Genomic DNA, 144,179 nt, shown 5'->3' with positions numbered 1-144,179 from the left:
GTTCTTTTAGCTCCATGGGCCACCAACAGCTTAAGTGTTAACAGCTCAGTGGGCCCTCTTCCTTTTCACAGGAGGCAGCTGCCTTTCACCAGCGAGGGCAAAGGGTCACTGTGATAGCCTTTTGTATCTGTACTTGTGGCTCCCGAGCTGTTGTCCAGCAGTCAGGAGAAATGAGGTTGCACAAAAGAATTGAAGGATGATAAATGCAGGAGATTGCATTGCCCATGAAAGTGGCTCTCAGCAGGAAGGGGAGCTATAAAGGGGACAGAGTGGGAAGGTAATCTTCCCCTGCAGTACGTCTGTCTCCAGCTGGATTCTTCTCCAAAGTTATGCCCTCAAGCCGCTTCTCCGACATCCAACCATAGTCTCTGACATCCAGCTGCTTCTCCCCTTTTGGCCAGCTGAGTCTGGGGTTTTTATGGGCACAGGATGGGGGGATGGGGCGATGGGGCAGGCCACGTGTGGTTTTGGAAAAGGCAACATTCCAGAAGGAAAAGAGAAATATAAGTTCTCACTTTGGGCTGTGGTCTCAGGCTTTTTGGCTGGAGGATGGGGCTTTGCCAGGGACCCACTCTTTTCTGCCTAGAATATCTCTGCCTCCTGTCACTATCTCCAGCACTTTGGGAGGCCAAGGCAGGCAGATCACTTGAGGTCAGGAGTTCAAGACCAGCCTGGTCAACAATGGTGACACCCTGTCTCTACTAAATATACAAAAATTAGCCAGGCATGGTGGTACACACCTGTAATCCCAGCTATTTGGGAGGTTGAGGCAGACAAATTGCTTGAATCTGGAAGGCAGAGTTTGCAGTGAGCCAAAATTGCGCCACTGCACTCCAGCCTGGGTGATGGAGTGAGTGAGACTGTCTCAAAAAAAAAAAAAAAAAAAACTTAACCTTATTTTAGTGACAGTAATGTGAATAAGTTTACTACATTATTTTTAAAAATATTTTTAACATTTAAATTACATAGAAATTCTTGATTCAGTTTATTTCAACCATTGGTCTTAATGTATGTCGCAGCTTAAAAACATACTTGGTAAGAATATGTAGATAGATGTAAGAGAAGTGCATCAGTATTTTTACCTTCTAATGAATTATAACCATTTTTCAATATTATCCACAATTTGCACAAAGGTTATTTGTTTAAATTTATCTAGTAAATTTCCACACTCTCTGATGTCACTCATTTTTTTTTTTTACAAACTAATTGGAAATTGTAGCATTTTTATATTATAACAAATGAGTTCAATGCTCATTAAAATTCTTCACTTGGCAGGTTTTAAAATGTATTTCCAGTTTTTAATAATAATTGTCATCTTAACAAACAGTAATTACAAACTTCCTACAAGTCAAGCAGTCTCCTAAGTTTTCTACTGTAACTCCATTTAGTCTTCATAGCAATGCTATAAAATAGGTGTTATTTCTTATCTCTAGTTACACATGGACGAACATGTAACAGATTTTATAGGTGAAAGAGCATTTTTCCCAACACTTTCTAATAACTCTTCATGTGATCAGTTTTTTTGAAAAGTTGTCACTCTCTCAGCCATGTATCTTAACTGGAAGACACAGTGAAGTGTAAGAGAGTGGGTGTGGGTTTGTGCACGCTTGTGTGAGTGTTTGTGTGTTTAAAAATATCTGCTATATATCATAGTATGGAAAGCCATTTATCATCCTAGAAAATTGCAGCAAATAGGGAACACTTTTTCTGGATAAAAATTATTAACTTAGAGAACACTTTTACATATTTGGTAACAAAATAATAAACAGTGTCTACATGAAATAAAGATTTCCATGATCACTCTCAATATCTTCACACAGTAACATAAAGATTTGATCAAAAACATAATCCTGTCTGGGCACAATGGCTCAAGCTTTTAATCCCAACATTTTGCAGGGGCAGGAGGGGTGGATCGCTTGAGCCCAGGAGTTTGAGACCAGCTTGGGCAACATGGTGAAACCTCATCTCTACAAAAAAAAAACAAAAATTAGCCAGGGTGGTGGTGCACATCTGTATTCCCTGCCACTTGGGAGGCTGAGGCAGGAGGATCACCTGAGCCTGGGAGGTCACAGCTGCAGTGAGCCGTGATCGCGCCACTGCACTTCAGCCTGGGCGACAGAGAGCCTGTCTAAAAACAACAACAACAACGACAACAACAACTCATGTAATCCCAAATCCACTACACCTGGCATGTGAAAACTGCCATTGGCTGCAATAAGGTGACAGCAAACCCCAAATGAAAGGAACCATCATCAAGATTTCTTCCTATTCCTGTACCCCAGCTCTAAGTACAGATTTCTGACATGCTGTCCAGGGTCAAGCCATACAGAAATGCAAAATTTCTTTCTTATTTTAGATGAAAATAAATATTGCTATTTTAATGGTTCCTCCTGCAGTTCCCTAGCATTTTGAGCACCTGTGTTGGAGTTTAATTCTGCCTTCACCTGTCCTGCCATGGGTGGTAAAAATGTTGCTAATATCTGTTGTTGATGATGTGAATACATCTAGACTAGAACTGGATGATCTTTTCTGGAGACCTTAGGGGTTTTATAGTTCCAGAATCAATGTTCATGCCCTCAACTGATATGTAAAGGAAAGTATATGTACAGATACTGCAAACCAGCTCTCTACTTGTAGAGATAAAATGATCAGAAAATAGCTTGGGAGGACTCAGCCCCGCATTCCACAAGGCAGAATCCTCCACCTTGTGTCAGGATTCAGGCCAACTGGAAAGATGAATATAAAACATTATTTTTTGCTATGGCACCCTTTTCTCTGCAATTAAAAATATACTGAAAAGGATTTTGGTGAAAAGAACTCTAGATTAGAAGTCAAAGGATATTTAATATTATTTTGTAAACCTCAATTTACTCAACTGTAAAATGAGGGTGCTAGCTGTAGATCAGTGGTTTCCAAATTTTATTTTTTCAGCAAAGCCTTTCTTCCATGACAACCTAGGTGGCATGATAAAAGTGAATGGGGATGAGGGCCCAAGATGCTCCTTCCCTGCACTAAAGTAGCTTGCAAGGTCACTCCAGGGAACCTGGAAGTGCCACAGAACACAATTTGAAAAACACTAAACCAGGTCTCAAGGGCCCTCTCTAGCTCTAAGACACTATGATCGATGAGTCAGGATACCTAATTCAGTTTTATACCTTTTGCTTGCCTCAACAGAGGATGACTTAATATTATAAAATGGGAAATTTATGTAACTCTGTCACTTAAAGGCAGAAAAATTGTAGTCTAGCCAATTCTACTGAAATGTTTTCATCTAAACAGAGTTTATCCTCAATAAGTTCACTAAGGTTATTAACTAGACCCTTTGTACTCAACCATTCCTAAATAAGTTGTCACTATTCATTAACCTTTTTCTTTCTTATTAAATAGCAGCATTAGAAATCATCAATAGATGAGTGCTCCAACTGTACTTCTCTTGATGTGTATTCTTATTTTTGCCTTGCTTTTTGAGGTCAGCAAACAAGCCAAAAGCCCAGGAAGGCACAGAGGCAATGGGGACATGGCTATATAAAGAAGGCTTTCATTAACCTTGCTGACCCACCATAATTTCAAATGTCAGCAGCTAATCAGAGACTCACTGACATCATCAGTGGATGGAGGGAAGAGATATCCTGTGGGATCCATCTTTTCTCTAAGTCTGAAATATATATTTATAACGCCGCAGGGTTACTTTTGCTATGAAATGATGGTGAGAAAATTCCCTTCTACTATTGAAATACATGCTTCTAATGCTGAAGTTAATGATTAATTTTGACAGAACAGCAAAAACATTTATTTAAATGTCAGAAACTGACTACATTATTGGCTTCTCTTCTACTAAATTCTCCCATGGCATTTTGACAACATGGGCAGCTGTAATGCTTGGCTCACTAATCCAGAAAAGAAAAGGTAAGCTAAATTATATTTCTTTTCTTACAGAGGATTTTTCTCCATGAATCATATTCATCTCAATGGGGGAAAAAACACAGAATAAAGTATTCATTATTGCTTCAATTGCTACAATTTGTAATATAATAAAATGGCAAATAATTTGTCCATTCCCAATAAGCAGCCATCTAAGATATATAATAGAATGTTTTAATGAACTCTACCAAATCCAAAAGAAATGGGAAGTGAATGTTTACCTAAGAAAGAGGAGAGTTTGTAATTTAAATTTTATTTATTTCATAGCTTATATAAAACTTACATTTAAAATGGGTTTCTTTTGTCAAAACATTGCTTGGACCATTTGTGACCCAATAGTCCTGGCAAAATACACAAACAAATATGCAATGATACTTCATGTTTTTAACATGTTTAACATACAACTTCTGATGTCTACAAATTATTTTAGATTTCCAAACTCTTCAGATACTGTTTCTGATTTGAGACTCTTGTTCCTTTCATTTAACTCAGCAATCTTGTCCGCAGTCACCATGGAGGGAAGGAAGAGAAAAATGAGACTATGAGAGGCTGCCACCTGATAGGAAAGAGACACCTTCACATTTAATCCAATCCAACCCCTCTTATTTAAAATATATTCCCTAAAGACTTGACCTTATACTTTACAGCAGTTAGGTGATAAAACTAAAAAAATTGAAAGCTGAAATGAATCACGTGCTCTCTGGAATAAAATATCAATATATGAGAGTAAGGAAAACTAAGAAGCATAAAAAGAAAAGAAATTGAGACCACAAGAAAGAAAAATTCTAAAAATTAAAATTTAAACGAGGATATCAGCACTGTATTAGTCTGTTCTCACACTGCTATAAAGAACTACCTGAGACTGGGTAATTTATAAAGAGGAGAGGTTTAATTGACTCACAGTCCCACAGTCTGTACAGGTAGCGTGGCTGGGGAGGCCTCAGGAAACTTATAATCATGGTGGAAGGCAAAGGTGAAGCAGGCACATCTTCACATGGTGGAAGGACAGAGAAAAAGAGCAAAGGGTGATGTGCTACACACTTTAAAACAACCAGATCTCATGAGAACTCTGTCACTAGGGGGATGACATCTAAGACATCACTAGGGGGATGGTGCTAAAACTTTAGAAACCATCCCCTTGATTCAATCACCTCCTACCAGTTCCACCACCCGACAAGTGGGGATCACAATTTGATATAAGATTTGGGTGGGGACACAGATCCAAACCATATCAAGCACTTAATTTCTAAGGTTAAAAAAACTAAAAATGCAGCATGAAAACATTTAAACCCAAGGCTGTATCTTCTGTTGTGAGAGAATTCTGGTTTAGTAACAATCCACTAACACATTAATACTAATAGAATAACGCATATCTTAGTTTTTGGCAATTTCTTTATAGTATTCCAGGAAAAGAGTAGGCTGCTAAAGTATCACAGAATTGCTAAAAAGATACATAGATGGGATATCTTTTTAAAATTAGGTACCACATTTTGCAACATCTATAACTAGGCAGTGATTTCTTCATTCAATGTAGTTGCAGAATAGTTAAAAAAAATTATTCTATACTCGGCCAGGCACGGTAGCTCAAGCCTGTAATCCCAGCACTTTGGGAGGCTGAGGCAGGTGGATCACGAGGTCAGGAGATTAATACCATCCTGGCTAACACAGTGAAACCCCATCTCTACTAAAAATACAAAAAATTATCCAGGCGTGATGGTGGGTGCCTGTAGTCCCAGCTACTCAGGAGGCTGAGGCAGGAGAATGGCATGAACCCTGGAGGTGGAGCTTGCAGTGAGCCGAGATCGTGCCACTGCACTCCAGCCTGGGTGACAGAGTGAGACTCCATCACACACACAAAAAAAAATTATTCTATACTCACTTTCACTTCAACTCATTTGAAAATCCAAATTATTGATTTTATTATGGATGTATATCATAAAATAATAGATGTAACAGTGTTCTTTGAGTTTGAGTTCAGACTTTGCCACTTTTTGTAGCCTCATGGGAATCACCTAATAACCTTGATATTTTTATGAATATCAAAATAATTTCATAGTCTCATGTGAATCACTTAATCTCTCTGGAATTGTTTTGAAGATTAAATAAAATAAAAGAAATTGTAACAATTTCCACTGAACTGACCTATCTCTGATGAAGCTCTAGAACACTTGTACACTTTTGCTTGCACACTTGAATTATATGTTTACCTTTGGTTGTGGTCATCCACAAATCAACTTCTGCCAGATGTGCCTATTTTTCCATGGATAATGTAACAAGTTGGTACAAAGCAAACAGATAAAATATGGTGCAAAAATATCAAATTCCATGCAAGAGACAAGTATAAAAGTTTGGCAAATATCAAGAGAGTTTTTCTGCTCATATTACAGTACAAGTATATTTCCATTTGTGCCTCCTTTGAGCTTGAAACTATAGAACATTTAATACAGCATTTGTTTATGCAAGAAAGTCCATTTCAAATTCCAATCAGCAGGCTTATACTTTAAGGAAAGACTTAGACCTTATATCAAAAGAATGCTGAATATGTTCATAATTGGAACTAAAATTAAATATTTAAGGTATTAGGTATCATTTTTTGTGCCTCCTGATAGTTTAGCTAACCAATCATTTTCAGATTCTAATATCTTTGGGTAAGAAGTATTCAAAATAAATAAATGAGAGAGATAAGTAGATAAGTAGATAAACAGCAATGATATAGATTTTTTTCTCTCTCCACACACACACGCACACACACAAACACACACAACTGTAAAGTGTTAAGCATGATTTTTTAAGCCTTCACGATAAAATATATTTATTTGCCAAGCTAATTTAGAGGAACAGTATACCGTATATTTGTTTCAATATATTATTTTTTCCCAAAATAGCTCTGAATATTTAAATATGTGAAATAAAATCATGTAATGCTGGAGACTTAGTGCATAAGATTTTAGATTGTCTAAGCCAAACTATTCATTTTGAAAAGAAGAAATTGAGCAACCCCACATCCAAGATGAATTGCTTTATATAAAACATAGAAATAAATATAAATGTACATAATAATATTCTCTTATAATGGGTCAATGAGATGCTCTGGCCTCTGATTCACTCTATGACATGATTTATTCTTACAATTTTTTTCAGTTTTGGCTTAATTTCTTAATATATGAGAGACTATAAAATACTCGATGTGCTTTTAATTTATAGATGCAAATGTTCAGTTTAAGAGAAACTAAAATGATTGAAATTTTTAACACAATTAATAGTGTATTATTGGTATACTTGGAAATGATAGCTTTTATTTCTTCTAGACAAGTCTTTTAGACTTACTAATTTGGAAAAACATTTTGGGAGAGAACTTGGATGCTCTCAACATTAAAAGCATATCCTAGGAACCAGCTCATGAACAATGTCACTTTCAAATTCCAATTTGATTTTACCTTCACTTCAATGAGTGATGTGAATTTTATCTAATGTTGTCCAATAGTCTGGACTTACCTGCAAAACATTAGAGATGGGAAGCATAGTCCCGAATACCAGAAGCCCTTTACTTTGCCATGAATATATCAAATTGTCTTTTATTTCTGCATTTTTGAATCTATATCTATAAAGAAAAGGCTGCAACAAATATAAGTTTCATAGTGAAAGCCACATTATCTGACTAGGTCCCTCTTTTATGCTAGAATATACTATTATGTCTGGCATACAGTAGGTACTTATCTTTTTAAATGAATGAATGAATAATTTCACTTTCTTATACAAATAAGACGTATAGAAACAAAACCTTTCATCTTTTATGTCCTATTTCTCAAAGATGACTTCTTACAGCATTTATGTATTAACCATTCTCTTTCCTGTTTGTTAGTGTCTTTGCTATCTTAAAATTCGATGCAGATTTTTAGTTTTATATATTCTAAACTGGCAATTTTTTTCTCTTGCTAATGTTGGCATGAATTTCTGTGTATAATGCACTCATTCTTTAAAAGCTCCATTGAGAAAGACTCTTACATCCCTTCATTACCCACGACTTATTTTTACATTAAAATTCTTAAATTATTCTTTAGTGTTATTGTACTAGTGACCCTTATAAGTTTGTAAACAAATACATTTGTTTTCTATATATTTATTCTTTGCCTCCTAAACAGAGTGAAAATGAATCTAGAATCTTTATCGTATTCTCAACAGGCTTTGATGATACAATTAAAATACAAAGTAACCAGAAGTTAAATTATCAATAACAGTCATTTATTTTGCATTTTTATTTTAAAGAATACTTAAGAGAATTGTGATGAATTAGCAATGACAAACTACTTCTTGCAGGCTGATTTTGTGTGGAGAGTTTAATTAAACATTGCAGCTGTTTATCTCTATGGTGATTAAATTTTCATGTGTAAATTACATGTATTAAGATCAAGATACTTATGTAAATGTCACTTGCCTTAATGTTTTGTGTTACCGTTATTAACATCTAACCACCAGTTTATAATCTTCTTGTGTTGCAAACTATTGGCATGTGATACATTGTTAAGACAAGTAGATTTAGATCCTAAGAACAAACAAATTTATTTTGTATTTTTATCTGCAACCTAAAGTTTATCGTGCAATCTAAGTATATTAAAGAAAAGTAAAATCTAAAGCATCTGGAAAGAACAGTTGTTTTCTTCCAAATTCCATTCTGTAGATGCATTCTACATTCCATATAAATGTATGTAAATAGATTATTTTAAAAAAATACCAACAAACGAAAACAATAATTGTGTTTTCCAGAAATGTAGAATGTGTAGACAAGATCAACAGATATAGCACAACATGTACTTTCTGAGTTGCGATGTAGGTATTATCAATATAGCACCTTAGAAAACAGAAATCACTTCATGTCACCTCCACGTAAACAAAGACTAAGCTTTTGCTTTTCAGATTAGCTCTTTATTCCCCGGACAAAGAAAAGGGAGTATTTAAAGCAAAGTTGTTGAGGAAACCCTCAAATAGCAATGACAATTCTTACGTTGCTCAACATAGCTCTCACATTTAAGTCAACACACTTTTTAAACCAGAAGAAATTTGGTCTCTAAGAGTAATCTCTAAGGGGATAACGTACTAACTAGAAGTCACTCAAAATGTTATTGCCAATTACATATCTTTCTTTGCAGACTTCAGAGACAGTCATGAGTTGGAAAAAGTGTCACCTTTATGACAATATTTGTGCTAAGTCTTGATTTAACATCTACATTTAGAGGTTCCCTATTATAGCATATTAGGCTCAATTATCATTATCTGAGCTATAAACAATACTCCACTCTGCATGACTCCAAAAGATTTTTTTTTTTTTTTTTTTTGAGGAGAGAAGGTCTTGCTTTGTTGCCCAGGCTAGAGTGCAGTGAGACGATCGTAGATCACTGCACCATGGACCTCCTTGCCTCAAGCCATCCTTCCACCTCAGCCTCCCAAGTAACTAGGGCTACAGACATGCACTACCCTCCCAGTTAAAACTCTTCTTAATAAATCGAACTAAAAATGAAAATGAAAGGGTAATCTCCCTCTTTTCTTGTTGAGTGCAGTTACTGGCAAACTTCAGTCTAAATATTTATCTTCCTTACAAATATACTGCTTGTATTTGTGCATGCGCCCAAATATATTTTCATAAATTATATAATATTCTGTTAAAAGATAGGCACATTAAAAATTTAAAAAGTTTATTCAAGCATTAAGAATTCATGAATCAGACAGTTTCAGACTGCAAGAGGTTCAGGGCTCCACTGATGGGGTTTAAGAGGCAAACTTTTATAAGGTATACTAAGAAGTAAAGCAAAGAAAATTTTGGGCCTGGCACGGTGGCTCATGCCTGTAATCCCAACAATTTGGGAGGCCGAGGTGGGTGGATCATGAGGTCATGAGTTTGAGACCATCCTGGCTAACACGGTGAAACCCCGTCTCTACTAAAAATACAAAAAATTAGCCAGGTGTGGTGGCGGGTGCCTGTAGTCCCAGCTACTCAGGAGGCTGAGGCAGGAGAATGGCATGAACCCGGGAAGCAGAGGTTGCAGTGAGCTGAGACTGTGCCACTGCACTCCAGCCTGGGCAACAGAGCAAGACTCCATCTTAAAAAAAAAAAAAAAAAGGAAAGAAAATTTTTGATTGGTTAAAGTGGAGCAGTAGCTTCAATGTCCCCATTTAAAGGTTAGGTGGCAATTTCCGATTGGTTAAGCTTAAGTTTTGTTTTCCTAGGATATGACCCTTTACAATGAATTAGGTTTCAAATTGCTTCTGTGGGAACTTCAGTTTGCTTAAGGCACTAGAGCTACCTCAGTCTAATAACCTCCAAGTTAATTATTTTAATAATCCCCTCTTTGGGTCAGCCTCTCATTTATGAGGGATTGACCAAAACTCTGGCATAACTATTGCTCTGTGTCACCATCATGCCTGGTTTGCCTTTGCGTCATTGTGGAACTTGTAAGTCAGGATGTCAGGTTCTTGTTTTGTCATTCTAATAGCAGTGAGACCATCTGGCATACTGTTGATGGATGCAAGCATGCATTTAAGACTCTTGAGGGAACATAGCACACCAGGAAGATTACAATGATGACTATCAGGAGGATAATACAAAGAGACTAGAACATACTCCTTAGCCAAGGTCTCTAAAAACCAAACCAGCTAAAGTCAAGTAAATCAAATGATGAATGAGATGGGAATGTCTATGAACAAAGAAAGAAAAGAAAAAAAAAAGCAAGGGTTAATGGCTAGAACAAAATATTAATTTAGTCTTTGAGTTGATAGGGCAGTTAGTCAAGAAGATTTCTAGATTTGAGCTTGGAGCACATTTAGATGGTGGAATGAGTATGGCAGTTGCAATCTGACAATATTTCTGGTTTGCAATGTTAATGTCTCAATTATCTCAGTGAACTCCCTGAGTGGCCTACACAGCAGCAGGCATAAAAGTTGGCCTCTGAACTTTGTATGAAATTATCCAGTTTCAGCTTGTGGGGCTTCAGAAGAAAGGCAACTTTTGTTATTAGTGAATCTAAGTAAAAAGGGGGGCAGAAACCTGCAAACATTAGCTTGCAGAGTTTTAGCCAGATATTGGAGGAAATGAAAAAAAAAAATCAGGATCCAGTCCAATCCACATCTGATTGCTGTTTGTAAATAACAAAACTCCAAAGACAATGAACAGGGCTAGAATCTAATAATGGATGCATTATAGTTTTCTACTGAAAAAGAGCTTTTCTCTATATAGTCACCCCCATTTCTACTAAAGATAATTACAGTAAGATTCTAGTCTCATTGATCTTGGCCTGATTACTTGCAAAAGTGCAGCAAGAACAGTGATTGATTACATGAGCTCTTTTTAAGTCTGCTTTACTGGAACTTTTAACAACAACAACAACAAAAAATCCCAGATTAGACATTTACAATTCTCTTGAGGCTAGGAAACCAAGCCAAGGACTTGCCATCAGACTTCAATTGCAATAACTACAGATTTGGGTGAATTTCTCTCAAGTTCCCCAAATATTCATAAGTTTCCTGGACCTTCCAGGAAAAAAACCTCTCAACCTGTAAGTCTAGGACCCCCTGCCACTCCCCACTGCGAGGGCTTTATTGGCCCCATAAAGTCAACCTTAGTTCCCTAAAACTGTTTGGTCATATCTAATTCTATGTACATTCTCAAATATGATATCAATCAAAGTCATTGCAATATAACCAAAGTTTCCAATTGTATCCTGTTTCAAGAACAGATTCTTATAAAACTTGTACAAATAACCATATTTGGTTAAGAACACGAATACTCACTGATAGTTTCCAAATTCTGGAGTAATCAGGTAGGGAGAAAAAGAAATTGTTTTAATTTTGGTTTACAAAGGTACACTTTATATTTCATCTTGGTATTGTTTCACAGTGATCTATGAGCATTGTTAATTGAGTCTATAAACCATTTGATATTTTTGATAAACTTCCAAAAATCAATTTCAAAATTAAGTCTTTTTTGACCTTGAACTTATTTTGGAATTTTCCAGATGGGTCCCTGAAATATCTCAAGTGATATTAGTAACATATAACTTCAAGAAGTCAAATATTATTTCTTTAACAAGACTTTCCATGCAAATTTAACATATCAAATAAGTCTACTTAGTTTAATAGCTCTGTTTTTAGAAGAAGAGAAAACAAATTTTTACATTAAATTGTATTGGTTTAATTTTGAGGGAATTACAAAGGTACCAAATTGCTGAAATTTACAGGTATCTTTAGAGAAAAGAGAAAATATTTCCTTAAGTATGAAAAACAAAACTTTAAAGATTTAGCAATGTCTCCAAAAAAATTGCAATAATCAGTTTATTCAGTCCTATGTGATTAATTCTTATTCTGCTTCATCTTAGGTTACCAGTTTTATGAATCAAGTTTTTCCATTACAGTTGTAGAAATTATTATCCTGTTTGATGGTATGTTAATAAAGTTATCAGAACCTGTACTTATCAGTCTTTTCCATGAATCCCCTTGAAGACAAAACATTTAAGGATTATAGCCATTTGCAAAGAGCTGCCTGTGGGTGACAAGACTTAAAGTGGCCGTGGTTAAAGATCTGATGAATGTTTATTATAATAAAATTGGCAAGAAATTTTTATTCCTGTAACATATCACATTTCTAACATAGTAACTAGAATTGTGATTAAAAACATATTAGGACACATAAGAGTTCTAGGAATTTTAGACAAATTCTGTAACATTTATATTAGTAACATATATCCATATAAATATAACTTCAAGAAGGTCAAACATCATTTCTTTAACAAGGCTTCCCATGCAAATTTAACATATCAAATAAGTCTACTTAGTTTAATAGCTCCCTTTTTGCAAGAAGAGAAAACAAATTCACTTGAGATATTTCAGGGACCCATCTGGAAAATTCCAAAGTAAGTTTAAGGTCAAAAAATACTTAATTTTGAATTTTATTTTTGGAAGTTTATCGAAAAAATCAAATGGTTTAGAGACTCGATTAACTGTGATCAGAGGTCGCTGTGAAACAATACCAAAATGAAAATGAAAAGATTTTAAATTACATAATTGAAAAAAAATAAGCTCTTTTAATAATGAGAAATCTCAGTTTTCTGATTACCAGAAAAGGATAACATGAAGCACAGGAAATTGTTTTAAGGCACACAATCTTCATTTTCTAAGAAAATTACTCAAAAGGTAAAGAAAAATATTTCACACTTTCTTACCAAGAGCAGACGTATATATTAAGAACACTTTGTCATTTTAACAGAGAAGACTAAATTCTAGTTTTGGATTAACGTACTTTTGCTATTAAAGCTCAATTATAAAGAACACATAAAAATAAACCCATTCTAATCTTAGCCATCTGAACCACACATAAAATTCCTTTTCCAAGATTCCCTTGCCACAAAACTTCTACAACTTACTTATATTTATTTAGATTTTGTCTTACATTTCTTTCTCTTTCTCATTGTAGAACAGTCATTCTACTTTAGGCCAAAAATTACTCTATTTGTCCCTTAAGAAAACAGATGAACAAACAAAAATAAATCTCATACTTTATAGCTTTTCTTACCAAAAAAGTCTTACTTTCTTTGTATACAAAGTTGCTTCACTTATTACTTGTTTTAACTAACCTATATTTATTAGAACTTTTAAACTTTAGTACCTTTAATTTTTAGCAAAAACTATAAAATAGCTGTCTATCATATTAGTATTCTGTAAATTGGCAAATCTATGACTGCATAATTTCATAATGTCGGAAGCATATGATTCCTCATAGTACAATTTTTCACCATGGCACAGGACAAGTTTTCTAACAGACTCAAATACCTTTAGTTCTTCTGTAATAAAAAGGCAAAAGTAGATCAGTTTAAACCTATGTTCAGTAATTAATATTTGGATATTTTATCTTATTTAAAAATCTATATATTCAATGAATATCCATAATTTAACTTAAATTAGCAAAATTCCAATGGTGGAGGCTAACAAGGAGATTGGAGAAGCTATTTTTAAATAGATATATATAAAACATAATTATGTTTGAAAGGTTTATGTATAAAATTTTGTTTCTTACATCTGTTTAATTCACTTGTTCTTAACAATTATATTTGAATCCATGAAAATTTTATGAGATTTAGACAAAGAAAGTCACCGTCTCAAGTTATTTTCCTATTAACTATTTTTACAGTGTGTGCATGATACAGCATCATCAAGAAAGCAATCTTAACAAATTTAAATAGTTCTTTTTGTTTTGTTTTGCTGCTTTGCTTAATACACATGAAATAATGTATTCCACATTTTCACATTTCTTCTTAGGTTGAATTCATAGCTTTATCATCTTAACCACCTTGTTGAGATAACATAAATTTGTTTGACTCGTAAACCCAGGTAGAAATAAAGTTGTGTGTCTGCATCATATTTAATATTGGCAACTCTGAAGACGTATCTGTTTTAATTAAACCAACAAACTTAAACTGGTTTTTATTTGCCAAAGATTATCCCAGATCATGTGCACTTGAAAACCATTTGGGTTAGTTTCTATATTTCTGAGAGTTATGGAAATAATTTATATAAGCACTTATTTTTCTTTGTCAAGTAAAATAAGCCAAGTAAATAGGGCTCTTTTGCAAATTTAATTTTGGCAAACTCATTTAGAAGTAGAAAAAGCATCACACATGCATAACATACATATAGACATACATAAATATACAGACAGAAACAGATCTTATAGCTTTCATTCTAAAGTTTTAGCAATGTGCCAAGTACAGTAATACAAAATGCACTAGTTTATAAAAAAATATTTCTGGATCTGAATTGTGGTCTTGGCTGATGAAACAAGTTAAGATTATTCACCCACATGGCTAAAGATTTTTACTAATATTTGTGAAAAAGACTTTTAAGGTTATTCATTTGCCCAATGGTCAAATATCTTTTTTTCTGATGAGGCATGTCCCTGAAATTTGCATATTAAAGAGATAAGCCTAGGATTCTAGAGGAGAAATTATAGAAAATTTACATCTCAAAGACACAGAGTTTAGACACCAGGCCTAAATGCCAAAAAAGGATATCGACCCAAATAAAAAAAGGTGTGGGTAAAAGTCGAGTTAAGACTAGATGGCCAAGAAAATTACCTTAAGGCAAGGTTTGCGGTGTAGTTTTGAGTCAATGCCTTCTTCATTCTCTAGTGTTTTACTCTTCCTTCTCTTGCTTTTACAGAGTGAAGTCACCCTTACACATGGAGATCTCCTTTATATGTAAATTTTTCTTACAAAGGGTCTCAAAATAACCAGCTCAGAATAATGTTAGGGAAGCATATTTGGGGGGCTAATTCTGACAGATTGGTAACTTCCCAAACCAGCCATTGTTTTTCAACTCGATTACTGAGTTCAGGGAGGAGCTGATTGATGAATCGGGCTTACATTTTTTATGTCTGACAGTCACTATTTTTCTAGCCGTTTTTGGTCCATCCCCGGAAAATTGAGTGGTTAGATCTTTGATATCTTTCCCATGAACCTCCCATTTGGTTTCAGCCATCTATTTATGGACTTCTCCAGGTCCCAATATTATATGAATAAACTGATAAGGATCAGAGCATCTTGGATTATATGCTGCAATGAAAATTCTAAATTCCTCAATAAATTTATGGGTTTTGTCTTTGGGATAGGAAGGACAGGGAAGTCTTTAACTAGTTCTCTGAGCTCAGGTGTTTTGTTTTGTTAGAGACGGGGCTTTCCTCTGTTGCCCAGGCTAGAGTGTAGTGGCATGAACGGCTCACTGCAAACTAGAACTCTTGGCCTCAAGTTATCTTCCCACTATAGCCTCCTGAGTAGCTGGGACTAAAGTTGTGCATGACCACGCCCAGAAAATTTTTTTTTTTAATTTTTTTTTTTTTGTAGAAATGAAGTCTCACTGTGTTGCCCAGGCTGGCCTTGAATGCCTGGCCTCAGGTAATCCTCCTCACTCAGCCTCCCAAAGTGCTGAGATTACAGACATGAGCCACAGTGCCTGGCCAAGCTCAGGTTTTGACGAAGGTATAAAAATGTTTAAAGAAAGCCTGGTTGATATGAAGGCCTAAATTTATAAGGGATTTGTGTAGTGTTTTGTTGTTGTTGTTGATTTTTTTTTTTTTTTTTTTTTACTTTTGCAGAGAAAAAACTAAGCATAAAGGTTGCATTCAGAGTAATTTGGGTAGAGAACTGAGCAGCTGAAGTTAAGTCGGTCAACGTACATTTTCTTTTTCTTTCATGATCAATTAAAGTTTTTATTTGCCTTTTATAAGGACACTTTTGGAGAGGCTATTTCTAAATCTTTTAGTCTCTTGGAAGACTGCATGCCTATAAAAGACACGCTCCCTTATTTTTGAGGCACTTGGGATTCTGATTTTGAGGTTTCTTTTTCTAAAGTGCCCCATAAATGAAGAATTTTTTATTTTTATTATATATATTTTTTGAGATGGAGTCTTGCTCTGTCGCTGGGCTGGAGTGCAGTGGCGTGATCTCGACTCACTGCAACCTCCACCTCCCAGGTTCAAATAATTCCCCTGCCTCAGCCTCCCACATAGTTGGGACTACAGGTGCACACCTGGCTAATTTTTTGTATTTTAGTAGAGACAGGGTTTCACCATATTGGCCAGGATGGTCTCGATCTCCTGACCTCGTGATCCGCCCACTTCAGCCTCCCAAAGTGCTGGGATTACAGGCATGAGCCACAGCGCCCGGGCATGAAGAATTTTATGTAAGGTAAGCTTTCACAGTGCATCCACTATTATTCTAAATTTTCTTTGGTAAAGTTCACTCAAGTCTATTTTATCTGTTATGAACATAGCTACTCTAGGTTCTTTGTGATTAACACTCCCAGGTATAACTCTAACAATTCTGTGATTTTTAGATTTTCTCCTGGCAGTAGCAATTCCATTTTTTGAGCTAGAGGATGATTTTGGGGAAACTAGGGATGGCTGGGGCAGGGTGAAAAGAGAAACAGGATAGGACAGGGAAAACAATATGCTTAAAAGAGCTAAAAAGGAAGCAGATGCGGTAAGAGGGCAGACCCTTAGTCAGAATACCAGGGTTCAAATCTTATCTTGACCACTTAGTAACAGGTGGCCTTGGGAAATTTATTTATCCTCTTTATGTCTCATTTTTCTCAGCAGTCAAATGGGTAATAGTAGTATTAGGGTAATATATTACTCTAATATTAGAATCATAATATTAGAGTAATATAGTAGTGGTTGTAATCAACGTCTGTTGGTTTTCATGAGAATTAAAGTAGTTTATTTGTAAAGCAGCCTGAACTGTGCCAGGGACATAATAAGGGCTATGTGTTTGTTAAATAAATAAAAATAGGGAATAGAAACCATAAGGAAGGAATAAGATAACTTTAGCTAAGTTTTATTTCACCCATTTGAGATATCTCTTTCACAAATAAATTTAATCAGGTACACTTTTTGTGATTATTTATATATGTGGAATTCTTTCTATAAATTTTTTGTTTCCTATTGGTCACATTTTTTTCTGTAATGCTTTTCCCCCCCCTTCTTTCTTTTCTTCTATTAGATTGAATACATATTCTCAATTTCTTTATGCCCCCTTTTTAACCTACTGATTTAGAAGTTATTCACTTCAATTTGAATATTTTAGAGGATATTTTAGGACAAAACTCCTTATGATTTACTTGCATTTCTATATGTCTTGCAAGCAAAGGCATTGCTTGCCTTTTCCCTATCTTTTTAAGGATGTTTGCACAGCAAACGGGCACTGAAGACAGAATGACCACCTCTGGAACAAGGGGCAGGTTTGTTTCATGTCCACTATAATAAAAGTCATGTCTCTTTCAGACAAATGTTCTGTCCACTCTGAAAGATCAGATTCCTTAAGTTCAAAGTTCCTCAGGCATGACAAAAATCCTCTGGATATACAGCACGTCCCTGCACCCCTCCACACTGCCATCATGAAATACAGGATGAAGATGAACTCTCATAAACATAAAGCTCATGCTTCTTGCTGTGCCATATTTTTTAAAAGACTGGGCATAGCAGCTCACTGTAATCCCAGCACTTAGGAAGGCCAAGGCAGTAGGATCAGTTGAGCCTAGGAATTCAAGGTTACAGTGACCTAGGATCATGCCACTGCACTCCAGCATGGAGCAACAGAGCAAGAGACTGAGAGAGAGAGAGAGAGAGAGAGAGAGAGAGAGTAAAGAAGTGAGGGGAGGGGAGGGAAGGGGAGGGGAGGGGAAGGGGAGGGGAGGGGAGGGGAAGGGGAGGGAAGGGGAGGGGAGGGGAGGGAAGGGGAGGGAAGGGGAGGGGAGGGGAAGGGGAGGGGAGGGAAGGGAAGAAGGAAAATGCTTTTCTTCACAACCAGGAGTCTCACTGTTACAGTCTCACCAATGTACCCCAATGTAGCAGTCTCCCATTTTTTGAGATATCACCGGGAGTTCTTTGTCTAACAAAAATTAAGGAGCATGGACACCAAGGGTGAGGTTGGAGTGAAAGTTTAATAAGCGAAAGAAGAAAGCTCTACATGGTGGAGAGGGGACCCAAAAGAAGGTTGCCATTTTTTACAGTTGAATCCAAAAGCATTTATAGGAAACAAGTGAGGGCTGGGCATCTCATTTGCATAATGCATGAATTTCTGGTAGCTCCACCCCATCCTCCTAATGCACATGTGGACCCTTAGCTTGAGTTACTTCATATTGCTTTGCTCCCCTTACTGCGCATGTATCAGGGGATGAAATTTTCCATTGTGGGCATGTCTGGGCAAGTCACCTGTTTAGCCTTTATTTTCTGTGTGGCTGTGAGCATGTCTTAGGCAAGCCCCCCTGTACAAGGTCCCTTATCTATGCCTGTAGCTTGATTTTTCAGGCTGTTCTTATGTTTGAAAGAATTCAACTGAGAATCCACCTTAACTGCCTGCCTGACTGATTTCTTTCTTTCTCCTCTCTCATCATCTCTGATAGTATCCACGAAACAGAATCAGACAGGTCAGGATTAGAGCAGAGCAAATGAGATGAATCATGCAAGTGTAGCTTCAGATGGCATCTTTGAAATATTGATATTTTGTTCATCATGGAGATTTTGCATGAATTTTTTATTTTTAAAATATTGCTTTAAAACATTACTTATTCAATTTTTTGGCATGCTTTAAAAATTTTGTGTCCCAAGTGAGTGCCACATTCCTTCATTCTAGTTCTAGCCCTGCTTCTCAGTCTAGAAACACCCAGAGCAATTAGAAAAAAGGTGGCGGGGGGCGGGGGGGCAGGCGGGGGCTGTCAGCAATAAGGATAAAGGGGCTTCGGTGAATAGAAAACATCAGAAAATAGTACAATTCTAGCTGTGAGCAGCTGGCCACTCAATATCAAAGGCAAATGTGACTTATATGCTAGTGTGGAGCTGATTTCTACCTCCATACCCTCTGATACCTTGCAGCACTTCCACTCTTGACCTTGGCCGTTTTAAGGGGACAAATCATCAGTAGTATTACTAAGGTCTTCTGCCTCCAAAGAAGACCAAAGGTCATACACACATATAAGAGTATATTGGGAAGCTATAAGGAAGAAAAGGGACTCAAATCTTTATAGCTCAGTTGGATATAAGTTCCCATCTTATATTTGGTCAATATCTTATCTAGTCTGTAGGGTAGCAGATACCAAGAATCAGCTAATGGGGCTTGGGAAGAGTTCACAGTAAGGAAGAGAAGCTAATGTAAACTTGTGGATGAGATCTTTGTGTCTTCAACTACTAAATATATAAATGCTATTGATATTTTACATGTCTGAACTGTATATGCTCATTAAGTGGCAGAAGGGACTATCCAGATTGCAAGGGCCACGTGTAGGTTAGAGCTAGTACCTTTGGAACACCTCAACCATAATAAACTCTTTGAACCACAAATCTCTACCACTGATAATTTTGTCAGTTAAAACACCTGGAGAAGAGGGAGAGTCTAGATCCAGAGGCAACAATTTGGTTTTGAATTCATTATCCCTCTGATATAACTCAGCTATTAGTTTGCTACTAGGCTCTTGTAGAAACTGAATGTTTCATCCATGGAGGTTTTGTGATTCTCTAGCCTGATTTCCTTTTTTCGGGATATTCAACTTTAACTCAACAACTAACAAGATAGGAAGGGCTCAAATAGTCTAGCTTGTCAAATGGAAATAATATATTTAAGAACAGAACCTGCCAGGCACGGTGGCTCAAGCCTGTAATCCCAGTACTTTGGGAGGCCAAGGCGGGTGGATCACAAGGTCAGGAGATCAAGACCATCCTGGCCAATATGGTGAAACCCTGTCTCTACTAAAATACAAAAAATTAGCCAGGTGTGCACCTGTAGTCCCAGCAATGTGGGAGGCTGAGGCAGGGGAATTGCTTGAACCTGGGAGGTGGAGGTTGCAGTGAGTTGAGATCGCACCACTGCACTCCAGTCTGGGGGACAGAGTGAGACTCCATCTCAAGAAAAAAAAAAAGAACAGAATCAGCCTGCGTGCCAACATCATCTTGGCTTTACATGAAAAAGTGGCAACTATCCTTTGGAAGAAGTTTTATGCTCTACTCTCTATTCTACATGAAACAAAGTTGCTGATTCAATAGTACCCTTCATTTGATGAGGTTCTCCTAAATGCTAATTACTAATTTGCATTGGTGAGTTACTTAAGTTGAAACCCTATGATGTCAACTGAGCAACTGCAGCTATTCGACCTCTTCATCACCAGCTATACAGAATAGAAAGCAGGTGTGATTGCTCTCAGTGGTCAGAACTCAAGACTGCTCTCATATCACTGTTCGCTTGATGAAAAAGTCACATTTTTACTGACTCTTGGGATGTTGCCAATGCCTTAGCTTTTTGGTCAGCCACTTGGGAAATAATAAACTGGGGGATTAAAGAAACTCCTTGAGGAAGCAGAGCAAAATGGTGAATAGAAAGCTCCTCCAATGCCTCCTGAAGGACACCAACTTACCATCTACATAGAGAAAACACCTTCATAAGAACCAAAATTCAGGTGAGCACTCGTGGTACCTGGTTTTAACTTCATATTGCTGAAAGAGGCACTGAAGAGATAGAAAAAACAGTCCTGAATTGCTGATGCCACCCTTCCCCCACCCCTGGCAGCAGCTGTGTGGTACGGGCACAGAAAGCATCTCTGGGCACTGGAGGCGGGAGAACACAGAACACAGCAATTGTCAGGCATTGAACTCAGTGCTGTTCTGTTACAGCAGAAAGGAAAAGCAAACCAAACTCAGCTGACACCCACCCAAAGAGTGGGCCTTTAAACCAGCCCTAGCCAAAGGGGACTCATTCATCCCACAGAGCTAAACTTCAGTGCTTTTGTAAACCTCACCACCGAGAGCTACAGTGCTCTCGGATCTCTAAGTAAACTTGAAAGGCAGTCTAAGCAATAATGACTGCAACTCACAGGCATGTCCTAGGGCTAAACTAGACCCAGAGAGAGTGGACCAGGGGACACATGACCTACTGAGACACTGGCTGAGGAAGACAAGAAAGTGCTGGCATCACCCCTTCCCTAACCCCAGGCTGCATAGCTCATAGTTCCAAAAGAGACCCCTTCCTTCTACTTGAGAAGAGGAGAAGGATGAGTGTGGAGGTCTTTGTCTTGCATCTTGGATGCCAGCTCAGCTACAGCAGTGCAGGGCACAAGTCAGAGGCATGAAGCCCCCATTCCAGGCCCTAGCTCCCAGAAGGGAACCAGATGCCTTGAAGGAAAGGGTCTAGTCCTGCCAGCATTCATCACTTGCTAACTGAAGAGCCCTTGGGCCCTGAATAACCAGCAATGATACCCAGTACTATGTCAAGGACCTTGATGAGCCACTGAGACTTGCTGGCTTCAGGAGAGACTTGGCACATTACCAGCTGGGGTGGCTACAGGGCAAAACTCCTTCTGTTTGACAAAGCAAAGGGAAAAGTAAAGGGGACTTTGTCTTGCACCTTAGGTACCAACACTGCCACAGGGGAGTAGAGCACCAAGCGGGCTCTTGGGATCCCCTATTTCAGGTTAATTCTTGGGTAGCAGTTCTGAACTTGCCCTGAGCCAGAGGGGAGCCCACTGCCCTGAATGGTGAGTCCCAGGCTAGGCAACATTCACCACAAGCTAACTTAAGAAACCTTGGGCCTTAAGAGAACATTGGTGGTAGTCTGACTATTCCTCATGGTCAGGGGTGGCAGTGGCTACAGGGTGAGGTACCTCTGCCTTCAGAAAGGGGAAGGAAAAGTGGGAAGAACTGCATCTTGTGGTCTGACTGCCAGCTCAGCGACAATACAATAAAATACCAGGTAGACCTCTATGGTTTTTGACTCTAGTCTTTGACTCCTGGATGGTACTTGTGGACCCACCTGAGGCCTGGGGACCTCGCTGTCTTGAAGGGAAGGACACAGGCCTGGCTAGCTTTGCCAACTGATGATTGTAGAGCCCCATAGCCTTGAACAAACACAGGCAGTAGCCAAGGAGTGTACTGCAGGTCTTGGGCAAGACCCAGTGCTAAGCTGGCTTCATGTCAAACCCAGAGCAGTCATAGTAGTGGTGGCCCCTGGGTGCTTGTGTCACTCCACCCCTAGATTCAGGTGGCTCAAAACAGAGCAAGAACTCTGTGTGCTTGGGAGAAAGTAAGGAAAAAGAACAGGAGTCTCTGCCTGGTAATCCAGAGAATTCTCTAAGATCTTGTCCAAGACCATCAAGCTGGTAGGTACCTCTATGAGTCTGCAAGTATCCACAGACTTACTGGACTTGGGGTGCCCCCTACAGGAGAAACAGCTAAGATCACAATACCCAAGTCCTTTCAAATACTTGGGAAGTCTTCCTAAGAACAGCTACAAATAAGCCCAGACAGTAAAGACTACAATAAATACCTAACTCTTCAATGTTCAGACACTGAAAAACATCTACTAGCATCAACACCATCCAGGAAGACATGACCTCAACAAATGAACTAAATAAGTCACCAGAGACCAATTCTAGAGAAAGAGAGATATATGACCTTTCAGACAGAGAATTCAAAATAGCTGTGTTGAGAGAACTCAAAGAAATTCAAGATAGCACAGAGAAGGAATTCAGAATTCCATTAGATAAATTTAACAAAGAGATTGAAATAATTAAGAAGAATCAAGAAGAAATTCTGGAGCTGAAAATTAAAATTGGCATACTGGAGAATGCATCAGAGTCCTTTAGTAGCAGAATTCATCAAGCAGAAAAAACAATAGTGAGTTTGAAGACAGGCTATTTGCAAATATAGTCAGGGAGACAAAAGAAAAAAAGAATAAAAAACAAAGAGCATGACTACAGGATCTAGAAAATAGCCTCAGAAGGGCAAATCTAAGCCAAAGAGAAAGGGGTAGAAAGTTTATTCAAAGGGATAAAAACAGAGAATTTCTCAAACCTAGAGAAAGATATCTCTATCCAAGTACAAGAAAGTTATAGAACACCAAGCAGATTTAACCCAAAGAAGACTACCTCAAAGCATTTAATAATCAAATTCCCAAATGTCAAGGACAAAGAAAGGATCCTAAAAGCAGCAAGAGAAAAGAAGCAAATAGCATACAATAGAGCTCCAATACACCTGGCAGCAGGCTACTCAGTGGAAATATTACAGGCTAGGAGAGAGTGGCATGACATATTTAAAGTGCTGAAGGAACAAAACTTTTACCCTAGAATAGTATATCTGGTGAAAATAGCCTTCAAAGATGAAAGAGAAATAAAGACTTTCCCAGACAAACAAAAGCTGTGGGATTTCATCAATATCAGATCTGTCCTACAAGAAATGCTAAAAAGAGTACTTCAATCAGAAAGAAATGGACATTAATAAGCAATAAATAATCACCTGAAAATATAAAACTTACTGGTAATAGTAGGTACACAGAAAAAAACAAAATATTATAACACTGTAACTATGGTGTGTAAACTACTCTTATCCTAAGTAGAAAGACTAAACAAAAAATCAATCGAAAAGAACTACAACAACTTTTCATGACATAGGACAATAAGATATAAATAGAAACAACAAAAAGTTTAAAAGTGGTATTAATCTTCTTTTTGCTTGTTTATGCAAATAATGTTGTTATTAGGTTAAAGTAATGTGTTATAAGATAGGATTTACAAGCCTCATGGTAACCTCAAATCAAAAAACATACAATGGATACACAAAAAAATACAAAGCAAGAAACAAAATCATATCATCAGAGAAAATCATCTTTACTAGAGGAAGACAGGAATTAAAGAAAGAAAAAAGAGAAGACTAAAAACAACCAGAAAACAAATAATGAAATGGCAGGGGTAAGTTCTTACTTATCAATAATAACATTAAATGTAAATGAACTAAACTCTTTAATCAAAAGACATAGACTGGCTGAATGTCTGTTGACTACAAGAAATACACCCATTTATCTGTTGCCTACAAGAAACACACTTCGTCTATAAAGATATACACAGACTGTAATAAAGGTATGGAAAAAGATATCCCATGCCAATGGAAACCAAAAAAAAAAAAAAAAAAGAGAGAGAAAAAAAAAAGCAAGAATCACTATACTTATATCAGACAAAATAGATTTCAAGACAAGAATGGCAACAAGAGACAAAAGTCACTATGTAATGATTAAGGGGTCAATTCAGAAAGAGGATATAATAATTTTAAATAAATATGCACCCAACATAAGAGCACCCAGATATTTAAAGCAAATATAATTAGAATGAGAAAGAGAGATCGGCCCCAATCAAATAATAGATGGAGTCTTCAACACCCCACTTTCAGCACTGAAGAGATCTTCCAGACAGAACATCAGCAAAGAAACATCAGACTTAATCTGCACAATAGACCAAATAGATCTGACAGATATTTACAGAACATTTTATGCAAGAGCTGCAGAATACATATTCTTTTCCTCAGCACATGTATCATTCTCAAGGATAGATCATATGTTATGTCACGAAACAAATATTAAAACATTCAAAACAATTGAAATAATATCAAACATCTTCTCTGACTACAATGGAATAAAACTAGAAATTAAGAAGAATTTTGAAAACTATACAAAAAAATGGAAATTAAACAATGTGCTCCTTAATGACCAGTGGGGCAATGAAAGAAATTAAGAAAAAAATTAAGAAATTTCTTGAAATAAATGATAATGGAAACACAACATACCAAAACCTCTGGGATACAGCAAAAGCAGTACTAAAAGGGAAGTGTATAGCTATAAGCACCAACATCAAAAGTTAGCAACTTCAAATAATCTAACAATGTACCTTAAAGAACTAGAAAAGCAAGAGCAAACCAAACCCAAAATTAGTAGAACAAAATAAATAATAAAAGATTAGAAAAGAAGTAAATGAAATGTAAATGAAAAAAATATAAAAGATCAATGAAACACAAAGCTGGTTTTTTGAAAGGTTAAAAAAAATTGACAAACCTTTAACCATACTGAGAAAAAAAAGATCCAAATAAAAATCAGAAATGAAAAAGGAGACATTACAACTGATACAGCAGAAGTGGCTACTATGAGCGACTATATGCCAATAAATTGGAAAATCTAGAAGAAATGGACAAATTCCTAGACACATACACCTTCCAAGATTGAACCAGGAAGAAATCCAAAACTGAACAGACCAATCACAAGTGCTGAGATGAAAGCCATAATAAAAAGTCTTCCAGTTGGCTGGGCACAATGGCTCATGCCTGTAATCTAATCCCAACACCTCGGGAGGCCGAGACAGGAGGATCACTTGAGGCCAAGAGTTCAAGATGAGCATGGCCAACATGGTGAAACCCTGTCTCTACTAAAAATACAAAAATTAGCTGGGTGTGGTGGTGAATGCCTGTAATCCCAGTTACTCAGGAGGCTGAGGCAGGAGAATTGCTTGAACCCAAGAGACGGAGGTTGCAGTAAGCTGAGATTGTGCCACTGCACTCCAGCCTGGGTGACACAGCAAGACTTTGTCTCAAAAAAATAAAAAATAAAAATAAAAATAAACTCTTCCAGTAAAGAAAAGCCCGGACCTGATGACTTCACTACTGAATTCTATCAAACTTAAAAAAAAAAAAAAAAGTACTAATCCTACTCAAACTATTATGAAAAATAAAGGAGGAAGGAATACTTTCAAATGTATTCTATGAAGCCAGAATTACCCTGATACAAAAACCAGACAAAGACACATCAAAATAAGAAAACTACAGGCCAATATCTCTGACAAATACTGATGCAAAAATCTTCAACAAAACACTAGCAAACTGAATTCAACAGTATATTAAAAAGATCATTCATCATTACCAAGCAGGATTTATCCCTGGGATGCAAGGATGGTTCAACATATGCAAACCAAAGAACATGATACATCATATCAACAGAATGAAGGATAAAAACCATATGATTATTTCAATTAATGCTGAAAAAGCATTTGATAAAATTCAACATTCCTCATAATAAAAAGCCTTAAAAAACTGCATATAGAAGGAGCATACCTCAACATAATAAATGCCACATATGACAGACGCACAGCTGGTATCATACTGAATAGGAAAAACTGAAAGTCTTTCCAGTGAGATCTGGAACATGAAAAGGATGCCCACTGTCACCACTATTATTCAACATGGTACTGGAAGTCCTTGCCAGAGCAATTAGACAAGAGAAAGATATAAAGGGCATCCAAACTGGAAAGGAAGAAGTCAAATTATCCTTGTTTGCTGATGATATAATCTTATATTTAGAAAAACTCTAAACACCATACAAGAAAACTATTAGAAATGATAAAAAAAATTTAGTAAAGTTGCAGGATAAAAATCAACATACAAAAATCAGTAGCATTTCTATAGGCCAACAGTGAACAATGTGAAAAAGAAATAAAAAGTAATCGCATTTGTAATAGCCACACATAAAATTAGATACATAGAAATTAATCAAAGAAGTGATAGATTTCTATAATGAAGACTTTAAAAACATTGATGAAAGAATTTGAAGAGGACATCACAAAATGGAAAAATATTCCATGTTCATGGATTGGAAGAATCAATATTATTAAAATGTCCATATTACCCAAAGTAATTTACAAATTCAATGCAGTCCCTATCAATATACCAATGATACTCTTCACAGAAATAGAAAATAAAAGTCATAAAATTTATATGGAACCACAAACTACCCAGGACCACAAAAGACCCAGACCCTAAGCAAAAAGAACAAAACTGTAGGATTCACGTTACTTGACTTCAAACAATATATATAGCTGTAGTAACCAAAATAGCATGGTACTGGCATAAAAACAGACACATAGAGCAACGGAACAGAATAGAGAACCCAGAAACAAATCTACACACCTAGAGTGAACTGGTTTTTGATAAAAGTTCCAAGAACATGCACTGTCTCTTCAACAAATGGTACTGGGAAAACTGGATATCTACATGCAAAAGAATGAAACTAGACCCCTGTACTCTCACCATATACAAAAATGAAATCAAAAGGGATTAAAGACTTAACTCTAAGACCTCAAACTAAAAAACTACTACAAGAAAACATTGGAGAAAATCTTTAGGACATCATTCTGGGCAAAGATTTCTTGAGCAATACCCAACAAGCACAGGCAACTAAGGCAAATGGGATCACATCAAGTTAAAAATCTTCTGCATAGCAAAGGATACAATCAACAAAGTGAAGAGACAACCCACAGAATGGGAGAAAGTATTTGCAAACTACCCCTCTGACAAGAGATTAAAAACCATAATGTATAAAGACCTCAAACAACTCTATAGGAAAAAATCCAATAATCCAATTAAAAAAAGGACAAGAGATTTGAATAGATATTTCTCAAAAGAAGACATAGAGATGACAAACATATAAAAAAGTTCTCAACATCATAGATCATCAGAGAAATGCAAATCAAAACTACAATGAGATATCATTTTATCACACTTAAAATAGCTTATATCCAAAAGACAGGCCATAAAAAAATGCTAGTGAGGATGTAGAGAAAAGGGAACCCTTGTACACTGTGGATGGGAATGTAAATTAGCACAGTCACCATGGAGAACAGTTTAGAGGTTCCTCAGAAAACTAAAACAAGAGCTATCATATGATCCAGCAATCCTACAGCTGGGTATATACCCAAAAGAAAGGAAATCAGTATATTTAAAAGATATCTGAATTCCTATGTGTGTTGCAGCACTGCTTACAATACCTAGGATTTGGAAGCAACCTAAGTCTCCATCAACAGATAAATGGATAAAGAAAATGTGGTACATGTATACAGTGGAGACTATTCAGCCATAAAAAAATGAGATCCAGTCACTTGCAACAAGAATGGAACTGGATATCATTATGTTAGGTGAAATAAGCCAGGCGTAGAAAGACAAACTTCACGTGTTCTCACTTATTTGTGGGATATAAAAATCAAATCAATTGAACTCATGGACATAGAGGGTAGAAGGATGGTTGGGAAGGGTAGTTCCCAACAGAGATTAGGAAGGGTCGTTGAGGCTTGGGGGAAAGTGGTGATGGTTAATGAGTTAAAAAAAATAGAATAAATAGACCTACTACTTGATAGCACAATAGGGTTACTATAGTAACCTATTACTAAGTATACAACTTAATTGTATACTTTAAAATAAAGAATGTAATTGGATTGTTTGTAACTCAAGGGATAAATGCTTGAGGGATGGATACCCCATTCTCCACAATGTATTTATTTCATACTGCATGCCTGTATCAAAACATATCATGTACCCCATAAATATATACAACATGTACCCACAAAAATTTTAAAAAATTAAAAAATTTAGAAAAAAAAAGAAAAAAGAAAGAAACTGAGGCCACCAACTGTGTAAACAAATTACATTTGCTGATCAGCCTCTCTGGGTTGATCAGATGTTGATCAGATGGTTGAGCATCTTGTATAGATGCTCATTCTCTAAAAAGACAAACCAGAATCAAACTGTTGATTGATTCTGCTTCACCTAGATTGCTACCTTGCTGCCAGAATCCATTATGGTATCAGACATGGCAGCACACTAACTATCATAGGGTACACATTAAAAAGGATTAGAGACGCTATCATTGCATGCGAAATTTGTCACTCCTACTAAAAGTTGAGATTTTGTGTTATAATGAGGGAAGTCATATTGCATGTTTACCCTTCATGAAGTTTTGCCCCTGCCTACTTCTGATAGACTAACTACATCAGATTTTTAACACTTTCTCAGGGTTACTGTTGTTTTACCATTGTTGACATTTTGTTAGGTTATGATGTTGCTGTTCCAGTCCCATCAGTTGATTCCGGCTAAATTTGAAACTAAATTTGGTCACACATTCTGCTGCTTTCTAGATCATTTCTAAACAAATATACAAGTTAGATTATCACTCAGTACCCCTACCTGTCCCCCTCCCCACCATGAAAAAAGCGTTAGTCATAGTCACTGAAAATAAACTGTGAACCCATAAGTTCTACTAACTGGCTGGGAAGCCATATTGGAGTCAATATCATAGCGTGCCCCCTTACAGAGCGAAAACATGTAGCTTATACACTGTGGGGTTTCAAACATTATAACACCATGTGCAAACCTAGGACTGTATTACTTCTAGGCGAGCCAGGCTTCAAGTTGATTATATCCAAAAAGAAAAAAAAAAAGTCATTTGCATTGTAGAAGAGGTCATAAGAGATTTTCAAGTGTTTAAGAAAACATGCCTAGTATATCTTGTGATCTTCAAATGACTGAGATGTTTCCAGAATGAGGCTACCCTTCCAGAAAAGATTTCCATAGGAATAACTAACTCATTATTGGTGTACACTCTGAGGACAACTATTCTTATAATGGAAGTCATCCAACTTAAAAAGGTGGTGCAGAATTTGTCACTGACATTAAGGAACCAAGTGCACAACCTTGGCTTTGGAAGTATTTCAGGTGAGACTCAATATATTGGCCAAGGTTGTTATGCACTAGAATAGCACTGGAACTCTTCTTTATGGGCTAAGTTCTAGTCTATGCAATCAGTAATATATCTGCTGGACGAATGCCTTCAGTTAAGTGAAAAAGTCAATACAGAAACTGAAGAAGAAAGCCATCTAGCTTTCTAGTGTAGACCTGGATAGTTTAAGAGCTTTGTCCAGCTTTCTGTGGGCATAGTCAAGGTCAGTGTTGCAAATAGGACTCATCCTATAGCTTGATAGTAAGTAGAATAAATAGTACATGATAGTAAGTAGAATTAAATGCTACATGAGTCAAAATGAGTGAATTTTGTTCCAGACTCTGTAGGATTAATCAGAGCAGCCAATGTTGTTACGTATTCAAGATAAAATATTTCCATGCGTAGGCACAAGGAGTTTATATTGTTGAAGGACAATTCTCTTGCAGTAAGTACCTGGCATTTCTGCACATATTTTAAGCAGAGGTGCTATCTGTCTTTATTCTAGACTATCTTTGCAAGGATGTTAATAGAGCAAGTAAGCTCTGAAGACAGAGATAGTGTCTTCCTCTGGAACAGAGGACCAATTTCCTTAAAAAATTGAGATAGAGATACTGTGTTTTCCTTCTGAGCAATGGGCAGACATATTCACAGTCGAGGCTCCAAAGCAAAGGTCAGGTAAGTTTACAGCATATTATAAAATAATCAGGTCCCCTGAGCTTAGGATGTTTCTTCTATAATGTAATTTACTATGTTTGCAGGTGTCACCTGGCATTCTTCATGCTTTCCTGTGAAAATCGAGTCTCAGGAAACCAGGAAAGTTATTGCTGGTACAATGGCTACTATTACTGCTCTCAGTAAATAATAGGCCCCTATCTCTGACTTGGAGTCTCATGTCTTCTGCCAGAATCTATGAAATTACAGCAAGCTAATTTGTTAGCTTGCAAATGGGGTAACATTTTAGACCTTTTTTAGTCTTAAGGCGGCAGAAAAATGAAGAAGAAAAAAATAGAGAAACAAAACAGAGGAAATAAATAGAAACAAATAATAAATGCTAGACCTAATACCAGCAATATTTAAAGTTGTATTAAACGCTAATGTACAAAATACTCCACTTAAAAGGCAGCAATACCAGGATCAATAAAAAATAGACCAAGTGACACCCTGTTTACAAGAATATTTCTTATTTTTTATGCCTCATTCCCTTTCATATCAATTTTAAGATTTTGCCAAATTCTGTAAACACAAACTTTATTAGGATTTAATCATCTCATTGCTTTATAGATGATGCTATTTTCATGCTAGTGAATCTTCCCAACCATAACTGCTAATCTCTCCATTTATTTTTTATCATTTTCATATATTTAAATACAACACTACAATTTACAAATATCTTACACTTTTTGTCAGGGATATTATTTGGTGTTATATAATTTTGGCTAACTATATAAATCATTATTTTTGTAAAAAGATTTATCCTAATCATTTTTCTGATATCTAGAAATGCTGCTTTCTCATATATAATGAATGTTTTTCAGCAGTTTTGCACATTTTCTATTTAGGCAGTTTCTTCCTTTTCAAGTCTCATACATTCTGTTATTTTTTTCTTCTCTTACTCAGATAGCTATTAACTCTCCAATATATTAACTACATAACTATGATTTTAAGCATTTTTATTCTTCATTGTATCATAATTGCTTCATTTTAGTCAAAGAAAATATATTATAGATTTTTGGTATACAGCTTTATTCCTGTATACCAAAATTTTCTGCTTATTCCTGAAATATTAAGATTTTTTTGAAAAAATGAATAAATATTGAATTGCATCGTTTTTTTATTTCTAGAATAATATATATTTTCTCCATTAATTTTTAATTGTTGTGTGTAATTTTCAGAGATATTTCTTATGTTAAAACATCTTTAATTTTCTGAGAAAAAAGTAAACTTTGTCATAGTATATTTTTACATCATTGTTGGATTTGGTTTTCTAGTATTTTATTAATTATTTTTGTCTTCATATTCAGAAATCATTATAGCCTATAACTTTATTTACTATAATAATATTAAGACTATAGCCTCATAATTTTGAGTAATTTCCTTTTTTTCTCTTGTCATGAAAGTTGACATAGAAAAAAAACTATTTCCTGCAGTCTTAATGATATTTAACTTTTAAATTATCTAGACCTGGTGTTTTAATGTGTGCCTGAGAGTGGTGGATTGTAGATTACAATCTAATAATTTTTATTCTTTAACTGATAAATATATATTCACACTTTCAGTTTCTTCAGAGTAATGTTTTACTAAATTATACTTTTTCTTGAAAATTTTTCTTTGGTTGAAATTTTCAAGTTTAAAAAAATTAAAAAAAATTTGGCCTAAATATTTAGATATTTCAAATACTATAATATTATGTGTGATATTTTATTCTGATTACAAAAAATGCTATAATTATATTTATGTCTTCCATTTAATTCCTTCTATATTTATTTTTGCTTTCTCTTTTCAAGATCCATTTTGGGAGATGTATTTCTGTTTTATTGGCTTTTTCAAACAAATTTCAGTATGCCATATCTTTCATTGTTATATGATAAAAATTATATATTTATGTTTTTAATTTTTATTATTTCCTGATAGACTTATTTGGGTTTACAATATCTTTGTGTTTGTTTAATAAACCTTTACAAAGATTTCAGAATTAAGTTTTAAAATGTTTGAAAAGTTTTAAATATAGTACAGAAAATATAACACTCTATTCCTCTATTGTTAATATATTACATTACAGTGGTACATTTGTCACAACTAAAGAACTAATTTTGCTGCATTATAATAAGCTAAAATTCATACTTTATCTAGATGTCCTTAGTTTTTACCTAATGTTCTTTTGTTGTTGTTGTCTGCAACATTCAGGATATCCCATTCAGGATATCAGGTTGCATTTAGTCATCATGTCTTAGGCTCCTCTGTTCTGTGACCACTACTCAGTTTTTGTCTGTCTTAGTTTGATTTAGCTGCTATAAGAAAATGCCATAAACCAGGCAGCTTAAACAATAGACATTTATTTTCCACAGTTCTGAAGGCTGGGAAGTCCAAGATCAAGCCAAGCCAATTTGGTTTCCGGTGAGATCCTTTTTCCTAGCTTGCAGATAATCATCTTCTTGCTGTGTTCATCATATGACAGAGAAAGAAAGAAGTTCTCTGGTCTTTATATATAAATAATTAATCTAATCCCATCATAAAGGCCCTTTCCTCTTGACCTTATCTAAACCTAATTACCTCCCAAAGGCTTCTTCTCCAAATACCATCACATTGGGATTAGGGCTCCAATGTATGAATTTTGGGGAACAACAGTCTGTCTGTAGCTCCTTGACTTTATGGTGCTGGCATTTTTTGAGTACTTATGAGGTATTCACCAAATATGAACATATTTGAGGTATCAAATAAAGGAAGAATGTTACTATACTTGAGCTTATCCCACATTTTTTTCATGGTTAGGCTAGGGTGTCACTCTCATTATGTCATATTAGGGGTATATAATATCAATATGACTTATTACTGATGACATTAATCTCGATGACCTGACTGAGGTAGTGTTTGTCAGGTTTCTCCACTGAAAAGTTCTCCTTTATTCTTCCTGTTCGTGTTGTATTGAATGGACGAAAGTCACTGTGTGCATCCCATATTCAAGGGTTGGAAAATCATGCTCCACTTTCCTAAAGGAGAAGTATCAACAAAGCTATATGGACTCTTTCAATATGGGAAACTAATTCATTATTCCCCCATTAATTTATTTACTCAATCATTTATTTATATCTGTAAGCACACATGGATCTTTGTTTTATATTTTAGGCTGTAATTTAATAATACTTTATCTATTTTGTGCTTAAATTGTTACAACTTTGACTATGGAGAGCTTCTTCAGTTGGGTCATGTGTCTCTTTAACACGTACTTACTATTTTGGTTTTCTTTCTTTATCTTTTTTTTTTACTTTTAATTTCTGTGGGTATATAGTATGTGTATAAATTTATGGAGTACAAGAGATATTTTGGTTTTAAGCACGTTCTTATTTCCTGTCATTACAAGATGCTACAGGCTCATATTGTACATTCCCTGTCCCAGCCCCCAATTCAGCCATTTTCTGAGGTATTCTGGCTTCTTTTACTGGAGAACAGTATTAGAAACAAAAGTGTAGTGCTTTTTTTTTTTTTCATGGATAGGATTCTAAGATTTTCAATCATTTTTAATGAAACGTATTTGAATCATACTGTAACAACTAAGATACTGCTTTATGAAAACTAAAATTTTGATTTTTTAACCATTCAGTTCTAAATATTTGATATTAATTTTAAAATATTCTTTGATAAATTATTGAAAAGTATGATTTAACATTTTTCAACACGCAAGTCTTTTTATTTTTGGTGTGTTTTATTCATAAATTTTTTGAATTGTGGTTGGAAAAATGACATCTACACAATAAATAAAATTGGATATTTATTTATATTTGTTTTGTGTCCTACATGTTAAACTTCTTGTTTTGTTTCACATGTCAATATTCACTTTATGTATTTAGAAGCTGTTATTATGTATATGTAATCAATGAATCATTATTATACCCTGAACGCTTTTTAATGTGTTGTATAATCCTAATAATGATTTTTACCTTAAAATAGACTTTAATTTAGCTACCAGAGTAGCATTTTCCTGTGATACCTTATTTCATCCAATATTTGACTATTTATGTTTTCGCATGTTAGACATTTTAAATTTTATTTTTTTAAACATATGCTTAAATTTTAATTATTCAACTAGAAATTCTGTGAATCTAAAACAAAGGATTTTAATACATCTATATTTATTGTGATTACTTGTATTATAGATTTATTTACAACTCAGTTTTTCATATTTTCTGCATTCTAAGCTTTTCCTTGTTCATTTTTCTGTTTTCAAAAGAAGACATACAAACAGCCAACGAGCATATGAAAAAAAGCTCAACATCACTAATCATTAGATAAACGTAAATCAAAACTGCAACGAGATACCATCTTACACCACTCAGAATGGCTATTATTAGAAAGTCAAAAAATAACAGATACTGGTGAGGTTGTGGAAAAAAGGGAACACTTATACACTGTTGGTTGGAGTGTAAATTAGTACAACATTATGGAAATTAGTGTGGTGTTTCCTCAAAGACCTAAAAACAAAACTACCATTCAACCTAGCAATCTCATTACTGAGCATATCCCCAAAGGAATATAAATCATTCATCATTCTATCATAAGGACACATGAACACATATGTTCATTGCAGCACCATTACAATAGCAAAGACATTGAATCAATTTAAATGCCCATCAATAAAGAAAATGTGGTACACATACATCAAGGAATAATACGCAGCCTTAAAAAATAAAAAGATCACATCCTTTGCAGAAACATGGATGGAGCTGGAGGCCATTATCTTTAGCAAACTAAAACAGAAATAGAAAATCAAATACCACATGTTCTCCTTTTAGTGGGAGCTAAATGATGCGAACATAGGGACACACAAACTGTGGGGTGGACAGTGAGAGGAGGGAGAGGATCAGTAAATATAACTAATGGGTACTAGGCTTAATACCTGGGTGACAAAATAATCTGTACAACGAACACCCATGGCACAAGTTTACCTATATAATAAAACTGCATGTGTGCCCCTGAAGTTAAAAGTTTTTGTTTTTTTTTTTAAATCTTTCTTATATGGGTTGTTTATCTCTTGAAATGCTACAGGTATTTGCAGTGTTATTTCTCATATTCGTTTTGTGTTTAATTATGTCAAATGACCCAAAGATATCACCAGCATGAGATCATTTTTTATATTATTACCTTATCTTGGAAAATTCATGCACCCAATACATACAATAAATATCTGGTAAATAGAACCTACATATTGGGCAGGCTATTGGTTACATATTTACATATGTTCAGGATAGATTTTAATTTTTTTCTACCTAGAAACCAGAATATTTACAATTTGATACTTTCCTTTGAACACCTCAGATTTATAAAGCAGTTTGTTTTCAATCTCCCTATTTTTCAAAGGCCACGATTTTGTTTTCTCTCCTCCTTTAAGCATGATAAAACATATCTTAGTAGTTATGAACCTTGAGGATGGAAGAAAAACACAGCTAACCAACATTACCATGATCTATTAGTCACTCCCTGTCCCAAATTCTTTCCATAGTATGTCCTTTTTAATCATGATAACAATCTTATCAGGTAAAATTTATTAAGATCAATTTTCAGATTTGGAAACAGTCTCCAAGATGTTAATGAAGTTGATTAATAAATAACAGACTTGAAATTTGAACCAATTTTTAGCTATAGAGTTGGTCAATTTGAACTACTTCTCTGCATTACAGAATAATGTAGGGCAGTAGCTCTTCAAAATATATTATTTATTTTGTTTAGCAAATTGATAAGTTATCCATTATCTATAAATAACATAATATATAAATACTTAGTGTGTTTCTAACTTAAATTAACAATTTATAACCACTCATTTTTCTAGGGTCAGACACATATTTGGTTTTTTGGTTGAATCATACAGGTAATACCTTGCTGGTTTTTTCATTATTTTTCTTTTCTTCATTATTTATATTTCATATGATTACATGTGGCAAAGAGAGCATAGATTTTGTCTGCAGAAAATATCTATTTTTAAAACCTGTCATTACAACTATTATTATAAACTAATTGTTTTGTGACATAAACAATTGGTAACTGAGTAGCACCATATTGTGCTGTGAGACTGAGTGAAGTTGAAATTAATCTGAGGTATTTATGTAGCTCAGTTCAGTGTATTTGTCTTCACAATTTATGTCCATTGTGAAAGTGATATAAAGTAAGCACCAGAAAGAGTAGACCTGTTATCAGGAAAATTACTATTCTTGTGTGTGTATCAGTGTGTAATAATTAAGAATATGTCTGAAAAAAAACACACATACCTATGTCTGCATAGATGTGTGTGTATGTAATATTCTAAAGGATTTTCATGTTTTTTGTAGAGCTTTACTGATATTTTGGGTTCTTTCCAAATATTTGTAAAAATACAGATTTGATTTGTTGATGAATTTTATATTCTCCACTGAGAATAAAAACTTAGTTGACCTACACTAAATTTTACTCATCATAGGCTTATTTTACTCATTTCTCTGCTGGTTGAGAACTATAACAATGAAAAATAGATAGTTGCAGATTCTCAGCAATTACCAAAAGTTAATTGGAATTATTAAGATAACAAACATGTACACATAATGCTTTTGTTGATAAATTTTAACTACATTTAATGAGAAAATCCAAGACTAAGCCAATCTCCTAAATTGTTCTATGCTATGTTAATGCTTTCTCTGGCTGGTCAAATTAAATATTGATAAGACTGTCCTCTTAGAAAGGGTTAGACAAAGACATTGTATTTATTTCAAAGGCTAAAAGCTAAAATGGAGCCAACCTAGAAACAGTGTGTTGACTCAGTTAGATAGCAATAATGAACATAATTATTTGTTTTCAGCTCTATTCTCAACTGATGAAAACAGAAATTATAATATGGGATTGAGACCATGACTGGGTAGTCAGCTCATTTCTCATGTTATATGTTTTAAGCACCAATAAACATTTAAATGAGATGTTTTACTTTCTTTCCAATCAAATACATTTTAAATGAGATTGTAATGGCAATTTAAAAAACTAACAACAAATTATTGTTTTCCTGAGCACATATTTCAATTTCAATGTTGTGCTAAGTATCATGTAGATTTCCAAAGATGTAAATGACAAGGTCTCTTTTTTTAGGGAGGTTATAGTCTCTGGGGATGTCAGATTAATCCACATAAATTAATTTATATCCTATAGTACAAATACTTTATTAATTCTTTGTTTTTTTCCTAAGTGTTATTACATAGGTTTTCAATAGGAAGTTATATTAGTGAAATAAACTTTTTTGCAACAAAAATGAGCTATAAAAGTGGTTTCTAGAATGTTTATTTTCTAAATGAATATTTTAAAGTGCAATTTATTTTCCATGTTAAAGGAAGCAGCATTGCTTTGTCCATCAATAAGCAAACAAACAAATAGGTACATTAAGTGAGAAAGTGTCCAAAAATTTAAATATCATATTCTCTTATTAATATTTAAATAAAAGTAAGAAAGCTCAAATATACTATATACTATTTTGTCTATTTCTCCACTGTCGTACTTTAAACTGCTTTTGATTTGTCACATTGTACTTTAAACTGCTTTTGATTTGATTTATTGTAACTCCAAAAGCTGAATCAGCAATTTTATATCTTACTATCTTACTTGCATGGATTTTTAAAACTAATGTTTTGTACCCATAAATGTTATGCCAACTCATAACTCATTTTTTTATTCTTGTTTAATAGTTTCTTGGAAAAATAGAAAAAAGTAAAATCGAAATACTATGATCTTTTGTAAACAGACATTAATAACCATCATTCTAAAAAGAACAAAATAGTGTTATCGTCTGAATTGTGTTCCTCCCCTGCAAAAAAACAATCAATCTAAAAAACACTGAAGTCCTAACCCCTCAGTAAGTATCTCAGAAAGTGATCTTATTTGAAAATAGAGTTGTTGAAGACATAGTTAAGATGAGGTCATCCTGGAGTAGGCTGAGTCCTAATCAGACATGGCTGGTGTTCTTATAAGAAGTCAGCAGGTGAACACACTTAGGCACACAGGAGAATGCCACGTAATGAGGAAGCCAGAGACTGGTGTTAGACAGCTGCTTACTTGAGCTTTACTTCACACTTGCAACACCATGAGTGTTTCATTGGCCTTGATTCTCATTCCTGTATAAGGATATATAGTTATACCTATGAATGTAGGTGGAGGAATGTGATTTTGGAGGAAGCTTTAAAAGTCACAGAACAGAAACATGAAGATGGGGTTCAAAAATAAAGATAGTATTCATAACATCCTCAGATCAGATACTCCCTACCTTTTCACCCTCTCCATTCGACTGGGAATCATCATTTTTATTACTAGGATTAAAAGAATTAATTTTGTACTGTTTAAGAGGTTTCAGACACTTGCTTGAGCCAACATTAAACATTAAGGGGTTAGGCAGTTTTTAAGGACTAATAGTAACTATTTTCAGCAAGATTATTGGTGGCTTAAAAGGTGAAAATATTAAGACTATCTCCTCTATTTTGAAATGAGAAAATTGTGATGCACGTATTTCATATCACTTGAGAAACTGAAGGTGAACAGGGATATTAATTTAGGACGTGCATTGGTCTTAAACCAGTTGCTGAGCTCTGAAGCAGTGGAGCCACGATCAAGAACAAGAAGGAATCTGTATCTTCTGAGAACTTTTAATTTGGAAAATCAGACATGCACAACTAAAACAATTCTAGGTAAATAACTCCTGATATTGACTGAATTTTTTTTTTTTCTTGAGACAGAGTCTCGCTCTGTCACCCAGGCTGGAGTGCAGCGGCGCCATCTTGGCTCGCTGCAAGCTCCGCCTCCTGGGTTCACGCCATTCTCCTGCCTCAGCCTCCCGAGTAGCTGGGACTACAGGTGTCTGCCACCACGCCCGGCCAATTTTTTATTTTTATTTTTAGTAGAGATGGGGTTTCACTATGTTAGCCAGGATGGTCTCGATCTCCTGACCTCGTGATCCGCCCGCCTCGGCCTCCCAAAGTGCTGGGCTTACAGGCGTGAGGCACTGTGCCCGGCCTGACTGAATTCTTAACTGAGAAAAAAAAAAAAATCTGCTGGAGGGTTACACTTATTTGTAGAGAGTAAGTCCTGAATTTGAAAGCAATGTGGATTTAAACCGACAGTGGTGAATGACAGAGCAGGCGAAGGCACTGCAGCAAAAAGCAGGATGGAGCATCCTGATGAAAAAAAAAAAAGCATAAACAGATGGGAGAACAATTTTTAGATTATAGATTATAAAGAGAATAGTGATGGGGACAGAGGTAAAAGTAAGAGGTAATTTCTAAAGAATTTGGCTATGGAAGCAATAAAAAGGAGCCAGAATTCAGTGAAGTGCAGCAGTTAAGAGCTTTAGACTTGGAGTAGAAAAGATTTGGGTCAAATTTTAGTTTTTTCCAATTACTCATTCTGTGACTGTGGACAATAAATTAACTTCGCTGGATCTCAGTTTTCTCCTTTATAAAATGGGAATGATGATATGCACTCTACAGGCTTATTATGATGATAAAATGAACTTGTATTTTATTTGGCACCTATAGCCATAAGTCAGACTGTAGGGACAAAAATAATATATAGTAAACATTGCCTTTGAAAGAGAAAAACTTTTATAAATCACAATATACATAATTCTGCATATATAACCCTGTATATTAAAATGCAAAATGTGATTTTATCACATTCCCACTATGTAAAATTATATCTCTCCTTATTATTTTTTTTAATTTTAATTTTTTAGTTATCACGAAGCAGGTTGCATTAGTTTGCTAGGGTTGCTGTAACAAAGTGCCATAATCACGGTGATTAAACAACAGAAATTTACAATTCTGGAAGATGGAAGCAGAGTGGGTTCCTTCAGAAGACTAGGAGGGAAGAATCTATTCCAAGCCTCTCTCTGTGGCTTGTAGATGGCTGCCTTCTCCCTATCTCTTCACGTTGCTTTTCCTCTGTACTTGTCTGTGTCCAAATTTCCTTTTCTTATAAGGACATCAGTCTTATCATATTAGGGTCCACCCAAATACTTCACTTTAACTGACTTACCTCTTTCAAGACCCTATCTCCAATAATAGTCACGCTCTGAGATACTGTAATTAAGGACTTCAGCATATAAATTTGGGGGAAACACAATTAAACTTATAGCACAGATATAACTGACCTTTTATAAATTAGTTACATTACTGCTTGAATTTATACAGAGCAAGCCTTCATTAAATAACTGCTATTGCTAAGATAAAGACCTTTGCTATGACTTTGAATTTTGAAAACGCCAAAGAATGTGAAATCATGTTAACTTAAATTTCCAAAAATGTGAAGATTAAAGGAAAGCTTTTAAAGAGAGGAAAATGAATATTTTGAATTATGGTATTATATATTAGTAGAGATATTAATGGTTTTGATGCATTTTAAAGTAATTTATCCAATATTGCTTCTTTACAATAATCCTAGAAGGTGAAAAGGTCAAGTGTTTGTATATCCATGGTGTAGATTAAAAAGTTAAAAAAAAAACCTTGTAAAAGTTACTAAAATGGTAATTCTTAGTTCATTAGTTTCATAAATAATCTAACTATGGTTAGTTTAGCCTTCATACTCTAAATGTACTTGGAGTAATAGCTTCAAAGTGGAAAAGGAATAAACTATCACTTCTAGATTCTATATTTAGGCAAATTATGAGGAGTAAGAATGCTAGCCATGACAGAGTACATGATATTGGACTTAACCCCTGTTTGCCTACCATCACCATTAAAAATAAATAAAAGCTTTACAAGATATATAAAACAACTGATTGCATGCATCAGAAAGGAACCAACACAGTGCTACCTTCTTTGGACAAAAAAACGTACAGGAGGTGACATCTTGGTTTTCTCTCTGAAAATTTTGTAGAAACTACTGATGGCAGTGTCTGCCCATCTGGAGTGGCCGCTGTGAGGATGACAGTGGAGCTGGGGAGGCATGGTCAGGGCTGTGTGCTCCCTGGAGCCAGCAGGAATCAGGAACAGGTGATCCCAGCATCAGACCCTACTGAGTTGGTGGGGTGAGAGCCTGCACTCCTGGGTGCAGCTGCAGCTGCCCAGCCATGTCTCTGGACCTGGGCATCCCTGTTTTCTCAGGGACCTGGGAAGCCCCCTGTCCCCCCAGGCTCAGAAGTGCCTGCTCCCACTGCCTGGCCTCTCCCCACTCCCAGCACCTGCTCCAGTGTGGAGCAAAGTTGTAGCCAAGCCTAGAAACTGTCGCAACCTGGCTGGCTATGCATGCACTTGGGGCAGCATTGACACATCAGGCCCCTGCCACCTTCACCCCTTCCAGATTTTGGGTGCTGACGAGCATGGGAGGGAGGATGGGGGGCTGAGAGTGGCTTAGCGCGGGCCTGCAGGCACCCCTCAGCACAGACAGCCTGGGTGCCATGGATGGCATGTAGACGGTGGCAGGAGGCAGACACGTTCCTAGGTGGGAAGGGCTGAGTCCCTGGTGAAACCCCACCTTCAACCCAAGGACTGCCAGAAGCCTGGGGGCTGGGCTGCCAGCTCCAGGTAAAGTCTGCCACCTGGAGTAAAAACTTCATTGATGCCTTTCGGCCAACCAGATGGTGCTTTTCCAGACCTGCCTGGCCACCCATGGACCAATCAGCACACACTTCCTCCATTCTGAGCACATAAAACCCCCAGACTCAGCCAGACTCAGACACTCACTGGGACTACCTGCCTGCAGAAAGGAACGATCAACTTTGGGTCACCTGAGAGCTGTTCTGTTACTCAATAAAGTTTCTCTCTGCCTTGCTCACCCTCCAGTTGTCCATGTAACCTCATTCTTCCCTGACATGGGACAAGAACTCAGGACCCAGGAGCACAAGGAGCTGTAACACATTTCTTTCTGGCTCGCTGAGCTGTGGGCAGTGACACACTCCTGGAATGCAAGAGTGAAGAATGTTGACCTTATGGGGACCCAGACCTTGGAATACCCTGAACTGGAGCTGCTGTAACACTACAGTCCTCTGCCAGCAGTGGGTGGCCACCCCATGTGAGGGAAAGCAGCAGTGGGACTGGGCCAGCCCAGGATCTGTGGCCCAGTGTGGGGCAGCAGGACTGAAAGAGCTGTAACACAAATGGACTGAAACACACCCCCAAGAAACTTGCCCCCTTACTCACCATGCTGCAGGCCACAAGAAGGAGAGAAGAGCTGCAGCCTTTCTGGGAGTCCAGACCTACCTCAGGTCTCCCCAAGCCAGGGCTGTGACATTCTGTAACACTATTGCTGGGCCTCTGTAGTTCCTGGTGTCTCTGAGTTTTCAGGTGCCACTGCGTTTCCCTCATCCAGGTGCTGGTGCCCGCAGCGGAAGCTGCTTGAGGTATGTCTGGTCCAGCTGCAACTTTGCATGGAGCTGGCATCTGTGCCAGCACCTGTAGTTGCCTGAACCACCACAGCAGCTGGTGCACCAGGCTGTGTACAGTGGCCACGCCCCATGCTTGCTTGCTCACATGCCTGTCACTGCTCCGCACCTGGCTTGCCCTTGGCAGGCATGAGATTCGGACTGGTAATGTGAGCCGAGTGCAACCTGCCAGGCCAAGTGGGTGGAATGAGCCCAGCAGGCACAAGTAATACTATACTCAAGCAAAAGGCGACATGGGTCACAGAGGTTTCCAGCTGGCGAAGCAACACTCTAAGGACCCTGTGACACTATCCTGCAAGGAAGATGAGCCCATGCAGAAAGTCATAGTTTGAAACCAGCCCAAGAGTCCCACAGACAGTTGTTTTTGGATAAACATAAAAATGGACTCTTCTGGTCTTAAAAAGCTTGGAACTTTTATTTGCTTTATCTGAGTTCCTTCTTCAGGGAACAACCTTTAGGCCTCTCACAAAAAGTGTCAAAGAACTGAAACCAGATGACTGCACCAGATGCCAGACCCCTCATTCACCATGATTGCTTCCTTGTCCCTCACAAGTTCTTGCTTTCTAACACCTTGCTACATTTCTTGCCTGCTATATAAACCCCTCGTTTTAGTCAGTCAGGAAGGTGCATTTGAGACTGATCTCCCATCTTCCCAGCTGCAGCACCCAATTAAAGCCTTCTTCCTTGACAACACTCACCATCTCAGTGATTGGCTTTCTGTGTGGTGAGCAGCAGGACCTATACCAAACCCCTGGTGTTTCAGTAACAGTTTCACTGGGTGTGGGAGCAAAAATCAGGGTCCAAGGTAGCAAAATGGCTATTTATGTAATAATTCCACTTCACAGAGTATTATTAATGGAGTCTGTTATACAGATCAATGATAATAGGCTGGAGAGATGAGCAGATTTCAGATACACACAGTCCGAAGGAGAAATTGGAATTCGATTCCTGCCAGAGTAGAAAGTTTTTGGAGAATACCTCGGGCTTTCAGTTGAAATCTCATAAAGGTGAAGACCTTGAAGTAAGACCACATCCTAAGATTATTGGCAAATTTGAAGAACACCTATACTAAGGCTAAAGTCAAACCTGAAAATTATGAAAGTCATATCTAATCCCTGACATGTAAAGAGTTTGGAAACTATCACTCCCATCCTTACAATAAGAAAACAGCCAAAGCCAGGCATGGTGGCTCACGCCTGTAATTCCAGCACTTTGGGAGGCTGAGGCGGGTGGATCACCTGAGGTCAGAAGTTCGAGACCAGCCTGGACAACATGGCGAAACCCAGTCTCTACTAAAAATACAAAAGTTAGCTGGGCATGGTGGCATGTGCCTGCAATCCCAGTTACTAGGAGGACTGAGGCAGGAGGATCGCTTGAACCTGGGAGGCAGAGGTTGCAGTGAGCCAAAATCGTGCCATTGCACTCCAGCCTGGGCAACAGAGAGAGACTCCATCTTAAAAAAAAAAAAAAAAAAAAAGAAAGAAAGAAAAGAAAAGAAAAGATCCAAATAAGATAAAAGCCAACAATTCTCCCTAGGTCCATCAGAAAACTAAGGTCACAGGCCAAACTGATGCCCTAGTGGGTGGAGGGCGAAACTCAAGAGATAAGCAGATATAGAGTCACAGCTGACCAAGAGCAGAAGTCACTGGAGAAATAGGATTACACCAAACATTTCCAAATAACACATTGGTCAAGAAAGTCTGAAGATAATCTAAAAAATATTTTGAGTGAAATGAAAGTACATCAGTTTGTGAGATGCAGCAAAAGCATTGATTAGAGGGAACATATAGCATTGAATGACTATCTTAGAAAAGAAGAAAGATGTAAAATTAATCATCTAAGCTTCCACCATAGGAAACTAGAGAAAAAAGAACACTATAATCCTGAAGCTAGTAGAAAAAAAGAAATAATAAATACTGCAGAAATTAATGAAATTGAAAAGAGGAAAACAATTGAGAAAATCAGTGAAATCAAAAGCTGATTCTTTAAAAAAAACTTTTATATAATTATAAAACTCTGACTAGACTAACCAAAGAAAACAGAGAAGACACGAATTACTAATAGCAGAATTAAAAGAGGGCCCAAGACTACTGATACATGAACAATAAAATCACAATAAAGAAATATTAATACTTTATGCCTACAAATTTGATACTTTAATTGAAATGGACCAATTTATTGAAAGACACAATCTACCAAAATTCAGAAAAGGAGAAAAGGATCATCTAAATAACCCTACATCTATTAGATAAAGTAAATTGAATCAATAATTAATAATCTACCAAAAAAGAAAGAACTAGACCAGATGGTTTTATTGAATTTTAGTGAATTCTATCCAACATTTAAGAAAGAACGTTACCATTTTTTTAGTATCTCTTCCAGAAAATAGAAGCAGATAAAACACTTCCTAGCTCATTCTATGAGGCCAGCATGAGGCCAACATTTCCTTGATACCAAAATATGATAAAGACATTACAAGAAAAGAAAACTACAGACAAATATGTGCCATTAACAAAGGTAAAACAATCAACAAAATATTAGTAAATCAAATCCAAAAATGTAGGAAAAGAGTTATACCCTACATAAAATGGATTATACAGGTAAACAAGGCTGGTTAAACATTCAAAAATCAATTAAGTTAATCCATCACATCAATAGGCTAAAGAAGAAAAATCATATGGCTATATTACTAGATTCAGAAAAAGTATCCAATACTACTTAATGAAAACAAAACTCTCAGCAAATAGGAATGAAATAACCTCCTGAATTTGATTTTAAAAGTTTACAAGAAAACCTACAGTTAATATCCTATTTAATGTTGAGAAACTAGATAGTTCCTCCCTATAATCTCATACAAAGGAAGAATGTTGCCTCTCACCACTCCTACTCAACCTCATATCAAAGGTCCTACGAAAGGAATAATACAGGCAAAGGAAATAAAAGATGTAAAGATAAGGAAGGAAGAAATAAAACCATATTTGTTTGAAAATCACAGGATTATTTACATAGAAAATCCTAGAGAGTCAACAAAAAACCTGCTGGAACTAATCAGTGATTATAGCCAGGTTGCACAATAACAGGTTAATATACAATAGTCAATTGTTTTCCTATATACTGAACAATTATAATTTGAAATTTAAAACACAATATCACATACATTAGCAGCACATAAAAATAGTGAAATACTTCATAAGTCCACAAAACATGAAGTTCAGTATAAAGAAAACTATAAAACTGTGATGAAAGAAATAAAAGGAGATCTGAATAAATTGAGAGATATTCCATGCACTTAAATCAGAAGATTGATTGTTGTCAAGATATCAGTTCTTCCCAACTTGATCTATAAATTCAATGTAATCCCAATTAAAACCACAAATTGATTCAAAATTCCATATAGAAAAGCAAAGGCCCAGAATAATCAATATTCAAGTTCAATACACAACTTCAACTACTGAAATACTAGAACTGAAAATACTAAACTTCAAGGCTTATATAGAACTATAGTAATCAAGGAAGAATGGTATTTGTGAAAGAATAGACAAATATAATACATCAATGTAACAGAAAAGAGAGCCCAGAAACAGACACACATGAACATAATCAACTGAACTTTTAAAAGCAGCAAGGGTAATTTAATAGTGAAGGGATGATTTTTTTCAACAGTGCTACTAGAACAATTTGGCATCTACATGAAAAAAAAAAGATCTAAGTACATACCATACATCTTTCACAAAAGTTAACTGGATAGCAGTTTTAAATGTAAAATGCAAAACTATAAAACTTCTGTAAGATAACAGGAGAAAATCTAGGTGACTTTCAATTTTGTAATGGCATTTTAGATACAGCACCAAAAGCATTAACAATGAAAGAAAACATTGATAAGTTGGACTTTGTTAAAATTAAAAAGTTCTGCTCTATGAAAGACACTATGAAGACACTGCTCTAAAAAAGACAAGCTACAGACTGGGAGAAAATCTATGCAAAACATATACCTGATAAAGTGCTTTTTTCTAAAATAAAAGAACCCTTAAAATGAAACAATAGCAAATAAGCAATCTAATTAACCAATGGACAATAAATCTAAACAGATATCTCAACAAGAAAGATATACAGGTGATTAAAAAAAAGCATATGAAAAGATGGTCAATGTCATGATCATTAGGGAATTGCCAATTAAAACATAATGAGATACCCTTACATGCTTAATTCGAAACGTTGACAAAACCAAATACTAGTAAAGATGTGAAGCAATAGGAATTCTCATTAATTTATGGTGGGAATGCAAAATGGTACAGTCACTTTGGAAGACAGATGGACAATTTCTTACAAAGCTAAATGGTCCTACCAAACAATCTGGTAATCATGACCCTAAGTATTCACCCAAATGGAAAAAACATGTATTTCCACACAAAAAAACTTCCACTCAATGTTTATAGCAGCTTTATTCATAATTGCCAAAAACTAAAAGCAACTAATATGTCCTTCAAAAGGTGAATAGATAAGCAAACTCAAGAGAACACTATTCAGTGATAAAAATGAACTGTTTCCCGCCTGTAATCCCAGCACTTTGGGAGGCTGAGGTGGGCGGATCACGAGGTCAGGAGATTCAGACCATTCTGGCTAACATGGTGAAACCCCGTCCCTACTAAAAATACAAAAAATTAGCCGGGCGTGGTGGCGGGCGCCTGTAGTCCCACCTACTCGGGAGGCTGAGGCAGGAGAATCACTTGAGCCTAGGAGGCGAAGGTTGCAGTGAGCCAAGATCGCGCCACTGGACTCCAGCCTGGGCAACAGAGCAAGACTCCGTCTCAAAAAAGAAAACAAGAAAAGAAAAGAAAAGAAAAGAAACTGTTTAGCCATAAGATTATGTGGAAGAAACTTGAGCAAAAGAATGTTACTAAGCAAAAGAAGCCAGTTGGATAGGGCTAACCACTACATGATATTAGCTGTATGACATTCTGGAAAAGGCCAAACAAACAAACAAACAAAACAGAGACAGTAAAATGATCAGTGGTTGTCAGGAGTTAAGCAGGGGGAATGAGGGAGGAATGAAAAGGTGGAGAACAGGAGTTTTTAGGGCAGTGAAATTATTCTGTATGATAGTGTAATGTTGGATGCTTGTCATTACGTATTGGTCAGATCTCATAGAATTGTAACAACAGAAAGAGTGAAACCTAATATAGGGCTTTAGTTAATAATAATTTATCAATATTGGTTCACCAATTTTAACAAACTACCACACTAATTAAATATGTTAATAGGGAAAACTGAATCTCTGAGCTGGAGGTTAGGGAGTGATATGGGAACTCTCTGTACTATTTGTTCAATTTTCTATAAACCTAAATCTTCTTTAAATATAAATTCTATTAATTTTTAAAAATGAAGGTGGTTTGGGGTAATTTAAATGCATTGTAAAATAACCCAATACTTGTGAGGAATATTGTAAGAACGAGAGCCTAAATACTGGAAATACCATATTCTACTTACAGGGAAATAAAATCTGATATATAAAGAAATAGGAAAATGCAACTAATCCTCAAATAATAAGACATTAATAGAATCAGACACAGAGAAGATTTACATATTATCTTTGGCAAGTAGACAAACAGCTGTAATTAGTATGTTAAGGAAGAAAGAAAAGATAGAAAAATGAAAGAATAGAATAATTTAACATGACGTAGAATCTATAGTAAAATCAAAGGACACTTTGGAACTTAAAAACATCTGAAATGTAAGGACTCATTGAATGGGTTGAACGGGAGGCTGAAAATAGCTGAGTATAGGACTTGGGAACTCAGAGAAAGGTCATTAGGAGAGATATGTGATGCAGTCAAAAGTTCTAACATACATGTAATTTAAGTCCTGGAAGGAAAACAAAGAGAGAAAAAGAAATCACAGCAATATTTGGAGAATTAGTGGTCAATGATTTTCTAAATCTGATGAGTTATCTACCCAAAGATAAACTAGATAAATTCAGAAAACTCCAAGCAAAATAAACACAAAAAACCCACTTGGTCTCATTAGGGTTAATCTGCTAAATATTAAAAATAAAAGGAAAATGTTAAAGCAGCCAGATAATATAAAAAGTTATTATCTAAATATAAACATCAATAAGAAGTTGGATAACTTTTCAACAGTGACTACAGAAGTCAGAATGCAATGGACTATTTTTAAAGATTAAGAAAAGAATATATTCTGCCAACTTAGAGGTTGATATGGAATAAAAATATTCTTTACAAAGGAAGGTCAAAGAGGATGTTTTCACACACACACGTCACCAGTAGGTTTGAACTCTAAGAAATACTGATAAGAGTTCTTCAAGCTATAGACAATTATCTCACATGGAAGCATGGAACTGTAGAAAGGAATGAAGAGTATAAGAAATGCTGCTTTGAAATCAAAGTAAATACTGTTTAAAATAAAAGTAAAAATAAAGCTCTGTGGAAGTTACAACATATGTAAAACTAAGTAAATATCAATAACACAATGCATCAGAGGTGGTTAAAAGAGTTTAACTGTTAAGAGGCTTTACATTGTTTGGGAAGTGGCAAATGTCCTGTATTAAAGCAGACAAGAATATATCTTTTGAAAATCTCCAATGTAATCACTAAAACATAATAAAAATGCCATAGATAAACAATTATAAGAGAAAAATACTGCTACTTAATCAAAAGTAGTTGATTAATCCAAAGGGAACAGATAAAGGAAAATATAAGGAAAAAAGAGAAAATAAATACAAAGATGGCAGAGTTAATCCTAACTCAAGAATTATATTAAACATATATGGTGAAGGAAAAAAACCCTAAAAATTAGAAACAAATGGAAATAAATGAATTTCATTGCATCAGAAAGAGGAATTATTTCAAGTGAATTTATAGCACAGAATTTTGATTTTACATGCTTAGAGGAACATGGGTCCTAAGCAAAAATGAAGCTATAAAAAAAAAATCTTAGTTTGCCCCCTAGAACTATCTGTAATAGTCTATTTATAACTATTATTATTATTTTGAAACTAATTTATAGTACTGTAAAATAGTGGAAATAAGAATTGGAGGTACCTAAAGTATCAACACCTGATTGAAAATGGGAAATAAAATAAAATTATTAAGTATTTAACTCTTCTTTTACAAACTCTATTTCAATGTAACAACACTTTGTTGAAAAGGGAAAGGTTTTGTTGTTGTTGTTGTTTGTTTGTTTGTTTGTTTGTTTGTGACAGAGTCTCCCTCTGTTGCCCAGGCTGGAGTGCAATGACGCGATCTCAGCTCACTGCAACCTTCGCCTCCAGGGTTCAAGTGAGTCTCATACCTCAGCCTCCCAAGTAGTTGGGATTACAGGCGTGTGCCATCAAGCCCAGCTAATTTTTTGTATTGTTAGTGGAGACGGAGTTTTGCCATGTTGGCCAGGCTAATCTCTAATTCCTAACCTCAAGTGATCCGCCTGCCTTTGCCTCCCAAAGTACTGGGATTACTGGCATGAGCCACAGCGCCCAGCTGAAAGGGGAAAGATTTTAACCAAAGAATTCTAACTAATACATGTGGGAGAAATTATAGTATTACAAAATCATTATTTTGCAAGCCTAATAACATAATTCAGGCAATGATTATCAGCAGTTGAAACATTAGATAAAAAGTTGATGGAGAATTTAACAATAGGAAAATCGGCCTTAAGTAGTTGAACTGAAGCTCATCCAGTATCTGGAGCTAACTTTCATTTCCAGAGTATACCAGTATAACAACAACAAAAAAGTTAAATGACACCAAGGAAATAGACAATCCAGAATGTCAAATATTTCACAGAAGAATCAACTCCTCTGTAACAGTCAATAGCAGGAAAAAATAAAAAAGGAAAGGGTGATTGTTGAAGATTAAGAGATTAAGGAGAATTAACCACCAAATGTAATGTATAGATCTTCTTTGATTTGTGACTCAAAGAAACTAGCTGTACAAAGATGTTTTTGAGATCATTGGAGCAATTTAATCATGTAGTGAGTATTAGGTGACCTTAAATATTTATTTAAAAATTTTGTTGGCATCGTGGCTATGTAAAATGGCCATATTACTTTTAGAAACACATACTAAAGTATATAGAGATTCAATGACTGAATTTTAGGTTTACTTTTAAAATATGAAAACAAAAAGGTAAAAAAGATAGATGCAGCAAAGCAAACCTTTATACATGCTGAATCTGGATGATGAGTATATGTGGGTTTATTGAATTATTTCTCTACTTTTATTTATGTGTGAAAATGTCCAAGTAAAATATGAAAAAATGTTTCAAAGAATATTTAATCACATGGGAAAATTACCATGGCACAAGCAGCTATATATATGGGTCTGATTTTATAATTTTCTCTGGGTAATAATACTGTAATTTTTTCCTTTAACCATGTCTATACGTTTATATTTTCTAATATGAAAAAATATTTGTAATCATAAAAATCCATATAATTGTAAAATAAATATTCATAAAACCACGTGTAAGCCCTGAACTAAGCTAACACAGCTTTTACATCTTTGTCTGATGTGCCACACCTTTGATTATTTTAGCTAACATTAACTTGTCACCTTCCCATTAACAGAGCTGTCAAAAATTTCACCTTTGGTATTATCTACTCTAGTATTTTAACATGTCTGATTATCATCATTATTAATAATTACAATTCTGTAAAATTTGATCATTTTAAGTCACAACACTATTCCTTCAGCAAACATTTACTCTGAGTCTAGCACTGTTCCAGGCACTGGGGCATAAAACATAAATAAACAGAGTCCCCGCTGTAATAGAGCTCAGAATTCCAGGCTAACAAAGAAAGAAAAAGAGGGCATAATCTCAAAGGTGTCTACTAGCAATGCCACCTCATGAAACAAAGACAAATATTTTTAGGCCTACAAAATATTCAATTACCAGATCAAATCATATAAAATGTCAATACTCAACAATTTGACCTAGAAAATGGCATTTTCTTATGTTTTAATTTAACTTTTTTTCAGATTTGTATTTTAGAGACAAAACAGACATTTGAGGATATGTATTTAATTCTCTTCTTTCACAGGTCATGAAACTGTTGGGGGGTGGGCGGGGAGCGGAAAGTGTTGTCCAAGTCAAAAAGCTAGTGAATCAGAGAAAGTAGAAAACAGATATTGTGCACAAATTCAATTAAGGGTCCCCTTTCTTTAGTTATCAGTAATATAAAGGAAGACTTAGATTCAGATTTAAAAAACCAAATATAATAGAATTGCTATAACTTACAAAACCCATTACTTTTCTCCAAATTTTCATGAATACAGTAAACAGTCTGACTCTTAGATTCAGTGCTCAAAGCTAGGGAAAAACAAATTGAACAAAAACATAATATGCATGTTATAGGATGCTAAAGAAGAAGTTTCGCAAATGCTGTGACTGTCCTCTACTTGCTTACAGTGTATATAAATCCCAAATGGAAAGTAAAAGCATGAGCCATAGAAATACCATTGATTAAGATCATAGTTTAAATGCTGTTCTTTCAGTAGCTGCATGCACAATGACTCAAAACTTTGAAATTTATAAATAAATTCAAATGCAAATATAGAGCCATACTAATATGAACTATTGTGCTGTGTGGTATAGAATATTATAGCCTGTTTATGTGAGAAGAAAGGGAAATTGATGAACAGCTAGCCAGACTGTTGCTTTTTTGTGAAAAAAGTTGAGTTGCTAACTACAGACCCACATTGTAGCTATATCTGATTATTTTTAATTTTTCAAATATGCTTATATCTAAGTTAATGTTTCATAATATTAACATAATTAATTTTAATGAGTAGAATTGGCTTTTCTCAACAAATCCTCTTTCCTTTAGCAAATCCTAAGACCTTTCCACTATTAGAAAAGTTTTTTAAGTTTCCTTTTTAACTAACTAGCTAATCAATTGATTAATTAATTCCACAATAGTTTACAAAACAGCAAGTGGAGTAAGCATTTGGGTGGGATATTGGCAATGGAAAGGTGAATAAGGGGGCTGGATCCCGGCTTCCTACAGGTCCACAGATAGTCTTGGGCTACACTGATAATATTGTTGTTTGTAATATACTGGTTCTCATTCTCATTAGAAAGGTAATAAGCTAGGCAGATGCTAATGCCTATATTAAAAAGTGTTACTTTATTCATCTTTGAAGTATTATCCTTCAGTGATACATATGATTAATAACATTAACTCATGTTATGAATAAGTAATCAAGAAACTATTTTAAAGAGCAGCAAAATCAGCAAAACAGAGGTTATCTTAAAAACCAGTTCATGTCTAAAAGACCAGCATTTAGGAATATTTATAGACTTGAATAAATTAAGTTTCTTATAAACTAAGGCTAGAGCCTTCTGATTGCCAAAATTTAGTGTTCCTTCTAGTACATTATGTCATATAACTTTCATTTTCTATTATGTGTTCTGATATTTGCAAAATAAACTTTTAGAAAATTATTTAAATTAAATTATAAGTTAATTTTAGAATTCTGTGAATGCTAATTTTAGGCCATCAGGAAAATGCAAGCTGAATGGAAAGATAATAAATAAATAAAATAAACTCACATATTAAACTGATTAATTCAATAATTTTATTTATTTATTTATTTTTGCTTTTGGCTGAGTTATGTCAAGTAAAAATTTTAGAAGAATGTCCGGATTGTATAACTCCTGAGCCTCATATATTTGAAAATGTCATTGCCTTGCCTTAGGTCAATTACATGCTGTGTAGCTAAAGAATTCTCAGTTTATACCATCAACTGTAGATTTTCTTGTTCTTAGTCATTATAAATGTTTTTTTCTCATACATGGTGATATCAATCATTTGTATTGTTGGATTCAAATCCTCAATAAACTTTTATCTTATTCAAATACTTAATGAATCTTCTGTATGACTATCTTCATTATTATAGTTTTCTTAGGCTTTCTTATTTTCTTGATTTGTTATTTATAGTACTGATTATGATGATAATCATGATATAATGATGATAATCAATATTATAATTCATGTGATAAATACTATTAAGCTATTTATTACTATTAAAACACTGAAAGCACCTCCAAATTTTTAAAAACATGGCCAAAGAAATGTTCATCCTTACATGAGCATATATATATATACTATTAATAGGGTGTATATATTATTATGAGTTTCATATGTATTATACGTTTACATGAGTACATATATACATGAGTATATATATACTCTTTAGAGTATATATAAGCTTTTTAGAAATTTGATCCAATGGGTTGGTAGTACAAGTTACCAGCAACTGTTAGCTTGTGGTTGCTCAACACATACAATAAAACAGCAGAATATTTGTAGCATCATATTACCACATGAGGGTGCCATCTCCCCAAAAATGTTATCTGTAAAGTGAGCCGACCACCGCTAGGGAAGATTGTTTTGCTATTTTTTTCCATATACATTTTGGAAGACAAGAAAGGATTTGTTAGAATAAACACATTCTGTAGGAAAAAAATAAATAAAAGTCTCAGCCTTAACACCAAAGGACTAATACTCTTTCTATAACTATATAGTATGAATCAGGCATACAAAAGATACCTTTGATTTAAAAATATGGATCTACATGAAGGTTTATAGTGTTAGGCAAAGCATGATCCATGGACAACCTATACTGTGGTAGTAGAGACGTTAGAGGTTCGCGCTCATTAAATAAGCATACCTCTGTGCCTTACTCTGACCTACAAAATCAGAATATCTACAGGTCAGCCCCAGTAATCTTCATTTTTATGTTGCTCCTCAGGTAATTCTCATGTGTTTTAACGTTTAAGAAGCACTGGTACGGAGTCATTTTAAAATTGTTATTCTTGTAAACATTGACCCATGTGAATGTTTAAACCCAATAAACTAGGTGATTCTTTGACAACCATGTCATCAACTTTTGCAAGCAGTTCAGTCATAAGGGAATCTTTTCTAAAGTACAACTGAAAATTCTCACCTAACATTCTTACATGTTTTGCGGAGATAATAAATGTAACATCTGCTCTCTGAGACAATAGAGAATTTTACTCATCTTGCCAGCTCATTGACTTTTTGTTATCACTTTCCCTTTGACCTAGTTCAGTAAACAAAAGATAACCCCATGTTTCAACAAGTAAACTTCACACTTGATGCTTTGTCATTTCCAGAAAATTGCATGAATTTGGAAAAGTTTAAGAACTTATACAATAGAAATATGTCCTGTAAAATAGAACTGTAATTATAATTGTGTATTCTGTAGAAAATGATTTATACTCGAGAAAATTTAAAACTTAGGTTTAGCAGTAAGTAATGTCCGGTAAAAATATTTAACAGCATACCTAGATTTGATCTTAAAAGCCCAAAGTTATGCTTATTATCCAAAGACTTTTGTGGATGAAATTTTATTTCCCTACAAAAGAGAAAATAAGGCAAGAGAACAGGTTGTACTAGCTGAACTCTGAGCTTAGGCAAAGGTTGATATTACACGATGAGTTTTGTATGCAATGAGGTGGTCTCCAGGGTCCATTTAATGTCCATATCAATAAAACTGGCATATACATGCATATATATGTAGATACACATAAATCTAATCTCATATATAGATATATATACTTAGACATATGGCTGTTCATTTAGCCTTATTTGTACATAGATATATGCCTATTAATAGAAAATATGCAACATAAGACTTCAAGTGGAATGTACAAGCCTCACCTCCCATCCAATGCACATCTCATTTGATAATTTTCTACACAGTTAACCATCTGCCATCTACTTCAGCTCTCCCTGGAAAAGGAAGCTTCCTACTATTATAGACCATACAGTTAAAAATATTAATTGTATAGAATATTGAAGACAACTTTTCAAATGTTGAACCTGCATCAGCATTTTTCACCTATTGTTACTAGCTATTCTTTCTGAATCTACTCATTATAAGATTAATTCATTTTTCTTTTAACACTTCAAACATGTGAAGTATATTAATTTAATTCAACTTTTCCAATTTCCTACTCTATTATATCTATGATCTCTAAATTATTTTTGAAAACTTTTAAACATTCTCTTCAGAATCTTCTTGATACACAGATGTTTTTCAAGTGTCCTCTTCAAAGGTGTGAATGCAAAATGAAAAGTTTGTGCTGGTGCAGGAAACAGAGGGTTTTTATATTTCTTTTTCTGGACCCCATTCCTATAAACTTGGATGTTTTTCTTTTTTAGAGGCCTCACAATTATGAACATTTTACCTGGTTAAGTTATACTCTACATCCGTTTCACAGTACCTTTATTTACTCATCCTTTAATTTGTTCCCATAAAGATGCTTTTATTCAGAAATAATTACTGCACACCTACTATATGCCAACACTATTCTCAGAGTGAGGGACAGAACAATGAACAAAACAGGAAGAAGTCCTTGTCATTATGGAATTTATGTCAGGGGAAATAAAGATAATAAAATATATAAATTATATTTTAGTTCAGAAGGTAATATATGTCATGGAGAAAAGTTAAGTATGGAAGCAAGTTTTCATTAGGTGGAATAGAAATTTTAAATAAAGGAATTGAGACCATTTCACTGAGAGAGTCATATCCAAATAAGAAACTGAAGGATATAAAGGAGTGAGCCATAAACAGATCTCAGAGAAAAGCATTATAGGCAAGATGCAGATGGCTGAGGCAAGATCAGGTCTGGAACAGGCCTGGAATAGAAGGGGTCATTGTAGCAAAAGAAATTACATTAGGTCAGAAATGGAATGCAGTAGTAGCAACTTGAAGAATATTGTAAAGAGACGATAGGAGTACATCCTGAGTCAGAAGGTACACCATTAGAAGACTGTAGGCTGAGAAATAATATCTATTTAAATGTAAGATAGATTATTGAACTATAGCGTTCAAAATACATTGAATGCTGCAAGGGTGGACACAGGAAAACAGTTGCGAGGCTACTGCAATATCCAGGTGAGAGATGAGGGTAGAGCTGATCAGAGTGCCAGTATTGGGGATGTTGAAAACCTAGGAATCAGAAATCTTCAGGTAATTTTCTGACTAATTAGATTTGAGGTGTTAGACAATGTGAGGAATCAAGGATGACTCCAATTTTTTTTGTCCTGAACTGCAGGAAGAATGGAAGTACCATTAACTGAGGTGAGAAAACTAAAGTTAGTTAAGTTTTGAAGAGAAATTTAGGAATTCAGTCAGGTTAAGTATGAGAAATCTAGTGGAAATTCAAGTGGAGAATTCATATCCCAGTAGGCTGCTGAATATATTAACCCAGAGTTCAGAGACAGGTGTAGGCTTGAGACTTAAAAATGGAGAGGTTCCCATACATAAAGGAACCAATGCTATGAATCAGAACTCACTCACAAAAGGAAGGAGTGGAGATGAAAACGGAGGTACAGAAACTGAGGCTCTCCAATTTTCAGAGGTACAGGAGATGAGGGTGAACTAACTAGTAACAGAGGTTGAGAAATGGTCTGTAGAGCAGGAGGAAAATCAGGAGAGTGCTATTTCCTGAAGGCAAGTGAAGAACACATTTCAAGGAGGAGATGTACTATCAAAGCTGGTTTTATTTCAGGCTGAATAGCACGGATTACTGTTAATCATCTTGTTCAATTCTACCCAGAATTCTAGGCTGTCAAGTTAGTTTGAATCTTGAGTCTGCAATTCACAACTTTTCAAGGAATACAAGTTCTTGTTCTTTTTTTTTTTTAAGAAAATTCTCCATTAAGCATCATCTTTAAAATTAAAAAAATCCTCTTAACTCATATCTTGTTAGTTTTTTTTTTACATCAAATCTGTTCAAATTTTAACTTCGACAGTGCATATATTAACTTTTTCTCCCAGCTTTGTGTCACCTGATAATTTGATAAGCTTGCCTTCTATGAATTCATTCATTCAAGTCATTGAGAAAAATACAGAACATGACACAGCTCAACATATAATCTGATTTTATAGAATGCTGTAACTTCCCATCTATTTAGTGAATATATTTTAAGTAAAGTTATTTACTTAGCTATACATCCACCTAATTGTTCTAAATGTTGCATTCAAGGCTATTCCTCTTCAGCAGTATAAGTCTAAATGTCAATTTTTTAGCTTTAAGAGGCCTTGAATGACCAGGCGTGGTGGCTCAAGCTTGTAATCCCAGCACTTGGGGAGGCCAAGGCAGGCGGATCATGAGGTCAAGAGATGAAGACCATCCTGGCCAACATGGTGAAACCTTGTTTCTACTAAAAATACAAACATTAGCTGGGTATGGTGGCATGTGCCTGTAGTCCCAGCTACTCGGGAGGCTGAGGCAGGAGAATCACTTGAGCCTAGGAGGCGAAGGTTGCAGTGAGCCAAGATCGCGCCACTGCACTCCAGCCTGGCGACAGAGCAAGACTCCATCTCAAAGAAAAAAAAAGAGAGAGGGAGAAAGAAAAGAGCCCTTGAAGATCACTGAGGCAAATCTCCAACAGGGAAGATAACAGATAATAACATACCCTGAAGGTCTTCATCACATTTTTTGATACAGTGGTCTAATTAATAGATATTTTGCCATTATTTGCTTTCTCATAAACTGGCCCATTATGCAACTGTTTTCTGAAGTGTTCCTAAGCTATTGGTTTTTGGAGCCATCATATAATAATGCCTACCCAGAGATTAGTAAGTGTCCTCATCTCTAGTTATTATAATTTTTCTTTTGTTTTTGCACATTATTTATTTTACTTTGTTCTTATAATTTCACCTTTTATTTTACCCAGGCAACAAACGTGCACCTGCACCCTCTGAATCCAAAATAATAATTTTTTTTTGACATGGAGTCTCCTCTGTCTCCCAGGCTGGAGTGCAGCAGCACAATCTCAGCTCACTGCAACCTCTGCCTCGCAGGTTCAAGCGATTCTCCTGCCTCAGCCTCCCGAGTAGCTGGGATTACAGGTGCGCACCACCACTCCCAACTACTTTTTGTATTTTTAGTACAGACAGGGTTTCACCATGTTGGCCAGGCTGTCCTCAAGCCCTGCCTTGGCCTCCCAAAGTGCTGGGATTACAGGCATGAGCCACTGCACCCAGCTGAATTTTTCTTTTTTGTTTTAGTTTTTGCTTCTGGAAACTCATCTCAACTGTTGTCAGTGGTAGTTTTTCCTCTCCCATGTATAAATACTTCCATTTCTTTGGAATGCAATTCGTTTGGGCCGTGCTCCTAAATTGATTTAAGAAGATTTAAATTATCTGTTTAAATACTTCATCCTTTCTGTGCTTCAGCCAGTGAGTGCCAGTTGTTTGTTTGTGCTTTAGAATTTCCCATTTGAAGTCTATCATTTTAGGACTTTTCTTTTGTAATTGTCACTTGTAAAGATTTTACTAACTACACAAGTTTGTTCAGCACAACTTTTTGCAATTATGAAAATGTTCTCCATGTGCATGTGACATGCAACTAGATATGCAGCTAATGCAACTCCAGAATTAAATTTTTATTTAATTTTAATGAATTTAAGTAGCCCATCTAGTGGCTACCACACTGAACAGCAGGGATTTTAGCTATCTTATTCTAGCTCTGAATATAGTTCGATCTGTCCCATAGGTTAGTTCTGGAAATTTCTAAGGACAGGGATCTTTGTGAGCTTGAGACATGATCTACAAAGCCAGCAGCTAAAGGTCATAGACAGATTATATAAATGAGTAAAGAAGATCAGTGGGTACTGTGGGGACTAGAATTCTATATAACCATTCTGTAAAGGTATCTACCTCAACAAAAAGGGCCAGCCAATCCTGCCAGTTGTAGTCATCCTAAGATGCAAAACCAAAATTGCTAGACCTTCTAATTTTTAAGTAAAATTTCCCATCGCTTAAGTGTCAATAACAATTGCAAATATTAGTAAGTATTGCACATGTCAAGTAAGACATGTCTAGAAGTTGCCTGTTTGTGATACATTGCTTAAGCTATCTTTATACTTCCCTAACAGGTACAGTGTGGGTATATGTGCTCATTGTGACCATGTGCTCCTTTCCAGGTTTTCTTGACACTACTACTACTAAGATTAGCTAATCTAAGATTCTCTACAGCATCACGGCTTTATTTCAGAAGGCTTCTACTTTATCACTTAACAACAGTTTCTGGTTAGTATCATGTACTAACTGTTCAAAATACTCAATAAGATGTAAAAATGTGTAAAAGTTCTCAATGCTGATAAATTTCTCCAACACCTACTAAAGCTCAGAGAGTCCGTAGTCGTGACAATTTGAAGCTTGCAATTTCTTTATCTCCAAGTTCCAGAGTCACCTCATAATTCAATTTTAGTTTCTTCCCAGAAAAATGATAGTTATTTTTTTACAATGCACAAGGCAGAAATACCTGAGCACTTGTAGGTATTCTTAAAGAACATTATCAGCAAACAAATTTAAATGGACAGAGAAAGAGTTAAAAGTAAACTAAAGGCATATATGACTTCACTGGCTTAATAACTCACCTCATGCATGAGCTATCTTAAGCATAATGCCATAATTACCTAGAAAACAATTATTCATTAAAGCAACTACGTTCACGGCACTGTACCTGGCACTAAGGAGGAGTGTTGAGAAATATAAAACATGGTCTCCAACCTCTAGGAGTTTGAGATTTTATGAGAAAATCCCACATGAAAGCACCAAGAAGCATATCAATAAGAACAAAATGATGTAGCACACAGACTGCACATAAGTCAAGGGGTTTTGGGTTTTGTATTTTGTTTGTTCCTAATTTAATCAAATTAATGGGATTTACTTGCAATAATGGGTATAATCCCCTATCCTAGATTTGGTACCGCCATCCTGAAATTCCTCTCAAAACTGAATTGTATATTTGTTTTATGGCAAAAGCTGGCTGTATGTTGGCATTGTGAAGAAATCAGGAATGGCATAATTTAAATGTCTACAGCTTCAGTTTTTCAATGGTTAAAAGTCTAACTGCAAGAGCCAAGAGCAAAATGTGGAAAATTCTGCAAATGCTAACACCCACATTTAATTCAAATTGCTCACTTATTATTCAGTATATGGAAGTGTATGTCATTAACAGGGAGGTGTACGAATGGTGCAGCCACATGTCACTCTACTTAATACATCACCTTAAATAGGAAAACATTTCACCAGTGCATAAGAGCACACAATAAAACTCACAGAAAACTCACAGAGAAACTCACATTTCTCCTTCTCTGAAAACTTCTTATCTTCTTGATTACTAAGAAAGGGAGAGTCTCAAGTTCTAGAAACAGAATAATACTATGGCTTTGGTGACTGAATATTTTCAAGGTAAACTATTATGTTTACTTTAAAAAATAATTACTACTGTCAAATCTCCCATAAATCACCAATTCCTTTGCCTTCCAAATTTAAAGTTTATTTTTACACTAAGGGTCTCTACTATAAAAGGCAAGGATCCCTCTAAATAAGTCATTTCAACTTTTATACAAAGTAGCCTTTTTAGATGTTTGTGGTCTTTTGCTTGATTTATTATTTTAATGTAGTTTATGTGTAATTCTACTAAGGAAATTGAGGGTTGAGTCAACGTTTGTTTTAGCACTGCACTTTACTCAGATAGCCTGACGACGTAAAAACTATTAACGTATCAACATAATAAGACCATCTTCCATTGATTCAGGTGTTATTCATTATAACCACAACTTCTTGGCAAAATAATTGATGATAAATAGCAATGCAATTTATTAAATGATTTTCTGTTAAAAAGAAAACTATACTGAAGTTTCAGCTCCTTAATCTTTGCTGAGTCTTCAACATGTTTGGTGTCACCATTAACATAGGTTGAAGGGAACAGCATGGAAGGTATCTACCAGTTCCACAATCTCCTTCAGGAAAATTCCAGTGCACTGGTCTTACCTACAACCTTTCTCTAAAAATATCATTATAGGTACATAATCTCAGAACTCCACCAAAATGATTGGACTAGTGAAGGATTCTGACCCCAAGACAGCATTTTTTTTGGCCTATATTTTGACTCTCAAGATAAAATCCAAAACACTTAATACCAAATAAATACTAGTGGTGATTCTTTTGAAATGGCTCTTGAGTTTTCCTGACATGAATTGCACCAGAGATACATCATATTTTGTGACTCTTTCATCTAATCGGATACTCTCACTGAATTTGGAATCTGTGACACACAAAATAGAAATAGGTGATATGTTGAGCAAATTTGGATACATACAAAAAGAGAAGCCAAAAAGCAGACCCTATGAGGCAACCAAAGCCTACATAAGCCATAAGTAATCAGAAATCATAAAGACATGTTGTGGCTTATGAAAAAAAAGAAGGGAGGAATCAATCAGTTTGCAAGGGCAAGAGCTGTTGAAGTTGAAGATGGAAATAATTTGAGTCTTCATAATGGAGAGCATTAGAGGAGAGAACTACTTCCATTTCTGCGCTCAATGGAAGTAGTTCCCTGAGCTGCTTTGCATTTTGAGAAGTATTTTACTTCTCACATAAAATTTGTTTAAAATTGTGTGCCAATATTTCATAGGCCTGCTAAGAGAGGTTAGTTTCATTTTTTATATTCTGCATCTATTTTATAAACATTTTCAATCACTTAAGCTAACCTGAGTGGGTCTCTATTCTTTGTCCCCATCTATCCTTCTTGAATTTCCCCCTTCAATTCCACATTTCTTAATCCTTTATGGAAACAAAATGCTTACTATTTTGTGAACTGACTTCTTTGTAATGGATACTCTATTATTACTGTTATGATCGTGATTCTAATATTTCATCTACATTTGTTATGATCGTGATTCTAATATTTCATCTACATTTATTATTATAAATTTCGGGATTGGTTGGTTGTTTAGTTGTAACAACACTGGTTAATCTCTGAAATCATGCATATTTATCAAAGTGGATTTTTCACTGATAACATTTTGAATAGTTTTTTTCTTGCCATAGAATGTTTAATTTAATTACCAGCTAAGTCAGAGTAACTGTATATTCAACAGCAATTTCCCACCAAATTCTTGGATTTACTTTTAACAAACCGTATTGGCACATAAACTGACACATAATAATTGACCCTATGAAATTCATTATTTCTTTTTAGATTAATTTTTTACTCACTGATTACCTAATAAATGAAATTTCAAAGATTTTCAGTAAACAGTGGACATAGAAGAAATTTAAATCAGCTTAGATTTATCTACTCGATTATGAATGGGTTTTTTTCTGCTGGCATTCATATATCTCTAGTAAATGTTACTTAGAACCTTCACTCATTTTCTCATTCATTTACTTATATTTATTCTTTCAACACTTTTCAAAGGTCTACTGTATACAAGGAGATGAAACATGAAAAGAAATGATTTCAATTAATTTTTTGTTGTCCAAGGGTGGTTCCTTTATGTTCTATTACTCCCAAGGCAACAGAACCAAATGTATTTTAATATTTAGGGGGTGTTGTAATTTTTCCAGCATCGTGGAATAGTTATGACAGTATATGTTTCCCTGAATCATAAGTTTAGGGAGGAAAGACGATGAGGAAAGGCAAATGTGATATCTGGTCCCATCTAACCACATCTCCTAGATGTCTCTCCAGGTCTCTTGCCTCCAGCTTCATCTAGAAACCTGAAATTTAGAAAAATGGGGAGATAATTCAATGTAAAAAGAGTTGAAGAAGCGATAAGCAGATGATGAAGGGGGGCACTTTATCCAAAATCATTTTCACACACTTAAATAACAGAAATTAGAATGTGAACATTAAAAATAGCAACCACACACAAGCTTAATTATCTCTTCCCCCTCCTTCTCTTTTTACTCAAGTTCTGTCTCACTATTAGATATACTGTTCAACATCACTAGCAATCAAAGCAATGCAAATAAAAACAACACAGAGATCCCATTCTCAGCCAATTAAATTGGCAATGATCAATAACATGTGGCATTACCAAGGGGAGATTGGCATTCCAGTACACTGGTGATAGGGTGTAAATTGTCACTGTTCCTTTATCAGAAGTCTTAAAATATATCTGCTTTTTCATCCAATAATTCTATTTCTAGAAATTTTTCATATGATTTGCCTTTTCAATAAAATATCTAGATTCTCATAGCTAAAATGAGGTAAATAAATGGCTGCAAATTTTGATCACATTTTTGAAATGTGAATTTTGTAGAGAAACAGCTTTAACTGGTGAGCATGCTTTGGTAAAATAAAATTTGTTTTCTTCAGTCATAATTGGATGCAGTAGCTTCATGTTTTCTAGTCTACTTAGCATTCTTTATGAGCATTTCTTTCTGTAACAAGGAATTTAGCCAGCTCTACCACTAGGAGGGATAAGAGGAGGAACCAAAGTGTTCTACATTGGCTGGTAATGATAATGATCATCACCAGACCAAGGAACTTCAGAAAATTTATAGTAGCCTCATTCACAAATGTTTGAAATGCGAAGCATCCTGAAGTTGGCATCCACTATAAAATGGACAATTGTGGTATATTCATAAAATGAAATGCAATACAAAGTAAAATAAACTATAGTCACATACACTACGAAAGAACTTCCCAAGAATTAATTTGACAAAAAGAAGTCTGACCCTCACTCACAAAAATGCTACATGCTGTATATAAAGTTTAAAAAATAGACAAAACTCACCTGTGATGTTAAAGTCAAGGCAGTGGTTAAGAGAGGGGTATATAACCAATGTACAAAATTTGTACAGCTAAATATTCATCAGAGAAATTCTGCCTCAACATCTAGAGCTTTCCAAAGTCAAGCTGACATACTATATTAAACAATCTGACCAATAGTCTAGTATGGTATAGGTATCTATGGGTTTGTATATATCCCTAATGGTACAGAGAAACTTTCCATGGGGCTCAAAGTTTCATAAAGTCAATTTCTAGATCTTCAATAGAAATACACACTCCTCCTGAAAACTGACCTGACTGAGAAAGTAGGAGCAATAAAAACATCATGCAGGCTTTCTGCTTTCAGCTCTTCATCCATACTCTCCCATCTCATACTTTACCAAAGAGAATCATACTCCCCAAACATTTCAAATCTCAGAATTACACAATGCCTTACAATGCCAAAATCTATAAGGCACCAATAAATGGGGGTAGAGGGGAATTCAAATATTGCTATCACAGAATATTCCTTTAATTAACTCACCATGCAATTATGGCTTTTCTGTATTTTTGTTACAGATGAAAAATGACATTAGAATGGAATACAATACCAAAAAAATGAACGTGGTTGAATCTCACAAATGTAGTTTGGGTGCTGTGAATTAGATATATTTTATAGTGATATGGTAGAGCTGATAACTTTTGTTTAATAATTTAATCTGTTCTATCCCTTGACTATCATTAAGGAATCTGTTGCTTTGAGGGAGTATCACATGAGGTAAAAACAAAAACATTGAGGTTAGTGGAAATGTATTTCATCCAAGTGAGACACTAATGTGAGGCTTAGCTATTTAACAACCTAAATATTTAGAAATTTAAAATTTGAATATTATGTCTTAAATATTGATATAGTTTGGCTGTGTCCCCATCAAATCTCAACTTGAATCGTGTCTCCCAGAATTCCCACGTGTTGTGGGAGGGACCCAGGTGGAGGTAATTGAATCATGGCGGGGCTGGTCTTTCCCGTGCTATTCCCATGATAGTGAATAAGTCTTACGAGATGTGGTGGGTTTATCAGGGGTTTCTGCTTTTGCTTCTTCCGTATTTTTTCTTGCCACCACTATGTAAGAAGTGCCTTTCACCTCCTGCCGTGATTCTGAAGCCTCCCCAGCCCTGTGGAACTGTAAGTCCAATTAAACCTCTTTTTCTTCCCAGTCTTGGGATGTCTTGATCAGCAGTGTGAAAACGGACTAATACAAATATTAATCTGCTACAAACTATACTTTCTCTACAATTTTATCATTCTCAATAATGAGAAAGAGTTTGGGGAAGGGATTCTCATTGACCAGTGTCTGTACCAGTGACATATTTTTGCCATGATTTCAAACAAAATATAATAATATATATTCTGCATTTATTTACAACAGACCAACATTACATCTTTGAATTAAATGACCATATACTGAAGGCAAGCTAGTGCTGCAAATTTCCTCAAACACTTATTCAGGCTCATAAAAATCATTTCTATGAATTTTTATAGACTTCTTATTGATATCTGAAAACCTATATTTATTTTTACTTACATGGAATTTTGAAAATTTTTTCATCCCCACCATGTACTTATAAGAAAGTATCCTTAGAGAAGTATTTCACAGGACCTACTCTAAAAGTAGACTCACAAAAATCATTAATGAATTTTTGTAAGTCTTGCACTTAGTGGCCCAAAAACTGTTCTTCTTGCAATTACTTTCTACTGAAACTTGTAACATTCCATCAATAACTAACATTAATCCAAAAGTTTATAAATTAATTGAAAACGGTCATTGAGTCATTGCCAATATAATTTTATTTTCTGTATTTAATATTTATCAAAATCTGTTATGTATTTATTCTGATAATATAAATAATGCTCACAATGATAGTTGATCCAAAAAGAATTCTTAAAACTTAGATTCCGATGGTACAGAAAATTTTAAAAATTGTTTAATTTAAATGTTTAGAATTTAAATTTAAATTTAAAATGTAGATAAATTATACAGAGAGAAGTTGCTGTTGCAGAGACATAAGAAAACTTGATCAAGAAAAGACTTTCAACAATCAAAATGTAAATATTCTATATGTATAATAGAATGGACATCTGAAGCAGAATGTACAATTTTTGTCTGGTTCATAAATCTTAAAATTGATTTTGGTAGATATCAAATTACTAGAGTAATAAGATTCTATTGGACACACTAAAAGAATGATTTGACAGTTTTATTTTAAATATTCATAATTATAATATTTCAGAAATTACATTCATTACAACTATTTAAACTTAGTATAAGATAAATAAGATGCCAATTTAAAATGTACAAGGGGACAAATTATTTGTGAGAATTCTTTCAGAAAGTAGATGAGCAAAATTTATAAAAATAGCTCCTCTATACTATCTACAGTATATCATTAAATTTAAAGAGAATAGAGGCTTGCCGGGTATGTTAATAAACATTAGTTTCTTTTATAACCTCCTTCACAAATTTTTAATGTTTTCATTATTATCTTCAGCTTATTTCTTGTTATACGATGCAATAGAAATAGAATTTCTATATGATCTGTAAAAAGTTTATGGGAGATATCTTTTATGAAAAGATCTTCCTGGTATAAACCTCTTCTTACTGAAAGCTAGAGACAGTTTCTTCAACCAAATAAATTCTAAAGTTCCCTTTGATATGAGAATGAGACTATAAGAGCTATGTAATTCATCTTATTTTCCTTTATGATTTACCTGTTAGAAAACTCTGAGCTAAATTTAGCACTTAGCTCTTTAGTACAGTAATTTCTCCCTTCATTAACTTCATGACTTTGGATTTTCCAATTTTTATTTTAGTGGTATTTTTGTGTGTCTTTTATTTTAATCTAATTTAAATATCTTTAGAAGTAACTGGCCACATTGCATAATGGTGAGAACACACATTTTGAAGTCAGACTGCCTCTGCACAAACCCAGGCTTCGCCACTTTGTGTGGTATGACCTTGCACAAACTCAAGATTCCTGTGCTTCAGTTTATTCTGGTAAAATAAAAATGATAAGAGTAACCACCTCATAGAGTCGTTATGAGAATTAAATGCATTATAAAGCATTTAGAACAGTGTCTGACACATAGTAAATGCTATTTAAGTGTTTATTAAATATTATACAAATAAAGGGAGAACTTAAATTCTTCTTGTAAAATTATGAAAATCACACATCATATTTCTTCATCATGAATTAAGTGCCAACTATGTAAGCACTCATTTGCTCTGAAGTTTTTAATGAATATTAAATATATAAATATGACCACATACCAACTCGAATGAAAGAAGTAGTCAGTACCAACCAATAGAAATCTCAATCTGTAGCCATAAAAACATTACCAAAAGTTTTTTGTAAATGTTGTGAGTTGTTCTCATTTTCAGCAGTAATCTTAGGAGAAGGTGATGACAAACTTAGCCTCCGTATTAGTCTGTTTTCACACTGCTGTTAAAGAACTGCCCAAGACTGAGTAATTTATAAAGGAAAAAGATTTAATTGACTCCCAGTTCAGCATGGCTGAGTAGGCTTCGGGAAACTTACAATCATGGCAGAAGGCAAAGGGGAAGCAAGGCAACTTCTTCGCATGATGGCAGGAAGGAGGAGTGCTGAGTAAAGTGAGGGAAGAATCCCTTATAAAATCATCAGATCTTGTGAGAACTCACTCACTATTATAAGAACAGCATGGGAAAAACTGTCCCTATGAGTCAATTACTTCCACCTGGTCTGTCCCTTGACATGTGGGGATTATGGGGATTATGGAGATTACAATTCAAGATGAGACTTGGGTGGGGACACGAAGCCTAACCATATCCTCCTTCTTACCATGTTGTTTGCTGTACGTTACAGCTCTCCATGTGTAAACTCAGTCCCATGCTTAACATGAATAGCATTCAAAATTAGTCTGCAGAGAAAGTATGGGACTGTCTCTGAGGTCTTGGATTTTCAGCTAAAACTTGAAAGCTGAGAACAATAGGAATGGTGTACCCCTAAAGTTCTAAAGAGTGGTAATAAAACCATCCATGTGACATTAACCAAAATGGAGCAAAACCAGTCAGGTTATCATGATCCCTAAGAGTCTTTATAAGGAAAGACTCGAAATGTTTAAGTAAAGTGTTTCAAGAAAATTCCTAGAAACACAGAATGATTTAACTCTTGTCTTCTTATTGAGAGAAGGGGATATGTAGCCCTCCTTCCCCACTGAAGTTAAGTGATGGACACCCCAAAAGAACTGCTTACAGGATTAGGGTGCTTATAAGAAGGGAAGAGGCATCTCATTCCACCACAGACTTGTTAGAGCCCATATTTTTCCTATCATTAAGATGAGGTAAGATGAGAAAGCTCCAGAGAAAACCTGACTTTAGAGGAAAACAAAAACATAGAGAGAGGTGCCTGCTATTTATACAGAGAGGTCTAAAAGCAGGAGCTGGCTTGGACTACCCGCATGGCAGGAGGAGAAAGAAGGAGTCAGAAGTTAGGAAAACTGTCTCCTTCAGTTTGGTGAGACAAGGATGCATGAGAATCCATTGGGCAAAGTAAATATATGCAGAAAGTAGCAGACATGAGGAGTTTTAAGGAACTCTGGCAAACAGAAAGATCTGCCAGGGGGAAGAGTGTACCACCAGGGTTATAACAAAACCTCAGGGGAGTCTCCTCAAATTCTGCAAACTTATTTCAGTTTTCAAATGCCTGTCACATCGCAGTGATTAAAGACAGAAAACGTCAACCAATAGAAAACCACAGGTGGCATCAATGAAGTACAAACAATTGTGCCTCCTTTTCTAATCTTTCCACATCACCTCGTGCCCTAATCCTAGAAGAGAGAGGATGGAGGTGGGAAGGGAAGAGTAGGTTAAAAAAAGTGATGAACAAATGGACCACCCACTCCCTACCATGTTGCTTACTGGTGGTTTTAAAAAGTCAGACACATCATGCCTAAGCTAATAAGGGGGAAAATGTTTTAATTGTATGTGGGATGGAAATTTTAATTTAAAAACTAGGCTGAGTGTTGTGGCTCATGTCTGTAATGCCAGCACTTTGGGAGGCTGAGGCGGGAGGATCACCTGAGGTCAGGAGTTCTAGACCAGCCTGGACAACATGGTGAAACCCATCTCTACTAAAAGTACAAAAATTAGCTGGGCCTGGTGGTGAGCGCCTGTAGTCTCAGCTACTCAGGATGCTGAGGCAGGAGAATCACTTGAACCCAGGAGGCAGAGGTTGCAATGAACCGAGATCACGCCACTGCACTCCAGCCTAAGTGACAAGAGTTAAACTCCATGTCAAAAAACAAAACAAAACAAAACAAAAAAACATAGACTGAACATTTTAACAATTGGACATAAGGCTATTTTTACAGTCAAATGAGACAGGAAAGTTGTGAGACCTATTTGAGATTCTGTCTAAGGCAGGCAGGAGAGATTTGACAGATCTTGATTAAAAGTGTAGTGAAGAGAAAAATGAAGATATTTTCCTGCTTGTACTTGCTTTGAGTTCATTCTGACCAACTTACCATGTAGAAACATTATGTAACTCATGTCTCCAAGGCCAAGGATAACATATCCTCCCTAGACAATTCTTCACAGTTTATGATATGAAAAGTAAGAGAATAGATGACTTCAACTTAAATCCTTTATAAAAACCCATTAATCTCAGGCATTTATTCATTAACATTTGCCTAGCAATAAAACAAGCTGCCTACACAATTTCCCATTAACAATTAAACATTCTGTAATAATTCCTCCACCCACCCTGGTTTTGCAAAGCAAAAAAAAAAAGTCTTATATTAACATGCATGTACATTTTCATTGACTTAAAATCTTCTATCAGCTATCACAGTCATATGAAAAATGATCTTTTTCTGGTGAAAATGTTTTATTCACTTCATTCAGATTCTCACATTCAAAAAAACACATAAAAGGAATTTGGCTTTTAGGTTTTTGTCCATTTTGTCCACGTTTTCATTTTGTCCATTTTTTGAAGTTGTGTTCATGATTTAGATCAAGGTGGGTTTTAAAATCCTGTTTTTCCCAAAACTCTCTTGATGGCAACAACCCGCCTGCCTAGTCACACATTTCTCCTCATCAGTACTCAACAATTCTCTGTCTCTAAGACATCAAACTGTAAAATCTCCTTCTCACCTCTTTCAATCACTTCTACTAAATTTGGGCTCGGTTCTCATCACAAACTCTAGATGTTTCCCTTTTTCTCATCCGCAATTTCATCCCATATTTTATCATCTTCCCTGACTTTTTAATAAACTCTGGCATCGAAGTAAAAAATGTTGTGCATTCACTTCTACTGCAGAGTATTGCTTTTTCCAATACTCCTTACTGGTCCCCAGGTCTCAATCATCCCTACAGTCTGCATCCTCTGTTTTGTCTCTGGGGCTGCTGAGCATTAGCAGAAAAATCACATAACTATGCTAAGATTTACTACAAATCCATGCTCCCTAACTTCAGTTTGAGATGCTCTGCTAAACAGCATATATATGTATATATAATTCATCTTCTGTTGGTACCAAAGCAAATAAAGCAAATTTATAATGCTGGCTTTTTTCCTACACTTTTTCACTGACTCTAGGCCCAATATACACTCTTTATTGTTTTATTGTAAGCACATGATGTCATATCCTACTTTCCTTAGAAATTTTGAATCTGGCTGGGTGTGGTGGCTCACGCCTGTAATCCCAGCACTTTGGGAGGCCGAGGTGGGTGGATCGCCTGAGGTCAGGAGTTCGAGACCAGCCTGGCCAACATAGTGAAACCCTGTCTCTACTAAAAATACAAAAAAATTAGCTGGGCTTGGTGGCTTGTGCCTGTAATCCCAGCTACTTGGGAGGCTGATGAAGGAGAATCACTTGAACCCAGGAGGCAGAGGTTGCAGTGAGCCGAGATTGTGCCATTGCACTCCAGCCTGGGCAACAAGAGCAAAACTCCATCTCAAAAAAAAAAAAAAAAAAAGAAGAAGAAGAAGAAAAAGAAAAAAAGAAAAGAAAAGAAATTTTGAATCTAATGGGAACTATCTCCATGACTTTTTGAGACTTCTCTTTTCTTTACTCAGTCTTTGAGGAAAAATACACCCTTCTTTCTTACCAAGGTTTCTCCTCTGCCTGTCATACTGATTGTTTCTCTCCTTTCTTTAAGTCTAAAACTTGCTCAGTCTGTTGTTTTATTCTCTTGTATTTCTTCCATTTCTTTTTTTTCTACGTGAAGGTATTGACTCTGCTAAAATGAATGTTAATGCTGATTTTCTAAAACTACTCTGCTCTTTATCTTTATTTTCATTGTTTTGAATTTATTCACAAATTATTCTACCATAACAACTTCTAGTAACCAGGTGGTTCCAAAACTCACCAATCTAATTTAAGTTAATTTTTGAAAATTCACCAGTGATAACCTAATCTGTGCATCCCGTGACCCCTCTAACTTTTCTGGTCTATACCTCTTTGGAGTTGAATTGTGTTCCTCAAGGAAGATATGTTGAAATCATAATCTTCAGTGCCTCAGAATGTGACATGATTGCAAATAAATTATTGACAGAAGTGATCAAGTTAAAATGAGGCCATTAGGGTGAGTCCTAATAAGACAAAAAAGGATAAATTTGGATACAGAGACAGACTTTCACAGAGGGAAGATGTAAAGACATACAGGGAAAAGACTGCCACATAGCTAGAGTGGTGCATCTACAAGCCAAGAAATGCCAAAAATTGCTGGTATTTCTTGGAAGAATCCTTCCCTGGAGTTGTCAGAGAGAATATGTGCCTGTAGAAAACTTGCTTTTGGACCTCAAGCCTCCAGATCTGTGAAGCAATACATTTCTGTTGTTTTAAGCCATTCAGTGCTTGGTACTTTGTTACAGCAGCTCTATGGAACTAAAATAATACCCTCTGCAGCTGTCTATACTGGGGACCATCTTGCTTTATAACTGTCTTCTCCATTGGTTTCCAAAGTCATAATAACATCTCTATTCTCTCCCTAACTCTCAACTGTCTTTTATTCTCTTCCTCTTCACTCCTGAGGTGCCTTCTCTCTTTATTTTTCCTCATCTCAAACTTATCCCCCTTAATTAACTACTTTCTAGAATATTACTCTTATTTCACTACCCATATCAAATTATTTCTTACTCATATAGCCTTTCCTAAATATTCTAGCCAAAAATGATCATATTCTCTTTCATACTTGTAAAATATTTTATTTTTTGTCTCTCTGCCACCATTTGAATTTTATATTTTTCTCTTATTATACTTATATTTATTACTTATACTAAAACATGGGTCAGCATACTTTTTCCTAAAGGGACAGATAGTAAATATTTTGGGCTTTGAAAATTACACAGTAGTTTAGCCAACTACTAGCTCTGCTGTTGTAACACAAAAGCAGCCATAGGCAATACACAGATGAAAGGGCATGTGTATGTGTCTTTAAAACCTTATTATTATTATTATTATTTGTTTGAGATGGAGTCTCGCTCTGTCACCCAGGCTGGAGTGCAGTGGCGTGATCTCAGCTCACTGCAACCTCTGCCTCCCAGGTTCAAGCGATTCTCCTGCCTCAGCCTCCCGAGTAGCTGGGACTACAGGCCTGTGCCACCACGCCAGCTAATTTTTGTACTTTTAGTAGAGATGGGGTTTCACTGTGTTAGCCAGGATGGTCTCGATTTCCTGACCTTGTGATCCACCTGCTTTGGCCTCCCAAAGTGCTGCAATTACAGGCATTAGCCACTGCGCCCAGCCAGTAAAACTTTATTTATAGGAACAGGCAGCTGGCCAGCTGGCCATAGTTTACCAAATTCTGTCTAAATGAAAAACTTTTTGAATATAGATGTTAAATTTTGATCTTTTATGTATATTGCAGAACTTCTATTGTCTTTCATATTGCATATTATCAATAACTACATTGAATAAAACCTATTACACTTAAATATTCTCATGTATTTCCTACTTCCCTTTTCCTATGTTTTATCTCTAAAAGTTTGAGAACAATCTGTGTAACAAAATGCAAAACCAATCAGGTTTATTTAATCTGAACAGATGATTAAAGGGCTTCAAGGACACTAAATACCATTTAAAGAATAAGGAGCCATCTCTCTTTAAAATATGCCATTCTATAATAAAATAATTTACATTATGATTGGAACATAGAAGTTTCTTAAAATATGAAAAGCACAAGATAGCATTAGCGGATATACAGTGCTACAAATTTCCTAAGGGGAAAGTGTAATGCTGATGGATATAAAAGGAAATTATTATAGAGTGGACCATATGACGATCATCTATTGCTTTATATTATTGTTATTTATTGTTGTCTAATACATCATCCCGAAACTTAGAAGCTTGAAACAATGATTTACTCATTCTCATGATTCTGTGCATTGACTGTGCAGTTCCTCTGCTGGTTTTACCTGAGCTTGTAGATGAGACTGATTTCTGATGGAGGACTGATTGACCCAGAAGGTTGAAGAAATTAGTGTTGGTTGTTTTCTGGGACACTTTGGCTCTCCTCCACATGACGCTCATATTCTAATAGGATAAACCAACTTCTTCATAGCATGCTGTTCTTAGGATTCCAAGAGGGCAAAGGTGGAAACTTCAAGGTCTCTTGAAATATAGGCTTCAGATCACCTCTGTCACATCTGAATGACCAAGGCAATTCCCAGGCCAGTCCTGGTTCCTGAGATTCCATCTTTGGGAGGAAGGAGAGGCAAGGCCATATTGCAAAGTGGTATAGATGCAGGAAGGCAATGATTCATTGAAACTATGATTATGATACTCCTCAAGGGGATCCTGAAAGGATGGGGAATTTGACTGACATTTGGAGGTTGCATAGAGAAGTAGTGGGAGAAAAAAAGTTCAAATGATAGAAGTTGGCAAATGCCAATCTAAGGATTTCAAATTTATCTTTTTTTTTTTTTTTTTTGAGACAGAGTCTTGCCATGTCACCCAGGCTGGAGCGCAGTAGTGTGATCTTGGCTCACTGAAACCTCTGCCTCCCAGGTTTAAACAATTCTAGTGCCTCAGCCCCCCAAGTAGCTGGGATTACAGGCATCCGCCATCGTGCCTGGCTAATTTTTGTAATTTTAGTAGAGACAGTGTTTCGCCATGTTGCTCAGGCTGCTCTTGAACTCCTGGCCTCAAGTGATCCACCCGCCTCAGCTTCCCAAAGTGCTGGGATTATAGGCATGAGCCACTCTACCCAGCCCAAATTTATCTTTTAATAGTGAGAGTCAGCAAATATTTTTGAGCAGAGAAGTCTCCCTCCCTCACAAATAATTCACATTCCAGAAAAGAGGTCATATGTAATTTCAGCATAGCGATGTTGTTTTTTATTTTGCGGGGGGAGTTAAGGGTGGGAGGGACAACATAATGATGTCTGACTTTGATAAGAAGGGGATAATCTTAAATCATAGCATATAGTAAGTGCTCGCTAGTTGAGAGAATATCCTGATGATGAGTATACAAGCCTCAAAGTTACAGAAAGATGTTGAAAGACTATCTTTAAAATTAATCAAACCAAAACCTTTTCTATCCGTGATGCCTTCATTCATCACAAGCCACAGGAGCTTGAGTCCAGCATTTAGGAAAAAGAGAACTAATGGGTGTCATAACTTTCAAGAATTTTCTGTTGTGGGATTTTTTAGATATTCCTTGTCATGCCATTACTTTCTATTTATTTGACTCTCTATTTGGAAACTAATAGAAACAATATTTTCCTTCACTTTACTTTCTATTGTGGGCCACGATTCTCAGAGTATATGTTTAATTCAAACTACTTGATTTAGTTATTAGAAAACTCCTAGCCAGTCGCTTTGTTCTATGTGACTCATAAATAATAAATGATACTGGAGAGTGTAGCATAAAGATGAAGAATTCCCGGTTAAGGTAATATCCACAGCATATTGTTAATCAACCATTTAGTTCACTCATTTTAATCTCTAATTTCACACAAAAGCAATTTGTTCAATTAAATTGGCTACTACAGAGAAATTCCAAAGTTGGTATAATTTAGTGGCTGCTGTTAAAAAAAAAAAACATAAAATTCTGTCTATTCACTGCATATAAGTACAGTGCATTGAGATAGAAAAGGACTGATATTATTTTTAATCTTATTGAAAGTGTATGTCTACAATTCAGATATCCTTTCTGAATGGTCATGCCAGATTATATGTATAAGCTCTTGTAGATAGCCCCAGGCTTACTCAGTACTGTTTAGAGCAGTAAACAGCATCCAGAGGATTTGTTGACATTTCTTATTGGTTGCTACAGGGATATGACCAAATTACAATCCTCAGTATAAAGGACCATGGATATTAACACACAAACTACTCAGTCTGAATTCAAGAAAGACAATTCTATAATGTTCCAGGTGTTCTCAATATATCTGAATACTAATGTACTTAACAACATAAAACTATGTATAGCCACAAGAATTGGAAATTTATTACTGCAGTAATAAAATGAGGCTATAGCTTTCTATTGATTCAGGTTACATATCTAAATTTTTAGGTTTAGTTTTCATGTAGATTTTCAATGAAGCTTGTTTTAAAAGATTCTTAATGTTTTCTGGAGTGTGTAAGTGTATACATTTTGTGTACATGGTATAACAACATTTACCAGGGAAATATATCCTTTCCTTCTTTTTTATTCTAACATATGAAAAAGATAAAAAAAATTTACCCTAGTTTATTGCATAGTATAATGCCTTAGAGGCCAAACTAGCTAAAGCTCATATTAAACTTTTTAAAATAAGCTAACTAATAAAATTGAATATTATCTGGCTTCTCAGATAACTCATAGTGATGAAAAATGGAATCACAATATTTAAACAATGCTGAAATTCAGGAGGGAATAGTGAGATAAAAATAAAGACCAATGCAATTATATGATCGAATATATACTAGGCATTAAAATCAAATAGGTTAAGAGAAATTTAACAAATTTAACCTTCTTTTTAGGCAAATTACAGTGCAATGTGTAATTTATATAAGGCATTAATTAATTTTACTTCAGATATCATGCCTAAAAAACAGATGTCATTAATCACACATTTTTAATTTCATTAAACTTGTGTCTAAATCAATCTTTTCTTATAAACTTCAATATCTTGAATGTCATAGAAAAGTCAAGTGACAGATTGCTCTGTTTCATTCAAAAGAGTCAATCTATGAAGCTACACATGAGGATTTTAGGATTGTGTTGGTTGCTGATGTACAGATTCTTATTTGTAAGCACTCTCTAGAATCACATAACTTTTATGTGGTACACAAAGCTGAAAAGATAAGCTAATTTAAGGACTTTTATCAGGACATACTCTAAGAGAGTTTAAAGATACCATGGCAACAAGTTACCAGCTTATAACAACCTCAGTGATATTTATGCAACCCACTAGACACCCACTATGCCTTCGTTGTCACTAGGGCAGATAGTTCCTATTTGTGAGTTACATCATCCTTGCTGCTATTTATTCAGTTTTTCACATCTCTGTCCTCTTCCTCCATCATCCAAAGTATCCCCTTTTCCTTGCCAAACACTTAAGCAAGTTTCTGTTCTAGTTTCTGTTTTCTATTATTCCAATAGTTCTTTTTATCCTTGAGGTATAAATTCTTAGTTTATTAAAATAATAATAATTACCATTTTGAGTGTTCATACTGTGTTGTATACAGTACTTATTTTTCTATATATCACCTTGTTCAATTTTCACAATCAACTTATGCAACAATAGCAAACTAACTATGGGTCAAATAATGATCCTACCACTTATTAGCTATGTAACCTTGGACACAGCTTAACCTCTCTGTGCTTCAAGTTTGTCATCTGAAAATCAGAGTCATGTACCTACTCAATGGGACTATTGTAAGGATTACATGAGTTAATACATGTAAAGCACTTAGAAGAGTACCTGGCACATAATAACAGCCAGCATATATTAATAGCATGCTATTACCTCCAATATATATGAGGAAATGGTTGAGAAATATCAGGTAATTTGCCACGATCATATCATTAGACAGGGAAGAGATTCAAATGCTGATCTGTTTCACTCCTAAACTTTGGTGCTTCCTAAACTGCACTGCCTTTCTTTCTTGGGTATCTTTCATCGTTAACACATTTTAAATGGTAATTTATAGTTCATAGCGCTCTCATGTAAGTTTGTCTCATTTGATCTTCACAATTTCAAGAGATAATAACAGCCCTGCATATTACACTTTTGTGTGTGTGTGAAGACACTGAGGCTTAAACAGATTGTATGACTTAAACAGATTGTACAACTTAAACCTGGTCTCCCAGAGAAAAAACAAGTCAGTCCAGGCTTGGGATTCAGGATTTCTGATTCCTTTGCGAAAATTCTATTTTAAAACATTTGAGAAGCAAATAGAAGTAAATGAATGAATTAGTTAATTTCATTAATCAATCTTTGTCTCCATTTCCTCATCTGGGTATATAATGAGGACTGTATATTTATTTCATAGGGTTATTATGATAATTAAATAAATTAATCTGTGTAAAGCTCTCAGAACAGTACATGGAACATAGTAAGAGCTAATAAATTATGGGTGTTAGGTAGAGGAATAAAAAGAACAGGAGAAGGTGATTTTTTTTAAAAGTGAGATCTTGTACTGTTTTCAACAGATTCAATATCTAATGAACTTTATTGTTTTACCTCTCATAATTAGCTCTGCAATTCATTTGGAATTTATTTCTCTGTGTAATACAAGGTAGAGATAAAGATTTTCTTTTTCCATATGGCCATCCAATTGATCTGGCATCATTTATTAAAAACACAATCATTTCCCCATTGTTCTGCAATGAAATCATTATCATCAATCTAATGACTACACGTGTGAATCTATTTCTAGAACTTTATTTCCTATACCAATACCCCACTATCTAATTTATAAAATACACTGATGTCTAATAAAATCTTCCAATTTTGCCTTCTTCTTCAATATATCTTAAATATGTTTTGCAAATTTTATTTCCATAAAAATTTTATAATAAGCTTGTTAATTTTTCACAAAATACTTTGACAATTGTGATTGGTATGTCACTGAATTTGTGGGAATTGACGTTGTTCCAATATTGAGTCTTTTGATCCATAAAACGTACATAATAAAAAGTGGCATGCCCTAGCATGTTAAATATCTTTCAAAATTATTTTCTGGTTCCCTGTGTAAATTTTGTATTAAATCTATCCATAGATATTTTATGTTTTATATGTAGTTTTTTAAAATATTATTTGATTCACTATTGACAGTAGATAAAAATATAATTAAATTTGTATACTGACATGTGTCCAGCAAAACTGCTAAATTTACATTTTAAAGTTATTCATATATAAGGTATTTTTCATTTTCAACAGACACAACCATATTATTTGTTAATAATTACAACTTTCTTTTCTTTCTTTTTTGTATCATTCTCATTAGCAGAAGGAAAGGTTCCAATTTTCACTATGGAGTTTGATTGCTGTTTTTTTTTGTAACTACAGTTTATCAATTTAATGAAGTTACTTTTTATTCCTAATCACAAGTCGGTGTTGAATTTTGTAGTTTTTCTGCTTCTGTTGAAATAATTATTTTTCCTAATGAGTAATAAATTCCATTTATTAAACATCAAAATTCTAACTATCTTTATATACCTTAAATAAACCCTACTTGGTGATGATTTGACATTACGCTAAGGATTTTTATATCAATATTTATGAAATATATTATTTCAAATTATTCAATTTTATTTTGTAATTTCTTTGGCAGATTTTTGAAGCAGATTTTGCTGACCTTATACAGGGTCAGAAAGTGTTCTTTATTTTCAAGGAATGTTTTTTCATTAAATTTTTGAAATAAGACACTGGTAAATTCAGTAGCTGCAGTTTTCTTTATGAAATTGAATTAAGGAAGTGACTCAATTTCTTGAAACACATAACAGACCCTCTGGATATTAATTTCTTCCTGTGTCAGTTTTGCTAAGTCCCTCTCCAAGAAATTTGCCCAATTCTTCCAAATTCCTTTCAATGGACTTTTTTTTTTTTCCTGGTAATCTCCTCTTATCTTTTTGATATCAATAGGATCTGTAGGTATCTCTTTTTAAAAATTATTGATACTGGTAATTTATGATTTCTCTTTTTTTAGATAATTCTTGTTGAAGTTTATGCTTTTTATCAATCTTTTTATATAACTCTTGAATATTTTCCACTTTATTTAATAGCAGTCTTATCTTTGTATTATTTGTTTTCTTCTACTTTCCTTAGGTTTGCTTTGCTGTTTGTTATTGTTCTTGTTCACTTCTTTTTGGTTCCTAAGATAGAAGCTTGTATCAGTGATTTTTCAGCCTGTTTTTTCCACATATGCATTTAGGGCTACATATTTTAGTATAAGTAGTGTTTTTGATGCAGTCCACAAGTTACCAGGTTATAAATGTATCTAAGTTATATTTTTGACTTTTTCAAGTATATTGTTTGATTTCTAGTTCATTCAGTTTTTTCTGTTTAACAGTTCAGTATTGGTTTCTAGTTTAATTCCTTTAGATCAGAGAATATTCAATAAATAATATATATCTTTGGAAGTGTGCTGAAGCTACTTTTTTGGAACAGCATATGGTCAGTTTTGTTAAATGGACATTTGAAGGCAATGTAAATTCTTATATTGTTAGATGCAATATTCTATCATTGTCAATTGTATATGACATGTTTTCCTCATGTAGTCTTCTGATATTCTAAACCTAATACATCCTTAGGTTTTGTCTGCTTGTTATATTAGCTTTTGAAAGAGATGAGTTAATGTTTCTCACTATGATTATGCATTTGTCAATTTCTCCTTTTAGTTCTATAGGTCTGCTTTATAGATTGTAAAGCTATGTTATTGAATGCATACACATTTATGACTTTATTGCTCTATTATCATTCCATTGTAATGATATCTTATTCATTATGAAATGTCCCCTTTCTTCTACTAATAATTCTTTATTTAATGTTTACTTTGTTGGCCTGCTGCATTACAATAAAAATTAACTTATCCATTACCCCCAAACATTTTTTGTGCCTTTTTATAATTCCTCACTATTGCCCCTTCTTTTTTCCCTACCCTATCTCCATGCTTTCTGTCATAATGTTAGTTTGCATTTCCTAGAATTTTATATTAACAGAAGAATACAGTATTTTTTCTTTTCCTTCTTCTTCTCCAATTTCATCTTGCTTTCTTCCTCTCAGCAGAATTATTTTGAGATTCATTAATTTTATAGCATGCACCAATAGCTAATTCTTTCAACTGCTAAATAATATACCATTGTATACTATACCATAATTTGTTTATCTAGCACATGTGAATTTCTTCTGGTTTGTACTATTAGAAATAAAACTATATGAACATCTACATGTGAATCTTGTGTAAAATGTTTATTTTCTCTTGGGTAAATAACTAATGGTTTAATTTCTGGATGATATAGTAGGTTAACATTTAAAACATTTAAGAAACTACCAAACTATTTTCTAATAGCAATTTGTTTATTGCTAGTTTATAGAAGTACAATAGATTCTTACATATTGACCTTAAACTCATTTATGGTCTTCTGAGATTATTTGTATAGATTCCTTAAAATTTTAGATAATTGTGTAATCTGCAAATAAAACAGCTGTACTTTTACTTTTTTTTTTTTTTTTTTTGCATCTAGGCTTAGAATCTTTGGGAGGGTATTGTTTTAAACTCTGAAATATGTTTTGTTGGTATAACTCTTTAGGAGCTTTTACTTCTGCAGACACCATAACTTTCTCTTGAAGTCCTTGAGACTGCTGATTTCTGACTGAGCCCTGACTCCCTTCAATGAGACATGGAAACTGCCTCCACTCAGAATTTATGCATCTTACGTCCCTTCTCTTGGGATTCACAGTTCCATGTTGCCTAATGTTCAATATATGAAAGCCATTATAACTCCAATATTTGTTACCTCATCTTGAAACAAACCAGAAGTATCAATTACTCTCATTACATACTTTTAATGTCTTCTATTAAAAAAGATATTTCCAGCTGGGCACGGCGGCTCACCCATGCAATCCCAGCACTTTGGGAGACTGAGGGAGGCAGATCACCTGAGGTCAGGAGTTTGAGACCAGCCTGACCAACATGGTGAAACCCCGTCTCTACTGAAAATACAAAAATTAGCTGTGTGAGGTGGTGCGTGTCTGTAATCCCAGCTACTCATTCAGGAGGTTGAGGCAGGAGAATCACTTGAACCCAGGAGGTGGAGGTTGCATTAGCCAAGATCGCACCACTACATTCCAGCCTGGGAAACAAAGCAAGACTCCATCTCAAAAAAAAAAAAAAAAAAAAAAAAAAAAAAGATATTACCTTCATTTTATCTCTCTTCCAAAGCCAAACTTTAATCTGACTTTTAAAAGTATTTTAAAGATATTTTGTTTTAAAACCAAATTTATATAAAATGCCATATTCCCATCTATCATTGTATAATTTTTTAAATTATTTATTATAAGAATGATTCCATGATATTACCAGGTGGTAGCCTGATGCAAAAAAAAACGTAATTTTTTTATGTCTTGTATGTGTTTAAATCTAGTATCCATATTCCATTTCCAAGCCATATTATCCTTTCTGCATTTCAGGCATCAGTGTAGGTAAAAGCTATCTAAAAATATAAGCTTTTTCATTGTTTCTGGGTAATTGACTGAAATAAGGGAAAAGTTATTATTCCATCATTCATGTCATTGATATGTCACTGAATGAAAAATATTTCCCCTTTAGTCTTCTATTCTATTTCTATCTGATATTAGTAAAAAACAGATATGAAGCCCTCATCAAAACGTCTTTAAAGTCAGTAAACAGCAAGAAGTACAGACCTCTCTGTTCTCAGTTAATGTCACCAATTCTCAAAACCAAAGGACTGCATAATTAAGAAAAATTATGAGTTCATCTTGGCTTCTTAGAAAAATATGCATATATTAAAATGGCTAATTATAATCTACACCTATATCTATAGCTATAGCTACAGCTATATAGACTAAAGTAAATGAATCAAGGATGTGACAAGATTTGGAGAGAAGCTATCCTAAAAGTGATAAAATCTCAGATCCTGACCTAACACTACTTTGAGCAGTTTGGCATTGAATACATTAAAACTTCTATAAATCTTAGTGACTCTATTTATAAAAAAGGTCTGTTTGTTATTGTCAAATAAGAGATTGAATTTTTAAAAACTACTATAAATATTATAAAGAAAAACAAAGCCAACATAGATTCTTAACACCGTTGACTACAATTTAAAGTTCCAATAGTAATTCTAATTTTTATCCACTCTGTATCATATCTATATCAGGGATGTGAGAATAACATACAAATTATATAATCTTTAGAAACAGAGACATTAAAATATGTTGTATTTCAGAATAAAAAGGCTTGAATGCTATGTACTTCAAAAAAGTAGACTCTGAAGGTAGCACTGTATTAACAGCTTTGAGTATTGAAAATATGAGAAAAATTCAGGTGTGTCTTTGACTCCTGCCCAAACATGCTTAATGCTTCCTAGGTAAGCTAAAGTTAGAAGTATTTTGAAGTAAATGATATACGTAGCAACTGCAATTTATTCTCATTCAAGTACAACTAAAATAAACATTGAAGCAGAAAGCTTGGGATACTGCATACTGAAATCAATATATAAGTGAGTGAAGTTTCATACTGCACTTTACAGCTTTGGAAACTAAGATTTTTCCATTTTATGAATACATTCTTGAATAAAAGAATTTCATTCTTCAGGAGCATGCTGTCAGCAGGAGTGGGAGCACTAAAATAGGGTCACACAAAAAAGTGCAGATCCTGATCCAGGCCCATGTCCTCTCACTTAAAATTCATGAGATCCTTCCTTAGGAAAGACAACAAGTCAAATCACATCATGTCACAGACTCTCCCTCCTCCAAAATGAAACAAAATAGAAAAATCAAGTTAGATCTAGACAAAACTCACTGACAGCCCTGTGAAAGAAGAAAGCACAACCCCCTGACATATTCTTTGATGGTGCCCAAAAGGAAAAAAAACATATAAATGCTTGTGGAGTGAGGCAGAATTAACTATGCTCACTCCTACTCACAGTAACAGTGGTGGGAAAAGAAGATGAATTGCCAAAATCTTGATTATTCTTACTGACCCCGATTTTGAGATAAAATAAGAATAAGAAAGAAGCCTCAGGAAATTATCTCTGGAACCCGAAGAATAATCTCAAGAGTAAAACTATCTACTTATAAACACAACATTTCATTAGATGAAGGGGAGGTCCAAAGGGCTTGTCATTTTTATATCATTAATAACTGCAAGAAAAATAAGACAGTGAACATAAAATGATCATAAATGTCAAAAGTTAATTATCTTCAGGGGTGTAGTAGTTTAAAAATATGTCCACAAATTTTTGGATATTTCTGACTTTGATGGAGCTTCATTCCCTTCTCTTTGAACAGTTGTCCTGTGCCTATCCCATCATTAACTGTTGTGTGGGTTGGAAGCATGTAATTGGTCTTGTTAATTCACAGATCTAAAAGAAGCTATACCCGAAATGCTTTATTTAAGCAATTACATCCATGAGGCCCCATCCATGCCTGCACCTAGTTTAGAAGCTAGGATCCTGGATTTTGAGGTGAGCATGTAAAGGATGAAAATATGGGGGTCTTGGAGTAGGTAAATGCATTTAAAATGCACATGATAAGAATGTTTATAACTGGAGGCCAGAAGGCTGACTATGGTGGTTCTAAATTATGTACATGAACTATCTTCTTCTGTTAGGGCCTAATTTCCAGCCTCTTGAGTGTGGATTATACTTAGTGGCTTGCTTTTAATGAATTGACTCTGGCAGAAATGATGGAGTACGACTTCCCAGTGTAGACCAAAGAGGGTTTGTGGCTTTCACATTGCTCTCTCTCAGATTTTCACTTAAGGAAATTTATCTGCCATGAAGTGAGGACGCTCTGTCAACCTTGTGAGGGTTCCTATATACTGAGACTGAGGCCCCTGGCCAAAAGTCAGCAAGGAACGGAAGCCTCCTGCCCACAGCAACGTAAGTGAGCAAGAAAGTAAATATTTTAGCTTAAGTCAAGCCTTCAAATGGTAACCAGGCTGAGTAGAAAACATCATAATTCATGCTCAGAAAACCTTTGCCTTAGTAGAAAGATAAAATTAACACTAAATACTATTAACACTAAGTAATATTCTGTAACCACCTTAAAAAAATACTTTAAGATTCAAACTGATTCCAAGTAGTTTAACTATGTCTGCAAAAAAGCTCAAGAATATTTCTAGGATTGCAACAGTAGAACTCAGTAATGTAAAATTGATGCTATCTAGCATCTAATAGCAATGATAAGATAGCCAAAGAACCAGTTATCTATGATCAAAAATGTAGAAAATAAGTATCAATTAAAATAATGAAATGACACAGATGACAGAATTAGTATACAAAGACATTAAAGCAGTCATTATAAATATATTTGATATATTCAAGAAGTTAGAAGAAGGATTTATCACATGTCATGATAAATATAGATGTGGACGGTAAAAAATGAACTGTATCAAAATTTTAGAAGAGAAAACTATGATTTCTGAGATGAAAAAGACACTAGAATGAGAGCCAATTATACATTGCAGAAGAAAGATTTGTGTACTTGAAAACATGTTCTTGAAATATATACAAAATAAAACAGAAAAAAACTGAAAAAAATGAAAAAAATCAATTCTGTTGGACACCATCAGGTGGCCTAATAAGCATGTGATGAGACCCTTAAAGACAGGAGAATGAAGAGAGATATGAACATATTTCAAGAAAAAAATGGTCAAATATGTCTCAAACTTGATGGAAATAATAAATATGCAAATCAAAAAAGTTCAACTGGCCAGGCACGGTGGCTTACGCCTGTAATCCCAGCACTTTGGGAGGCCGAGGGGAATGGATCACCTGAGGTCAGGAGTTTAAGACCAGCCTGGCCAACATGGCGAAACCACATCTCTACTAAAAGAAAACAAAAATTAGCCAGATATGGTAGTGGGCCCTTGTAATACCAACTACTCGGGAGGCTGAGGCAGGGAGAATTGCTTGAACCCAGAAGATGGAGGTTGCAGTGAGCCAAGATTGCACCATTGCACTCCAGCCTGGAAAACAGAGCAAGACTCCATCTTAAAAAAAAAAAAAAAAAAAGTTCAACAGACCTCAAGCTAAAGAAACTGGAAGAAAATTACACAAAGGTACGTTCATTATATTTCTCAAAGAACTAAAAATAGAATTACCGTTTGGCCCAGCAATCCCATCACTGGATATACATTAAAAGAAAAATAAGTAGCAGGCTGGGCACAGTGGCCCACACCTATAATTGCAGCACTTTGGGAGGCCAAGGCAGGCAGACAGCTTGAGCTCAGGGGTTCAAGACCAGTCTGTGAAACATGAAGAAACCCTGTCTCTACAAAAAAAAAAAAAAAAGCTGGGCATGGTGGTGTGCACCTGTAATCCCAGCTACTCAGGAGGCTGAGGTGGGGGGAATGCTTGAGCCCAGGAGGTGGAGGTTGCAGTGAGCCAAGATTGCACCACTGTACTCCACTTTGGGTGACAGAGCCAGATTGTCTCAAAAAAAAAAAAAGAAAAAGAAAAAGAAAAATTATTCTACCAAAAAGACACCTGCATTTCTATGTTTATTGCAGTGCTATTCACAATAGTAAAGATACGGAATCAACCTAGATGTCCATCAATGGTGGATTGGATAAAGAAAATGTGGTACATAATACCATGGAATACTATGCAGCCATAAAAAAGAACAAAAGCATGTCTTTCGCAGCAACATGGATGGAGCTGGAGGTCTTTATTCTAAGTGAATTATCGCAGAAACAGAAAACCAAATACTGCAAGTTCTTGCTTACAAGTGGGAAATAAACATTGGGCATATATGACATAAAGATGGGAAAAACAGACACTGGAGACTTCAAATTGGGGAAGGGAGGGAGGACAGCGAGGGTTGCAAAATAACCTATTGGGTACTATGTTTACTATTTGGGTGATGGATTCAATGAAGTCCAAACTTCATCATCACACAATATATCCATGTAACAAATCTGCACATGTACTCCCTGTATCTAAATTTTTTTAAAAGGTACATCATAATCAAATACCTTTAAACCAATGATTTTGAAAAAATTTTAACAACAGTCAGACCAAAGAAAAGAAGACACACATGTGCAGAGAAACAAAGGTAAGAATGAAAGCTGACATCTCATCAAAAACAATCTAACCTGGAAGACAGAAGAGAACCATCTTTAAAATACAGAAGTAAACAACAGTCAATCTAGAATTCTTTACTGAGCAAAAAAAAATCCTCCAATACCAAAAGTGAAATAAAGGCATTATTAGAAATGCAAAAGCTGAAAGAATTCATCACCAGCAAACTGTACGAGAAGAAAAAGAACATCAGGCAGAAAGAAGATAATACCATGGATCTAAATCTGGATCTAAATCTAAACAAAAGAATGAAGAAAATTATGTAGTTAAATAATATATTTTTCTTATTATTTAAATATCTTTAAGTGATAGTTTATTATTTAACACAAAAATCATGTTGTACACAGTGTAAGATACCCTCATCACAGAGATGTGCACATTCTAATCCCCAGAACCTGTGGATATGTTAGGTTACACTGGAAAGGAGAATTAAGATTGCAGATGGAATTAAGGCTCTTATCAGTTGACCTTGCAATGGCATGATTATCCTTGATTACACAGGTGGTGGACACATTGTGATTATTAGAATCCTTGTAAGTGAAAGAGAGAGGTGGAAGACGGGGAATGTCAGCGTGGGACAGTATAAAAAACACTGACCAGCCATTGCTGGCTTTGAAGATGGAAGGGCACCAGGAGCCAAGGAATGTAGGTCACCTGTATAATCTGGAAAAGGCAAAACAGATTCACTCCTAGGCCTTCCAGAAAGAACACAATCCTGCTGATAGCATGATTTTAGCTTAATGAGACCTATTTCAGATGCATTTTTAGACATTTCAGGGCAAAATGTTTTTAAATTGCATTAGAAAAAGCTGGAGTGGAGGAATTGAAACATGCTGCTGTTAATGTCCAATATTATACCTAAAGTCTAATACTATACTATCACTTGAAGCAAGCTATGATCATTTAAATGTGTATACAGTAGCTTTCCGTTATTTGCTGTTTCTCTTTCCACGCAAATTTTGGTTACTCATTGTCAACCAAAAATATTACATGGAAAATTTTGGAAATTAACAATTTATTAGTTTTAAATTACATGCCACTCTAAGTAGTGTGATAAAGTCTCACCCTATCCTGCTCCTTCCCCACCTCCCCCAGGATGTGAATCTTCCCTTTGTCCAGTATATCTATGTGGTAGACGCTACCCGCCCACTGGTCACTTAGTGGCCATGTTGGTTATCAGATCGAAAAAACAGTGTGTGTATAGGGTGTGATATTATCTGTGGTTTCAGGCATCCACTGGGGGTCTTGAAACACATTCCCTGGATAAGGGAGGACTACTATACTATAAACCCTAAAATAACCACTTAAATATCACAACAAAAAATTAGCCTAAAAGCCGAAAGTTGCTATAAAATGGAATCATGATAAAAGAATGCAAAAGATGCAGAAAAGTAAGGCAAAGAAAACAAAGAATAGATGAGACAAATAGAAAACATTTTATTACTGTGGTGAAGTCTACCTATATTGATTAATATGCTAAACTATCCATTAAATATAAAACAACAGACATTGCCACAAAAGCCTTGTCATATATTTATTACTGAATACTTTAAGTAAAAAACTCTCTAAAATAAAACCACACAACTTAGAGAAGAATCAAAGTAAAGTTTAAGATGAGAGTAGGTGTTGTAAAAAATTAGGGCTGTAAAGATAAAAATAATGCCTTGGAAAGTTAATATGTTTAATCTTGACACATTTTAAACAACTTCAAAATCAATAAATGGTATAATGAAAATAGAAATAAGTATAACTGAAAATGCCTTCATTGTATCAACAATGAGAGTTTAAATATACCACATGCAAGGTAAACTGTATTTTACTTTAAAAACTAATATCTGTGTTTATCTTTTTAATTTAGGGAAAAATTTAGGTATTTTATATTAAGTAATTCTTAATTTTAATATCTAATTATTGTATATGTTAAAATAAGTTTAATACTATTTTTAGAAAATAAAATGCAGAATAAAATGTCAAAATCTCAGTCTTTTGATTATTCCTCTCTCTTGTTATCTATGTGTAAAGTGTGAGTGAAAATATATTAACCTATTAGTGAAGCCTGAAATGACATCCATCTAAATTGATAATATTTACTTCTAAAGGTTGGAATTTAGGGCAATCTTTTTATTTTCTTTTATTTACTTTTTTTTTTTTTTCCTGACAGGGTCTTACTGAGTTGCCCAAGCAGGAGTGCAGTAGCAGGATCATAGCTCACCGCAGCCTCAAACTTCCAGGCTTCAAGTGATCCTCCCACCTCAACCTCCTGAGTAGTCAGGTCTACATGTGTGTGCCACCATGCCCAGCTAGCCTTTTTTTGTTAGTTTGTTTTTGTAAAGACAGGGTCTCCCTGTGTTGCCCAGGCTGGCCTCCAACTCTGGACTCAAGTGCTCCTCCTGCCTCAGCCTCCTAAAATGCTGGGATTACAGGCATGAGTCACCACACCCAGCCCCGGGTGATTTTCTTTACCATCTTCTTTTACCTTCTCTATTGCTGTGGTTTTCCTGTGAAGGGCATGTTAGCATAAATAAAATCACTATTTTTTTTAAAAGCATTTAATCTTAAGTGAGTCAAAGTATTCAGGCTCATCTTTTTATCTTAAAAAATTATCTACAGGAAAAATTAGGAACCATATTATCTAAGATGGTCTATAATATTAAATGTAAATATATGCGAAATAAGAATACATGAGAAAATGCAGTGGGACCTCAAATGTTTTCACTGAATTATGACTTAGTCTTGTGCCTTTGTCAATGTAAATATGTAGAGACTTTCAGTCAAGATGTCACACTGAGGAATAGAGATATTCCCCTTCCTATTTTAAATTTAGAAACAAGGGAGAAAATATGATTTAAATATATACACAGACAAGCTAATTAAGAGGAATCTGAAAATGCTAGAAATAAAGAGGGCACCCAAAGACTCAGCGGTGCATCAGACTTGATATAATACGGTCCACAGAAGGACCTGACTGGTCCGTGGATGGCACAGAGCTGGCCCTAGACTCCACGCATAGAGCAGGAGCTTCCCACCCTGGGTCATGTGTGCCACAAGGGTGAGCTGTGAGAACTTGAACTTTGTATAAGGGATTGATTAGAGACAGAGAAACCAGCACCAAAGTTAGTGCAGCAGGTCAAGTACAAGACAAAGATGCCTTAGACCAGGGTGCTAGCAGCAGTGAGGGGTAACTGACTCAGGCCATGTTTTGGAGATAGACTCCACAGAATTGCTAATGATTCAAAACAGAGAAAGAACACATTAAGTGAAATAAGAGTCAAGAGAAACAGGATCATCTTAAGACCTGACATATGGTAAAGCTGAATAAATGTTAGAAATTATAATTATTCATCACATATTTTATTCAGAGAAGATAATAGGTAGCTCTTTCCTAACCTCCTTTACACAAGAATGTTCAATCCAGAAAATGCTGGAGTAGAAGGGCACCTGAGTATCACAGGCCAGAGATCCACAATTAGGAATCTGCCTCGGGAGGTAGCTCTTTATTACACAGCACTCAGAAGACAGCTCAGCTTACAAGTCTGCCTCCTCAGAGATCAAGAGCCAGTGTAAAAATAAGGATTATGGCAGAGTTGATCTCTTCTGATCTTCTAAAATCTCCAAGTGAATTTTCAAGTTATACCAACAAGCATAAGGCAAGCCTCCATCTGACAAATGACTGTTAACATCAGAAAAGTCTATGCATATTGAGTCTAGAAACTTGAAAAATATTTTGTATGATAGCTACCATTTCCTCCATTTTCTTTTTACCAAGTTAATGCTAACACCTCCAGTCCATCACCCTCTCAAACTCTCCTCCCCATATCTAGAAAAAAAAAACAAAAACAAAAACAAAAATCATAAACAAACAGATTTCTTTCCACAGCTGAAGTGAATTACATCACTGCGTGTGAGGTAGATCCATTATTTCATTGTTTCTGTACTTTTAAAATAAAAATATAACAAATACAGAAAAGTACCTAAATAATACATAACAACATTTAATTATACACCAAAATAATCATACAACTCTACAAATTTTCTGAATGTGAACATATACATATTACTTTCGCTCAGAACAAGTAATAGAATATTGTCAGCATTCCATAAGTACCCAGTATGCTCCCTCCTGTTTCATACTTCTTTTCCCAAAATAAGTACTATTCTGATTCCCATCACCATTGATTAGTTTTGTTGGGTTTGTAATTTATAGAATAGATTCACATTCCATATACTATTTTTTTATCTGGCTTCTTTTACTCATCATATTATTGTGATTATGATTGTGACATTAATCCATGATGTTACTTGTAGCAAAATGTGTTTATTTTCACTGCTGTGTACTATTCAATTGTAAGAACATACCACAAATTATTTCCTCATTCTACTTATTGATAAACATTTGGGTAGTTTCCAAGTTTTGACAATTATAAATGGTGCTCCTGTGAACATTCTTATACATATTTTTTAGTGCATAGGTGCATGTATTTCTGTTAGGTATATAACTGAGGGTCCTAAGATACGTAAATGGTCAAGTTGAATAGAAAATGCCTAAAGTTTTCCCATGTAAGTTTACCAACTTACACTCCCAGGGCTACGTATGAAAATTTCAGTTTTCCCACACTTTTGACAACACTTGGAATTGTAATTTTTATTTCAGTCCTTATGGAGGATATGAATTGAAATCTAATTGTAGTTTCATTCTGTATTTTCCTAATTTCTAATCAGTTTGAATCCAATTTCATGTTTGTCAGACATTTGGATACTCTGTCTTGTGAAGTGCTTGTTAGTTAAGTCCTAACTGCTTTTCTTCTGGAATATTTGTCATTTTCCTATTGATTTGAAAAAGCTTTTTACTGTGTATATGTAGTGGCTCTGTTTTAAAACTAAAGCAATTATAGGCAAACAAACATCATTTTATATGAGTATTATTTCAATGCGATGTCCAAGTAACAAAAATAACCTTAAAAATGAAGTGTCTTCTTTTAAGTTAAGATGTATGATGATGATATTGGTAGTGACAATGAACACACACACACACACACACACACGCACATATCTCAACAGGAAAAGCACTTAATATTTATTGAGAGGTAGGATGTTCTATACTAAGAGGTTTATATGCATGGTTTCCTCAAATATGTTTGAATAAAAATAAGAACTAGATGTTATTATCTATTTCCAACAGAGACCAATGGGTCTGTATTAGTCTGTTCTCACACTGCTAATAGAGACATACCCAACACTGGGTAATTTATAAAGGAAAGAAGTTTAATGGACTCACAGTTCCACATGGCTTGGGGAGGCCTCACAATTATGGCAGAAAGCAAGGAGAAGCAAAGTCATATTTTATGTGGCAGCAGGCAAGAGAGCTTGTGCAGGAGAACTCCCATTTATAAAACCATCAGATCTTGTGAGACTGATTCACTATCAGGAGAGAAGCACAAGAAAGACCTGCCCTCATGATTAAATTATCTCTCCCCTGGTCCCTCCCACTACACGTGGGAATTATGTGAGCTACAATTCAAGACGAGAGTTGGGTGGGGACACGGCCATACCATAACAGGGTCTTAAAGAAATCAGGTAATTTGCCCAAGGCCACATAGGGAAATGACATCACCTTTATTGCAATAGAACTCTCTCTGGTCATGAATATAAGATGAATAAAGATAACCTGAAGCACCAGAAAACTGTGGGTCTTCCTATCTAAAAGGAAGGTACTAATAGGGAAGATAAAGATCAACATAAACTAAGTGTGTCCTTTTATTGGGGGAAAATCAATTTTTGTGCCCATCTTCAGATTTTGTCACAAGGAAAGGTTGTTTGTTAAGCTTGTACTGCAAAGCATCAAGTTGTTTCTTAGCACACAGTATGTGGCATATACTAGACATGCAGAAAATATTTTCTGATTTAGGAAACAATTTTAATGTCACTTTCTCTATAACTACAGGTAACATCTAAATTGTTAATGCAAATTGTCTTTATTCAGGTCTTAATAAGAAGAAAAACAATCAAAATATTAACTATGTACTCAGTGTCAAATAAGCAGGCAGATATTGTACAATGCATGGCTTTGTATCACCTTTTCTTTAAAGGAATTGCTTGATTTAGATTAAACTTGAAAAAGAATTCACTGGCACAGTAGTTGACAGAGGAAAGCTGACTTCTTTCTTTTCTAACAATAATTCACACCTGAAGACAAATAATAAATCAAGTAGGTAAATCCAGTGTTCAATCCCAACTAAACGAAAAAAAAATCACACTAAACTAAAATTAATATGCTGTGAATTTGTCCGTAGATTTACAGGCATATAAATACACATACACACATATTTCTCTCTCTCTCTCTATATATATATATCACTTTCTCTCTCACCTCCTTTTTCTTTCTCTCTCTCTCTCACACACACTCACATACACAAATATTCTGAAATAAATATATTTGCTGTATAAAAATTATTTAAGTATCTAAAGTGAAACCTAGCCTGCTTCTTCTTCCCTTCATCACCCATGAATAATCACAATTTGGGCTATTTTTTAACATTTTTTTAAGCCCGGAAGTAGAGTTATTTTCTCTATTTCCTCACCTGTTCAGGTTAAACCAATGTGTCAAGCCTCTCTCCAGAATCAGGAGCTCACGTCTACTGTTAAAAACAACCAGTGAAATTTAGCTTTCCTTGGCTGGTTGGGTTCCTTGTGCAGGGGAAAGGCAGCAGCCCCCAGTGGTTACAGGTAGCTGAGAGTAGGTGCCCCTTCTCCACAAGCTACTATCAGCCAGAATATTAGAATGAAAGCAAGTCTCAGTTCCAATTTTTGCATACATGTACACATTTTTTTGTGTTCTACAGGAACAAAAAATATGCAATTTGCATGGAAGCTAAATGTAGCCCCCACCTCCTATCTCTTTAAGGTTTCCGGTAAGCAACACTTCTAAAATAATTGCTCAAAAGCAATTATGATTTAATAACATACTAGAGACAGGATAAGCTAACCTTCAAATTCTATTAGGAGACAGAATCTTCTATTAAGTGGGCAGAACAGGACAGAACACATTTTTGACCTTGGACGTCTGTCTGAAGATCCCTACTTAACCAGATTTGTATAAGAAAGAATTAGATGCTGGTACACCACATCTAGTTAACTCACCTTACTTTGAACAACACTAATCCTATAATTCAAAAAGTCTTATCAAATATTCCTTTTGTTAACTATGGATATCTCCAGCACAGACTCAGATAGTGATATTTGCAGGTTCTGCCTTAGCTACTTCCAGAATGTGGATTCTTAATTAGGATATTTCACATGCTACTAACTACATCACACAGTCCAGCCTCAAGTATTTTAAAGAATACTCAACAAGCAAACACAGCAACCAGGGAGATTGCAGAGGTGTGATTTTTGTATAATCCATGAGGAATGGTGGGTACTATCATGTGGAATGTTTTCTGGTCTAGAGGGTAAAGCCTCAGAAGCCTGCAATGACCGGAAGTTTGGTGGGTGGCATATTTGCAGCACAACTGAATTCCCCGTGCCATGGTCTTGACCAGAGCCAGGTGCTTTGATGAGTTCTCCTGTTTGGTTAATGCTTTGCTATCTCCCTATTTCTCAGAGCCTTGCGGACTTCAGACATATCCTAGAATGTCAGTTCTTCTAAAAGCAAGAGCCAGGACTCTTTCCTTTACTTTGTTCCACCAACTTGCACTATCATTACTTTATGAGCTTTGGTACCAAAGATCTCTCCCTTTCATATTTCTTGGACAGTGAAGCTTTGTCGCAGATAACAGGGTCATACATTTAAAGAATAAATGACTTAATTATATCTTTTCTCCTTAGTAGCTTGCACTCGTTGGGCAACTTCTACATTTTTAACCGTTAAACACCAGTGGCTATTTATTTCCACTTTTTCTAGACAGCAGAGATTCACTGCTGCCAAGAGACCCCAGAACTTCAAAACAATTGCAACTTACTTACTTTTTCTTGGTAGGAAAATTCCAAGCATGCCTTCAACAGAGAGGCCCTTTCCTAAAAGTTGGAGCAGCAGAATTTTCTGTGAGCCCTCTGTCTTTTGAGTAGAGGAAAGCACACATTTATTTTCTAGGGACATTTTTCTACATTTGCATCCATAATGCCAGTTTTTATGGTGAGACATGTATGTTGGGACATCTTGCTAAAAAATCTCATTTAGAAATTAGAGGCAATGAACTCCCCCCGTTTTCAAATACAATAGAGGATAGGGAACTTGAGAAGAACATAGAATTGTTTTTGCACTTTCTTCTTGTTTTCACAAACATGCAGTTAATACATGGTTACTGAGAGAATATTTTGTTGGTCACTGTTCTAGAAATTGGATATTCAGTGGTGAACACAGAGAGAGAATGCCCATTTGTGATGGTTAATATCGAGCATCAACTTGATTGAAGGATGCAAAATATTGTTCCTGGGTGTGTCTGTGAGGATGTTGCCAAAAGAGATTAACATTTGAGTCAGTGGATTGGAAAAGGCAGACCCACCCTCATTCTGGGTGGGCACCATCAAATCAGCTGCCAGCGTGGCTAGAATAAAGCAGGCAGAAGAAAGAGGAATGAGCAGAGTCACTGAGTCTTCCAGCCTTCATCTTTCTTTCCATGCTGGATGCTTGCTGCCCTCCAACATCAGAATCCAAGTTCTTCAGCTTTTGAACTCCTGGACTTACACCAGTGATTTGCCAGGGGACTTGGGCCACAGACTGAGGCTACACTGTCAGCTTCCCTACCTTTGAGATTTTGAGACTGGGACTGGCTTCCTTGATCCTCAGCTTGCACACGGCCTATTGTGGGAGGCCTATCATGGGACTTCACCTTGCGATTGTGTGAGTCAATTATCCTTAATAAACTCCTCTTCATATATACATCTATCCTATTAGTTCTGTCCCTCTAGAGAACCCCAATACAGATTTTGATACCAAGAGTGGTTCTAGAGGAACAGAATTTTAAGAATGGATTTTAGTTGGTTTTGGGGTTTCTGGAGTTGGCTGCTTAATACGATTAGACCCCAAAATGCTAAGGACTCTACTTCTAATAGTATGGAAAACACTGACAGTCCTTGGCATTAATTGTTTAGAGAGTTATGTACAATAAATGCATTTGATACTCCTGATTTGCCACTTGTGAGCGGCAAGGAGTTTAGTGACTCTATACATAATACCTTTGACCATATGTGGAGAACCAAGGAAAATAAAGTTGGCTGGTTGCTTTTAAGTTCACTGGACAAAGTGACAAAAGAAAAGGATGAGCACAGGGATTCTAACTCCCAGCTTCAGAAGCACATACTGAGCCTCAAGTCTTCTAAGATTGCCCTGAATGAGAATCTTATCTCCTGTAGACAAAGGGCTGAAATTGCAGAAAATCAGACACAAGCACTTATCGTGAGAGTGGCTGACCTGCAAAGAAAGGTGCACACTCAGTCTCACCAGGTGTCTACTGTTAAAGTGAGGGCATTGACTGAAGAAGAACAGGACCCTGCAACTTGGAATGGGGATCTGTGGGAGGAACCTGATGAAGCTGGAGACACTGAGCTTGTAAACTCTGATGAGCCTTTTTGGCCAGAGGAAACAGCCTGCTCACCCCCAGTGGTGGCAACATCCCCTCCCCCAACCATGCTGCCATTAGCCTTTCCACATTTGTCTAAGGAGATTACACATGCACTGCCTGAGGCAACAGTGATGGCCTCCCCTGAGGGAGTTGCCAGGCAAGACAATGCTGATTCTCCTCAGGACCCACCCCCAACACCCCTGTTTGCTTCTATACCTGTAACTAGACTTAAGTCCCAGCAGGCCCCTAGAGGTGAGGTTCAGAGTGTGATGCACAAGGAGGTGTGCTACACTCCAAAATAACTGCTTGAGTTTTCTAATTTATATAAGCAGAAATCTGGAGAACAGGCATGGGAATATCAAGGGTGTGGGATAATGGTGGAAGGGACGTTAAGTTGGATCAGGCTGAATTTATTGATATGGGCCAACTAAGCAGTTATCCTGCATTTAATGTTGTAGCTCGGGGAGTTAAAAAAAAGTTCTAATAGTTTACTTGCTTGATTAGCTGAACTATAGATCAAAAGATGGCCCACTGTGAGTGAGCTGGAAATGCCTGATCTCCTTTGGTTTAATGTAGAGGAAGGGCTGCAAAGGCTAAGGGACATGAGAATGTTAGACTGGATTAGTCACTATAGATGTATTCATCCCAACTGAGAGGGTCCAGAAGACATACCCTTCACCAATACTTTGCAAAATAGATTTGTGAGGGGAGCACCTGCAACCTTGAAGAGCTCTGTGATTGCTCTTCTCTGTATGCCAGATCTTACAAGTGGGAACAACAGTTACTCATTAAATAAAAAGTTTAAATGCAATGGGAATAATTGGATCCAGAGGTGGCAGGGGCCAAATTGGTGGCACTCAACCATCAAAGTTGAGGTGGGCGTAGTTACCGCAATGGACGGCAGAGGCAAAGCAGCAATCAGAATAGGCAACTCGTGTAGAGCTGTGGCATTGGTTAATTAATAACAGTGTTCCTAGAAGTGAAACTGACAGGAAGCGTATTGCATTCTTACTTAATTTGTATAAGCAGAAAACTTCCAGGTTTTGTGGACAAAGGAATAATTTGAATTATAAAAATAGAAAACCATGGCCCCTCAATCAATTTCCAGACTTCAACCAGTTTACAGACTCCAAGCCCCTTGAATGAAGGGGACGCCGAGTCCCTTTGAGGAAGAACCCCACTACACTACCAACAATTTATGCTGTTAATCTTTCTCCCATCTTTCCCCAGGAAGACCTCTGGCCTTTTACCAGAGTAAGTGTGCTTTGGGGAAAGGGGAATAATCAGACTTTTCAGGGACTACTGGACACTAGCTCTGAGCTGACGTTGATTCTAGAGCACCCAAAATATCATTGTGGTCCTCTGGTTAAAGTAGGGGCTTATGGAGGTCAGGTAATTAATGGAGTTTTAGCTCATGTCTGACTTACAGTGGGTCCAGTGGATCCCCAGACTCACCCTGTGTTCATTTCCCCCGTGCCAGAGTGCATAATTGGCACAAAGATACTTAGCAGCTGGCAGAATCCCCACATTGGCTCCCTGACTCATAGGGTGAGGGTTATTATGGTGGGAAAGGCCAAATGCAAGCTGTTAGAGCTGTCTCTACCTAGAAAAATAGTATATAAAAAAAAATCACATCCCTGGAGTGATTGCAGAGATTAGCGCCACCATCAAGGACTGGAAAGATGCAGGGGTGGTGATTCCCACCACATCCCCATTCAACTCTCCTATTGGCCTGTGAAGAAGGCAGGTGGTTCTCAGAGAATGGCAGTGGATTACTGTAAGCTTAACCAAGTGGTGACTCCAATTGCAGTTGTTGTTCCAGATGTTGTTTCATTGCTTGAGCAAATTATCACATCTGCTACCGAGTATGTAGTCATTGAGCATACCTTTTTATCCATTCCCAAGGCCCACTAGAAGCAATTTGCCTTCAGCTGGCAAGGTCAGCAATATACCTTCACTGTCCTACCTCAGAGGTATATCAACTCTCCAGCTGTGTGTTTTAATCTTGTTCGCAGATATCTTGATCAGTTTTCTCTTCTACAAGGTATCACAATGGCCCATTACATTGATGACATTATACTGATTGGATCCAGCGAGCAAGAAGCAGCAAATACAGCGGACTTATTGATGAGATATTTGCATGCCATGGGATGGGAAATAAAACCAACTAAAATTCAGGGAGCTTTTACCTGAATAGAACTTCTAGAGGTCCAATGGTGTGGGGCCTGTCGAGATATCCCTTCTAAGGTGCAGGATAAGTTGCTGTGTTTGGCCCTTTCTACAACCAAGAAAGAGGCACAATGCTTAGTGGGCCTATTTGGATTTTGGAAGCAACACATTCCTCATTTAGGTGTGTTACTTTGGCCAGTTTCTCAAGTGACCCAAAGGTTGCCAGTTTTGAGTGGGGTCCAGAACAGTAGGAGGCTCTGCAACAGGTCCAGGCTGCTGTGTAAGCTGCTCTGCCACTGGGGTCATATGGCCCAGCAGATCTAATGGTGCTTGATGTGTCAGTATCAGGTAGGGATGTTGTTTGGAGCCTCGGGTAGGCACCCATAGGTGAATCACAGCAGAGGCCTCTAGAATTTTGGAGCAAGGCCCTGCCATCTTCTGCAGATAACTACTCTCCTTTTGAAAGACAGCTCTCGGCCTATTACTGGGCTTTGGTAGAAACTGAACATTTGACTATGCGTCATCAAGTCACCATGTGTCCTGAACTGCCTATCATGAACTGGGTGCTTTCTGACCCATCTAGCTATAAAGTTGGGTGTGCACAGCAGCATTCAATCATCAAATGGAAGTGGTATGTACGTGATGAGGCTAAAGCAGGTCCTGAAGGCACAAGTTGCATGAGGAAGTGGCTCAAATGCCCATGGTTTCCACTCCTGCCACCCTACCTTCTGTCCCCCAGCCTGTACCAATGGCCTCATGGGGAGTTCCCTATGATCAGTCACCAAAGGAAGAGAAGACTAAGGTCTGATTTACAGACAGTTCTGCACGATATGCAGGTGCCACCCGGAAGTGGACAGCTGCAGCACTACAGCCCCTTTCTAGGACATTCCTGAAGGACAGTGGTGAAGGGAAATCTTCCCAGTAGGCAGAACTTTGAGCAGTGCACCTGGTTGTGCACTTTGCATAGACGGAGTAATGGCTAGATGTGCGATTATATACTGATTCATGGGCTGTAGACAATGGTTTGGCTGGATGGTCAGGGACATGGAAGCAGCATAATTGGAAAATTGGTGATAAAGAAATCTGGGGAAAAGGTATGTGGATAGAGCTCTCTGAGTGGTCGAAAACCATGAAGATATTTGTATCACATGTAAATGCTCACCCAAGACTGATGTCAGCAGAGGAGGATTTTAAAATCAAATGGATAGAACGACTCATTCTGTGGACACCACTCAGCCTCTTTTCCCAGCCACCCCTGTCATCACCCAAAGAGTCCAAGAACAAAGTGGCCATGGTGGCAGGGATGGAGGCTATGCATGGGCTCAGCAACATGGACTTCTACTCCAAGGCTGACCTGGCTATGGCCACCAGTGAGAGCCCAGATTGCCAGCAGCAGAGACCAACACTGAGCCCTAGATATGGTACCATTCCCCAGGGTGATCAGCCAGCTACTTGGTGGCAGGTTGATTATATTGTACCTCTTCTATCATGGAAAGGGAAGTGGTTTGTCCTCACCCAAATAGACACTTACTCCGGATATGGGTTTACCTATCCTGCACACAATCCTTCTGCCAAGACTACCATACGTGGACTCATGGAATGCCTTAACCACCCTCATGGTATTCCACATAGCATTGCCTCTAACCAAGGCACTCACTTTATGGCTAAAGAAGTGAGGCAGTAGGCTCATGCTCACGGAATTCACTGGTCTTACCATGTTCCCCATTATCCCGAAGCAGCTGGATTGATAAAATGGTGGAATGGCCTTTTGAAGTTACAATTCCAATGCCAGTTAGGTGACAATACTTTACAAGGCTGGAGCAAAGTTCTCCAGAAGGCCATGTATGCTCTGAATCAGCATCCAGTATATGCCACTGTTTCCCCCATATCCAGGATTGATGGGTCCACGAATCAAGGGGTGGAAGTGGCACCACTCACCATTACCCCTAGTGACACACTAGCAAAATTTTTGCTTCCTGTTCCCACATTATGTTCTGCTGGCCTTGAGGTCTTAGTTCAAGAGGGAGGAATGCTGCCACCAGCATACACACAATGATTTCATTAAATTGGAAGTTAAGATGGCCACCTGGCCACTTTGAGCTTCTCCTACCTCAGAGTCAACAGGCTAAGGGAGTTACAGTGTTGTCTGGGGTGACTGACCTGGACTATCAAGATAAAATCAGACTACTACTCCACAATGGAGGTAACGAAAAGTATTTGTGAAATACAGAAGATCCCTTAGGGTGTCTCTTAGTATTACCATACCTTGTGATTAAGGTCAATGGCAAACTACAACAACCCAATCCAGGCAGTACTACAAATGGCCCAGACCCTTCAGGAATGAAGGTTTGGGTCACTCTACCAGGTAAAAAAACACAACCTGCTGAGGTGCCTGATGAAGGCAAAGGGAATACAGAATGAATAGAAGAAGGTAGTCATCAATACTAGCTATGACCATGTGACTGGGCGCAGAAACAAGGATTGTAATTGTCGTAAATGTTTCCACCTTATTTTCTTAAGAATATGTTTGTACCTGTATACACTTGTACTAAGAAAGTATCTTCATTTTTCTTTGTCATGTGACATAAGATTTATTAACTTCATATCAGCATTTAAGTGTTGTTAAATTTTTGTAATAACATTTAAGTTAAGGCTTAGTGTGCTTCTGGTTGTATGAAGGATAGCTGTATCACATTAGGCATAATTATGACCTTATCATTGTTTTTATTTGTAGGTTATGCATAATTTCAGGAGATGTGTATGGGTTTAAGTTGATGAGCAGTGGACATGTGATAGTTAATATTGAGTGTCAACTTGACTGGATTGAAGAATGCAAAGTATTGTTCCTAGGTGTGTCTGTGAGGGTGTTGCCAAAGGAGATTAACATTTGAGTCAGTGGAGTGGGAGAGGCAGACCCACACTTATTCTGGGTGGGCACCATCTAATCAGCTGTCAGCATGGCTAGAATACAGCAGGCAGTAGAAAGTGGAATGAGTAGACTCACTGAGACTTCTGGTCTTCATCTTTCTCCCAAGCTGGATGCTTGCTGCCCTCCAACATCAGATTCCAAGTTCTTCAGCTTTTGGACTCTTGGACTTACACCAGTGATTTGCCAGGGGCTCTCGGGCCTTCGGCCACAGACTGAAGGCTGCACTGTCGGCTTACCTACCTTTGAGGTTTTGGGACTGGGACTGGCTTCCTTGATCCTCAGCTTGCACAGGGCCTACTGTGGGACTTCACCCTGTGATCGTTGAGAGTCAATACTCCTTAATAAACTCCTCTTCATATATACATCTATCCTATTAGTTCTGTTCCTCTAGAGAACCCTGACTAGTACACCCCTGTACTCATGGCATTCACATTGGAATGACTCACACCACAAATTGCTCTGCAGTTTTTAAAAAAAAAATTAAAAAATTAAAAATATATAATGAATCTGGGTATGGTGGCTCCTTGTTGTAATCCATGCTATTTGGGAGGCTAAGGTGGGAGGATCGCTTATGGCTGGGAGTTTGAGACCAGCCTGGGCAATATACCAAGACCAGTTTCGTAAATAAATAAATAAATAAATAAATAAATAAATAAATATTTATATATGTATATTATATATGTCTTTATTATACATATTATAAAGGGGTGTGTGCGTGTGTGTGTGTGTGTATAAACCCACATAGTTACCATTTCCAGTGTTCCTTATTGCTTTAAAGTTCAAGTTTTCATTGGGTATCAAAGTCCTCTTGAAAATTTTCTCGATATTTTTTGTAGTTTGGGCTGGCTAGTGGTTAGTTCTTTCACTATTTTTTTAAGTCTAAGAAAGTCTTTATCTTCACTTTTGAAAAATCTTTTCACTGGTAAATAATTATAGGTAAACAGATTTTTTCCCCTCTATAGTTTAAAAAGGTTACTCCACTATTTCCTGGCTTGTGTTTTTTTTTTTTTTTTACAAGAAATCTGCTGTCAACTTTGTTTCTATGTATATCATGTGCTTTTTTTTTTTTAATCTGGATATTTATAACATTTTCTCTTTATCGCTGATTTAAATAAATCTGACCATGATGTTCCTTGGTGTAGTTTTCCTCCTGTTTTGTGCAGGGGAATTTGTTGAGCTTTTTGGATCTGTGGGTGTAGGGAGTTGAATGCTGGCTCTCCAAAAGTTATGTCAACCGCCCAGAACCTGTGAATGTGACTTTATCTGGATAAAGGATCTTTGCAGATCAATTAAGATAAGGATCTCAAGGCAAGATGACCCTGGATTATTTGGGTGGGCTCTACATCTGATGGCAAGTGTCCTTATAAGAGAAACTCAGAGGGAGATTGGAGACACACAGAGAAGGACACGTAAAGACAGTGGCAGAGATTGAAGTTATGTATCATAAGCAAAGCAGTGCCTGGAGCCACTAGAAACCGGAAGAGGCAGGGAAGGATCCACCTTAAGAGCTTCCAGTCCTAACTCTTTGATTTAGGACTTCTGGCCCCCAGAAATGAGACAGAATAAATTTCTGTTGTTTCTAAGCCATTAAGGTTTCAATCGTTTGTTATAGCAGCCCTAGAAACCTAAGAGTAATAGGTTTATGTTTTTAATCAAGTTTGGAAAATTTTCTGCCATTATTTCCTTAAATATATTTATTTTCTCATTCTTCTCCTTCGAGGACTTAATTGTGCTGAGCCACACAAGATTCCCCAATGTTTCCTAATGCTCTATTTATTTCAGTCATTTTCTCTCCATGTTTATTTTTTATAATTTCTATATCTCCCAAGTTCAATAATCTTTTCTGATGCAAAATCTGCTATTAATCTCATACACTGCATTTCTCGTATCAGACACTGCAGTTTTCATCTGTAGATGTTTAATTGGATCTTTTCTTAAATATCCCACGTACTTTATATATTTAACCTTTCCTCTATCTTCTTAAACATGTGGAACCCAGTCATAGTAAATCTTTCAATACACTTGTCTATTAACACAGTCTTTGTGTCATTTCTGGGTTAGTTTCAATTGACTATCTTTATTCTCACTATGGGTTTTGATTTACATTTCCCTGATTATTAGTGATGTTGAGCATTATTTCGGATATTTGTTGGCCATTTGTATATTTTCTTTTGAGAACTGTCTATTCATTTCCTTAGCTCACTTTTTGATGGAACTGTTTGGTTTTTTTCTTACTGATTTGTCTGAGTTCCTTGTAGATTCTGGATGTTAGTCCTACATCAGATGTATAGATTGTGAATATTTTCTCCCACTCTGTGGGTTTTCAGTTTACTCTGCGGATTGTTTCTTTTGCTGTGTAGAAGCTTTTTAGTTTAATTAAGTCCCATCTATTTATATTTGTTTTTGTTGCATTTGCTTTTGGGTTCTTCGTCATGAAGTCTTTACCTAAACCAATGTCTAGAAGTGTTTCTCCAATGTTATCTTCTAGGGTTTTTACAGTTTCAGGTCGTAGATTTAAGTCCTTGATCCATCTTGAGTTGATTTTTGTATAAGGTGAGAGGTGAGGATTCAGTTTTATTCTTCCACATGTGGCTCTACAGTTATCCCAGCACCATTTGTTGAACAGGGTGTCCTTCCACTATGGCTTATATTTTATTTCTTTGCATGCTAATTTTGATTGGATATCAGAAATTGTGCATTTTTACATTATAGTTGCTGGGCTTTTTAATGGTCATAAATATTTTTGGAGTTCGTTTTGGGAAATAATGAAGTTACTTAGAAACTGTTTGATATGTGTGTGTGTTGTTTTAAGCTTACTTAGGCAGGACCAGGCTAGCATTTAATTTTGGGCTAATTTTCCCCAGGACTGAGTGCTGTAACCAGTTCTTTGTGCCTTACAAAGTTTCCCAATGTGTCTATTGGAAACAGCCACTCTTTCTGACCCACTGTTTTCAGCCATTGCTCCTTCTAATTCTTTAGGGTATTTTTCCTGGCCACAAGTAATACCCCTAGACAATGAACCAATCAGCACTCTTATTACGTATTATATGAAACCATCAAAAAAATCTCTGGAGTTCTCTATTTGCAGCTCTCTTCTGTCTGGTATTTTTCTCTATAAACTCTTGCTGCTTTGCCTTTTTTGGAATCACAGCAAAGGCTCCTCAACTTAAGAAGTACCCTTCACTTTGCTCAGGTCTTTCTTTTCTGTGCCGTGGCTTAGAAACATTATTAAGATGGTAAACCGATTCCATCAAAGGGTTTACCTCTTTTGTTTCCTCTTTCTCAGGCAATGCCCTCCTCCTTTGACTGATGTGCAATGTCCTGAATATTGTTGCTTCTTATATATTTTCCAGATGTTTGTATTGTTTTGGTTGACAAGGTAAATCTCATTTCATTTTACTCCAACTTTACTCCAATTCCATTTTACTCTAATTTTGACCAGAGTCAAATTTTCTCCTTACTTTTTTCATTGGGTGCTGGACTTTGTAGGTGAAAATATGTAGAGCTTCTAGATGAAGTTATATTCCTCCAAATATAAACTCTCCTTTAGCAGGAAGAAAGAGTAGCAGCATATCACTTTGACAATACAGAGTTTGAGATTTAAGTTTCATTAGGGTTGGCCTACTTTATTTGTTCCCGTTGCCTTAAGTCATAGTACTTCTGAGATTTCAAGGGAAAGTTGAACATTTTTACCAAGCCCCTCTGATTTGTCAGGACAAAAACTCCAAACTGCATCCCCCTACTCCTGACAGCTTCTAGTCTTTGCATAGCTCTTCATCCCCCAAGCTATTTCTTTATGCTGAGTTCTGTAGAGTACAACCCTGGGTATGCACAGTTTGGAAGCCAGCTAACTACCGAAAAGGAATTTCATGCAGATGTTGGGACTACACTCTCGGTGACTTCCCCTGATGTTTTTCTTCTCAATTTTCAGCTTCCCTTTCAAACTACCACTCTGATCTGTTTTCTCAGTCCAGAAAGATTGCTGCTTATTGAAGGATTTACCTGCATCCTGAGGATCTAAGGGTTGTCCTCAGGGAAAAATCTTGGTATACATTGAACTCACCTAATATGTTTCCCTTCTTTTAAGGATCACGTCCTTTCTAATTTATATCTTCCTATTTTGGTTGCCTTCAAATACTTGTCTTTTATATTTGTCCAGCTTTAATAATTGTTATTGGCAAGAGGTTTAGTCTGTTACTCTGCCATGACAACAACCAGTCCTCTCTCTGTTATTTGGAAAGCTTTTTAAAAATACCAATGCTTGGGCTTCACTCCAAACCAATTAAATCAGAATATCTGCAAGTGAGGTCCAGGCATCCATATTTTTAAATTCTTTCCAAGTGATCAGAATATGCATAGAGAGCTGAGAACCAGTGGTCTAGGCTGACTATTACTGACAGCTGGGCTGGATTGCTTTAATCCAAATGGAAATCCCTGTTGTCCAGACCTTAGAAACAAGTTTGATTGTAAAAGTTTTAGTGGCTCCTAGTCCTAAGAAACATCTTGCAACAGTATCCACTCCTTTTCTCCACCTATAATGCATGGATGGCAATTTCCACAGAATCTCATTCCTCTTATTTATTGAGCTGGACTCACGGTAATCACCACAGCTATAACTAAGAAGGGAAACACAAAGCCTTCCTGCATCCCTTTAATTCTCCCTCAGTCTTTCCCATTGCTCACTTCTACTTTTGCACATGCTGCCTCTGATATTCAAGGCTATTCCAGAGCTCTGATTGGAAAATATATTTTTCAGAATCCTCTTAACTATATGGAGTTTCAGGGTTCTTGGAAATGAGAGGTTGGAATGTTAAGGAATCCCTGTGCTCTTGCCTCAAAAATTGTTTTGATATTCAAGTCATAATAAAATCCTTAGTAGCTTTATATCAGCTTTATGAATTTATCCATAATTTTCTATTTATTTTGTAGTTGTAATGAGTCTGGGGTTTAATATAAAAGTTGCCAGTCATAATGACCTGGTAATTTGTGATTATAAAACAAAATATTTTGGTTCAGACTAGACATACAATTTTTATTTCTACCAAGTTTATAGTATTTTCTCTCCCTCTCCTCACCTCTTAGGGAAAAAAAAATCATATGAATCAAAGGCAGTAATGTTCTTCTTAAGCAAAGAATGTGTCAAATAACTCAATAAATCTTGGTGCTTAAGTCATAAATGTTCAGAAATATATTATGCTATTGTTGCCAATATCCTTCTCCCAGATTAGTTTATTGAGGAGAGGTGACTTTTTCTTCACTAGGAAACTTCCAATAGATTCTCTACTTTAAGTGGGATATGAAAAGGCATAGTTAAAACCTATATTTTTCTTTTGGAAGAAAACAAAAAGCTAACTATTTCACTATTAAGTCACTGGCTACTCATTGATTATTAGCTCCTGAATTACAGTTTTTTTATTGTCACTAAGAAACCATGATCTTTGGGAAATACAACATTTTATCTTCTGTGAAAGAACAGTAGGCCAAAATGCTAAAATTCACACTAACACCTCTTGATAAATTATAAGCTAGTGCTGAGAATCTGATCCTAACAAATCCTTTCCCTGTTCACTCCCACATGTGACTGGATAAAATACTTTGTCTTTATCTCCTTAAAACGTAAGTTCTTTCTCAACTAAGATAGCAAACTTGCCCTTGTTCTAATCCATCTCAACCTTTATTGTAGAAGCTCTGTAAATCATCAAACCAAAGAAATCTGGGGAAATAGCCAGAATAAGACTGCGAAGACATAAAATAAATGAAAAAGTGCAAACCCGTGAGGAAAGTATGAAAGAAATTTAAGACTATTTAGAATACAGTGAAGTCCTATGAAAGTTTGCTAACTCTTACAAATATTTGAAGTATTATCTATCACAAGGTCCTTGATCACCTGTACTCCATCTTCACTGAAAACTAAAAAGGAAAAAAAAATGTGTTTAAATTAGCCAGAGAAGACTTCTGTTAGACAAAGGGCATCATCTCTGCTGCATAAGTAATTAGCAAGTGAATGGCACTGAGAGTTGTCCAAGGTCTGCAGATGATACTACAATGGTTTGCAGAAAATCCTTGTCAGAGCTCCTTAGACAAATGGCATCCCAGGTACCTATAATGGTTGCCTTAGAAGCAGTCACTGAACTGCCTCTTAAAAATCTTTTCTACTGTGTAAGCTTATTATGACTTTCAGTGGATAACATGTTTAAAAGAAACTTCACTAACACCTGCTGAGCCTCAAACCGTAAAGCTGAGAGGGGATGGGCACGAAGTAAGAATAAAAGTAGAGGAAATAAGGAAAGGAAAAAAAAATTAAAAAGGAAAAACTGACAAGGGAAGGAGAGAATCACATCTAAGGCATCAGAATCTCTAAATCTTCTATTTCAAGCACTGGTAGATATGAAGCAATGATAGATATGGCAATAAAGTGGATAGTTATTGCCCTGTGCAATGGACATATAAACCCCACAGGAATTTTTTTTTTTAATCAAAACACTCTTTGATGTTTTTGCAGGCAAAAAACTTCTTGTGATAAATTCTAAGGAAAAGTATGGCAAGTCTCTGGAACCTCCTTAACTGAAAAGCATGACAAATTAAATTTCCACCACAGCTCATAACAAACTGCATGAAATCAACTTATTGTAATCAATGATGGCAACAGACAGAACCTTTTTGCTGTGACTCTCCCAGGCTCTTCATCAGAACACATTGCTGTTCTGGCGTTCTGGTAAAAAAGCATTTAAGAATATGTTCTTTCACTCTAATGAAGATAAGGAAGATCATTAAAAAGATGAAACGTTCCTAGCCCAGGGTAATATGTCTAAACTAAAAAGCATGGGCAAGAGATCAAACCACAGAAGTGCTGTGCCTGCCTCAAAAGTGAGAAATGATGGATGATGGCAAGAGAAATCAGAAGAAAAATAAAGAGTTTACATCAATCTGGGAAGTACCACAGGGCAAAGCAGCTAGATCATGTTCTCTGATCAATACAATAAAATGCCATAAATAAACTAAGTGAGCACCAGCCCTCACAAGGCACACGACATGTGTAAATCTCCTCAGCTTCCACAAAGAGTGATTCCCTCAAAAAGCTGCCTGCGCATGGGCATTCATCGCAGGCACAAGCCTATTTTCACAGAAAAATTTGACAAAATTTGTCCTCTTTTGGCCAAATATACTTTTGTCACTTATTTTAAATATAGAAAAATATTCAATAAGTACCAAAAAATTTAAGGAATTCAATGAAGTGCCTTGATAGAAATTTAGGGTAACCTGCAGGATAAATCAAATGCAGAATAATTTTTTTAAAAAAACGGAAATAATTGCAAAGGGTGGTGGTCTTTGTGTAGTATTTGTGTTCACCTAGCAGTAAAAAGGGATTTTTATTGGATTAAGGGTCAAGGCTCATTTGAGGAAAGGTGGTTTGAAAGGAAAATGTACGAGAATTGAGTAGCTGTGGTGGAGCCAAGATGGCCGAATAGGAACAGCTCCAGTCTACAGCTCCCAGCATGAGCAACACAGAACACAGGTGATTTCTGCATTTCCAACTGAGGTACCGGGTTCATCTCAATGGGGAGTGTTGGACAGTGGGTGCAGGACAGTGGGTGCAGTGCACCAAGCATGAGCCAAAGCAGGGTGAGGCACTGCCTCACCAGGGAAGCACAAGGGGTCAGGGTATTCCCTTTCCTAGTCAAAGAAAGGGGTGACAGACGACACCTGGAAAATCGGGTCACTCCCACCATAATACAGCACTTTTCCAATGGTCTTAGCAAACGGCACACCAGGAGATTATATCCTGCACATGGCTCAGAGTGTCCTACACCCACAGAGCCTCGCTCATTGGTAGCACAGCAGTCTGAGATCAAACTGCAAGACAGCAGCGAGGCTGGGGGAGGGGTGCCCGCCATTGCCCAGACTTGAGTAGGTAAACAAAGTGGCCAGGAAGCTCGAACTGGGTGGAGCCCACCGCAGCTCAAGAAGGCCTGCCTGCCTCTTGTAGACTCCACCTCTGGGGGCAGGGCATAGCCAGACAAAAGGCAGCAGAAACCTCTACAGACTTAAATGTCCCTGTCTGACAGCTTAGAAGAGAGTAGTGATTCTCCAAGCATGCAGCTTGAGATGTGAGAACAGACAGACTGCCTCCTCAAGTGGGTCCCTGACCCCCGAGTAGTCTAACTGGGAGGCACCCCCCAGTAGGGGCATTCTGACACCTCACACGGCCGGGTACTCCTCTGAGACAAAACTTCCAGAGGAACAATCAGGCAGCAACATTTGCTGTTCACCAATATCCACTGCTCTGCAGCCTCCGAGGCTGATACCCAGGCAAACAGGTTCTGGAGTGCACCTCCAGAAGACTCCTACAGACCTGCAGCTGAGGATCCTGACTGTTAGAAGGAAAACTAACAAACAGAAAGGACATCCACACCAAAACCCCATCTGTATATCACCATCATCAAAGACCAAAGGTAGATAAAACCACAACGATGGGGAAAAAAACAGAGCAGAAAAACTGGAAACTGTAAAAATCAGAGTGCCGCTCCTCCTCCAAAGGAACGTAGCTCCTCACCAGCAACGGAACAAAGCTGGATGGAGAATGACTTTGACGAGTTGAGAGAAGAAGGCTTCAGACGATCAAACTACTCTGAGCTAAAGGAGGGAGTTCGAACCCATGGCAAAGAAGTTAAAAATCTTGAAAAAAAGATGAGATGAATAGCTAACTAGAATAACCAATGCAGAGAAGCCCTTAAAGGACCTGATGGAGCTGAAAACCATGGCACGAGAACTATGTGACAAATGCACAAGCCTCAGTAGCTGATTCAATCAACTGGAAGAAAGGGTATCAGTGATGGAAGATCAAATGCATGAAATGAAGCAAGAAGAGAAGTTTAGGGAAAAAAGAATAAAAAGAAATGAACAAAGCCTCCAAGAAATATGAGACTATGTGAAAAGACCAAATGTATGTCTGATTGGTGTAACTGAAAGTGACGGGGAGAATGGAACCAAGTTGGAAAACATTCTGCAGGATATTATCCAGGAGAACTTCCCTAATCTAGCAAGGCAGGCCAACATTCACATTCAGGCAATACAGAGAATGCCACAAAGATACTCCTCAAGAAGAGTAACTCCAAGACACATAATTGTCAGATTCACCAAAATTGAAATGAAGGAAAAAATGTTAAGGGCAGCCAGAGAGAAAGGTCGGATTACCGACAAGGGGAAGCCCATCAGACTAACAGCTGATCTCTCAGCAGAAACTCTACAAGCCAGAAGAGAGTGGGAGCCAATGTTCAACATTCTTAAAGAAAAGAATTTTCAACCCAGAATTTCATATCCAGCCAAACTAAGCTTCATAAGTAAAGGAGAAACAAAACACTTTACAGACAAGCAAATGCTGAGAGATTTTTTCATCACCAGGCCTGCCCTAAAAGAGCTCCAGAAGGAAGCGCTAAACATGGAAAGGAACAACCAGTACCAGCCACTGCAAAAACATGCCAAATTGTAAAGACCATCGAGGCTAGGAAGACAACACATCAACTAATGAGCAAAATAACCAGCTAACATCATAATGACACATTCACACATGTGAATGTGTGATCAAATTCACACATAACAATATTAACCTTAAATGTAAATGGGCTAAATGCTCCAATTAAAAGACACAGACTGGCAAATCGGATAAAGAGTCAAGACCCATCAGTGTGCTGTATTCAGGAAACCCATCCAAGTGCAGAGACACACATAGGCTCAAAATAAAAGGATGGAGGAAGATCTACCAAGCAAATGGAAAACAAAAAAAGACAGGGGTTGCAATCCTAGTCTCGGATAAAACAGACTTTAAACCAACAAAGATCAAAAGAGACAAACAAGGCCATTACATAATGGTAAAGGGATCAATTCAACAAGAAGAGCTAACTATCCTAAATATATATGCACCCAATACAGGAGCACCCAGATTCATAAAGCAAGTCCTTACAGACCTACAAAGAGACTTAGACTCCCACACAATAATAATGGGAGACTTTAACACCCCACTGTCAACATTAGACATATCAACGAGACAGAAAGTTAACAAGGATATCCAGGAATGGAACTCAGCTCTGCACCAAGCGCACCTAATATACAACAGAATGTACATTTTTTTCAGCACCACACCACATCTATTCCAAAATTGACCACATAGTTGGAAGTAAAGCACTCCTCAGCAAATGTAAAAGAACAGAAATTATAATAAACTGTCTCTCAGACAACAGTGCAATCAAACTAGAACTCGGGATTAAGAAACTCACTCAAAACCACTCAACTGCATGGAAACTGAACAACCTGCTCTTGAATGACTACTGGGTACATGACGAAATGAAGGCAGAAATAAAGATATTCTTTGAAATCAACGAGAACACAGACACAACATGCCAGAATCTCTGGGACACATTCAAAGCAGTGTGTAGAAGGAAATTTATAGCACTAAATGCCCACAAGAGAAAGCAGGAAAAATCTAAAATTGACACCCTAACATCACAATTAAAGGAACTAGAGAAGCAAGAGCAAACACATTCAAAAGCTAGCAGAAGGCAAGAAATAACTAAGATCAGAGCAGAACTGAAGGAAATAGAGACACAAAAAACCCTTCAAAAAATCAATGGATCCAGGAGCTGGTTTTTTGAACAGATCAACAAAATTGATAGACTGCTAGCAAGACTAATAAAGAAGAAAAGAGAGAAAAATTAAATAAATGCAAAAAAAAATGATAAAGGGGATATCACCACCGATCCCACAGAAATACAAACTACCATCAGAGAATACTATAAACACCTCTATACAAATAAACTAGAAAATCTAGAAGAAATGGATATATTCCTCGACACATACACTCTCCCAAGACTAAACCAGGGAGAAGTTGAATCTCTGAATAGACCAATAACAGGCTCTGAAATTGAGGCAATAATTCATAGCTTACCAAGCAAAAAAAGTCCAGGACCAGATGGATTCACAGCCGAATTCTACCAGAGGTATAAGGAGGAGCTGGTACCATTCCTTCTGAAACTATTCCAATCAATAGAAAAAGAGGGAATCCTCCCTAACTCATTTTATGAGGCCAGCATCATCCTGATACCAAAGCCTGGCAGAGACACAACAAAAAAAGGAATTTTAGACCAGTATCCCTGATGAACATTGATGCAAAAATCCTCAGTAACATACTGGCAAACCGAATCCAGCAGCACATCAAAAAGCTTATCCACCATGATCAAGTGGGCTTCATCCCTGGGATGCAAGGCTGGTTCAACACACGCAAATCAATAAATGTAATCCAGCATATAAACAGAACCAAAGACAAAAACCACGTGATTATCTCAATAGATGCAGAAAAGGCCTTTGACAAAATTCAACACCCCTTCATGCTAAAAACTCTCAATAAATTAGGTATTGATGGGATGTATATCAAAATAATAAGAGCTATCTATGACAAACCCACAGCCAATATCATACTGAATGGGCAAAAACTGGAAGCATTCCCTTTGAAAACTGGCACAAGACAGGGATACCCTCTCTCACTACTCCTATTCAACATAGTGTTGGAAGTTCTGGCCAGGGCAATCAGGCAGGAGAAGGAAATAAAGGGTATTCAATTGGGAAAAGAGGAAGTCAAATTGTCCCTGTTTGCAGATGACATGATTGTATATTTAGAAAACCCCATCGTCTCAGCCCAAAATCTCCTTAAGCTGATAAGCAACTTCAGCAAAGTCTCAGGATACAAAATCAATGTACAAAAATCACAAGCATTCTTATACACCAATAACAGACAAACAGAGAGCCAAATCATGAGTCAACTCCCATTCACAATTGCTTCAAAGAGAATAAAATACCTAGGAATCCAACTTACAAGGGATGTGAAGGAGCTCTTCAAGGACAACTACAAACCACTGCTCAAGGAAATAAAAGAGGATACAAACAAATGGAAGAACATTCCATGCTCATGGGTAGGAAGAATCAATATTGTGAAAATGGCCATACTGCCCAAGGTAATTTATAGAGTCAATGCCATCCCCATCAAGCTACCAATGACTTTCTTCACAGAATTGGAAAAAACTACTTTAAAGTTCATATGGAACCAAAAAAGAGCCCACATTGCCAAGTCAATCCTAAGCCAAAAGAACAAAGCTGGAGGCATCACGCTACCTGACTTCAAACTATACTACAAGGCTACAGTAACCAAAACAGCATGGTACTTGTACCAAAACAGAGATATAGACCAATGGAACAGAACAGAGCCCTTAGAAATAATGCCACATATCTACAACTATCTGATCTTTGACAAACCTGACAAAAACAAGAAATGGGGAAAGGATTCCCTATTTAATAAATGGTGCTGGGAAAACTGGCTAGCCCTATGTAGAAAGCTGAAACTGGATCCCTTCCTTACACCTTATACAAAAATTAATTCAAGATGGATTAAAGACTTAAATATTAGACCCAAAACCATCAAAACCCTAGAAGAAAACCTAGGCAATACCATTCAGGACATAGGCATGGGCAAGGACTTCATGTCTAACACACCAAAAGGAATGGCAACAAAAGCCAAAATTGACAAATGGGATCTAAATAAACTAAAGAGCTTCTGCACAGCAAAAGAAACTACCATCAGAGTGAAGAGGCAACCTACAGAATTGGAGAAAATTTTTGCAATCTACTCATCTGACAAAGGGCTAATATCCACAATCTACAATGAACTCAAACAAATTTACAAGAAAAAAACAACCCCATCAAAGAGTGGGTGAAGGATATGAACAGACACTTCTCAAAAGAAGACATTTATGCAACCAAAAGACACATGAAAAAATACTCATCATCACTGGCCATCAGAAAAATGCAAATCAAAACCACAATGAGATACCATCTCACACCAGTTAGAATGGCGATCATTAAAAAGTCAGGAAACAACAGGTGCTGAAGAGGATGTGGAGAAATAGGAACACTTTTACACTGTTGGTGGGACTGTAAACTAGTTCAACCATTGTGGAAGTCAGTGTGGCGATTCCTCAGGGATCTAGAACTAGAATTACCATTTGACCCAGCCAAGCCATTACTGGGTATATACCCAAAGGATTATAAATCATGCTGCTATAAAGACGCATGCACACATATGTTTATTGTGGCACTAGTCACAATAGCACTTAGAACCAACCCAAATGTCCAACAATGATAGACTGGATTAAGAAAATGTGGCACATATACACTGTGGAACACTATGCAGCCATAAAAAAGGATGAGTCCATATCCTTTGTAGGGACATGGATGAAGCTGGAAACTATCATTCTCAGCAAACTATCGCAAGGACAAAAAACCAAACACCGCATGTTCTCACTCATAGGTGGGAATTGAACAGTGAGAACACATGGACACAGGAAGGGGAACATCACACACTGGGGACTGTTGTGGGGTGGAGGTGGCGGGGGAGATAGCATTAGGAGATATACCTAATGCTAAATGACGAGTTAATGGGTGCAGCACACCAACATGGCACATGTATACATATATAACAAACCTGCACGTTGTGCATATGTACCCTAAAACTTAAAGTATAATTAAAAAAAAAAAAGAAAGTAAAATGTACAGACTCTGTTGTGACAGGTTTCTATGAACCCTTAGTAAAGTGTATGTATATTGAATAAAAAGACTTTAAAAAGGCCCTCTTCAGTGGGAAAGGTGACTTGATTGAGAGTTAGCAGGCTGGGAGTCTAGTCCTACTTTGCAGCTACTTATAAGTGTGACCTAAATTAAATCATGTCACCATTCTGAGCTTTATTCTTCATATAGAAATTGAGAGGGTTGTGTTGAATCTGTTCCAGTTAAAGTTTAAAATCACATTTAAATCCCTGACTTTAATAAAACAGCAGATTATGCATGTTTAATTCACCATTGCACATCTTGTGCTGTTAAAATCTTAGAAGAGGGTCAAGGAGGCAGCACAGCAACTAACGAAAGACTTAAGAATTTCAAATGTAGGATCATCCTACCATTCCATAAGTTTTTGCTGTCACTCTCCTATATCTATATAGATATAGATAAAATATTCTACTATAGATAATACATATTATGTATAATATTTTTATTATAGATCATACTCTTCCATATATAAATATATAAATTCCCTTTTTTTCTTTCTTACCACCATGTCATGGTTAACTTCATGCATCAACTTGAGTGGGCTAACAGATGCATAGATAGCTGATAAAACATTGTTTCTGGGTGCATCCATGAGGTTGTTTTCAAAAGGGATTAACATTTAAATTAACAGAGTGAATTAAGAAGATCCATCTTCACTCATGTGGGTGAGCATCATCCAATCTGCCAAGGGCCCGAATAGAACAAAAGTTCAGAGGAAGGCTGAATTCTCGCTTTTCATGAACTGGGACACCCATCTTCTTTTGATTGGACATTGGAGCCCCTGGTTCAAGCCTTTAGACAGCAGGATTTACATCAGTGGTCCCTTGGTTCTCAGGTCTTTGGTCTTGAACTGGAAGTTACACCATTAGCCCATGTATTTCTCAGACCTTCTGACCCAAGCTGAATTACCTCACTGGCTCTCTTGATTCTCCAGTTTACAAACAGCATACCATGGGACATCTTGACTTCTATAATTGTGTGAACCAATTCTCCAAATAAATATCCTCTTATATAGAGATCTATCTATATCTTTCTATTCAACTATATTCTATGCGTTCTACCTCTTTGGAGAAATCTAACATGCATCATCATTGCTATTTAAATGATTTATTTTTCTTCTATGTTTATTTTATGATTTCACCTGTGTAGTAAGAGTGGATTAGGACATATCCTCTAAGACTATACTTGTTCTTGCTTCTCTAAGACATACAGCTGAACTACAGGAAACTCATTGGATTCCTACAGAAAAATTTTAGTGTAAAATTGACTGTACCCTACCTATTTCAGGGTTTGAAAATGCACCTGAAATCCCTTGGAGTCAGATAATTGAATCAATATGATTCACCCACATATTGGCTATGTGACATTGGGCTTCAAAGCCTTTCAGTCCTAGTTTTATTATTTGTAAAATTGAAATAATATATCTACTTTATAGAATTTCTAAATTTAAATTAGGTAATTTTAAAAAACATTTAAATTTAAATAAAATTTAAAAATATACTAGGGATTTATTAATCCTAAACCCATAATAAATGTCTATATTTCATCTAAACAATAACATTAAAGAACCTAAGTTTATAATAATTGAAGTTATAGCCCATTCCTAAGACTGCCTAATAGCTTCACTGTTTTCAGGGAATAACTCCATGAATGGTTAAATGGGAGTTCAACCAAGGCAGTAGGGGAGAGTCAGCAAAATCCATTCCTTATACTGGACATTAAGACAGAGGTAGGTCATGAGAGATTTCCTTTAAATAAAGTAGAATCTATTACATTGTACTTCTATTACATTTTATAGAAACTATATACAAATCTAAGCCAAACTGAGAAGTATGGCTCATTACCAATAAAAATTTTGGACTTGTAATGCAATCAATCCAATCTACCACAAAACCCCTATTCCTCCACTTGATTTAACATCAGTTTGATGACTGGAATAACACATTATCTTTCAATTTACAAATTAACTTTATTTAAAAGTATTTGTCTTCTAAATACAAAAAAAAAAAGGAATTGGCATTCTCCATTTGAAAATCTAGGAAAATCACTCAAAAGCCAACGTACCAACAATTTGCTCTATTAATCAAAAACTTTATGTCAAGAATTAGTGTCTTCTTTTCTAAACCAGCGAATGCATTTATAACTCATGTTCCAACAAGCTGAAGCTAATAAAATAATCCAAAGCTTATCTGAAATTCCATCATCCAAATATGTATTTTGATGGCTTACAAAGAAAGTAATCTCCAAAATTTACTACTCTAATTGAAAGCCTATTACCGTGAATGTTTATGCATACACCAGGGAAACATTTAAGTCACACAGGAGACCAAGGGAGAAAATGGTTAGTAGCAGATTGTCATATCTCAGGTATTCTGATAGGATCACATCTTGTGCTTGTCTTGTTTAAATACACTATATATTAGGATGTGTTATCATCTTTACTCCATATTATGATAAGTATGCCTTTTCTCTTGCTGCCAAATGCCACTGAGGCAATTCTTCTACTAGGAAGTTCCAATGTTAATTGCATTATTACTTATTTTTTATTGCTAAGAGTTATTTGCATTCATTATGTAGCTCTAACATATTCATGTTTTACATCACACTTTATTCATTTCCATGAATTTCCAGAAGAAAAAGAATTCACATCTATTATTGTTCAGTATTGTTGCATACTGCAAAGCCCAAATATGAGTTCATTCAATGTCATATAATTAGGTAATTGGTGTTTTTCATGCTTTATATTCTGCAGAAATCCTTGGTAGATGTTATAAATGTGTCTAAGTCTATCTTAGTGATATTTGGAGAATTGCTTAAGATTATGAGGTGGACTAGGAATAAATTACTTTCACATTTTCACATTTAAAAAATGTAAGATTCAACGCTTTTTCAGGAGCAGATTATATTCACATCTAATATTGGCCTTTATGATTAGCATTAGTCAAAAGACCTACCTAAATGTAACCAGTGAATTGTTATCTTAACAATACTGGTTTATTTGAGGACTTCTAATTGCTATTTATGTAAGACTGATAAACTCAGATGTTTAAAACTAATGTTTGGGTTCAAATCTTGCCTCTATCACTTACTAGCTGTTTGAATTGGGTAACTCAAATAATGTTTGTTTCTGATTTCCCTCACTGATAAATTAAGGATACTAGTATTACTTCATAGGCTTGTTATGAGAATTAAATTAGTTAATATTTGAAAAGTGTTTAAATAGTGTCTGGCAAATAGTAATTGTGAAATGATAGTTATGAAGGAAACAAACCAGGAAAGTGAGACCATTTTAATAATATGAAAAACATTTTTTTAAATAAAGTGTTGCTTAAATTATTCAAAAGAGATTTACCATTTCCTTTTCTAAGTGGAAGATAGGAGATACACAATGTAAGTTCAATAGACAAGGAAGGACCTGAGTTTATAAAAAACTTGGCTTGAGAACCTTATGGGGAAGCTACAAAATGCAGATATCCAAAATAATACAAGGAGGAATAAAAATATGTTGGCAGCGAGCTAATAGTTTGGTTACCAAGGTAACAGAGGTAAATTTAATTGAGCAGAAAATAATCATGCTACAAGTAGCCTAAAAGGATGCCATGCACTTCTCCTTTGAGTTTAGTTTGAGTAGAGTTTGTTTTAGAGGTTGAATGGTATAACACAAAAATGTTCCATTGCATCAACTCAGTACAGGTGAAGAACAGACACTCTAAAATGAAATAGCTCGTTATTAAAAATATAAATTGTGACATTTTAGCTAAGTACAAAGCAAACCTTGACACTGGTGTTAGCAGAGTCAGGAAGAGCAGCACTGGTCAGCACTTCTTGCATAGAAACTAAACAGCATCTGAAGCCATGTATTCATTCAGCTGAAATGATGAGCATTCCTGGATGAGTTTAGGTTTGCCTTGATTCTTGTTTCAAATACAACTACTATACTTAATGTATTTTAAGAATAGATCATGTGAACCATGTGATTACAATATTTTCATTAAAATAACCTCAAAATAACTATATTGAGTATGTATGTTTTCAAATGCCTGCAGATTGCCTGGAAATCCTTGGTCGGCAATACTTAGCTACTAAATAAAATATGTTCACCGTCTAGTGCCGAAACCCTTTAACAGCCCACAAAACAAGCTGGATGTCTAGAGATGCACATTTCAGACCATGTGTCCAATATACTGCACAGCCTAACAATAGGACTTTTGTGACGAAGTAATATATTCTATTTATTTTGGCTACCTATGATAGACACTTTTATAATAGCCTTTTAATGCGATAGCTACCTCTAACAAAGAAGCTAAATATTTTGTAAACATATATGCCACAGGATTTGCTCATCTATGATGAAATATAGATTAGCAAATCAATCATATCATGAGCAGCTAAGACTTACAAGTAATAACTTGGATAATAACTTCTAATTCTCTTGCATCAAGTAGGATTACTTTAGAAGAATATGGTACAAATAATTTCAAGTAATAAGAAAATGTATTGTCTTTGAATCATGAGGAAACAATTCCCAGAAGACTTCTCTCATCTCATTGGCCACAACTGGTCACAGAGCTACCCCTAAAATAGTGATTCTCAAATCATGGTCCCTACCAGCATTGTCACCTTCACTAGGAACTTGTTAGGAATGCAAAATCTCCAACCTCATAAGACACCTCCTGAATCAGAAGGTCAGGGTGGGGTCCAACAATCTGTATTTTAACAAGCTCTCCAAGTAATTTTGACATACATTGAAGTTTACAAACCACTAACTACCCTAATCCAATCACTAACAAAGGAAAGATTACTATGATGATTTAAACTATCAGAATATACAGCCAGAGTTGAGGATAAGGGCCTTTCCTGAGGAATTGAAAAAAATCAGTATTCAGTTGGCAAAGAAGATATCGGACAATGAGAATATGGAGGAGTGAGTGGATAATGTTGAGAAGGCAACAAATAATGTTTCCAAATTCCTTTTTCATCAAATGGTGTAATTCAGGAGAAAGACCATAAGCTTTTGACTCCAAACAGATTGATTTTGGAGACCTAATTCCACCCCTCAGTGGAATAAATGGCAAGTAATTTCATTTCCAGGCAGCTCTGCTTTCTCATCTCTGAAATTAGAATAATAATGCTTTTCTCAAAGAGATTTTGTGACTGGGACATAGTAAGCACTGAATAAAATGTAATTTCTCATCAAAATTGCATCAGAGCTACCAATGGGCAAGATTAACACTTTTGTGCTTTCTTTTTTATGTTATTTCTAATTAGCCAGTTTGTATGTGTTATCAAAAATATATCAAATTGTGTCTTTTTATTATTCCTTTGTACAGCAATAGTGCCACCTCAAAATTAACTGGTTATTTTTCTGAAAAATGAGCTTAGAGAAAAAGAAGCTGATTCATCTAATGGATGGAATACTGGATTTCAACAGACTTTTGTCTGAAGCTTTGAAACAAAAGCATTTTATTGTTTTGATTTAATATAGGCTATTTTACAACAACCCTTGTTCTAGGGTCACCGGATTTAGCAGAAAAAAGCTCAGGATATCCAGTTAATTTTGAATTAGATAAGCAAAGAATAATTTTTTAGTATATATCAAATATTGTATAGAAAGTATGTATGCTAAATAAAATTGTTTATCTGAAATTCAAATTTAACTGGTGTCCTGTATGTTGTCTTGCAACTCTGCTAGCACTTCTGTTTTTATATTGCATGGTCTCATTGTTGAGATAAGCTGTAGAAATCAGCTGAGATTTATCAGTAAATTTAGTCTTTCAACAATGATAAGGACAAATGGTGTCAATGTTTTCAGACTCAATTTCCTCAGGTGTGAAATTAGGCTATTGGATTAAAGAATATCTGAGGCCTCTTCTTATCTTAAAACTTTGATTCTCTGAGTGTGGAAAACACAGCATTTTTGGGATCATATAAAAAAATTGAATGATGCACTATTTTAAAGCTAAAAGTACTACACAAATATTGGTAATGGTGATGCCAGAACACCACAGCATTATATGTCTGACCACAAAACTATTCAAAGCCTCTTTATATATTTACCCTTTGTTAAAGAGTCTCCCTTAAAAATATTGCCACAGAGGTCAATGTAAGCAATATTTGCATTTATCCTACTTTTCCAGCCTGTAGCCATTTATAAGGCCTTGAGAACTTTTCCTACTTTAGATTCCCTTCTAGTTCAGTAGAGTAAGCTACATTTATCTGTTACCAACAAACCTAGTAATAATCCATAAGTAAAATATGTGTGAGCAAATTTGCTTCTTGTAATATCTTAATGTTCAAAAAATAGCCTCATTTTATCAATATTTTAAGTGTCAATTTTCCTCCATGTAACAAATTGGTTATATCTCAAAGGTCACTCACTTCTGCCAACCCCTGGCAAAACACTGTAGATGATATTTATTAACTTTATGTATAGTAAAACTTGATTAAACAAAATCTGTGGTTAAATATAAGTCAAAGGAAACAGAAAAGCAAACAAATTAGTTGACTTTAATTTATAATATTCATGCTTAAGAAAACAGATTTAAAGAGAGATAATCATGAGATGAAATTAAGGCATAAGAAAATTCTAAAATATAGTCACAAATCCCTTAATAATTGGGATATGTTCTGAGAAATGTGTCATTGGTGATTTCATTGTTGTCTGAACATTTTAGGGTGTACTTACACAAACCTAGATGGTATAGCCCACTGCACACCTAGGCAATATCATATAGCCTTTTGTTCATAGGCTACAAATCTGTACAGCTTGTTACTGTACTGAATATGGTAGCACAACGGTAAATATTTGTGTATCTAAATACAGGTAAACATAGAAAGAGTACAGTAAAAATATTATATGAAAGGTATAAAAAATGATACAACTGTATAGAGAATTTACCATGAATGGAGCTTGCAGGACTGGAAGTTGCTCTTGGTGAGTCAATGAATGAGTGGTGCGTGAATGGGAAGGCCTAGTATATTACTTTACATTTCTGTAGATTCCATAAATACTACACATAGCCTACCCTGAATTTACAAAAAAGATCTTTCTTCAATAATAAATTAACCTTAGCTTACCATAATATTTTTACTTTATAAACTCTTTAATTTTTTTTTAAATTTTTGACTGTTTCATAATAATGCTTAAACCAAACATAACAGAAAATGATGTAGTCAAGAGACCAGGTAAACATTGAGATGAATAAGGTTGTTGATGGGGTAACACAGCATACTATTATACAGTAAATTGTTTTCAATAAGTAGAAAGGGTACAATCTAAAATAAGAATAAAAGTATAATAAATACATAAACCAGTAACAGAGCAATTTATTATAATTGTCAAGTGTTATGTACTGCATATAATTGTGCTATAATTTTATATGACTGGCAGTGCAGGAAGTTTCTTTATACCAGCATCACCACAAACATGTGAGTAATACATTGCACATTATGATGTTTACAGGGTACTAGGTAATAGTGTTACAGGACCACAGGTTTGCATGCCCACTGCACAGTAACATCCCAATACATTGAGTCAGCAGGATTTGCAGCAGAGAAAGTTTAATAGTCACAGGGCAGCTGAGCAAGGAGATGGGAGGAACCCACAAACCTGTCTTCTCAAGGAGTTTTGGGCTGGAGTTTTTAAGGTGGTCATGGAGAGCAAGGGGCTGGAAAATTTAGGGTCATTGATTAACTGAGGCAAGGAGGATGAAATCAATAGAACGTGGAAATTGCATTCTTTAACATCAGTTTTGCCAGTAGGCAGGACCTGAAAGAAAATCTTGAATGGAAAACTTAATGCTTCACAATGCTTAAGTTGTTATCTATAGAGCAGTTAAGGGGGACAATAATCTTGAGACGGGGTCCACGTAACTCTGGGGCAATAGGAAGCAAACAACTATGAGGAAGTGGGTCAGAGAGCAGTCTGACCTGATGGTTAATGCTGAATGTGCTGCAGCTTGGTTTATTTTCATTTCTACCCTTCCTTTCTTCCCTGATTAATTTCATAAAATGAATAGGGATGATTTCAACAGGAATTTTTCACTCCATTATAATCTTATGGGACCATTGTTGCGTATGCAGTCCATTGTTGACTGAAATGTCATTATGTAGCACAAGAAGGTACATTTATTTTGCTTGAAATATATGAACTTGCTGTTTTTGAAGGTCAATTGTCAAGTATCAGTAATTTCATACAGTTTAACCTAATAGATGGACTGTCAAATGCCTTGGAAGTTGAAACTGATTAATTTTACTTCAGATTCATGATTTGTAGCTTCACGCATAAAGATGTTTATGCAAGGCTGAGCATAGTGGCTCATGCCTATATTCCCAGCACTTTGGGAGGCCAAGGCAGGCAGATCGCTTGAGCTCAGGAGGTGCAGACCAGCCTGGGCAATGTGGTGAAATCCTGTTTCTACTAAAAATACAAAAATTAGCCAGGTGTGATGGCACACATCTGTAGTACCAGCTACTTGGGAGGCTGAGGTGGGAGGATGGCTTGAATCCAGGAGGTTGAAGCTGCAGTGAGCTGAGATCACACCACTGCACTCCAGCCAGCCTAGGTGACGGAGTGAGACCCTGTCTCAAAAAAAAAAAAAAAAGAAAAGAAAAGAAAAAGAAAAAAAAAGATATTTATGCAGCAAGATATAATTTAAAAATTAGAAGCAATTAGAAGGAATTGCTTGTCCCCATGGACAAGTAATTAGGAAAAGTATAGTTCATATTTACTAAGGACAAAAGGAAAAAAGCAAAACTACATGCATAATATAATCTCAACCACTATACGAATGCACAGAAAATTTCTCAGGAAATATATCTAAGTATCATCAGTGGATTATTTGTGTGATTTTTTTTCTGGTATGTGCCCAATTTTCTAATTATTATATGATTGGATTTTCTGGAAACCTTTTGATTCTATTTTTGTCCAATGGAACATGGAGAGAAGTGACCATTTGTCAGATCCACATGGAAGATTTGCGAGTTTCTTCTATCATGCTTGCACTCACCCTTCATCAGAAGGACAGCATGTCCAAGTTAGCAGCTGTCCCTTCAGCCTATGTTAGGGTGTTCTTGCATTGCTATAAATAAATACCTGAGACTGGGTGGGTAATTTATAAAGAAAAGAGGTTAAATTGCCTCACAGTTCTACAGGCTGTACAGGAATCATAGGACCAATATTGCTTGGCTTCTGGGGGCCTCAGGGAGCTTTTACTCATGGTGGAAGGTGAAGCAAGAGTTCGTATCACATGGTAAAAGTAGGAGCAAGAGATAGAAAATTGGTGGGGGCAGGGGGATCTCGGGGGAGAGGTGCCACACACTTTTAAATGACCAGATCTTGTGAGAACTCACTACCATGAAGACAGCATCAAGGCACGAGGGATCCACACCCATGATCCAAACACCTCCCACCAGGCTCCACCTCCAACATTGAGGATTACATTTCAACATGAGATTTGGGCAGGGACAAATATCCAAACTATGTCACTAGTCTTTGCATGGAGAAAACATGCCAAGTAAACCTGAACGTGACTAACAGCCTAGAACAGTCCCACCACAGTTGACCTGAAGATCCTTGAGTGAGAAGTAAGTAATTATTGTTGTAAGTCACCAGTATTTGGGGGTTAATGCTTACAGTGAATCTTAATCGGCCTCATCCCAGATCTCTCTGACCTTTCAAATTTCCCAGCCCTTCCTTGCCTACTGACCTTTTATCTTTGCTTCTCTGCCAGCTGCTATCTCCACGCTACACAAGGGTGGCAGTGGCAGGTGCATGCTTTTCTAGTGCCATATTAGGTGAGACTTCGCTTAGAGGCAGTTTCCTTGGGCTACACCCCAAAAACTGAGGCAGAAGCCCCTTAATCTCAATGGGTGATTCTATCACAACTCCCTGGGATTAAATCCCCTGGGGTTGAACAAGTAGCGTGCCTTTCATTCCTAAAATTCTTCATTCCATCTTCCGATTGGAATTTTGATTGGGGTAGAAAAAAGGATTTTATAGTATCTAGTGCTTTTTCATAGTCTAGAGGCCAAGGTATAAATTTTAATTTCTAAGTTGCCAGGTTCTGGATTCTTACAATCAAATAGCATAGGACATGCATATCAAGCTTGTTTTGGATTCAAAACTATTGTGTGCTTTAAATTTCAATAACTTATTTTGCAATTTAAATTACATAATTTGGCGTTCTCTTTCTTTCTCCTCCCACCCCGTCTCTGAGTTGCATCTTCTTTGTGAGTGTTATGGTTACCTACAGAGGCAGACATACCCCCACCCAAAATGTGGTTCCAACATCAAGACTGATGATACCACATACACCAAGAGAGTACGAAAAGTTGTATTACTTACATGTTTGAGGTCTCTGGGGGAGATTAGGGCAAATCTCTTAAACATGTCCAAAATGACTTGAGAGGGAGAGGAATGAGAATAAACTGTGTTTTTTGTTTTGTTTTGTTTTGTGGCTAGTGGGTGGGGCTCGGGTGAGAGTTCCTGTGGGTGAGCAGAGGTTTACAAGGTTTGGCTCTCTCTCACAGATGCCAAAGGAGGAAGCACCAGGCTTTTTTATCAGCTCACCTAGATGTGGAAAAGGGAAGAGGGAAAAGTGGCAAAGGGAAGAGTGAAAAGTGAAAATTAAAAGCTGACAGCAGTGAACATCAAAAATGAGGCATCGGACTCCTCATTCCATTGGGTTTTGCATGTAGCAAGTTCTGGAAATCTGATGGGAAAAGAGTCAGTGAAGACAGACAGCCTTCTTTTAATATTACCTTAGTATATTAAAGTGTTATTTAACCTGGTCAGTATTAACATTAGTTAAACTAAGATTAGGCCTCCCCTCCTTTTTTTTTTTTTTTTTTTTGCCAGCTAAGATTAGCACCTCCCCCCCCCTTTTTTTTTTGCCAGCTAAGATTAGCAACACCACCCCCCCTCTCTTTTTTTTTTTTGCCTTCAAGCTAATCAATGTACCATTTTTGGGAAAAATGGGAAAAAATAAAGAATGGGAAGAAAGAAAATAACATTTTCTGAGCTTGTAATATATTCCAATTGCTATGATATGTATATATTGGGAAGTTTATGGAGATGTTTGTGTTTTGTTCTAAATTTTTCTGTTCTTCTTTCTCCACTAAGTAATAGCCAAGGCTTTGTCAAGGGAGGGATTTGTAAAGAAAGTTTCAAAGCAGAGTTGTCCGGAAATTTCTGTATCCATGAGGGATTGTTTCTGGACCTCTTGCAGATACCAGAATCCAAGGATGCTCAAGTCCTTGATACAAAATGGCATATTTGCATATAACCTATGCACATCCTTATACTTAAAAGCATCTCTAGATTACTTATAGTTCCTATGACAATGTAAATACTATGTAAATAGCTGTACTATACTGTTTAGGGAATAATGACAAGAAAAAAATCTATAGATGTCCAGTACAGATATAATTATTTTTCCAAATATTTTTGATCTTCAATTGGTTGAATCCATGGATACTGAACCCAAAGATATGGAAAGCCAACTGCATTCTTTTTCTGGATTTTGCTTTTCAAGGTCTACATTATGGGGATCCCACTAAATCATATCCAAAGGAGTAGGGAAAGAGTTGGGTACCCTGAGGATATCCTTGAGGTCAGGAGAAAAGAGGAGAGTCCTCTTGGGAGCTGAAAGGGAATAAAAATTATGACTCTGAACCTCATACCCTTTGGATACCCTAAGAGAGTATCAGGGCTTACAGCAAGTTACAAGGCTGGTCTGTGCTCCCAGGACTCATCAAAGATTCCATTCACTGCATTTGATGTCAAAGCAGAATCATCAACTTGAAGGACCCTGCATGTTCAGATAATGAAAATATTAGTAGTGACTAGTGCATATGGAAATTGGGAGGCCTTACCTTAGTGTAATGTTCTATTTAAGATCCTGGGAACTGTTCCAGGCCAGAAAGAGGGGGAGAAGCAATAATTCCAATGACTAAACTACCTAAACATCTGGTGTGATGGAAGCCCAGAATCGTATTTCATTTGATTTTAGGTAAAAAGAGGTCATACAATATTTTTCTACACCTAAATTTGAATCAAAGAAAAATTATCTCCTCTAAGACATTTGACTAGGCTAGTTCACAAAGGGCTGATTTATGTTCAAAAAATGGGAAGAATGATGATTGGGACTTGGCTTAAAGTGTTTCCACTATCAAACCAACAATTGGTGCCAAAAAAAAAAAAAATACACAAGATAAAGGGAGTGGATGCTATCCTCAGTGACTCCTCCTTCTCCTGGAGTATGGTCAAAATTCAGTAGCTGCTGCAACCAGTGCATAGTGAGAAGTTTACCAGCTCAGAGACTTGGCTGCATTGCCTTTTATACCATAAGCTGGTGGAGAGGCTAACTAAGTCACCTTGGGCTGCTATAACAACACATCGTAGACCAGGTGGCTTAAACAACAGAACTTTGATTTCTCCCAGTTCTGGAGGCTAAGGAGCTAAAGATTAAGGTATGGTTCAATTCCCCGTGAGGGCCTTCTTCTTGGCTTGCAGATGGCTGCCTTTTCACTTGGTGCTCACGTGATGGCAAGAGCACTCTGGTGTTTCATCCTTTTCTTATAAGAACACCAGTCCTATCAAATTAGGACCTCACCCTTATGACCTCATTTAGCCTTCATCACCTTCTCGCAGAGCCTGTCCCTAAACACAGTCACATTGTGGGTTGGGGCTTCAACATATTCATTTTGAGAAGACACAAACATTCAGTTCATAGCAGAGGCCATAAATGGTCAAGGATCTATATATCTCTATCAAGGAAATGTTGGTGGTATCACAGCTAAATACTTGCATGTTTTTCACCAAGTCATAGCCTGCCATATATTTAGCAACCAAATAATAATAACCACCCCAATTTACAGATGAGAAAATTGAGTTTCAGAGAGATTGTGAAACTTGCCCAAATAACCTCGATTAGTAATTAACACTTAAGTCTGTCTGACATCAAAGACTTTGCCTTTTGTCCTAAACTATGTTATTACGAAGTTAAAAACAAAAAAATTGGGGGGGTGAGGCTAAAACAGACGATTAGAAGCAGCGGCATTTGGAGCCTCCCATGGAAAAAAACCCATAATAAGTGTATGAATCCTTCACCAGCAACCAAGGTAGCCAGGTTCTCTCACCAAAATTGACTAGAAGGCTGGTGTGGCCCACGGAGAGAAGGAAGAGCAGTGTGGTGCAGCGGCCCAGCTGAGAACCACACAGGGCAGGGGAATACCAAGGGAGGTGGTGAGTGAGCATGCTACCCAGCTGAGGAAACTGTGCTTTTTCCATGGAACTGTGCAACCCACGGATCGGAAGATCCCAGTCACGAACCCACGCCACCAGGGCCTAGCGTCCCAACGCTCAGCTCCGGAATCTGCTTAAGCCTACCAAACTCCTTAGGGTAGGGGCGACCGTGAGCACCACAGCTGCAGCTGCCTGCTGTCTCAGCTGTTCGAGCTTCTTGGGGGAGAGGCAGCAGCCAGCAATGGGACTGGCAACTGCCTAACACGCTGAGCTCCCTGAGCGGGGGAAGGGCGGCACCCATTTCTACAGCTCCAGGCTGTGCTTTTGACCTGCTGGAGCCAGGGAGGCTGGACCGCTTGGTCCCAAGACTCGTCTCCACAGCCCAACACACCGGCTGTGGTAGTTTGCAGCCAGTGTCTCTACAGGCATGACCCTGACCCATCCTTCCTCATTGCGTGAGGCGGGGGGGGGGAGGGGGGGGCGGGGGTGCTTCACTGCAGGAAGTCCAAAAATTCCAGCCAGAGGCTCACGGACAGAATTTGGATCTCCCTGGGCCTGAGCCCCTAGCAGGAGGGGTGGCCACAGTCTCTGAAGATCAGAGACTTAGTCTCTCCTCCTGGTAGTTCTAAGGAATACAGGCAGCCCAGATAAGATGGTTTCCCCCCAGTGAAACACACCCTCTCCACCAAGGGACAAAGTGCTCCCTTAAATGAGTCCTGCTCCCTGTGCCATCCAACTGGGTGAGACGCTTCAACAGGGGTTGTCGGACACCCTATACAGGAGTGATCCTACTGGCATCAGGTTCTAGCCCCTTCGAGGTCAGAGATCCCAGAAGAAGGAGCAGGCACCCATCTTTGCTGCTCTCCAGCCTCCTTGAGTGACATCTCCAGGCATGGGAGCAAATCAGATGAATAGGGCCTGAGTGAACCCCCAGCAAACTGCAGCAGCCCTACAGAAGAGGGACCTGACTATTGAAAGAAAAACAAGCAGAAAGCGACAACAACAACATCAACAAAAACAACAACAAAAAGGCCCCCACAAAAACCCCATCCAAGGGTCAGCAGCCTTGAAGACCAAAACTAGAGAAACTCATGAAGAGGAGAAAGAATCAATGAAAAAATGCCGAAAACCCAAAAGACCAGAGTGCCTCTTCTCCTCCAAATGATCACAACGTCTCTCTATCAAGGGTGCAGAATTGGATGCAGGATCAGATGGACAATTGACAGAAGCAGGCTTAAGAAGATGGGTAATAAAATACTATGATAAGCAAAAGGAGCATGTTGTAACCCAATGCAATGCAAAGAAGCTAAGAAACTTGATAAAAGGTTAGAGGAATTGCTAACTAGAATAACCAGTTTAGAGAGGAACATAAACGACCTGATGGAGCTGAAAAACACAACATGAGAACTTCATGAAACATACACAAGTATCAAAAGCTGAATCGACCAAGCAAAGAAAGGATATCAGAATTTGAAGACCACCTTGCTGAAATAAGACATGCAGATGAGAATAGAGAAAAAATAATGAAAAGGAATGAACAAAGCCTCCAAGAAATATGGGACTTCATAAAAAGACTGAACCTATGATTGACAGGAGTACCAGAAGGAGATGGGGAGAATGGAAACAAGGCTGGAAAACATGCTTCAGGATATTATCCCAACCTAGCAAGACAGGCCAACATGCAAATTCAAGAAATACAGAGAACACCGTTAAGATACTCCACGAGAAGATCAACCCCAAGACACATAATCATCAGTTTCTCCAAGGTCAAAATAAAGGAAAAACTGTTAAGGGCAGCCAAAGAGAAAGGCCGGGTCACCTACAAAGTGAAGCCCATGAGACTAACAGCAGACCTCTCAGAGAAACTCTACAAGCCAGAAGAAATCGGGGGTCAATATTTGAGATTCTTAAAGAATTTTCAACCCAGAATTTCATATCCAGCCAAACTGAGCTTCATAAGTGGAGAAATAAAATCCTTTCCAGACAAGCAAATGCTGAGAGATTTTGTTACCACCAGGCCTGCCCTGCAAGAGATCCTGAAAGAAGCACTAAATATGGAAAGGAAAAACCAGTACCAGCCACTGCAAAAACATACCAAAATATAAAGACCAATGACACTACAAATAAACTGCATCAACTAGTGTGCAAAATAACCAAATAGTATAATGATGACAGGCTCAAATTTACACATAACAATACTAACCTTAAATGTAAAAGAGCTAAATGCCCCAATCAGAAGATACAGACTGGCAAATTGGATAAGGAGTCAAGACCCATCAGTGTGCTGTATTCAGGGGACCCATCTCACATGCAAAGACACACATAGGCTCAAAATAAAGGGATGGGGGAAAATTTACCAAGCAAATGTAAAGCAAAAAAAAAAAAAAAAAAAAAAGCAGGGGTTGCAATCCTAGTCTCTGACAAAACAGATTTTAAACCAACAAAAATCAAAAAAGACAAAGAAAGGCATTACATAATGGTTAAGGGAACAATTGAACAAGAAAAGCAAACTATTCTAAATATATATACCTCTAATACAGGAGTAACCAGATTCATAAAACAAGTTCTTACAGACCTACAAAGAGACTTAGCCTCCCACATAATAATAGTGGGAGACTTACCACTGTCAGTATTAGATCAACAAGACAGAAAATGAACAAGCACATTCAGGACTTGAACTCTGCTCTGGATCAAGTGGACCTAGTAGACATCTATAGAACTCTCTACCCCAAATCAACAGAATATACATTCTTCTCAGTGCCACATGGCGCTTATTCTAAAATCAACCACATCATTGAAAGTAAAACACTCCTCAGAGAATGCAAAATTACTGAAATCATAACGAATAGTCTCTCAGACTACAGTGAAATCAAATTAGAACTCAAGATTAAGCAGCTCACTCAAAACCATATAATTTCATGGAAATTGAACAACCTGCTCCTGAATGACTCCCAGGTAAATAATGAAATTAAGGCAGAAATCAAGAAGTTCTCTGAAACCAATGAGAACAAAGAGACAATGTACCAGAATCTCTGGGACACAGCTAAAGCAGTGTTAAGAGGGAAATTTACAGCACTAAATGCCTACATCAGAAAGCTAGAAAGATCTCAAATTGATATCCTAACATCACAACTGAAAGAGCTATAGAGGCAAGAGCGAACCTGTCCAAAGGCTAGCGGAAGACAAGAAATAACTAAGATCAGAGAAGAATTGAAGGAGATACACAAAAAACCCTCCAAAAAAAAAATCAATGAATCCAGGAGATGGTTTTTTGAAAAAATTAACAAAATAGATAGACCCCTAGCTAGACTAATAAAAAAGAACAGAAGAATCAAATAGACATAATAAAAAATGATAAATGGGGTATCACCACTGTGACCTCATGAAAATACAAACTACCATCAGTTAATACTATAAACACCTCTATGCAAATAAACTAGAAAATCTAGAAGAAATGGATAAATTCTTGGATGCATACACCCTACCAAGACTAAACCAGGAAGATGTTGAATCCCTGAATAGACCAATAACAAGCTCTGAAATTCAGGCAGTAATTAATAGCCTACCAACCAAAAAAAGCCCAGGACCAGACAGATTCACAGCTGAATTCTACCAGAAATAAAAAGAGGGGCTGGTACCATTCCTTCTGAAACTATTTCAAACAATTGAAAATGAGGGACTCCTCCCTAACTCATTTTATGAAGCCAGCATCATCCTGATACCAAAACTGGGAAGAGATGCAACAAAAAACAAAACTTCAGGCCAATATCCCCGACGAACATCGATGCAAAAATCCTCAATAAAATACTGGCAAACTGAATCCAGCAGCACATCAAAAAACTTATCCACCATGATCAAGTCAGTTTCATATCTGGGATGCAAGGCTGGTTCAACATATGCAAATCAATACACATAATCCATCACATAAACAGAACCAAAGACAAAAACCACATGATTATCTCAATAAATGCAGAAAAGGCCTTTGATAAAATTCAACACCCCTTCATGCTAAAAACTCTCAATAAAATAGATATTGATGGAACATACCTAAAAATAACAAGAGCTGTTTATGACAAACCCACAGCCAATATCAGATTGAATGGGCAAAAGCTGGAAGCACTCCCTTTGAAAACCAGTAGAAGACAAGGATGCCCTCTTTCACCACCCCTTATTCAACATAGTATTGGAAGTTCTGGCCAGGGCAATCAGGCAAGAGAAAGAAATAAAGAGTATTCAAATAGGAAGAGAGGAAGTCAAGTTGTTTCTGTTTGCAGATGACATGATTTTACATTTTAAAAAACCCATCATCTCAGCCCCAAAACTTCTTGAACTGATAAGCAACTTCAGCAAAGTCTCAGGATACAAAATCAATGTGCAAAAATCACAAGCATTCCGTTACACCAACAACAGGCAAGCAGAGAGCCAAATCACGAATGAACCCCTATTCACAATCACTACAAAGAGAATAAAATACCTAGGAATACAGCTAACAAGGGATATGAATGACCTCTTCAAGGAGAACTACAAACCACTACTTAAGGAAATAAGAGAGGACACAAACAAATGAAAAAACATTCTATCTTCATGGATAGGAAGAATCAGTATCATGAAAATGGCCATACTGTCCAAAGTAATTCATAGATTCAAAGCTATTCCCATCAAACTACCATTGAGATTCTTCACAGAATTAGAAAAAACTATTTTAAATTTAATATGGAATCAAAGAAGACCCCACATAGCCAAGAAAATACTAAGCCAAAAGAACAAAGCTGGAGGCATTATGCTACCTAACTTCAAACTATACTACAGGGCTACAGTAACCAAAACAGCATGGTATTGGTACCAAAATAGACATACAGACCAATAGAGCAGAACAGTTACCTCAGAAATAAGACCACACATCTACAACCATCTGATCTTCGACAAACCTGACAGAAACAAGCAATGGAGAAAGGATCTCCTATTCAGTAAATGGTGCTGGGAAAACTGGCTAGTCATATGCAGAAAACTGAAACTGTACCCCTTCCTTACACCTTATACAAAAATTAACTTGAGATAGATTAAAGACTTAAATGTGAAACCCCAAACCATAAAAACCCTATAAGAAATCCTAGGCAATACCATTCAGGGTATAAGCATGGGCAAAGATTTCATGACAAAAATGCCAAAAGCAATTGCAACAAAAGACAAAATTGGGTCGGGTGCAGTGACTCATACCTGTAATCCCAGCACTTTGGGAGGCCGAGGTAGGTGGATCACTTGAGGTCAGGAGTTTGAGATCAGCCTGACCAATACAGTGAAACCCTGTCTCTACTAAAAATACAAAAATTAGCTGGGCGTGGTTGTATGCACCTGTAGTCCCAGCTACTAGGGAGGCTGAGACAGGAGAATTGCTTGAACCCGGGAGGCAGAGGTTGCAGTGATCATGCCACTGCACTCCAGCCTGAGTGACACAGTGAGACTGTCTCAAATAAAAATAAAAAAAGCCAAAATCGACAAATGGGATCTAATTAAACTAAAGAGTGTCTGCACAGCAAAAGAAACTATCAGACTGAACAAGCAACCGATGGAATGGGAGAACATTTTTGCAATCTACACATCTGACAAAGGTCTAATATCCAGAATTTACAAGGTACCTGAACATATTTACAAGAAAAAAACAACCCCATCAAAAAGTGGGCAAAGGATATGAACAGACATTTCTCAAAGTAAGGGAGGAGACCACCTCTCATATTGTCTTATGCCCAATTTCTGCCTCCAAAGAAAGAAGAAGTAAAAACTAAAAGGCAGAAATGAAATCCACAAGCAGACAGCCCGGTGCCACATCCTGGGCCTGGCAGTTAAAGATCGACCCCTGACCTAATCCATTATGTTATCTATAGATTACAGACATTGTATAGAAAAGCACTGTATGTGAAAATCCCTGTCCTATTCTGTTCCGTTCTAATTACCGGTGCATGCAGCCCCCAGTCACGTACCCCCTGCTTGCTCAATCGATCACGACCCTCTCAAGCAGACCCCGTTAAAGTTGTGAGCCCTTAAAAGGGACAGGAATTGCTCACTTGGAGAGCTCAGCTCCTGAGACAGGAGTCTTGCCAATGCTCCCAGACAAATAAACCCCTTTCTTCTTTAACTTCGTGTCTGAGGGGTTTTGTCTGTGGCTTGTCCTGCTACAAAAGGAAGACATTTACATGGCCAACAAACACAGAAAAAAAGCTCAACATCACTGATCATCAGAGAAATGCAAATCAAAACCACAGTGAGATACCATCTCACGACAGTCAGAATGGTGATTATTAAAAAGTCAGTAAACAATAGATGCTGGTGAGGCTGTGGAGAAATAGGAACGCTTTTACACTGTTGGTGGGAATGTAAATTAGTTTAACCATAGTGGAAGACAGTATGGCAATTCCTCAAGGATCTAAGCCAGAAATGCCATTTGACCCAGCAATTCCATTACTGGGTATATACCCAAAGAATATAAATCATTCTACTATGAAGACACAAGGACGTGTATGTTTATTACAGCACTATTTACAATAGCAAAGACATGGAACCAACCCAAATCCCCATCAATGATAGACTGGATAAAGAAAATTTGGTACATATACACCATAGAAAACTATGCAGTCATAAAAACAAATGAGATCATGTCCTTTGCAGGGACATGGATGAAGCTGGAAGGCATCATTTTCAGTAAACTAACACAGGAACAGAAATTCAAACACCTCATGTTCTCATTCATAAGTGGGAGTCAAACATTGAGAACACATGGACACAGAAAGGGGAACAACACGCCAGGGCCTGTTGGGTGGTGGGGTTGAGGAGAGGGAACTTACAGGATGGGTCAATAGGTGCAGCAAACCACCATGGCACACGTATACCTATGTAACAAACCTGCACGTTCTCCACATCTATCCCTTTTTTTGGTTTTTTTAGAAAAATATAAATAAAAATAAATAAAAATTGGAGGTTTATAAAACAGGAATGACTGTAGTCCAAAAATAAGCCCATATATACAGGGTTAATTGACTTTCAATAAAATGCCAGTTACGTTTAAAAAAAAAATTGTTTAGTATTACTGGGTAAGATTTAGATGAGTTTACAAAGGGAATTAAAATGAAAGTATACTATTATATTAACAGAAAAATTGCCTTGAAAGGAAATAGCTGAGCTTAGGTGGCAAAAGACAAAGAAATTCAGGAAAATCATGAGGACTGCTGCTCTATTCTACTCCACCCCCACCCCCATCTAAAATCTGGGATTCTCCAGTCAGTGTGCAGGATGGACAGTAGATGCACTTGGCTTGGGAACTCAAACACCAGAATTCTGTGACTGAGCGGTAACCTGGAGGAGGACTAGCTAAGAAATAAGTAAAAGGTGAGTCACCCTGTTGTACAACAGGTTTGTTGAATTTATTCCTTCTATCTAACTAAAATTTTGTATCCTTTGACCAACATCTCCTCAACCTTCTATCTCTGCCACTAGCCTCTAGTAACCACCATTCTATTCTCTACTATGAGTTCAACTTTTTTAGATCTCATGTATAGGTTAGAGTTTGGGTATTTGTCTTTTTGTGCTTGGCTTATTTTACTTAGCATATTGATCCCGATGATCATCCAGGTTGTCTCAAAGGACAGGATTTTCTTCTTCTTTAATGGCTGGATATATACCAAATATTGTTATCCATTCATTTATTGATAAACACTTAGGTTGATTTCATATCTTGGCTAATGTGAATAATGCTGGAATGAACAAGTGAGTGCAGACATCTCTTCGACATACTGATTTTATATCCTTTGGATATATACTCAATGGCGAGATTTCTGGATCATACGGTAGTTATAATTTTTTGAAGGGCTCTATACTCTTTTTCATGATGGCTGTACTAATTTATATTCTCACCTGATGTATACAAAGATTTCCTTTTCCCCACATCCTTGCCAAAACTTACCTTTTATCTTTCTGATGCTAGCCATTCTAAGAGGTGTGAGATGATATCTCATTGTGGTTTTAGTTTGCATTTCTTCACTAGTAATGAGCATTTTTAAAATATATCTGCTGACCATTTGTAAGTCTTCTCTTCGGAAATGTCTATTCAGGTCCTTTGTTCATTTTTAAATTGGGTTGTTTTCTTGCTATTAAGTTGCTTGAATTCCTTACATATTTTGGATATTAACTTACCCCTGATAAGATGTATGGTTTGCAAATATGTTCTCCCATTCTATAGGTTTTCTCTTCACTGTGTTGTTTTCTTTGCTCTATAGAAGTGTTTTTAGTTTGATGTAATCCCATTTGTCTATTTTTGCTTTTGTTGCCTCTTGGGCAACAATCGTGTCTATTTTGGGCTTTTGGGGACATCTTAAAAAAGTTATTGCCTAGGCCAATGTCATGGAGCCTTTCTACTATGTTTTCTTCTAGTAATTTTATAGGTTTAGGACTTACATTTAAGTTTTGAATCCATTTTAAGTTGATTTTTGTGTACAATGTGAGATAAGGTTCTAATTTTATTTTTTTCATATGAATAGCCAGTTTTTCCAACATCATTTATTGAAGAGACTGTTCTTCCTGCATTGTGTTTGGGGGACCTTTGTAAAAAATTAATTGAATAGTTTTGTAGTATATTTTAAAGTCAGATAGTACGACAACTCCAGCTTTGTTCTTTTTGCTCAAGATTGGTTTGGTTATTTGGGGTCTTTTTTGGTTCCATATTAATGTTGGGATTGTTTTTTCTATTTCTGTAATAAACAGCTTTAAAATTCTGACAAGGATTGCATTGAATCTGTAGAGTGCTTTGGGTAGCGTGGATATTCTGACAATATGAAATTTTCCAATCAATGAACACTGGATATTGTTCCATTTATTTATGTCTTTTTAATTTTCCTTCATCAATATTTTACAGTTTTCACTGTAGGAGTCTATCAACTCCTTGGTTAGATTTATTCCTAATAGTTTTGTAGCTATTGTAAATGGAATTGTTTTCTTAATTTCCTTTTTGGATAGTTCGTTGTTAGTTTGTAGAAAGGCTACTGATTTTTGTATGTTGATTTTGTATTCTGTACTTTTACTGAATTTGTTTATCAGTTCTAACAGTATTTTAGTGGAGTCTTTGGAGTTTTCTACCTATAAGATTATGCTACCTGCAAACAGGGAAAATTTAACTTCTTACTTTCCAATTTGGATGCCTTTGATTTCTTTCTCTTACCTCATTGCTGTATCTTCAACTTGCAGTACTATGTTGAATAGCAGTGGCAAGAGTGGGCATCCTTTTCTTATTCCAGATCTAAGAAGGAAAACTTTCAATTTTCCACTGTTGAGTATGATTTAGAAGAAATTTCGAAAGCATAATTTAGCATAATGTTCCTGAATAATTTTCATCTGATAAGTGGTTAAATTTTGGATTGTGAATTTCTCTTGGACTTAGATTCAAATTAGATCCTTCCTGGCCAGGCCTCCCTGGAATTATGCCCCAAAAGTGATCACTGTCAGTGTTTATAGAATCATAGCATTTTTAGCAATCATGTAATACCTTAGTTTTAAATATTGGAAAAAATAAAACTCCGAGAGGTTAAGTGAGAAGTTAAAGGTACAGCTAGGGGTAGAACCAGTTTCCTGATTTCCATCTACTACATTAAGCCGAATGGTCAACTAGGGCAGCTGTGCTATGAGAGGATAGGTAATCTTATTTCTCACATTGGGCAATATTTATTTTCATGAAACTATAAACAGCCCTTAGATTGCTAGAGTCTGAATTAGATACAATAGATAAGAAGTGGCATAAATTTTGCCATTCCCTGCTGAAAATATAAATGATTGTACACAAATATGCTTAATTCAGGCAAAGAGTCTATCAGTTTCTATATGGCATATTTTCCTTGTTCAACCAAGGATGACAAACTGACACATAATAAATAGGATCAGTGTTAGTAAGCTGTTAAGCACTGCTGTTTCTCTCCTCTGTCTCTTGCTCTCTCTCATACAGCCTCGTCTAGGCATCATACTGTTTCAAGAACAAAGAAATGCCAAATACCAATTAACAAGCTAAACCTGATTCACACGTAAACAAGCTTGGGCTTGTATTTTTATGAAAAGTACTGACAAAATTAGTTTTGAAAATACTTAACTCCTATTGATTTAATTTTTAGATGTCTCATTACTAAGGCCTTCTTGTCCCTCCTATAAATCTGGTATCTGGACTCACTTTTCTCAGAAGAGGTATGGTTTTCTTCTTTGAGAGAAAAACAAAAGCATAAGTGGCTTTAGTTAAGCATCACTATCCAGCCCATTATTTTATCATAGCTGTGGTAATTAATACAGACTAATCTGCTTCTCTTCATGGTTCACACTTAACCATTTTTGTATTTTATTTGTTCATCAAAAATATTTCCACAAAATACAGTTTGATTTGGATTTATTTGCCACCAATCTGAGAAATCACAGTGTCATTCTTCACTGCTGTGAAATAGTATGTGAATAACTCATTTTCAGCTTTAAAATGCATCAGTGAGTCATGGAGGCTCATAAGAACCCTTTGACATAGTTTCCTGGAGAATTCTGAAAAATTTCATGTCTATTCTGAAGTGGCAACCTAAATCACTATTTCTTTTCGAGAAGTGCTTCCCAAACTTTAGTGTACATAAGAATCATCTGAGAGCTTGTTGAAATGCAGATTCCTGGGCCCTGCTTCTTGAGGTTCTGGTTCAGGAAATGTCGTGTGGTGCCTGAGATTTTTACATTTCCCAGATCAAGCTGAGGGATCTACTACCCTGGTGCAGCTTCTGCCTCAGTCTCCTGGAAACACTGTTCACATGTCCTTTTTTTTTGTTTTTGTTTCTGTTTATTTTTTTGAGACAGAGTCTCCCTCTGTCACCCAGGCTGGAGTGCAGTGGTGTGACCTCAGCTCACTGCAAGCTCCACCTCCTGGGTTCACACCATTCTCCTGCCTCAGCCTCCCAAGTAGCTGGGACTACAGGTGCCTGCCACCATGCCTGACTAATTTTTTGTATTTTTAATAGAGACGGGGTTTCACCGTGTTAGCCAGGATGGTCTCGATCTCCTGACCTCGTGATCCGCCTGGGCCTCCCAAAGTGCTGGGATTACAGGCGTGAGCCACTGTGCCCAGACAACCACATGTCCTTTTAAACATACACAATACATGGATACGAAGTTCCATCCTTGCACATAGTAAAAAGGGATATTTTGCCATTTCACTGTCATCATTAACTATGTTACATAAAATAGATGTTCAGGAAATGATAGCGCGGTGGTTTCTATCACATGCTTCACATGTTGATCCCTTCCCTCTGTAATTATGCCCAACTGAAAAGTTGTGCATTTGTACAAGACAAAGCAATGACTTGTGCAGGAAACAAACTACTATAGAGCTTCATCGGTATTAAAATGTACATGTGTTTGTGAATTCTCATTATTAACTATAACTGTCCACAAAGCTCCAGTGACTCAGCTCTTCATCTCTAACATTTTACAGACTGAATTGTTAGGTCTGTGGACAGACCTTTGGAGGATATAAGACAGCACGAATAAATAGTTAATATAGTATAAAATATAAATTATCTGTAGGCCAATTAAGGTCATGAACATTTTAGGGAGAAGGGCTTCAGGAGCCATGGCTTAAAGAACACCTCATATATCCTACGAAATGGTGATAGACAGCAATCAATTTGCTTGTAATCTAGCAAGGGATTAAGAAGTTTGAGCTTTCTGAAAGAGCTGAATGATAAGAGAGGTTTGACTAATGTTGGGAAAAGAAGCATGTCTTTTGCTTTGGAGAAAGAACCAAATTATTATGATCATTCTCCATTTATCAGTAAAATATTTTTTAGCACACACATGCTAATATATGCATATTTACTTATTTCTAAGTATGTATGCTCATCAATATAATCTATACATAATTTATACATAAATATTTCAAACGACACACTACAATATACATTTGGAAAATTGAGATAAAGATTAAATTTAAAAATTTGTCTTACCAATATCTGCATATTATCATTAATTCAAAGCAAAAAGCATAATTTACTGTTAAAGAAAGGGTTATCATTAACAATATTAAATATGAATCCATTATTTAAGTGGACTTACTGAAAATTTTAACTTTTTGGAAGAAAATGTGTCAATATAAATAGATAACATTTTCTTTAGTCTCCTAATGTGGCTTAATGCCCACAGTAGAAGAAGTAGGGTAAATATTAGCTGTGCATTTTTTTGTTCTCTGCCTGTTTTTGTATTATTATATTACATTCAAGTGGTGGTTTCTTTGCTGGAATCTTTTTAAGCTTTCCATCTAAACCCTAGTTGGATATTATCTCTTTTTCCTTCAACTTTCTTAGCACTCTTGATATGTGTATCATTTCTTTAGTCAATGATCAGTTACAATCTATAGATTCTTGGTTATCTATTTTTTTTTTTTTTTTTTTTTGAGACAGAGTCTCGCTCTGTCGCCCAGGTTAGAGTGCAGTGGCGCGATCTCAGCTCACTGCAAGCTCCGCCTTCCGGGTTCACGCCATTCTCCTGCCTCAGCCTCCCGAGTAGGTGGGACTAAAAGCGCCTGCCACCACACCTGGCTCTTTTTTTATTTTTATTTTTTTTTGGTATTTTTAGTAGAGATGGGTTTTCACCGTGTTAGCCAGGATGGTCTCGATCTCCTGACCTTGTGATCCGCCCGCCTAAAGTGCTGGGATTACAGGCGTGAGCCACCGCGCCTGGCCAGATTCTTGGTTATCTATTACTCCTTGCAATTTCATTACCGAGTGCCCAATCTTATCCATAGCAAATGCTTAATAAATATATATTAACTAATAAGTAATAGAGGAAGAACAATTTTCATATAAATGCATAATAAGAGACAAAAGAAGCTTTTCATTTTTAGTTAGGAATTAAATCTATCATGTTTTTTCTTTTTTAAAAAAGGCTTTAATTTTAATTAATTTTCAGCAATAATATAATAAAAGATTGTTTTTCTGTGAAACTTCATGCCATGCCAACAGGATGATGACTCATACGCCACTAGAAATCTGACACATCACATTACTTTCACTTATTTTTATAGCATGTAAATTGTCTCACATCCGATAAGTCGGCAACAGAAGAACTCCCTGGAGATGGACTAAAATAATTCAGGAGGAGCAAGTGTCTTTAAATCTAAAAAATATTCAGAAAATATCTGCTTTGAATGTAATAGAAAGAGGGTAATAAACGTACATTACTGAGTCTCTTTTACTAGTGTTTCAATATATAAGCACATCTATAATTCTGGCATTTCATAAAAGCATTGATTTTTAAAGTAAACGTATTGATATTAGTTTTAGCAATAGAAAATGACAACTATTTCACAGTAACATCTACAACTTCACAAGCTGGGAAACTTCCCTAAAATGTATTTTTTTTTAAATTGAAAAAAATCTAAAATTACGTATACTGACTCATTTGAAAAATAGCAATAGAATCAATGAATTCAGAGCAACAAAGCTAAATTTCGCAAAAATATTTGTTCAAAAATCAGAAGACAGATTTTATACACACTCATAACCCCCTCTCCTTTGAAGAGTCTTATACTGTGAATGATTGGTTTTGCAGGTTTATTATACAATCTTCTGTTAAAATAAAGTTAACAAAAATTTATTTTTCATTCAAAAGTTAATTTAGACATGACAAACCTAAAATCCTCCAAAAATGTCTTGTGATAGTTTTGTTGACAACAGCCTGGGACTTTCTGTACTTTTTGAACTTTACCCCCCTGTATGGGAGGAAGTCAAATAGCCACAGGTATCCCTTAGAAGTTTTAATGAGGTCCATTTATTTTTATTTCCCTTCTATTCTTAGGTATTTTCCATTGTTAGCAGGTCTGTGGACAAAAGCATTTAGTCAGGCATGAGCTTCTAAATCCAATTTATCTTTCATTTGGAAAAAATAGAAAGAACTTGTACTTTTTATTTTTATGCCATGCATAAAGAACCAACACACCAAACTCATGAAAACCCAAATTACTGATACAAGTTGAGAGTAAAATGTGGCTAATTTTTTTTTTTTTTTTCTCTCCCAGATAGCAACCACTACCAGTGTTGAACACAGGGGTGCAAATGAGACCACATTGTCTCGGACATCTGCTGCTGTATTGGTATGGGAGCATGACTCAGAGGAAGAAATGAATAAAGTGTTTATACCCAAAGGGATTATAAATATTCTGGAATATAAAGACTGATAGAAGATTACCAAAGGGCTCACTTAACAAAGTGTGGAAATTTAACTCCATAACTACATGTAATAGCTGATCATAAAACAGTAATACATTATGGCACATATTAAGATTCTAGAGTCCTTTTTAACCCTTAACATCCCTAATTCTCCCAGACAAAATGTGGCAAACTCCCTGAAATTTTTAACAATACCATGTGTGAGTCAATTGAGAAAGAATTCCTAATAGAGGTTAAAACCACAATAGCCTCTGAGCATGCTAGGAGGGAAAATAGGTAGACATTAAATTTAAAAACATATTTCCTGCCCTTTCAGATAGGGGATATGTTGTGATATGGACATAGACACACATACACCATAAAGTCTAAAACTGTGCTATTACATAAGGTGACATATCAGGGCAGATAATATATTTATTTTTAAACCTTCAGTGTTAATCAGCTTAACTGACTAACAACAATTATACCTCTCCTAGAGACAATCATTTTTACAGTCAAGGCATATTTAAATGCCAGAATAAATACCCACATTCACATGTACACACTAGAGGAAAAAATAAAGTCTTTTAGGAAAATAAAAGATAAAAATGTGAGGAAAGGGTTTATAGTAGATAATTCTAGCATATTATCATTCCTGCTTTAAGTGGTGTGATCTTTGAAACTCATTTAATCCTGGAAACACTTTAGAGAGCTTCAAAACCTATTTTGGAATTTGCCTAACTCAGAAGAAGGCAAAATATCATATAATCAAAGAAAAGATTTTTGCTGTGGTAAAACATAGATAAAATTAAAAACCATAACAAGTGGTCTGATAGATTAGCATTTCAGCTGCCATCAACACAGCACAAAATTTCCTATAGTCAAGTGAAACTCCTTGTGGGATATATATGAGTACCAAGGAACTTCCAGTCCACACAAAGAGAATCACTTCTGTAGAATCTTTGGATGATAAGGCTAAGGGGAAGGCATGCTGAGGCAAACAGAATCCAAGACAGAGAGAGTTTGGTTCTTACAGCGATCTATAATTGGTGATACGCACAGGGTGGTCTCTGGGCCAATAGCATTAACATTGCCTCGTGTGGCAGGCAGAATAATGGCTCCACAAAAATATCCACAATTGATTCCTGGAAACTTGTGAATATGTTACCTTACATGGCAAACAGGACTTTGCCGATGTGATTATATTAAGGGTCTTGAGAGGGAAAGAGCATCTTGAATTATCCAGATGAGTCCATTGTAAGCACAAGAGTCTTTATAAGTGAAAGACAAAGGCAGGAGAGTCAGGGGTCAGAGTCAGAAAGATATTAATATTTGAAGATGCTACTTTGATGAAGACAGTTTGAAGACAGTGGAAGGAAGCATGAGCCAAAGAATGCAGACAGTGTCTAGAAGCTGGAAGAGGCATGGAGACTGATATGGTATGGCTGTGTCCACACCCAAATCTCTTCTGGAATTCCCATGGGTTGTAGAAGTGACCTGGTGGGAGGTAAATGAATCACGGGAGCAAGTCTTTCTCATGCTGTTCTTGAGATGGTACATAGGTCTCATAAGATCTGATGGTTTTAAAAAGAGAAGTTCCCTTGTATAAGCTCTTTCTTTGCCTGCTGCCATTCATGTAAGAGATGACTTGCTTTTTCTTGCCTTCGCTCATGAT

Source organism: Pan paniscus, chromosome 13 (genome assembly GCF_029289425.2).
Source record: "Pan paniscus chromosome 13, NHGRI_mPanPan1-v2.0_pri, whole genome shotgun sequence".
NCBI classification, from domain to species: Eukaryota; Metazoa; Chordata; class Mammalia; order Primates; family Hominidae; genus Pan; species Pan paniscus.
The sequence above is the reverse complement of the archived record's forward strand: the minus strand, read 5'-3'. Positions refer to the sequence as shown.